This window comes from Sinohyriopsis cumingii, chromosome 11 (assembly GCF_028554795.1).
Source record: "Sinohyriopsis cumingii isolate HCF-2022 chromosome 11, ASM2855479v2, whole genome shotgun sequence".
Lineage (NCBI taxonomy): Eukaryota > Metazoa > Mollusca > Bivalvia > Unionida > Unionidae > Sinohyriopsis > Sinohyriopsis cumingii.
The window spans coordinates 111,064,146-111,208,324 of NC_142971.1; the positions used below are offsets into that span (position 1 = coordinate 111,064,146).

Sequence of the window (144,179 nt, forward strand, 5' to 3'; positions counted from 1 at the left end):
GGCTGTCACGTAAGCCGCAATGATGACATTTCCAAAAGGGTCGTCTTGTACAAAGTCCAGATCTTCTTCGTAATTGACCAAGATCAAATTCTCTCGAACGACGTCCACGTGTTTCATGTATTTGGTTTTGTCGTGAATCATCTGGAAGTAGCGGGAAGGTTCTGTCAAATATTCCGTCTTGGGTAAACACGGTCGTTGTGCCATTTTACCCCACAAGCAATTTAACATCACTTTGGCAAACGATCGCCTGCCTTCGTTTTTCTCGATGTGGTCTAAAGTGATGCCTTCTTGTTCGTAGTATTTCTCTTTGAATTGTATTTGGTCTTCGGGAGTGTGACACCAGGAAGGATAGCCGCTGGCTTCTTGCTTCAGTTTCAAAAAGGCATCCACGTAGTCTGTGAAAATGCCTTTCTGCGTGGGGTCACCCTTGTGGTATTGTTGTGTCTTGGGAAAGTGGCAAATTTCGTACACTTCTAACAGTTGGTATCCCATGTCCAGAGCTTTGAACAATTCCACGCTGACCCAGGTTCCCGTCAAGGCCCGTTCTTCCTGGCTGTGATGGCAAGGTTGGTCTTGGTTGCACGTTTCGGCACAAGTACGGCACAATGGAAACATCAGTTTGCCTTGACAATGGTGAGGTAAGACGGGATGGTATAGGTTCGTGGGAGGCAAAACTTTGCACTTGATCAAGCCTTCGTATTGTCGAATGTTGACCAGGTCGATGTGTTCCGTCAGCAATTGTGGGTGCCCTACAGGAAAGCGACAATATTTGCACACGTAGGGATACAGCGAACACACGTCCAAGTATTTGATTTCTTCTCCTTTCTCTTCGTCGGCTTGGTACAGCAAACAGGTGGCATTGGTCCTTCCTCCGTACAAACTATCCCTCGGGTTCAGCGGATCCATGAACTGGTAACTTTCCACAAGGCGTTTAAACTCGGGATCGGTTTTCATACGGTGATCGTACTCGTGTTCCCACATTTCCACCACTTGGTATCCTTGCTGTTCTAACTTTAGGCGCCGCTGACAAGTGTCCTGGTACAAGTCTTCCATGGTTCGTTGCAAAAACTGATTTTTAGTGCCACGGTCAGGGTAACAGACGGGACATCCGTGAAATAAGCAACCGTTAAACTCGTACACGATCTTGGGGTTTTCTAAGTCCCAGCCATCGACCGAATACGTTCCGATGGTCTTTTCGCCCCCTCCGTTGCGGGCATGCTGAATCCACTTGTCTTCCTTGTCGCACAAGTAATGTAACCAACGTAGGGCTTTGACCGAGTATTGACGTTTGACATAGTGGGTCGTTTGAGGACTGATGACAGCCACGGTGTTTTCAGGCATGAATCGTTGTCGATACACTAAGGAACACGCTTTGGCAATGGTTCAAGCTTCTTTCAAAGGATCGACCCCTCCGTGTTCCAGGAACAGTTCTCGAAATTTTCCACAGCAACGCCGTAAAATGTCCACGTCGGAACGACAATACTTTAGCATTTCTTCCTGAAAGTCGAAAGGGTCCGAGGCGTGAGCCTGGTACCAAGCGTAGAAAGCTTCTCGTTGTTCGGTACGCATGTTGTCGGGGTCGTAATAGTGAGCCTCGGGTAAATGGGGTAGAACGGCATGTTGATTGGCTTCCGTATTGAAAAAGTGTGGAAAATAACCTTTAGCCATTTCTGTCATTCCAAACGTTTTAGGCATTCGACTCAAAGGCATGGCCAAATAGCTCATCGAATCTTTAAACTGCACTTGTCCCACTTGCATGAAAATGATTTTGGCTCCGTTCAAAGTCACTTTAGGACGCTCGGTGCCTTGTTCCGTATAGTACCTCAAAAGAAACTGTCCATCGTATCCGGAGAAATTGTGAGCCATCACCGTGGCATGACGATGACAATCTCCGTAACGTTCGATGTCCTCTTGGCTCCACGTCTTGTCGACGGGGTCTAAGACCCATTGGGCAAAATCGGCTAGCGTGTTCTGTCCCCGAAAGATTTTTTCACGTCCTCCAGGAATCTTGCTGCAGTGAGGGCAATGACTGAAAATAGGTTCTTGAATGCACTTCTCGCACGCTCGATGAGCCACGCAGAAATTAGGAATGTGAATGCCGGTTTCTTGCATGCATTCGAAATCGAAAAAGATGAAATTGCCTTTCTTCTTGTGACCGTCCTCTTTCTCTGGTGGGGGTTGGTATTTTTGCACGTAACATTGGTGTTCCAAGTCCACGATGTGGTGACAAATGTGACATTTTTTCTTTCCTGAACATACGTGTGCCTTGGTATTATTGGTACGTATGACTTGTTCACACGTAGAGCACAATCTCAGCAGTTGACAAGCGCATTTCTTCTGTGAACCTTGCGTTTTCAGATGTTGTTGGTAACAGGTAGGGCTGACAAACGTGCGCAGACAAGTTGAACAAGGCACTGGTTCTTCGCTCAGACAGGGTGAAGAGGCCAAACATCCTGTGCATTTCGATCCACAATGCTTGTGTTGCTCTCGATTATTATAACCATGGTCACATTCTCACAGTAATAACCGTATCCCAGGAATCCGGTGATACTGGTAATGGTATCGAAATGGTCATCGTGATGATAAATATGAATTTATTTTCCGTCCTTAAAATCTTGCCCTCGAAACAACATAGGCCCTCGCACTTCTTGAGGGTGCACTTTCAAGGTGTATCGTGGAGCTAGGGCATCTTGCAATTTTTGCATCTCAGGAATGCCACAGGGTGTGTCTTTGGACAGGCCAGCTTGTTGCAACAGGAGTTCTGCTTCGTTTCGTTGTTTGGCTCGGTCGGATTGTTGAATAGTTTTCCAGGTTCTTTTCCATTCTACCGTGTCGTTCTTGTTGGCATAGGTTCGTCCCACCACGATGGCACGGGCTAAACACATCTGGTCATGAGGATTGTGAATTTGGACAAGGCTACGCTTAATGCTGCGAAGGTCGTTCACCAATAACATCTTTTTGCGTCCGTTCCCTTGAGGAGGAGAGACGTGGGTCATGTCCAATGTGGCTTTTCCATCGGTGATGTCAAACTGGTCATTAGATTGTTGCACGTGTTGAATCTTGTCCATGACTTTGGAAGCGGTCAATTCTGCAGGGGTGCTAAACTCGATCCAAACAGGGGATTTCAAACCGTCGTGTTGTATGGAAAGTCTCAAGCGATCGTCTTCTTTGGCTTGACATTGTTGCTTGAGTGCAGTGAGCAAAGAATCCCACACCCCAGTGATAAACACTTCTGCTTTCTCTAACGGCACTTCAGCCTTGAAATCTTTAAACTTCACTGTGTATTTGTAAGCCGTAGTTCTAAATTTTCTAGAGGAGCGCTTTTCCGTCTCTCGAATGGAATAGTACTTTTCAGGGTTAACTAAGGGTGGTAAAATTGGTTTAGAGGGTTCTGATTCTGGTTCACTCATGTCCTCTTCAAAATCACTGGCATGAATTTGTGCCAAGATTTCAGCCCTGGTATGAGGCGATAGATCACGTTTCTGCCTCTTACTTTCTTCTTCTTCTTTCTTCTCGAATGAATTAGATCGTTTCATCTTGAAAGCAAAAAGTCAAATGACTCAAGTTCAAACACCATGAGCTACTTTATAGTCATAGCAGACCAGCGTATATAAAAGGGTGTGTGTCTTGTCCTTTCACTATTCATTTCACTCTCAAGCCGAGCACAACGATGGAAGAGACTAACCAGATGGAACGTTTCGTCAGAGCTTTGCGAGGGGTCATTAGAAAATTCTCTTCAGACCAGCCTACGGACTACTCTCCTTCCTTTAGAGATAAAAGTCAAGATACTTGCTATATCTGTCAGAAGAAAGGGCATTGGTCTTCAGAGTGTCCAGACCGTCAAAAAAGAACAAAAACAGGGACTAAAAAAGACAAAAGTCAAGATACCTGTTATTATTGTAAAGAAAAAGGACATTGGTCTCCAGATTGCCCAAAAAAGAAACAAGAGGAGTCAGAAGAAAAGAGGGATTCTTTAGAAGAAGAGAGGGATTCTTCGGATGAAGAGAGGGATTCTTCAGAAGAAGAAGAGGAAGAAAAAAGACAATTCTATTTACAAGAGGCAAAGAAACAGGAGAAGAAGAAAAGAAGAAGGGAAGAAAATGAGGAAAAGACGGTGAAGAAATTCAAAAAACAGAGAGACTAAACAAGGAGAAAGAAGAAGTCAATGAACTTTTTATTAAAGTGTTGAGTTGTGAATTGTGAATTGGATTGTAAAAAATGGATAAAAGAATAAATTAATGATATAAGGTAAGAGTCTTTTAGTTTTGATTTTAAAATAAGAACGTACACTCACGCACTCATACACAGACACGTATATAAAGGTAAAATGGGTGGGTTTTTTTTTTTTAGTTATTGGCAAATTGAAATTGTATTTCTTTTCGAGAAATGTGGGTGGCCCTGAAAAGGGCCTTTTTCTCTTTATGGTGTAGGGGTGAGTTTAAGCAATCAACTTTAACTGCCTTATGCCTTTGCCACGGCCAAGGCCTACTTCTGAACTGCGTAATGTTGATGATGATTGGGTTGAAATCACTAAGGGTGGTACGGTAGGCTTAGTCACAGGGTTGACGTGTTTAGCTCGGGAAGGTCGTATTCTCTTCGGTCGTGATAAAGAAGTCTGATACATTTGTTTCAGACTTCTTAACTCCGCTAAAATGTCCAACAGTACCGTGACCGTTTGATTTTCACCCTCTTGTTTCTTTGCTGCTACTTCTTCTTGCTGTTGTTGCTGTTGTTTTTTTTCTTACCTCTTCTTCTTGTTGCTGTTGCTGTAGGAGAAAAGCCTGTTCCGCTTCCTTTTGTCGTTGTATAAATTTCTCCAATTCTTTTTTCTGTCTCTGTCTAAAATTCTCCACTTGCGGTAATAAAGAAGGTAACGAAGGTTCCGGAACAAATTCTTGCGAGGAGAGAAAATCCACAAAATCCCAATTCACCTCTTCTGAAAGTAAGTCCGGGTTCCCTTGGGCGGTCTCCCCTGCTGGTGCACCCCATTTGATCGTTTTCTGAGTTTCCGTCATGTTGAATCACTGTCGCATAGATTGACTGCACACAAGCGCTAGCGAATCTATATAGACTACGTGACGTCACAGACTGCTCTCTTCGGATTGGATGCGGGCTGACTGAATTTTGTAACGCGTGTTCGGATTGGTGAATGAACTCAATCCGTTTCAATCCTACCTGTACCTATAAATAAGCGCAGTTCAGTGCATTGATTCACCTGTTCTCGTCGCTTCAAGATGTGGACCACAGTTGAGTCATCCACCCTTGTGTCTTCCATGATGTTTCGGACAGACTTGCTCATGTATGTCCGATCCAAGTGGACCGTTGTCCACAGGACAAACACCAGCCTGTGGATACGTAGGATCTACGTTGAAAGACAAGGATGCCTGAAAAGAGTGCTGGTTTACGGGCCAACAGTGAGACGCAGCCTAAGGACAAGAAGAAGACCAATACGGTGCCCTTTATGTTAATGAATACATTAACATAAACCCAAAGGCCCTTTTCAGGGCCAGCCATATTTCTCGAAAAGAGATAGCCTTTCCATTGCCTACCCCTTTCTTATTTTTTTTTTAAATTTGTTTTAAAAAAATCCCATGTTCCATTTCCCTTGACGCTATACAGTCCCACCCTGTTTAAATTCCTTTGACGCTATACAGTCCCCTATTCCCATGTTCAAATCCCCTTGACGCTCAACAGTCCCACGATTTTTCTCCATGTTAATTTCCCTTGACGCTATATGTTCCCACGATTTTTCTCCATGTTAAATTTCCCTTGACGCTATATGTTCCCAAGGGGGTCTGTAATGCTAATTCCCATTGACGTTATAATATCCCCCTTCACTACTACCGGGCCTCTCCTAGTTCTTGTTCAAACAAAATTTTTCTTTTATAAAATTAAAAAGAGTTGTTCAGACCGGGCCCCCTTACGGAACGGCCCTGATTGCAAATTGCTATATAGATGCTTGTTATGCTATTGGTGGGGCCGGGTTTGATCCGTAACCCGTTATGAGGTACTCTGCGTTTGACCCCCTTGGTCATTCGCCTCAAGAAATGTTAACATCCAAAGCCTAAGAACCCTCGCTACCTCCGTTTCTATTGGTGTGTACTACTTTTATTTGCATTCAGACTGATTATATGGCCGGCAAACTTAATGGAGTCGCATACTCATGCACACGTACATTTAGCTTCAAAGAATTGTGTATAGTCGTCCCAAAGATACACTAGCAACATATCTAATCCAGGGAGGTGAGACATGTTAGATTATCATTGATCGTTGGAAGAAATGCAGGCATAGTTGCTGTATGAAAAGTTTAACATCAAGGTCATGTACACATTCCCGTGCACAACCACTGTTTAAACGTACAGCACAAATTTCATTGATCCATAACGTGCGCACAAAGTCAACTTCTGAAATGCAAATTTGTAATGCACAAAATACCACCTGCACTGTTTCAAACTTAAAATCCCCTAATTTATAAGAGAATTAAACAAACATCGATCTTCTTCGTACAAAATACGACCGGCCTGAGAGCTTGACTTATGACAGATCCTTAATTTTGTTAATAAATAACATATTGATAAAAGACATAAAATTTGCAAACTGTTTGGAGCAATCTTGGATATATATATATATATATATATATATATATATATATATATATATATATATATATATATATATATATGTGTGTGTGTGTGTGTGTGTGTGTGTGTGTGTGTGCGTGTGTTATAAAATGAGAAAATATGAACTTCCGATGTAATTATTCAACTTGAAAAAGACAATTTCTTCCGTTGAGTGTCGCGATGTATTTCTCAACCATTATATCATGATTCACCACATCATTGTTAGCATCTCTCTTTACCTTCATAGCAAACGACACAAAGAAGATACCAATGTAATTTAGCTTAGCCTTGAAGTCGCTTTTTCCAAACAAATTGTTCGGGTTTAATGTTCTTTGGCTGTATGCATTACAATATGTATAACTTTGATGCACTGGATTGAGTGTATCCAGCTCCTTGTTGTGTCTTCTCTCCTTTAATTTTAGTTGTGTGCCAAAAAATAATAAAAGGCTGCTCTAGTCAAATACCATTTATTATTTTTGAACAACTATACCCTACAAAATCTAATAAGTAGAATACACAGTAACTAACGTCAAATGAATATGAACCTGTATTTTGCCTTATCATTGGAAGGTTGGTAAAAATAATGAGTTTTAGGTTGTTTTGGATTTTAAAGTTTTACATTATTTTCTGGTTGAGTAGAAGCATTATCCAACAAACTTTGTTCTTTTACTTTTGGAAATTCAGTGTCATTACTGTTGCTGCGTCCATCTATTGTGAATTGTTTTTTATTGTCTTCGCCTAGGTGTTACGAAGGAACAACACAATGCTATCTATGCTTGTGCATGCGTCATTTTGTTGTATTTATGTGTAACAAATTTGTATACCACTAGGTGGTCTCCATCTAACACTTTTAGAATAATAGCCAGGATTTTGTAATACAAACTCCAATAATTTTTTGTTTCTTACAGAAAGTGCCACTTTGATTCTTTAACTCCTGAATTGGATTCATGTTGTGGAATCATTATACCAGTATCACCTTGATTGTTTACCTAAAATATAAAAGGTGATGCAGCATTCGTCAAGCTATAACTGTTAACAAATGTCTGGGGTGAGGTTTCAAACACAAAGTAGCCAATAACATTTTTAGTTACATATTTACAATATGAAAACGATTTAGTCGAATTCAGGAAAAGGTGGTGCAGCATTCGTCAAGCTCTAACTGTTAACAAATGTCTGGGGTGAGGTTTCAAACACAAAGTAGCCAATAACATTTTTAGTTGCCTATTTACAACATGACAGCGATTTAGTTCTAAAGTAACACTTTTGCCGCCTATTATTAACATGAAAACGATTAAGTCTTAATGCAACACTTTTGGTTTCCTATTTTAAAACATGAAAACGACCTAGTCCCAACGCAACACTTTTGGTGTTGCACTTTTGGTTTACTATTTAAAACATGAAAGCGAGTTTGTCCTAATGCAAAACTTTTGGTTGCCTATTTATTTTCAACATAAAAACAACGTAGTCTCTTTATTTATTGTTTTCTTACACTGTTATAATGTTATCAAACAACGTAGTCTCTTTATTTATTGTTTTCTTGCACTGTTATAATGTTATCAAACAACGTAGTCTCTTTATTTATTGTTTTCTTACACTGTTATAATGTTATCAAACAACGTAGTCTCTTTATTTATTGTTTTCTTACACTGTTATAATGTTATCAAACAACGTAGTACTCTTTACGCCTATCTTCGTATTCAACTGAATTTTGATCGTCTCTATATTTTTGTTTATTTTAGGTTTTATATCATATCAATGTTACCCATTAATGTGAGAGTTGCTTTAGTTACTTCAGTTTTGAATGCTAGTGGGGTTTTTTGGTAAATTTTTGTTCTAAAGCAGATAGATTTTTTTAAACGTGTCATTTTATTGTCCAGTTCAGTAAAAACACACTGTACCAGCAAGGGCCGGATGTTTGTGGCCCGAAGCCCTGGAGCAATTAAAATGGTGACAACCCCTCCCACCAGGCGTGAATCCTGGAGCAACCACTCCATTTCATCGACCTTTAATCCGGCATTGTGTACTAGACTGTTCATTTAATTGTAAATAGTTTACACCTCTCTAATCCTAAGCTAATCCTACTTATATCAGCTTATGTTTTATTGCATGAATTTTGCTGACGGCAATAGTTTTGCATTTTTCCTTTTTTATATCGGTAAATTAAATGTTATTTTCGAACTTCTAAAATTATTCTGAAGTTTTAAGTATGAATGCCTGTGGTTTTCCAGAACAATTTTGAAAATAGGAAAGGAGTTGCATGCTTTTATCATACAATAAAAATGGTCCGTGATCACATGTTACATGTACTTTACAAAATTAAAACAAAAATCGTGTAATGTAGGTGGAAATGGTTCAAACTCGATGTAACATGTAATGAATCTAGAACTCAAGTCTTTCCAACTACGTTTATGCAACAAACACAAAACGCGACAAATTACATTACATGCACGAAATAATAATAAACGCAGACAATATCACATAAGCAGCACTGTATGTAATTATTATGGGTGATTGAGATAAATATAACCTATAACATGTGTCAGTATGTATTACATCATGCTGATACAAACATCTAAATTTGACTTGATACAAAACTATAAATGACCAGATAGGGTAATATATACTTCATTGGAGTTTTAACTTAAAAAGCTCATTAACTTAACATGTTATGTCATTGATATACCCTGAATCTAGTAAAAACAGAACACATACCACTGCATATGCATGACATGATATAGGAAATATAATAAAAGAGAACACAGGTAACTACACGCAGGCATGTAGAACGGATACAGAATGTGCAATTCTAACAACTATCAGGCTGTGTAACTGAAACAGACACATTTTCCCTTGATACTGTTAGAAAGTGAGTTCCAGTCTAGTGAGTTAAACAATTTAGCACCAGAATATGCTAGAGAATTAACGCCATACCTTCATGTTCTCATCTCTGGATGTTAAACTATATTTCAGTTTCAAAATAATTAAGAATTTTGTTTCAAGTGTATCACAAAAACTGAAGAAAAAAATTTGATATTTTATATTAATAATCTTCATCCTTAAAATCCCATTGAGGTAGTTTGTATTTTGACGAAAGAAAGATATAAAAAAATAAAAATAAACAAAAACATGTCTAGGATTTCGGGCACATAATTATAGGAAAATAGATTGGGCATTTCAGGTACTCGTATAAAAAAAAATGGTACGGCATCCGGCGTTTGTCTCTTATACATTGTTTGTACTCTTAAGTACAAAGGGACTCGTTACAAAAGAATTTAAGAGTCAATAGATAGAGTGCCCGGGGGATCAATATTGACCGATACTCTTAAGTTCTTTTGTAATGAGCCACTGGTACTTATGCGTCTGTTAGACTAGCAACGCCAGTCTGGGTCAGACAGACGCTCTGTGCAAACCGAAACTTATTATGGATAGTAAACATCGTGTATGTTACATCATCTGACTGGAATAATGGCTTTGAGAGGGCCAGTTCTTGACCAGTTTGTACAGATTTTATCTAAAATTGTAAAAGTTAAAAGTAAAGAATGCCGTCGCTGTTTGTCCACTTGTTTAAATTTGAAAAATAAGATTTCGGTGACCTTGACACCTGGATTTAGATCGTACAAATCTCGAGATCAGCTACATCAAGGCTACAGAGTGACAATTAAAAGAGGCTTTTGTGCAAATAGTAACCCAGAATCACTTATAAGTCTAGACGCAGAGAGTTTTGTTAAATTTATGAAGAAGGAGAATATTTCAAGATGCATGGTTTATTTTGATGATGACGCCCAAAAAGTGAATATTTCCCATCCACAGTTAGAGGAAATTGGAGATCGTCTGCGTTCTGGTGAATTAAATTATGACGGACATGAAGCAATCTTTCTGGCACCTGGAGCAAGAACACAATGTCTGCTTGGAGCCTTCATCTGGAATACAAACAGAGGACAAGCTGTAAGAACTGATTTAATTTTCACAAAGGCCGAGATATTCCTAAAATGCGCGCGTGTGTGTGTGTGTGTGATTGGATTTATAACGTAGCTTTAACAATTTTTCAGTTATATCTGTTCGATTTCTGCAGTGGCAATTTATAGGGATGTATAGCACTGGGACAATGTGTTGCAGACATGTAGAATAATATCCCACCCATTTAATTTATCCTGACAGCAGGCCGACCACTCCTAACCATAATCTCTTAATGCAGAGTGTCAAGCGAGGCAGCTGTTAGTACCATTTTTATAAGTCTTTGGTATGACTCGACTAGGGTTCAAACCTGTGACCTTTCACCTCCAATGCAGATGTTCTTTAACCACTAAGGCCACCGGAGCAGTCCCCTCCCGATGTTTGTTTTTGGGGTCAGGGGAGGCATCTTAACATTGTAGGAATAAGGCCAAGGCTACTCACACAGCTGCCATATACCTTAGTTAAACCTTTATGCAATGAAAATGTTAAATAATGTTATATTGGTATGATTCTAGCCAGTTTTAGTTTTACAACCATGATGATAAATGTCACTGCTTTCTGTTACTGTGCCACTGTTTCTTATTTATTCTTATTTCATTTATCTTTGGAAATTATCAGTCTTGTACACGTAGTTCATTGCATATTTCTGTGTCAGTGTTCCAAAAGTAGTGCTCTTAATTACAGAGTACCAGTTAAATCTTCTGGAGAGTTTCCTAACTTGCTAACTGTACATTATTTAGTGAAAGAAATAAAAAAAAGTTTAATATCAATTACATGAATATATTGCTACAGGAACAGAGCCTGATGTACGGAAAAGTTATATTTTTTAAGGGTAAGAAAATAAATTTCCTTGCCATGGAAAATCATTGAAGTTGGAAATTACACGTACATTTACTTTTTTGTTGCTGCTGTAAAATGTTGTAAATGAGTAAATAAATAAATACAAATTTAATATCCACAAATGATATAATTTTTGGAAATATATCTTTATAATACAGTGCTTTAGCAATAATTTGTATACAATATTATTATCCTCTTTCTAAATGAAGAGAATGTTTGATTAATATATAAATTATATCTTTCAACAGTTTAAGTACAATATTTCATGATCAATTTGAGGTTAACTTGAGTGTTTTATTTCTTTGTTTTGGTTTAATTTCATTTAATTTTAGTCTCACTTTTGCTTCATTCCATTTAATTTAATAAGGACCAAGTAATCTGAATCAGCCAGAAACAAATTAATTTTGATCTACATGCTAAAGGCACGAGAGCCACTGTGGGCACTGTAATTTAGTTACATGTAATTTTTTAGGTGGTAATCACTTATAAATCACAGCAGAATTTGCTGCAAATAAATTTAAGTCAAGCTAAATGTTAGAGTTTCAAGTTGAATCCTTCAAACATGTCTAATTTCTTTACCAAATTTTTTTTTTTTTTTTTACAAAAGCACCAGAAAAATATTGAAGAATGTTGTAGAAATGGGAAAAATATCATACATAAGATATCAAACTGAATAATTTTACTTACTTGGAGAAGTACACTTCATGACTCAAAGCAGTCCATTGTTATGCTAAGTTACTAACCCCATTTCTCTTCCTACCACCGAAGGAGAGGGGAAAATCTGGCCTTCAGACTTGTTATTGTGATATTAATCCTCATTCAAATCTAAGTTATTGTACCATATTTCAAATTTCACAGTTCAAATGATTAAGATACATGGCAAAGTCACAGTACCTTGCCATGTTGCTTCTCTTTCAGTATTCTGAGATGAACTAAATGAACTGTTCTTGTGTTGTAACATTGGCATATAAAGTTGGACTGTGTATGTTTTTTAAGAGTAAGCATCTATTTCCCTCAGGTTGCTTTCCAATTTTTGTACTTACAAAATATTTTACACTCTATTTATTTAGATGGATATTGTTTAGAACAAACTTGTATGTTTCTGATAAAGATTTTGCAAATCATTGTAAACAGACACACACTTATATGGCACATGTTGTAGGCCAGACACTTTTGTTTCCAACTTTATTTTGAAATTAGCAGCTAAGCTGTGATTATTGAAGATCTGATCAAAGCTGTTCTTAATTACAAACAGGAAAATGATGTTTGCTGACATGAAGTTATGGGTTATAAAATAACATATTTTTTCACAAATTTATTTGTAAATTTCAGTGTGGAGGAATAAGCATTCAGTATCACAAGAATATTTATGAGCTTCTGCAGATTGGGAATAAATCATCCAAAACCAATGGAATCAAGGCAGCCTTGGCAGGACTTTGGTAGGAAATGTTTTTGACCTTTCCTTTAGTGCTTGGAGGGGGACAGGAGGCATTTTTGATTTAGAGACTGTACTTACCCATCAAAGTTTAACAGGAGTGCTGTGCATATACGGGGCTCAAAATTAATGTCAGGTCCCTAATCTGAGATCAGTAAAGTTGTTGACACTTACTAAAACTGAGTAATTTTTATGTGGCAACAAATTTCCTGTGGTCATTGTCATGAGTTAACAAGTGATGTTGTGTTGGATGTAACTTATAAAACATGGGATGGCATTTCTTTTCATGGTTAATTGATCTGTTTATTTTGTGAACTGAGAAACTGCGATGACTGTGTTCTTGATGAGATACAATTAATGCTCACAGTGGAAATGGCTATGTTTTCAGGTAAATAAGGGTGCTGATTGTCAAAGTCAGAAGTTCACCTCTCTAGTCTGGCACCCAGGTCCACTGCACTGCTTTCTATATGGACAATATTAAATGATGGAGAATATCAGTCACAAATAGCCCATTTTGGCAGGAAGAGAAATCCAAATAAATATGGATTGGCTAGTACCGAAACTTGTTTAATCATAAATGGCTATGTTGGCCAATTTAGTCAAGAATGCAGAACTATGCCTAGTAATATATATTATTTTTACATCATTGCTGACAATTGTTCACTGCATTGTGTGGTGGCAATTGGAAAGATGTGGAAGTTCATGCAGGCTGCACAGTCACTACTAAAACAGCCAAAATTTGATAATGTCAGCAAGAGTTTATTGTGGATACGATCAGGATTGGAGAGAATGAATGTACTAGAAATCTGGAAAAATTTATACATATGGCTGAAATATTATACAAATAAGGTAATGATGTGGTATACATTCGGCACTGAGCACTTGGAGTGCATGGATCAGTGAAAAACTGGATTCCCAGCAGATTTTTCTGTTTGCTTGGTAAATTACTGAAATTGTCTTGTAATCAAAATTAGTTATATCTATATGGTTAGTCCTAAGTGCACACACTACTTGTATCTCACTATCAGTCATGCAGTGTGAAAAGTACCACTTGCTTACACACTTATTTAACATGTTTGAGATCAGCAAATAGAAGATAATTTATAATTTTCCTTTTGTTATTTGATGGTATTTTGTAGTCCAATAAATCTGCCACTAAAACTGTAATGGTATTGCTGGGTAACTGGGGACTGATTTATTTGACTAGGTGTTTTGTGACCTATCAGCTTTCCAGTTGTTGGCCACCAGAGCAGAAACTTGTATGTTTATCTGATTTTATATCACTGTGGTTCACTAATCCCATACTACATATATTAACTGTAGGTAAGGTAAGTGCAAACATTCCTTATGGGATTTGTGCATAGCTGTTACACTATACGCTAATTAGTCTGCAACAACAATTAAAATTGGTTTGATTCTTTATACTTGTCACATTCCTTTAGCTAAAGTTAGCCAACAGAACAAAAATGGCACATGCTGTATAGTTCCCATTTCTTAAACTAACCAATGGGAAGGCGTACTTCAGGTCAAATATGGCAGATACCATTACCATATGTGGGTATGTTGACAAGCATTATCATATCCTGTTTCTTTAAGGGTTCACCCTGAGGGGATCATAGTATGGAATACAATTAGCTAATCCTATAATGAGTGGATTTGTGCAGCTTTTTTACCTTTAGAACTCACCCAGCACTCAGCCATGGAATTAAATGGAGATAAGCCAGGCATCCTGCTATAGGTACCCAGAGTTGCTATTTAGGAATCAAATGTTTTTTCCTAAAAAAAATTATAATAGACTCTTATAATTTCCTGCATTATAATCTGTTGCTTATAAACCAGAAGAGATTATGGAATGGACTGTTTTCTGTCATCTATCATCAGTCCATCTGTTAGTTATAAAAATGTGTAATCACTACTGTTAAACTACTTGGAAGATTCCCATGAAATTTAACACACTCATTCCTCCAAATGGTGTAGATGGTCCTAACTGAAAATGGTGCCAGTCGGATTGCCAATATGACAACACAGTGCTCATCTTGAAAATCTTGCTGTTGCTAATCTATCTGAATGGAAAGCCATATTTACATGGTGTTTTAATCAAAAGACTTATTAATATATCTAGTTGGTCCAAAATAAAATGGGGCTGATCTGATGTCCAGTATGGCAGCCATTGTGGTCATCTTGCAAATCTTGCTATATTGTTAGTCCTGCTAAATGAAAACTAATTTTGCCCTGGAGTTTGCATCAGAAGACTTCATATGATGTATAGCTGCTCCAAAATTAAAAATGTTGTCAATGTGATGTTGAATAAGGTTAAATATGGGGAAATATTATTTATTATTATTATTATTATTAGTATTAGTATTACTCCTTCTGAATGGATGGTTTTCTCAACAGAGGGATTTTAACAAACAAGTACTTATGATGTCTAGTTGGTCCTAATGGTGCCATTTAGACATTCAGTATGTCTGCCATGGTGGCCATCTTGAAAATCACAGCACAACAGCTAATTTGAAAATCTTGTTGTCGCTGAAGAATATCAAAGATCATAGATGGTTTCAAGACTTCACAGTTAAAGGAAAGTAATGGTCTCATCGTGAAATTCCAGGAAATTTCTTTACAAGCGGTAGTCTGTAGAGTATCAGTGCAATTGACTCTATTTTACAAATATTTATTTGGTAACCCAACTGAGCTTTCAGATTTGGAAAAATGGTTGCCTATCATTAATTTCTGGTTGGCCAGGACTTCTGAGAAATGTGTTTTTCTACCCTTGGTCATGCAACCATACCGTACTTTTTGGTATATGAAGGGAGAAAACTGAGTTTTAAAATATTGTATTCTGAACTGATAATCCAGATTTGTTTTTCCCTGAAATGATACTGAAAATATGCAAATTATTAAGTTAGTTTAGATGAGTTTTTGGTTCTTGGGAGAGCATTTAGATCTTTAGGAAGGAACTGAAGTACTTTGACTCATTCAATTGAGCATCAGACTTTTAATACAAAGGTTGCTGGTACAGTATCCTCTCAGGCCATCCCAGATCAAATGCCTCTCTGTGTCCTTGGGAAAGGCGCTTAGGCTTCATTTTCTTGGCATGATATAGCCAGTATGGTTTTTTGAGATGTTTCTTGTTTCCACCATGTAAAGGTATTATAACTAGTGTATGTCAAGAAAAAAAAATCTAACTTCACTGTAGTATACAATAGTCTTCAAAAATGCATTTGAATAATTGCATTGTGAGATGTGTTATGAGTGAAAGGAATAGATATTAAGAATAGAACATACCAGATATTCATAAATATCCAAATTGATTGAATTGACAGTGTTTATTTAATCCAAGAAAAGATAATTGGCCATGACAATAGGCACTAATATATAGGGTTAATATTATTGGGATCAGTATATATTTGGTTTAGATACAAAGTACTACTATGCCAATTTTTTGCAATATATGCATTAGTCCGATAACATGCTTGAGTGGGAGGCAAGACAGACATTTATCTAGGGTGGGAGGATAAAAACTGTGTTGCTAGAGAAATGTCTGTCAATTTCTGTTGAGCCCTCAGCCTATAAAACCTTACACCACATGGGAGAATATTGTGGGGTGTATTGTATGACTAAAGCTTTCATTCTAAATTTTAGCTTTACTGGTCATACACTAGAAGAGTTTATGCGGTGGTTTGTTGCCTGTTCATTCATTAGCATGAGTTTGTTATCACTAGTCCTCCTAAACTATCTGGGAGATTGCCATGAAACTTTGCGCACAAATTTATCCCATGGTCTAGTTTGAGCTAATTGAAAATGCTGCTACTCAGACATCAAGTATTGCTGCCAGTGGCCATCTTGTTATTGCTATCTTATGGTGTTTATCAATTTTTTCTTTCATTTTTTTGATACCTTGGCTGTTTATAGGGGTGTCACTGGTTTGTGACAATCTCTCTTCCACTTTGCCCTGTTCTTGACTGCTCTTTGGTCAACCTCATTTTGTCACATGTTCTGGACCATTCTGAAAGCAATTACCTATCATTACAGATGTTAAAAGAAAATCGATTTCAACACAGTGAAATACATACTGTATATAAGGAGGATTTTGTAAATGTAAATTTGGCTGCTTCGTAATAATTTATTGCTGCATGAGGAAAACTGAGATTATTTCATCTGCTGAAGGAATTTTAAACTGCCTTGTAATTGCAGAATGTTTTAACACACTGACTTAAATTTACCAGGAAATATTACATTACATTATTTTCTGGAACACATTTATTTGGTGCTAGAATGTGTTGAATTTAAGCCAGCAACAAATATATCAAACTGACTCTGAATGTCATGTCTGAATTTCATTTGTGGAGCAGAAGCTAAGAAGGTCAGTAGGGGCTTTTTTTTATAGCTCAGGTGAGCTTTAAGCTTCTATATTGCCCTGCATCTGGCATGTTTTTTTCATCATCTATCAATGCTGCTAGTTTTAACTTAACAGAAACACCATATCGACCTTTAATTTAGCCAATGGAAATGCAGCTCTCAGAAACCTGAAAGCAAATTCAATCATTTGGCACACATTGATGCCCTTCAGCCATACTGCTTAGACTACCAACTACAAAGATATAATACATCAGATTGACTAATAAAATTGGTGATTATGGTAATAGTATAGTTCACCAGTAGATAACCCCTAAGCAGTACCCTATACAGTATACTTGGTCTTTTAGCACAAGGCAAATACAACAAATCAATATATCAGTACCCTTAACTTAGTCTGTTAGCACAAAGCCAATACAGCAGATCATTATATCAGTACCCTATACTTTATCCGATATGGAAACTTGAAATTGTACATGTACTACAAATTATGTGATAGAAACTGTTTTGAATGTCCCTTTTTTGTATCTTTGTTCCTTAATGTACTCTATCTAATCAACAAGTTATGACAGTTAACATTTTTTTTTAATATCCATTAGCCCCATTAAAATTAAATCTGATTTTGTAAGTGATTACATTTACAGATTGTCAGGATATTTGAATTTACTACAATGGTTTAGTATATCCTAGGTGTGTGTGTAAATTTGCATATCTTATTTTCAAAGAGTTGATAATTTTGTTGGTAGCAGTTGCTGCTAATTGTCATTTCCACTATTGAATTACTTCAGTATTATTGATTTTCAAGCCTTCATAACCAGTCAATACAAATGAGAAAAAAAATATCCATCAATTTAAGATTATGGTCATATGAATGTCTAATCAACATTTGTTGTGAGTGAAATTTTTAATTTATATTTTTTATGGGATTCTTTTAAAGGGCCGGTGGAGGTAAGGGAATGATCTCTGTCCCAGCCGGAAACAAGTATATGGATCCAAAGTTCCGGGAAGACGTATTTCTGGATTATGGAGAGTTTTTGACTTCACTGAATGGATGCTTGTGTAAGTATTTAGAAGATAACAATAGAGTTTATCACATTACATTACAAATTGGTGACTTATGTCATAGTGGACAGTTGGTATCCCTTGACAGTGTCTTGGTGTTTTCTCTAGGCTGTGCCTTTCTACCTTTAAGGTATCGCTACACTAATTGAATCAATTAGCCGTAATTCCATCCTATTATAGTCCCCAAGTCAGCACTTAAGGAAATCTGAAATAATTTCCATTTGGATGAAAACAAAACTTGATTGCATAATCTTTTTTCTTTGATGTTTTTTTTTTCTCACCATGGGGGTGCTGCTACACCATTAATAGGACACATGAGGGTGGTTCATTTGTTCAAATTTGATGGGGCCATAGTAGTTTTTCAGTTACAGGCACCATAACTGGAGTAATGCTTATTTTATCTTGGAAAGCATTTTGAACTCTGAGATTTCTTGACCATTATCTGTAGAAAAGAATCTGATTCATCCATTCAAGATGACACAGAGCGATGACAAGGCATACATTGGGACCCCTGGTCTTGCCAGTTCTGAGGAATATACTAAATATTTGACTCAGAAGGCATCACACTCTAAAATTCACCATTCTGAACAGTTTAGATATCTTTTGACAATTGAAATTAACCAAACAAAGGAGTTTAAATCCCTCTTTTTGATTCTGAAATTAAGGCAACGAAATGCATTAAATTTTGAAGTTTTGTATTTCCAGAAGGGACCATTGGATCTCAAACCTTAGGTGCATACAGATGATATATTTTCTCCAGATCAGGTTATTTCGAGTTTAGAAGTACAATTTTAAATAAGTGGCTGGGGCTTAAGATAATTTTTCTGTTTCATTGAATGCTTATAATTAGACTTCTTCAAAATTAAACATAGATTCAGATACAAATATCGTTTTTTCCCCATACATTATCTTCTTCTGAACAACCTGACTAATGACAGTTGACATTGTCAAGAGAACTGCACCATACTTAGACCAATCACAGGTGTCATGTCAAGAGAACTGTACTATACTTACACCAATCACAGGTGTCATTGTCAGAGAACTGTACTTTTCTTAGACCAATCACAGGTGTCACTGTCAAGAGAACTGTACCATACCTGGACGAATCACAGGTGTCAGTGTCAAGAGAACTGTATTAAGACCAATCACATGTGTCATTGTCAGGAGAACTGCACCATACTTAGACTAATCACAGGTGTCGTGTCAAGAGAACTGTACTATACTTACACCAATCACAGGTGTCATTGTCCAGAGAACTGTACTATTCTTAGACCAATCACAGATGTCACTTTCAAGAGAACTGCTCCATACTTAGATCAATCACAGGTGTCAGTGTTAAGAGAACTGTTCTATACTTAGACGAGGCAGATTTTCTGATAAATTCAGATTCTCATTCAGTAGTTCTTATCGGTTAAAACTATCTTGACACCAGGAGCCAACAAAATAATTTCTAGTGTTACACTGGGTACTTGATATGTTTTATTTCAGACTGTTATCAGTTTGTTTGTTCTGCCACTAAAAAGAGTTGATGGCACAGAAAGAGATCTCAGGATAGTTCAAAGATGTTGTCCTCTCCATCTATGATAAGACAACGTTTTCAACATTGAAACCTAGATCTTTTCTAAATTATATTCTGATTTGCTCTTTGTTTACAAGAATTCAGTAGGCCAAATCCTTTTGCATAAAGCTCTCCCTTAAAGTAATGCCCTTCATTATTAACATGATCCAGCTATAACATGGTACTGTTATGAACCTTGTGACCAAAATTAGGCCACTGTACTTAATAGGACTGTCAAATGCAGGACAGTATGCATACATGCCAACCATTATGCTTTTGGTGTAATCATTATTCTTTTTCTCAGCAAATTACTTTTTCCACTTTTTAGTTTTTTTGCTACATTAAAAAATAAAATAAACATAAAGCAATAACAAGTTGTTTTTGTGATTTACTATTTTCACTTTAATTCCACTCATATAAATTTGAGAATATTCTTAAAAAGGAAAATGCTGCGTAAGAATAGCGTAAGAGCACTGTCCTTGTTTGCTGTTTATAGCAACTATATATGACCTCATTTCCAAGAAAACATACAAGTTTCTTCAAAAGTGAACTTTATCTAATAGATTATTGATATTTTACTGATAAGTTTGTTTGTTATTGAACCAGTCTATATTTTTAAAAAAAAATGGCACCAGATGTTAAGTGAAACACTTTATGGTGTGAGTTGTGGATGGTTTATGACGGAAGATGTTAAGCAGATGGATCTTTTCAAATGTCAAAATGTATCAGGTGAGAAAAGTGACAAATCAACACTGCTTTACAAACTTAAAAAAAAAAGAAATAGAGTGTAATGTAATAATGTATTCTGAGACCTGACGATGATCATTGCAGAATTCCAGTTCACGATCATTCAGTGACAGTTACACATGTAGACTAGTTGAAGAGAGTGCTGAATATAAATAATTTTTCATTATATTTTATGTTTGTATTCTGGTTTCAATTCATTTAAATTTTGCCCTTTGTGCCTAGAATTTTTACCAGCTGCAGAACCAGGTTAGTCATATCTTTTCATATGTGCTGTTATTTTGGCATGTAATTTATAGATTACACTTTTTACACCCAAATTATGCTTTTTTGACATTTATAATAGCAATAATTATGCTTATACCTTGTGGGGAGATAGCATGTATGCAGTATGGATTGAAAGGAAATGGAACGGAGCTTTGTATTATATTATCATTTTAAAACATTGTTAAGGGCCCCGAGTGGCCTAGTGGTCTAAAGCGCTATCCATTACAAATCACTGCCATCTCACCTCTGTCTGTGTGGGTTCAAGTCTTGGATTCAGCCAATGTGGGTATGTGAGAAAGCTTGCCAGTAGCTTCTTGTGGGTCGGTGGTTCTTTCCGGGCTTTTCCTGGGTTCTTCTGCACCATTAATACTGGCCGCCATGTATAGCCTATTGTGTGCTGAAAAATGGGATTAAACCCTACAACAACAACAACAAAAACATTGTTTTATCAGAAAATTAAATGCAGATACCTTGAAATGAAAAAATATTATTAAATTTACACGCAGTCAGATAATTATTTACATTTGAGGTTTTTGTTTCATTTTTTATTTCCTTTCTCCACCACCAACCCACTCACTGACCCAGATACATGCAGTAGTGAAATTCTGGAATCAGTCTTGCTCTATGCTTTAGTAAGATATTGTAGTCTGTATTTGTGGACCCTAGCCACAGTTTTATATGTTTTTATGTTTAATTTCCTGCACCAGTCAGTATGCTAATGCTCACTGTTTCAAATTTTACCACAAACGAGGCATCAGCTACAAGCTTTGTCTATTTTCAAAAGAAGGATTTTATTTTGTTGGTTTTAACAGCTCTTTTAACACATTATAGGCTTGCTTATGCCAAGGAAATGGAAGTTAACTGTCTTTCCTGGTATACACCAAAGCAGTCAGTCTGGGCAGGAAACAACTTCTAATGATTTAGATTTGTACACAGGTGGAATTGATGTTGATATGCTATGCTTGATATAGAAAATGTATCAAGTGTAGCAGAGTATCACATGTCCATTCAGGAGACAAGAAACTGCCCAATATTTAGTGAATGAGGTTGATACACAAGAGGTATTTTCTCTTCAAGGTGTGGGCTTTAGCCTTGTATATGTCTCATATATTATTTTTTTATATGGAAATACATTTTGAATTTATCATTTTTTGTTTCAGTGTCAGGAACAACAGTTGGTAGCTCAGTTAGCGATATTACAAATGTGTACAGCCGATCTCGTTATGCTCACAGCGTAGATGAGTCCATTGGGGGTTCTGGATCAGCATCAAAATACACAGCTAAAGGTAACTGTGCAGTGTCAGGTTAATATCTGACACTTGATGACCTATGATACCTTAACAGTACCATACTGTGAGATTGTCAGAATATTCTGTGAGATTTGAGTAAATTCCTTGAGATCTAATTTGTCTTCAAAGACAGCAGGTTGGTACATTGATGTGAAAATGCAAAACAGTGTTTCATTTGTCTTATGTATGTTAATTAGGTGCAGAATGTGATAATTATGATTTAAATAAAAAAATTGGTTACATTGCGTTTACAGATTTACTCTAGTATTGTCCATTTTCTGAAAAGTTATGGTTTTTGGTGCATAAAACTACAAGTACAAAATTTTAGAGCAGGAATTTTGTTTACTTTTTAAGAAATGGAACTTGAGAATTGAGACTGTGAGGTGGTCATTAATGCTGGGAGATTATTACTGACATCATGAAATATTACAAGTATGTAATTAAATGAACCAAATCATGGAAACAAAAATGTATCGGCTTTAAGGTCATATAAGCTTATACGCTGGATATGTGTGACAGTCAAAAAATGTAAGATCATAATTATTCTCAATAAACCCATTTTTTTAAGAACCTAGAAAGGTAAAAATGGCAACAATGAAACAAATTTCAGAATATTTAAGTATTATTAGGTTCCATACAACCAAACAACTACATAATATAAGAGCATAACAAAGTCATCACAGCTGTCTTTGCAGAGTAAAAGCACATATCTTGGGCTTTGATCTATTGCATGTTGTTGGTCACAATATTAATTTAAACATCACTGCTATTATCAGAAAAACATATCATCACATTTCCACTATCCTTAGTGAAAGATATCACTTATATCCATATAAACATTCATAGTTAAATATTTTTTCCCCCTCCAACTCCTGTTTTTTTTATTTCAGACTAGGTCAATAAATGCAGACATTTTTTCATTTGGAAGAAAGATTCATTTTTTCATTTGGAAGAAAGATTTTCTTAACAGTGATTCTTTTGAAACCTTGAACTGTAGATTTTAAAGCTGGAAGATGACTTGATGTTTGTCTGAAAAAATATTTTCAGGCTAGCTCAATAGTGTTCACAGTTCTGAGAAACATTTGGTTTTGTTTTATGCAGTACTGCATGCTGAAGGAAGAGATTGAAAACATGATTGTCAGTCATGACATATTTCAGTAATGAATTTGAAATCAGCTGTTCTGTTTATCATCTTATGTCTCAAAAATTGAAATGCACAAAGTTGGTGGAAGATACTTAGAAACTTTCACTTTGTTGATAAATTTTTAAAATGACATTGTTGACCTGTAAGTAGTTTAATCAGTCATGCCTATTTGTAGCTTCTCATGACTGAGGCCTGTAAGAAGTTTAATCAGTCATGCCTATTTGTAGCTTCTCATCACTCAGGCCTGTAAGTAGTTTAATCAGTCATGCCTATTTGTAGCTTTTCATCACTCAGGCCTGTAAGTAACTAAATCAATCATGCCTATTTGTAGCTTCTCATCACTAAGGCCTGTAAGTAGCTTACTTAATCATGCCTATTTGTAGCTTCTCATCACTAAGGCCTGTAAGTAGCTTACTGAATCATGCCTATTTGTATCTTCTCATCACTCAGGCCTGTAAGTAGCTTACTCAGTCATGCCTATTTGTAGCTTCTCATCACTAAGGCCTGTAAGTAGCTTAATCAATCATGCCTATTTGTATCTTCTCATCACTCAGGCCTGTAAGTAGCTAAATCAATCATGCCTATTTGTATCTTCTCATCACTCAGGCCTGTAAGTAGTTCAATCAGTCATGCCTATTTGTAGCTTTTCATCACTCAGGCCTGTAAGTAACTAAATCAATCATGCCTATTTGTAGCTTCTCATCACTAAGGCCTGTAAGTAGCTTACTTAATCATGCCTATTTGTAGCTTCTCATCACTAAGGCCTGTAAGTAGCTTACTGAATCATGCCTATTTGTATCTTCTCATCACTCAGGCCTGTAAGTAGCTTACTCAATCATGCCTATTTGTAGCTTCTCATCACTAAGGCCTGCAAGTAGCTTAATCAATCATGCCTATTTGTAGCTTCTCATCTCTAATGCCTGTAAGTAGCTTACTCAATCATGCCTATTTGTAGCTTCTCATCACTCAGGCCTGTAAGTAGTTTAATCAATCATGTCTATTTGTAGCTTCTCATCACTCCGGTCTGTAAGTAGCTTACTCAGTCGTGCCTATTTTGTAGCTTCTCATCACTCAGGCCTGTAAGTAGCTTACTCAGTCGTGCCTATTTGTATCTTCTCATCACTAAGGCCCATAAGTAGTTTAATCAGTCATGCCTATTTGTATCTTCTTATCACTAAGGCCTGTAAGTAGTTTAATCAGTCATACCTATTTGTAGCTTCTCATCACTCAGGCCTGTAAGTAGCTTAATCAGTCATACCTATTTGTAGCTTCTCATCACTCAGGCCTGTAAGTAGCTTAATCAGTCATGCCTATTTGTAGCTTCTCATCACTCAGGCCCATAAGTAGCTTAATCAATCATGCCTATTTGTATCTTCTCATCACTAAGGCCCATAAGTAGTTTAATCAATCATGCCTATTTGTATCTTCTCATCACTAAGGCCTATTTGTAGCTTCTCATCACTCAGGCCCATAAGTAGCTTAATCAATCATGCCTATTTGTAGCTTCTCATCACTCAGGCCCATAAGTAGCTTAATCAATCATGCCTATTTGTATCTTCTCATGACTCAGGCCTGTAAGTAGCTTAATCAATCATGCCTATTTGTATCTTCTCATCACTAAGGCCTGTAAGTAGCTTAATCAATCATGCCTATTTGTAGCTTCTCATCACTCAGGCCTGTAAGTAGTTTAATCAGTCATGCCTATTTGTAGCTTCTCATCACTCAGGCCTGTAAGTAGCTTACTCAATCATGCCTATTTGTAGCTTCTCATCACTAAGGCCTGTAAGTAGCTTACTCAATCATGCCTATTTGTAGCTTCTCATCACTAAGGCCTGTAAGTAGCTTACTCAATCATGCCTATTTGTAGCTTCTCATCACTAAGGCCTGTAAGTAGCTTACTCAATCATGCCTATTTGTAGCTTCTCATCACTAAGGTCTGTAAGTAGCTTACTCAATCATGCCTATTTGTAGCTTCTCATCACTAAGGCCTGTAAGTAGCTTACTCAATCATGCCTATTTGTAGCTTCTCATCACTAAGGCCTGTAAGTAGCTTAATCAGTCATGCCTATTTGTAGCTTCTCATCACTCAGGCCTGTAAGTAGTTTAATCAGTCATGCCTATTTGTAGCTTCTCATCTCTAATGCCTGTAAGTAGCTTACTCAGTCATGCCTATTTGTATCTTCTCATCACTCAGGCCTGTAAGTAGTTTAATCAATCATGTCTATTTGTAGCTTCTCATCACTCAGGCCTGTAAGTAGCTTAATCAGTCATGCCTATTTGTAGCTTCTCATCACTCAGGCCCATAAGTAGCTTAATCAATCATGCCTATTTGTATCTTCTCATCACTAAGGCCCATAAGTAGTTTAATCAATCATGCCTATTTGTATCTTCTCATCACTAAGGCCTATTTGTAGCTTCTCATCACTCAGGCCCATAAGTAGCTTAATCAATCATGCCTATTTGTAGCTTCTCATCACTCAGGCCCATAAGTAGCTTAATCAATCATGCCTATTTGTATCTTCTCATGACTCAGGCCTGTAAGTAGCTTAATCAATCATGCCTATTTGTATCTTCTCATCACTAAGGCCTGTAAGTAGCTTAATCAATCATGCCTATTTGTAGCTTCTCATCACTCAGGCCTGTAAGTAGTTTAATCAGTCATGCCTATTTGTAGCTTCTCATCACTCAGGCCTGTAAGTAGCTTACTCAATCATGCCTATTTGTAGCTTCTCATCACTAAGGCCTGTAAGTAGCTTACTCAATCATGCCTATTTGTAGCTTCTCATCACTAAGGCCTGTAAGTAGCTTACTCAATCATGCCTATTTGTAGCTTCTCATCACTAAGGCCTGTAAGTAGCTTACTCAATCATGCCTATTTGTAGCTTCTCATCACTAAGGTCTGTAAGTAGCTTACTCAATCATGCCTATTTGTAGCTTCTCATCACTAAGGCCTGTAAGTAGCTTACTCAATCATGCCTATTTGTAGCTTCTCATCACTAAGGCCTGTAAGTAGCTTAATCAGTCATGCCTATTTGTAGCTTCTCATCACTCAGGCCTGTAAGTAGTTTAATCAGTCATGCCTATTTGTAGCTTCTCATCTCTAATGCCTGTAAGTAGCTTACTCAGTCATGCCTATTTGTATCTTCTCATCACTCAGGCCTGTAAGTAGTTTAATCAATCATGTCTATTTGTAGCTTCTCATCACTAAGGCCTGTAAGTAGTTTAATCAGTCATGTCTATTTGTAGCTTCTCATCACTCAGGCCTGTAAGTAGTTTAATCAGTCAAGCCTATTTGTATCTTCTCATCACTCAGGCCTGTAAGTAGTTTAATCAATCATGCCTATTTGTATCTTCTCATCACTCAGGCCTGTAAGTAGTTTAATCAATCATGCCTATTTGTAGCTTCTCATCACTCAGGCCTGTAAGTAGCTTAATCAGTCATGCCTATTTGTAGCTTCTCATCACTCAGGCCTGTAAGTAGTTTAATCAGTCATGTCTGTTTGTATCTTCTCATCACTCAGGCCTGTAAGTAGTTTAATCAATCATGCCTATTTGTATCTTCTCATCACTCAGGCCTGTAAGTAGTTTAATCAATCATGTCTATTTGTATCTTCTCATCACTCAGGCCTGTAAGTAGTTTAATCAATCATGTCTATTTGTAGCTTCTCATCACTCAGGCCTGTAAGTAGTTTAATCAGTCATGTCTATTTGTATCTTCTCATCACTCAGGCCTGTAAGTAGTTTAATCAATCATGCCTATTTGTAGCTTCTCATCACTCAGGCCTGTAAGTAGTTTAATCAATCATGTCTATTTGTATCTTCTCATCACTCAGGCCTGTAAGTAGCTTAATCAGTCATGCCTATTTGTAGCTTCTCATCACTCAGGCCTGTAAGTAGTTTAATCAATCATGCCTATTTGTAGCTTCTCATCTCTAATGCCTGTAAGTAGCTTACTCAATCATGCCTATTTGTATCTTCTCATCACTCAGGCCTGTAAGTAGTTTAATCAATCATGTCTATTTGTAGCTTCTCATCACTCAGGCCTGTAAGTAGTTCAATCAGTCATGTCTATTTGTATCTTCTCATCACTCAGGCCTGTAAGTAGTTTAATCAATCATGCCTATTTGTATCTTCTCATCACTCAGGCCTGTAAGTAGTTTAATCAATCATGTCTATTTGTATCTTCTCATCACTCAGGCCTGTAAGTAGCTTACTCAATCATGCCTATTTGTAGCTTCTCATCACTCAGGCCTGTAAGTAGTTTAATCAATCATGTCTATTTGTAGCTTCTCATCACTTAGGCCTGTAAGTAGCTTACTCAGTCATGCCTATTTGTAGCTTCTCATCACTAAGGCCTGTAAGTAGTTTAATCAGTCATGCCTATTTGTATCTTCTCATCACTAAGGCCTGTAAGTAGCTTACTCAGTCATGCCTATTTGTAGCTTCTCATCACTAAGGCCTGTAAGTAGCTTACTCAGTCATGCCTATTTGTATCTTCTCATCACTAAGGCCTGTAAGTAGCTTACTCAATCATGCCTGTTTGTAGCTTCTCATCACTCAGGCCTGTAAGTAGCTTAATCAATCATGCCTATTTGTAGCTTCTCATCTCTAATGCCTGTAAGTAGCTTACTCAATCATGCCTATTTGTATCTTCTCATCACTCAGGCCTGTAAGTAGTTTAATCAATCATGCCTATTTGTAGCTTCTCATCACTAAGGCCTGTAAGTAGCTTACCCAGTCATGCCTATTTGTAGCTTCTCATCACTAAGGCCTGTAAGTAGTTTCTCATCTCCCATGTGTCCTGCACATGTTTCATATTTTGCATAAGGTTAGATTTTTAAAGAAAAAGAATTTCCCATGTTTTCACCACTGATCATCCTGTTTTCTTAAAAATGACCTTGTATTATATCTGTTGAAAAAATGAATCAACAAGACCATTTCTCTCTAATGAGTTACAAATATAATGAAACTGGTCTAGGACCGGGGGCAACCAGGCCACCCCACCAGATGGGAGGGAATGCCTCCACATCCTCTAACACAGCACCTTCTTTCAGGCAAAAATTACTGTCCTCTCAATTTTTGTTGCAGTTATTGACCTTTTTGTCTTCAAAGGAATGCAGTGCATTACTGAACTTTGTGAATGCAGCTTGTCCAGCAGTTTTTAATGGATCGCTTTGAAAATTTCTGTTATTATTGTTAGATGCACATGTCAATTAACTACAGTGCTCCTGTAATATAGCTATTAGAGCCAGATTATGACATGTACAAGTATTATCGCAAAAACTTTCCACATCCCTCTGTTAACCAGGTATCACACCTATTTGGTTATGTAATATTATGAATCACCCACATGTAGTGTAAGAATCACCCACATGTAGTGTATGAATCACCCACATGCAGTGTATGAATCACCCACATGCAGTGTATGAATCACCCACATGTAGTGTAAGAATCACCCACATGCAGTGTAAGAATCACCCACATGCAGTGTAAGAATCACCCACATGCAGTGTATGAATCACCCACATGTAGTGTATGAATCACCCACATGTAGTGTATGAATCACCCACATGTAGTGTAAGAATCACCCATATGTAGTGTATGAATCACCCACATGCAGTGTATGAATCACCCACATGCAGTGTATGAATCACCCACATGTAGTGTATGAATCACCCACATGTAGTGTATGAATCACCCACATGTAGTGTATGAATCACCCACATGCAGTGTATGAATCACCCACATGTAGTGTATGAATCACCCACATGCAGTGTATGAATCACCCACATGCAGTGTATGAATCACCCTGTTTTCTTGAAGACATAGGTATAACACAGCATTCTACTACTACTACTACAGTTCTTATTATTATTGTATCAGACATTTAGAAAACAAATTGAATCAGTGTTGTACAGACATTGTGTTCAAGTCTTTCTCATTATGCATCTGAATGCAATGGAAGGCAAAATCTTGTGAACACTGTTGTCTGGGGTTTTTTTGTCGATTGCTTTGAAATTCATTGATCTTAAGTCAGTATTAAAATATGTGTATGTTGATAAATCTTTGTGCTACCATTTGTCATTATTGACTTGACTGTATGGATGGATTCAGTATATGACATAATTTGCCATTATTGAATTGACTGTATGGATGGATTCAGTATATGACATAATTTGCCATTATTGAATTGACTGTATGGATGGATTCAGTATATGACATAATTTGTCATTATTGACTTGACTTTATGGATGGATTCAGTATATGACATAATTTGCCATTATTAAATTGACTGTATGGATGGATTCAGTATATGACATAATTTGCCATTATTGAATTGACTGTATGGATGGATTCAGTATATGACATAATTTGCCATTATTGAATTGACTGTATGGATGGATTCAGTATATGACATAATTTGCCATTATTGAATTGACTGTATGGATGGATTCAGTATATGACATAATTTGCCATTATTGAATTGACTGTATGGATGGATTCAGTATATGACATAATTTGCCATTATTGAATTGACTGTATGGATGGATTCAGTATATGACATAATTTGCCATTATTGAATTGACTGTATGGATGGATTCAGTATATGACATAATTTGCCATTATTGACTTGACTGTATGGATGGATTCAGTATATGACATAATTTGCCATTATTGAATTGACTGTATGGATGGATTCAGTATATGACATAATTTGCCATTATTGAATTGACTGTATGGATGGATTCAGTATATGACATAATTTGCACATGCAGCTACTTGAAATTTTCATTCGATTCCTGTAAACTTAGACCATGTCATGGTCATTAGATTTCCTGGAAACTTAGACTGTATTATGGTTATCATAATTCCAGTAAATTTATCATGGTTGTCAGAAGATGTATATGTTGACACTCATTTTCAGAATTATGCACTTTTTTAACTGTTGACTTTAGTCTGTTATGGGGGTAGGTGGAATGAAGGAGAGGTAGGGGTATATTTGTATGTATGTTTGTATGTGAGTAAATTACTTGCCATTTCTGTTTCCATAAACTGTATATACAGAAATATGTACATGCATTATTATCTATTATTACTTAACTTTTGACCCATGAAAAGTAAAGTCATCAGTTTTTAATCACTGCTATTTTGTCACAGTAGTAAAACTAGCCCTTTATACATGTGCATTTTGTCTTGTCTGACCAACAATCTCCGCTACTTTCATTTTCTTAAACAGACAATATCTCAGGACAAAAATTTAGCAAGGAACATTACAGATATGCTGACTTGCTTTTCTAGGTGGATTCCAATACATTAAGGATTTTAAATAGCTTCTCACAAAAACTGCTCCACAAAATTGGATCAAGCTTTGCAGATAGCAGCCTGTAATTAATGTTTTTAAAGTATCCAGTCTTCGTTAGAATACAATCTTCATTCATTGTAGCTGCCATAGTTAAACGAAAACAGATAACAACAGTTTCTTCCAACAATTTGCTATTAATTTGAATACAGTTTTGGCAATAACAAACATTGCTGGCAGAGAATCCTTGGAAATGTTTTGAAATTATGCCAATATGCCATAAAATAAGATCACAACTTGTCCAATTCATCAGATTCACATTGAAGCTTTTGAGTATTTCTCCAGTTTACACTATTAATTCCCATGAACTATCATGTGTGGCCATCACTACTAAAATCATATAAAGCTTTCAACAACTTTTGAAATTTTGTAGCCAGACCATATTAGACTTTATCTAAATTAATAGAACAGTATTTTCGAAGTGCTATTGTTTCATTTTTTTCTTCTTTCAGCATCATATTTGGCTGGAGGAATCTTGTCATCAAAGCTTTGCTTTATGATCCAATGTGGCCAACATAGTTGTACCATTTAATGATACTTGAAGCAACTTTCTTAAATAATCTGCTTCACCAGTTAGGCAAGAAATATTTTTAAATCATTGTGTCTGTTTTCTTCATTTTGCAGATTGTGTCAACCCTTGATCAAGTATGTATTATGTATTTGTCAGGATTCGCTGTAACCATAGAGTTTGATGCTAAGTAAAGATGTATGCAAGTATTTTTAATTATGCCAATACCTTTCAGGTGTGGTTTGTGCTATGGAGGCAGCTATAGACTTTCTCCAGCTAGGTTCATTGCAAGGGAAAACAGTTGTTCTTCAGGGAACAGGGAATGTGGGTATGCATAACATATTGTTCAAGATATATTGTAACAGTTAGCATGTCCGAAAGCCATAGTGTTGTAAAATTGTTTAGCCTGAATCAACTGATCTACTTCAGCTTTCATCATGATGAAGTGGAAAAGTCAAACAATGGCTTGTTGAAAACATGAAAATGACATGCCTAAAATATTGTTCTACAGACAGTGCTGTGAGTGTTGGCTAATGTAAATTGAATTTAATAATGATGCTAAGCGTACCATTTCACACCTTTAAATTACACAAAAGTAAAATTGGTATCAGTAAGCAGTAAGGAAGAATGTTGTAAGATATGCTAATTAACCTAACATAATTTTGTATGCCAAGCGTTTTAGTACTATCACAATCATAATGAAGTCAACACTTTCTCAAAATGAAAATATATTCAGTTGATATAAACTGACCACAAGGGGGTATAGATTTTTTTTGTTTTTGCCCAGTACTGATATCTGCAGATTCTTTCTGAAGATACAGTCTGGATAGGCCAAGACTAAAATTTTCAAGTTGTCAGGTGACAGTTGACTAGAAACTTGACTTCTTCATACATTGGAAACCACATGTATTGATGCTATTTTAAACCTTAACACTTCATTACTTCAAAAGGTAATGAAAGCAGCACAAGTTACTGGTACTTCATTGTGTTATTTCAAAATACACCTATCCCTTGATAACTAATGCACAACTGCACTATAAGCGAGGGTGCAAGTTACTAAGCGACCTCCCCAAAAATATGCTAGACATTGAGAAAACCGTGGGGGTAGGGGGAACTGGGTGTTTAATGTCTGAATTCTTGGTTTATAATGGCGTTAAGAATAATAGTCAAAAAAGTGCTTTTTCAGATGAAGTTGTTTGTTATTCTGTATAAATGATGTTTATTTTCAAAATGTTTAGCATCTGAAAGAGCGCTAACATTAATCCTACTGGTCTCAACAATCATCACATGTACATGGAAATATTTGTGTATTACATCACCACTTTTTGTTTTTGTTGATTAGACTGGTTCCATGAGTGTTATGTGATGGAGTATTTTGAAGAAGTTAGTCTATGAAAGTACGGATCCAGAATAACTTGATGTGATTTCTTATTAAAAGTTGATAATGTGATAATGTTGATTAAAATTTCAGGGTCCTATCTACCATTTTCGATTATAAAATGAGGGATATATCAAAGTTTCAGTTACCAATTTTGGCAGTGATTTCCTAAGTTCAACAAATAGTGATCAATTTTGGGGTATTTTCTGGTTAAAAAATGGGATCCACACGAGTTATAAGGGTGCGGGTTATCAAGGGAGTGGTGTATTTATGCAGATTTTCATGGCTTAATATTGAATGAAAGTATTTGTTTTGAAAATTAGTCAGTATGCTCAAAAAAGTTTAGAGCAAGTCTTTCACAGTAGGTACTGGAAATGGCTCAAGTTGGATACATATGTCAGTAATTATTTATTCTTGGATATCAGTACTCATTTTGTCTTTGAACAATAACCTAGTCCTTACTAGTTACCAGGAAATTTGAACAATAACCTAGTCCTTACTAGTTACCAGGAAATTTGAACAATAACCTAGTCCTTACTAGTTACCAGGAATAGCTTGGTGTGATTATAATTGAAATTGGAAAAAAAAATTGACTTTAAATTCATGAATGTGTCTTTAATCAGATGGAGGTAGCAGTTGGTATTTTATTGTTTTCACTGTATTTTTTGAGGTGGGGAAATAATTAGATGAATTTAAGAGTTAAAGCAACCCTTAAATCAATGACGATTGATACCCCATGAATAAATGAACTGACAGCACAATAACTTGTAGAACTGTATTAATTTTGCAACTGATGTACAGTTTTGTGTCACCAAGTCCCAGTATTTTTTAATATGTTGTTTCTATTCCAAAGCTTTTTACTTGAGGTTACCAATCAGATTATCATTGCATCCATTAAAAATGTAGAATACCCAGTAGATGTTTATTGCTTTTCAAAATATTTGGCTCAAATTTATTTTGTATGGAATTAATTTTTCGTAATGAATATTTATTTGACTGATTGCAGGGACAATTTTAATTGAAGAGCTTCTGAAACAAGATGTACGCCATATCTATGCCACAGATACCAATCAGATGAGAGTGCAGGATGTCAGAGATATGTTTGAAAAACAGGTACAAAGAGAAATTGTCAAAATAGCTTTTATTGACAGTTTATATTTTCAGATCTGTTTATAGTTCTGACACTTTATTTCAGTATTAAGACCAAACTTGATTTGATGATGCCTAACGGGATAAATGTGTTTTTCACACCTAAACTAGGTTGTTGTGACCTATTTTTGTGACTCACTATTGCTTAAAAATTTAGCCTAGACTTTAATCTTGTTATCTCTTTCCACAGAATTTGCAATGTGTGTTGGGATAAACATGTCGTTCATTAAAACTGTCACAGTGACCTACTTTCCAGTATTTTGCTGTATTTTATGGCGTATAGGTCAAATTTTGTAAATTTTCCATCTTTTGTCATTTTATAAGTTAATGTGGGGTATAAGATGAAGTTGAGTCAACACACTGGCTTTTTTTGCTGCTACCTTCCAATTTTGTGAGTATTAATGGCAACACTGTGTGCCATTCCTGTTTAATTGGGAAATAACAGTCACCAACATCAACATGCTTTTCCCCAGTTTCATTTTGTTGGGTGGGGAAGGTTTCAGAGTAACTGTAATCTGTATTGTTCAGTTACCAGATTACTGTGATCTTACTCATGTGCAAGGGCACTACTATATTTCATTATCCATTGATGCCTCTAAATAAACAGTTCATTCTTGTTTTAATTATGATATCCATTGGCACAAGAACCACATGGCTCTGCAGTGTTATTTACATGCTAATTAAATATACCTTGGGCTTCAGCCAGGTTGTTCCAGTTGACAACCATTTGAGGGCAAGATTTGACAGAAAAGATCAAATTAGCAAGGCTACCAATAGGAAAATGAGGCATGTAAAGAAAATTAATGATAGGGACAGAAAAAACAGAAATACTTTTTCAGAATTCTTTAATATATCTGTGAAATGCTAAATCATATTTAAATATCAGGATTGTTTATGCCATGAATGCCAATTATTTCTTAGATATACCCACAAATATTGGCACAAAAAAAGAACTTTTTTTGCAAAACCAGGCAAAATTGTAGGTACAAAAGTAAATGAATATAATATGGGCATGTATATGATGTTGCATCACAATTGTTTTTTGTAATATGTGTTATGTATAGGATTTTGCAGTATAGATTGTATCTTGTATGTGTAATGCATAGGATTTTGCAGTATAGATTGTATCTTGTAGTATGTGTTATGCATAGGATTTTGCAGTATAGATTGGATGTTGTAGTATGTGCTATGCATAGGATTTGGCATTATAGATTGTATCTTGTAGTATGTGTTATGCATAGGATTTTGCAGTATAGATTGTATCTTGTAGTATGTGTTATGTATAGGATTTTGCAGTATAGATTGTATCTTGTATCTTTATAAATCACTGAAGAAATTCATGCTAATGTTAAATTGTTTCAGGTTTATTAAGAGAAAACTGATTTGACATAATTGACAGTGCTCATGTCTAATAACATTTCATACATATTTTATTTCACATAATCTAAAATATTTTAGCGGAACATTTGTTAGTCAAAAGACTGATTCTTTGAACCACAGCTATTATCTGTAATTTCATATTTAATAAAAATGTAGTGAGCATTTTATGTGTTTGGCATTGATCCTGCAGGATAAAAAATACATTGATTTGAAAGTGGATGTTGTATTTTTACTCTGTATATGGCAGTCACAGATAGGTCTTCTTTATTTTGTAAACTTGTTGAATTAAATTCATTTTTTCATATTGCAGGCACGTGGCAGGCTGACATTGTCAAAAGTACCATTTAGAGACAGAAGTATATACAGGCAGACTTGTGATATTTTTTCACCCTGTGCCATTCCAAAGGTAGTAATTCTTGGTTGTATAGCCTTTTCATGTATCGATATATGTGATGAATGACTAAGTTGAAATTTAGAACACAAGGATAGTGCACTGTGATTACATGCTTGCTTGCATTTATGTGGTTTTGAGTAAAACTGTTAGAATTATGTTTGGCTAGCCTTCACCTGCCCATATTGTATCTACACAAAATTTTTTCTAATAAGACATAAGAAGACGAACTGCAGAATTACTTTCATGAGAAGGCACACTACTCTGAAGTAATTGTGAGAACTTTCCAGTGGTATAAGCAAAACCACATCCATTTATAAACCTTATAGCCACAAATAGCATACTTCCTATATTAGCTATTCTAAGAGGGGATGCCTGCACCCATCACCATCATGGGCTATTATTCCAATCTCAGACATGCTTTTACATTATAGAGGAGAGATAACGGCCAAAGTAAGAACCTCTTGAACCGTTTGGTCTTTATTTCCTCCAGACAAAGCTTTGATACACTGTCTGAATTGAACATGGCTGAACAAAGTGCTACTTGAACCCAAGTCCACAATTTCATTGACTCACTTCTCATTAACAGATTGTTCAGTCTTTTCACTCAGGCTGCATCAGGTAGAATACATGAGCTTCATGCCATATCAGTCAACCTGAACTCAGCAGCTCCATCAAGATGGCTCAATTTCTCCTTCAAATATGTTCCCCGATCACATTAATGTTAGGGATATAAGCCTGCTACCTCTCGAATCCAGCCCTACTAAAAGATGAAAATTTGTCTTTTCTGTCTATCTCATATAGACCAAAAGGCAATAACTCTTGCCCCTTACCTTCCCTTGCCACCGCCAGGTGTCACTAGTTTTTAAGCTTCGCTTGTACTGATAACATGTATATTATACCTCCAAACAATCCAAGCCATCTTAGCATTAAAATTGGACCATCCGAAGTTAAATTTGGATTTATTGTGTTGGACAATCATTCTTCTACAGGTTGTATACATTATTTTAACAATTTTTTCAAAATTGAGTGACTTTGTCACCCGTACGGATTTCATCTACTGAAGACCATGTTACACACGCTATCGCTGAACTCATGTTGTCAATTAAGAGTTAATGCGACACTGACTAATTTCGCTTACTCTGTTAGTAACGGTTGTGGTATTAGCGAATTAATAACATGCTGAATTGCTAATTTGTGCTTTGTTTTCTTTTCTTGTGTCGTTTCAGTAGAAATGTCAACCAAATGCATGAAATGCAAAAAATTCAGCAAAAGAAGACAACCATGACTGTTGTATTGTATGTACCAAGTGTACATCATCTATACCATGCAGCGTGTGTAATACTTGGACAAAGCAAATGTGGGCTGATGTAGTCCAGAAGGAAGGGGGAACGTTGGGGTCCCCCCTCCACCTAAAGTTCATCATTTGCATCCGTCAGCCACAGTAACATCAGCAGCAATGGAGGAAAATAATGTTGACAGGGTACAACAGTCCACAGCCATTGACATCCGGACAGATATTACCCTTATTTCCCTCGCTCGCTTCCACAGCTTTTTCTGACTCTTTGCGGGAATGTTCCCCCAATTTTAGGCTGCCCAGTTTGTGTAAGTCCCCCCGCATGTCCAAGCATGGCCTTTGGGCCTGTAAGTCAGGACGCATGGGGTTTTTACTGGATCCATTGGATCCATTTCATTATATAACCTCTACGTCACCGGCCGTCCAGCTGTCCCAGCATGGGGACCCTATTGCTAAAACGGTCTGACCAAATATGATTTTCGGGGATCTTAGTTATAAATCCGTCGATCAAGGTGTACCACCGGCAACATACCAATACTATGGCAGAGATTTTAGTGAGAAATCTCTCCGTCCAGTCAGGCCATTGGAGCAGTCGGTACCGGTGATAGCAGGACCGTCGCCAACATTCAGGCCGACCACAAGCCAGACAAACCAGCCAGCAGGGCTGTCCGTCCATATGTTCACGGTTTATCCACAAGGCAGAGTTAGTGACAGTGTCAAGGATGACGGAATCGCATCATCTATGCCACCTGGTATGCTCTATCCAGAGATGCAAGCTATTCCAGAACACGACTCGGCACACAGTGAGGGTGATGAAACTCCTGCAAATCAGCCGTACACAGATCCAACCATGGAACGGACTGAGTTTGGCTTCAAGGCGGCAGTGGAAGAAATGTATAGGGTGTTGGCAACTTTAGAATGCCCTCCACCTCCTACCGCCACTCAAGCCTACAAAGTTAAGGCGTCTGTAGATCTTGACGGGGAGGACGAGATGCCGTCCTTCCGGCTCCTTCCCCAGTTGGCAAAAAATTAAGGAGATCAATGATCGTCTATCAGAACGAATAGGTGATCCGGGGAATGCTAAGGCATTCTTTTCAGAAAGCCAAGTACCAGCGATGTTCTCGTGTCGCTGGTACAAAACTCATTCAGACGCCTTCAGTACTGATCTTTCGGCCCTGAACAAAAATATGGCAGCAGTTCACATGTCCGCTCCACTGTTTTACAAAGTGGAAAAAAAATGTGTTCCATGCCACGTCAAAGCTAGTCCGGAATGTAGTCGCTACGTCTTCAATGTTAGACTTGACTTCATTAGCCATTTTCCGACTCGCATAAAATCCAACAGTGACCACGCTTGGGAAGCGACGGCCCTTATTGCTAGAGTTATTAACAGGGCAGCTCACCATTCCATGGCTAATGCGTTGACTGCTTCTGCCAACTTAGACCTGATACGATGTGACACATGTCTGCGGTCCATGATGCTCAAGCCCCATCATATTCTGGCTTTACGGATGACTCAGTTTGGGTCGCCTTTACTCTTTGGAGGAAAAATTGAAGAAGTTCGGAAGCAGGCAGCTCGGGAACTGCCCCTCCAACTCGCCGCCCAACCCTCGCAGGCGTTTAGAAAAAATCAGCCCCTGCCACAGTGGAGGGATGATTGGCGGACCAGGGACAAGGGATCCTTACAATCAAATGTGCAGCATAGATCTCAACCCAATGCCAGGAGACAACAGTCTAATCAAGCTAGGAGGCAACCATACAGAGGCGGTAAGAAACAAAGTTTCTCCGTCTTTAAGCCTCCTAACTCTAAAAGTTGACATACCCTCCCCACCACCCGCGGACAGCCTACCTGTGGGCAGTTACCTCCTGCAATTTCAGGACCACTGGACCACCTTTTTTTCCTCAGAACGATTGGGTGGTCCAGGTCATTTCAGAGGGGCTTCGGATTTCATTTATCCAACCCCCTCCCTGTCCTCCTCTCCCCTCTTCACGGACGTACCGTCCGATCGGGAGAAGGATACCATTCTACAACAGGAGATACAGTCACTCATAGAAAAACATGCAGTGGAGATTGTGGAGAAAAAAAAAAATCGCCGGGGTTTTATTCCAGGCTGTTTCTTATCCAGAAGGCAAACGGCAAGTTGAGGCCGATCATCAACCTGAGTCGCCTCAACCAATACATTTTACCACCGATATTCAAGATGGAAACGGCGAGATCAATCCGTCTTTCCATCCGGCGGGACAAGTATGACGTCAGTCTAGATATGACCAATGCATATTTTCACGTCCCTATCCACCCAGCGTCACGGAAATTTCTCCAAATTGCTTACCGCAATGCGGTTTATCAGTTCCAGGTCCTACCCTTTGGCCTCAACATCAGCCCTTGGGTTTTTACCAAGGTTATGGATTGTGTCATCACCCTGTTCCGCTCGACTTCATCTACAGGGATGGCAGTGTACTTGGACGACATCTTCCAGAAACATATGGTAAGTTCTATTCTGCTCAAAGGCAGAAACGATCTTTTAGCACTTTTAGATCATCTAGGCTTTCTCATGAACTGGAAAAAGTCAGATCTCCGTCCATCCCAGCATTTTGTCCATATGGGTATGGAGTTTCTCACTGATCTGAATCTGATACGGCTTTGTCGTGCTCGCGTAATCCAGATTGTCGAACTCGTCGAGTCCGTTTCCAACAGGACGTGGATTTCAGCGAGAGAATTCTTGCAACTCCTCGGATTATTCAATGCTGCAGTGGACTTGATCCCGCTTGGCCGTCTTACAAATGACGTTACTGGCACAATTGCACCCCTTTTCAAGTCCCCTCAATCAAACAATAATGATCACGCCCGAGATACGATCATTCCTGCATCAGTGGCACAACCCCGGTTGGCTGTCCATGGGGATTCCTCTAGAGATGCCACAAGCAGAGATAATGGTATGTACCGACGCCAGTACCTATGGTTGGGGTGCCCACCTGTTGCCGGACTTCGCTACAGTCAGCGGCACGTGGGAGCCAGGGGAGAGGCCTCTCCACATCAACCTTTTAGAAATGAGGGCTCTCATCAATGCCTTTCATTTCTGGAAGGATCAGTTCTCAGGAAAAACTGTCCTCATTATGTCAGACAACTCTGTGGTGGTGACTTACCTCCTCAAACAAGGGGGCACCAAATCACCAGACCTGTGCATTCTGATCTGGCAGTTTCTACGTTGCTGCGACAACCTCCACATCAACGTACAAATCAGACACATTCCCGGCAGACTGAATGTCTTGGCCGACACTCTATCCAGGAAAGGTCAAGTCATTCACACAGAATGGTCACTCCATCAATCAGTCTTTCTTCGGATTTGCACACTTTGGGGGCGTCCGATGATCGATCTTTTTGTGACAAGGTGGAATCACAAGTTGCCCACCTTCGTCTCTCCGGTTCCAGACCCAGAGGCTTGGGCCATGGACGCTCTGTCAATCAGCTGGGAGGGGTTGTGGGCATTCGCCTACCCTCCCACAGTTTTGGTACCGAAAATAATCCAGAGGTTAAGGGGTCAGAACTGTTGGATGATTCTGATTGCCCCTCTCAGATGGAACAAGTCCTGGGTCACCGATCTACTCGATCTAGCGATAGATCTACCCAGGAAGATTCCAACCAGCCCAAATCTTCTCAAACAACCGCGGTCACGTGTTCCACCCCTGCCCGGACTGTCTTCTTCTTCACGCTTGGCTCTTGTCTGGACAGCCTTGCGAGACAAACAATTTAAACATTCGATTGTGGAGAGAATCTCAAGAGCAAGAAGGCCTTCCACTCTGAAGGCATACGAGGGAAAGTGGCGTGTTTTCAGGGACTGGTGCCATATCAATAACATTGTCCTTTTGAGTGTCTCAATCCCTCAACTGGCCGACTTTTTTCTCTGGCTTTTCGAGGAGAAACAGTTGGCCCCAATTACTATCGAAGGCTACTGCTCCATGATATCAGACACATTCCGCCATCATGGTAGATGTGATATTGGGCATAACAAAGATCTATCAGATCTTTTAGCCAATTTTGATTTCAATCGACCAAAATCTTTCACCCAGTTTCCAAAATGGAATCTGTCCTGGGTTTTAACATGGCTCAATTCAGACAAATTTGAACCTTTAGCCCACACTTCGTTAAAGCTGTTCTCATACAAAACATGTTTCTTGATAGCCTTAGCTTCAGCATGCAGGGTGAGCGAGTTACATGCCCTTTCCAGTGACCCGAAATTTCTTCAGTCCAGATCAGATGGTTCGGTGGTCCTCCTGACGCAACCGGGCTTTATAGCCAAAAATAGGTCACCATCCATTGGCAATCAAAGAATCGTCATTCGCTTGCTCTCTTCCATAGATAAGTCAAGAGCAAAGCCATGCAAGATCCTGTTCGTGCACTCAACACTATTTAAAATGCACAGAGGCGTGTCGGGACACGTAAGCGCCTCTTTCTTCCGGTCAAAGCTGGTAAACGGGATATCACCCCTCAAGCCCTTGCTTCATGGCTGAAGTGGGTTATACGCTCAGCGTACTCTGAGGTCTCACAAGATCAGAGTCGCCTCATGAAGATTACAGCTCATGAGATTAGAGCAATTGCAGCGAGCCTTGCATTCGAACGCTATGTTTCGATCCGAGATATAATAGAAGCTGTTGGCTGGCATGCAGAGTCAACCTTCTCCAGTTTTTATCTCAGAGATTTGGCTTTGCAAAGGCAAACCTTGAATCTGGTAGGTCCGGTGTCGGCAGCCCAGATGACCACCAGACCCATTTAAAACAATCAGCAAGCCTATCAGCTTCGCTGGATTCACCAGTGAAATTTCGTAGGTAAGAAGATTTCAATAACTATCTTCTTAACCGTATATAGGGGTCACATATCACGGGACCCTAGGCTGTGTTGCTGATGAAATTAGGAGAACGGGTTATCGTTCAAATGGGGAATCCAGCCATCATTCCCTAGAAGGTACCCGGGGTGGAGGTAGGATGCTTAGCATTCCCTCCTCCTATTATTCTCCTAACGTTAATGTGATCGGGGAGTGTATTTGAAGGAGAAAGCAAATTTTTAGTAAATTATGTTTCTCCGAGAATACTTACCCGATCACATTACTTATAAACCCTATATGCGAGCATCCTCGTATAATATATATCGCTCAGCTTAAAAAACTAGTGACACCTGGCGGTGGCAAGGGGAGGTAAGGGGTAAGAGTTATTGCCCTTTGGTCTATATGAGATAGACAGAAAGACAAATTTTCGTCTTTTAGTTGGGCTGGATTCGAGAGATAGCAGGCTTATATCCCTAACTTTAATGTGATCGGGTAAGTATTCTCGGAGAAACATAATTTACTAAAAATTTGCTTTCTCTTATGACGATGCCTGCTTTTGTTGGCTAGAACAGGTCGCTGCTTTTGATGAGCCAATTCTATGCTTTAACACCATTGGGACCCTTCTTCGCAATGGCATTTGCAAGACACTGTCAAGGGTCTGAAGTGGTTTCTGAATCAAATAAATTTGCCATTTTTAAATTTGGTTATGACAGTTCCTTACTATAAAAAAAATGTATACAATGTTTTACTGTGGACTTAGCTGTCCTTCCACACTCGCCTTGCAGCATACTTTACCATATTTAAAAAATGTGATTCCAAGAATTTTTAAAAAGCTTTTGCAATGAAGCCAGTTATTGCCACTGTCCCCTATGAAAATTGCTCATAGCAGTGTGTATCTGCAAATATAAGGTGTATTGCAAAGCCTTTTTGTAATACAATTTATGACATTGACTAAATACAATAGTGGTTAATTAATGTCCAGATCTGTTTGTAAAAACATATTCTGGCTAAAAATGCGAGTTGGGATCCAGGTACTGAGATACCCACCTGTTGATAAGATCCAGCATAACAAAATAAGCCATAGGGTACCCATTTACCTATACAAGTTTTTTAACAGTGCTTGTAAAGGCAGCACAGTCTCACTTTGTTTTCAAGTTGACAGTCCTTTTGATTGAGCTGCAAATACATGTACTTGCTCTGTGCCAAGCAGCTTTTTTTCTCACATGACAACTCTGATTGAGCAGCGAATGTGGTACAGTGGCAAGTAACAGAGGAGGGGGTTATTTGATCTTGCCGCACAGCTGATATCTTCATTTACAGTCTAGAATAGATTTCACGGATTGCATGATAAGAATGTTACAAGCTCAGTTTCTAAATAAGCATCCACATGTGACAGTGAGGCCAAAGAAAGGAGTTGGATGACATTTTTGATGACTAGACCTCAATGACTATGATGACTAGACCTCAACGATTTACTAGCCAACGATGGAGGATTTCAGAATTTTATCGGACAGTTGGAATGAATTCTTGGACTTTGTACCAGATGTCATTAGGTAGTGATATTTATAGGATACTGTAAATTAAAAAAATGTGGACTTAACTTCAGGTTTGTACACATTTAATACAATTTCCCTTTGATCAAGTACCTGAGTAACTGTTCATTAGGACCATTAGTACCTGGTAGAAGTTTTCTAAAATTTTGACAGCTTTAGTTCTGGTAAATTATGTAAAGTGGTTTAAATGTTAAGTTTTGAGCTAATGCGTGCTCAAAATTATTTGTATAATTTTTCTCAAGGAGTCCATATTGTTACCTTAATATATCTTGATTTGCATTTTAGCACAGTTCAATATAATGGGGAAGAGTTGTATATATGTGATAGCACAGTGCACTGTATTGGGGAAGAACTGTACATATATGGTACAGGGTTGGCGATGACTTTATAAAAGTGGCCGCCAAAAAAATTACCAACTCCAATATTTTGTTGCCAATTAAAAAAAAATATCGCCATTTTCATGATACATTACTATTCATTTATCTCAACACCCTTGGGACCAAGGTAATATTGTCAATATAAGTGAATTTTAAGATAAGTGATGGTGGGAAGTGGGCTGAAAATAAATTGAATTTTCACATACAAGTGAACTTTTTTAGGTGACCTGTTATCGGTGACTAGGATTTACAAAGAGAGAGAGAGAGAAGAAAAAATAGAATGGAAATTTTCATTAAATGGAGACAACTAGTCTGAAATATACTTGTCTATTGACAACTTACATTTGTGTAGTACACCCCACAATGTGTAAATAATGTACATGTATATAAAAAATCCATGAATTTGAGTCATATATTAGAAAATTCTCGTATCAGTCAAATCCCATTATAAAATACAACACACACACACACAGAGACAGATATATATATATATATATATATATATATATATATATATATATATATATATATATATATATATAAACAATGGTAGTCCTTGTTTGATCTATATCCCATTGTGAACAAACATGTTTCACGCAACAATTCACTCAGATATATACTCATTATCCTAGTAGAACGTCACTGTATAGTTGTTTTTATGCTACATGTACTTCAATTGGCTTAGAGTTTGGTCAGCCAGAAACAACTACCATGATGCTAAGGCTGCCAAGAGGATGAGGCTATTCCTAGGGAAATGAAAATTTGAACAAATTAAAAAGTTTAACAAACATTCTTGCGAGATGTCCCACCTTCATTTAACTTGACAGCCAAATATCTGTTGTTTCAAAATATTGGATTTTTAATTTAGGTTTTACACTACCATTAGTAGCGACCGTAAGCATGAACTTTTTTGTTGCAAAGATGAAACTTTCACGGCACAATAAATATGTTCCAATCACTATGAAAAATTAAACAATGCTTTTATTTAAGTTTATTGCCGACTTTATTTGATCAGAGGTCTTCGGCTTGCTTTGATGAAGTTGCATGTGTTATTGAAGGCCGTCTGAAGGACCAAACAAATGTCCATTTGTTATTGCTGCAGCAACATTAAATAATCATAGAACATTGACTGAGACTGCATTTTGTTAAAAATTTCTTAGTATATATACAGAATGATCTAGTGCTTCAGAGTTTATCAGTTTTCTTTGAGTTTCAGCAAGACTATTTTTTTGCTACAGTTGACAAAAAGAAAAAATGTTGCTGTCTTCTGGTCAATTTGTCCCCATTTCTGCCTTCAGAGGTGGTCAATAATCAGGTAGCACAAATATTTTAGTTAAATTACGGCATACAGTACTAAGGCCAGACATCAGCATAAGTGGATTATGATATAACAGTGCTGTGTTAGGGCGGTTTGTCAATATGAACAAAAGGATTTATTTATGTAACAATAGATTCCAGTAAAATTTTATATCCAAGTTTGTGGCTTCCTGTCATGGTGCCTTTGAATTTCTCCATTCCAAAGCCAAAACTATATACAGTTTTAATAGCCCAAAATGTTGCAATTAAAATCACCAGATGGTATACTTTGTTACCAGTAAGGAAAATAAATCACAGTTTGCGACATTGACGAAGCCCAGTGCAATCCCTGTGAGATCACAGTACACTATAATGGGGGAAGAGCTGTACATATATGATATCACAGTGCACTATAAGGGGGAAGTGCGGTTTATTTATGATAGTGCAGTGCACTATAATGGAGAAGAGTTGTACATTTATGAGAGTACAGTACATTATAATGGGAAGAGCTGTACATTTGTGATAGCACAGTGCACTAAAATAGAAAAGAACTGTAAAACATTCATGCAGTGTAAGCTGAAGGATATGGTGACCAAAATGAGTCCTGATCAAATGGTTTGTGTGTGTGTGATATGGATTTTTAATGTAACTTTCATAATTTTTCAGTCATATTGCTATCATTTCTGCAGTGTGGCAGTTTATAGTGATGTCTAGCACTAGGGCATCATGCTGAAGACATGTAGCATGATGTCCCACCCAGTCACGTTATCCTGACACCAGGCTGACCAATTCCTACACTAATCTCATAATGCTGAGTGCCTAGCAAGGCAGCTGCTAGTACCATTTTTGTAAGTCTTTGGTATGACTCAGCCAGGGTTGGAACCCACAACCTCCTGCATCTGAGGTGGATGCTCTAACCGCTCAGTCCACTGGAGCAGTCCTGATCAAATGGAGCAGCCTGAAAAGACCTTAAAGGTTGATTTAAAATCACTGATAACTAAAATGATTTTCATCTATGTGAATTATCTCACTCCTGCTAATTTGGAGGATAAGTTCAAGTTTTGCAAAATTACTTGAAATGATCTTGACATATAGGTACAGTTCTTAATAAGGTGAGGATTTCTCCAAATATGCAAATGAGCCATATTCCTTAGACTGGTTCATGAATTGAATCACAGAATATAGTTATTTTTAATGGTAATATAGGTCCCAATATAGCTGACTACATTCAGAATGAGGTTATGAAAGGAAAATTTGTTATTAAATAAAAACTAAGATGACAAAAACTAAAAGTCATGTGTCATAGATGTTGACTGCCTTCTTTATGGAACTTTGTTGAGTTGATCATCTATTTTTACACAGCCAATGGACAGCACCTTTAGTTAATTCACACAATAATTAGGTTATCAAATCATTTTCCAGTCTGACAATCATCTGTTCATTGATTAAATTTTTTATGTAAGTCAAACATTCTTTTGTCTACATTGCAACAATGTATATGATGTCAGGAAGTTATATGTACTATTGATGGTCCAGATATTTACAGGAATGATGGTAGCCCTGTTTCTCTGAAACCATTGAATTTACATTCATGAAACTTGATGAGTTTATTCCTTTTTTTGGATAATACACATTACAGACAAAAATAGGTCACAGTGACTTATGTTTCATGCTCCAGTGATGGTCCAGATATTTACAGGAATGATGGTAGCCCTGTTTCTCTGAAACCATTGAATTTATATTCATGAAACTTGATGAATTTATTCCTTTTTTTGGATAATACACATTACAGACAAAAATAGGTCACAGTGACGTATGTTTCATGCTCCAGTGATGAAGCTTTTGCGTGTAAGTCATTTGTCACTGACATTTGTAAGTACAGTCATGAAATTTAATGGAAGTATATTATATTAGTATGTATGTAAATCACCATTAAGGATGTTAGTCACCCCATTGTCCCACTGTTAAGGCCACTGTTATGGTCGCATTGCCCTACTTTTCTTGTCTTATTGACTATGTACAGTTATGTAAGATTATGGGATTATGCAACAGTGGAGCAGGTTAGACATAATATTCTGCAGAATTCTTATTACAGATGTATTCCACCCATAAAAGATAAATAACCTGTAAGGTATAAAAATGTAATAAAGAATGAAATTATTGTTTGTTTTACTGTGTTTCTTTAAAATAAACTTTACATTATACCGTATCTTGTTGTATAGGTGTTGACAGAAGAGACAATTCCTTTGATGGACACCAGAATTATATGTGGCGCAGCTAACCATCAAACAAAAGAAGACTCGGACAACAGTCTGATGCTGGAGAGAAATATCACATTCGTAACTGATGTTGTTCCCAACAGAATGGTAGGGTATTTCATTCTGAATATATACTTACAATAGATGAATGAGCTGCAGGTGTTTAGTATTAATTGTAAATTAAATGAATTGCTCAAATGTATGCATATGGTACTTAGACTTTAGATCATTGTTGATAACAACATTCAAGCTGCTCCAATGACAGTTGAACTAAAACTGTTGTAGTTGAAAAACATAAAAATACATTCAGTCCTCATTGCAGTTTTGGTCTGAACTTTTTAAATTGTGCTATTTTTAAAAATCATAAATATGAAAAGAATTAGACTTAATTTATGTCTTCTAATAAGAGAAGAGACTTGTATGATAAATTGTGAAGCAGTTCTCCCCCTTTTTATTAATTCCTGTCGATAATTGCCCAATCAGTAAAATCTGGACTTTTTAACAGAAATATATGCCAGCCATTGAAAGCTCATTTGTAAGAGTATATTCCATTATACAACCTTGCAGTGTGTTGGTACTTCAAAAGTTTTCTGACTGTTTTGTAAGGGATTGTGTCTGTTTTAGATGATTGATATTATGAAAATAGTAAATTAATCAAGAATCTGTTATGGGTTTTGTAATCTTTTCTATTGATTAAATTACAAGTTAGCAGTTTATACCTAATGCTTTTTTCCATTGCCATTACATTTTGTGTGCATAGATTGTATGCCCCCCCCCCATATCTTATAGAGTGAACATAAAGTGTCACACATGCTCTGTCTATCCCATTTTATCCCATCACATCATATAAAGTCATAATATGCTTTGAAAGTAATAATTGATTAAAACTATATTTGGTATGAGGCTTTAACTTAAGACCTGGGTTGAAGTTCAGTTTACAAAATTTTGGATAAATGTTTGCCTGAATATTCCACCAATTTGGCATATTGCATTTATACCATATTTTTTTAAAAATGGACACATTTCTAGTCCAGTCTTGTTCCTCATATCTCCATTTACCCAGTATGAGTAAATTTATATGGATGCACATATATTCCAGTCCCATTCCTCATACCTCCATTTACCCACTGTGATTGGAATTGATATGTATTCAGATATAGTCTAGTCTCATTCTTCATACCTCTGTTTAACTAAGTGGTATTGATATGGATGTCCAGTCTCATTCTTCATACCTCTATTTAACTAAGTGGTATTGATATGGATGTCCAGTCTCATTCTTCATACCTCTGTTTAACTAAGTGGTATTGATATGGATGTCCAGTCTCATTCTTCATACCTCTGTTTGACTAAGTGGTATTGATATGGATGTCCAGTCTCATTCTTCATACCTCTGTTTGACTAAGTGGTATTGATATGGATGTCCAGTCTCATTCTTCATACCTCTGTTTGACTAAGTGGTATTGATATGGATGTCCAGTCTCATTCTTCATACCTCTGTTTAACTAAGTGGTATTGATATGGATGTCCAGTCTCATTCTTCATACCTCTATTTAACTAAGTGGTATTGATATGGATGTCCAGTCTCATTCTTCATACCTCTGTTTAACTAAGTGGTATTGATATGGATGTCCAGTCTCATTCTTCATACCTCTATTTAACTAAGTGGTATTGATATGGATGTCCAGTCTCATTCTTCATACCTCTGTTTAACTAAGTGGTGTTGATATGGATGTCCAGTCTCATTCTTCATACCTCTATTTAACTAAGTGGTATTGATATGGATGTCCAGTCTCATTCTTCCTACCTCTGTTTAACTAAGTGGTATTGATATGGATGTCCAGTCTCATTCTTCATACCTCTGTTTAACTAAGTGGTATTGATATGGATGCACATATATTCCAGTTTCATTCCTCATACCTCCATTTACCCACTGTGATTGGAATTTATATGTATTCAGATATAGTCCAGTCCCATTCCTCATACCTCCATTTACCCACTGTGATTGGAATTTATATGTATTCAGATATAGTCCAGTCCCATTCCTCATACCTCCATTTACCCACTGTGATTGGAATTGATATGTATTCAGATATAGTCCAGTCTCATTCCTCATACCTCCTTTTACCCAGTATGGGTGGAATTAATATGGATGTACATATAGTCTGCTCGTTCCTTATACCTCCTTTTACTTAGTATGGATGGAGTTAGTATGGATGTACATATAGTCCACTCATTCCTCATACCTCCATTTACCCAGTATGAGAGGAATTGATTTGGATGTACATATAGTCCACTTGTTCCTCATACCTCCTTTTACCTGGTGGAATTAATATGGATGTACATATAGTCCACTTATTTCTCATACCTCCATTTACCCAGTATAAGTGGAATTAATTTGGATGCAGTCTCATTCCTCATGCCTCCATTTACCCAGTATGAGTGGAATTGATTTGGATGTACATATACTCCACTCATTTCTCATACCTCCATTACCCAGTATGAGTTGAATTAATTTGGATGCAGTCTCATTCCTCATACCTTTATTTACCCAGTATAAGTGAAATTGATTTGGATGCAGTCTCATTCCTCATGCCTCCATTTACCCAGTATGAGTGGAATTGATTTGGATGCAGCCTCATTCCTCATTCCTTTATTTATGCAACTTTTGCTTTAGTATGCTAATATGAGTAGAACTGATATTGATGCCAGTTCAGTTTATCTAAGTTGGATCTTTTTATTTTTTAGACGGGTTGATTTTAAAGAGAATGCTTAGATTTAGATAGAAATAAAGATTAAATCAAATGGTTAGCGACTGTTTCCTGCCCACTTGGGTAAATATGATTTGATGATAGATACAGCTCTCTCACTATAGCATGGTACATATAGTTGGGGTTCGTAACTTTGGACCACATTATATAACAAATGTTGCAGAGTGAAAATAATCAGAATTTTGTTGAATATTTGTATTCATGTTGATGAGGATCCCAAAAAAGCCACTAAAAAGTTATAGTAATGATTTTGGTTTTGTAACTTAAATATGGTATTTTTGTATTTTGTAATATAATAAGGATTTTAGAACAGAAATAAGCATGTAATAGTAGTGTTGTGTTGTTTTCTTTGAATCCATATTTTCCGACATTTGATAAACATTTCATATATAATTATTTAACGTAAATTATTCACCCATTGAATTTTGAAAATTCTAAATAGTCCTTTAAACTGTTTTGTTTTCTCTAGCTATAATTTTGGTTCTGGACATAGCAGCATCAGAAAAGCATGTTATAAGAAGGGATAGAGATACATAAGTGGTTTGATCAGTTGGGCTGTTGGTCTTTACAAGTCTGCATGTATCTAATAATTTACTATTTTCAAACATGGGCAGGTCATTGTTTTTGTCAACAGGAACTTACCTGTAGGTTGAAAATAAATTGTAAATGAGAATCACTCCTTTTACATTAAAAAAGATTTCCACAGTACTATATACTAAATAGGCATAGTTACATGCACATGAAAATGATAGCATGTCTTCTAGCAGTTGCATGACTACTTGCCAGCATGTTAATCAACATTGCAAATTTGGTTCTGGTTACATACACAGAAAAGTGGATCTCTCTTTTTCCAATTGATGACATGTGTTATTTGTGTTGGGATGAACTGGATGTGTCATCCACTATGAGTAAACCCATGGACAGACAGACAGATAAACAGATAGGTCAGAGCTGAGAGATCTTATTCTAAAGGCATGTGTATAATAGATTTTTCTATCCGTATTCAGGCAATGGTGAGAAGAGTTATGGAGCCATATGGACGTCTCCCTGGCGATCCAGAGCTGATGAAACATTTATCCAAGGATTGGGAGCATTCTGTAAGTTAATACATTAGTGACATTTGAATCTTTATTTCTGTCAAGTGCTCAGAGAGTTGTGGAACTTCAGTTATGATTTGAACAAATTACTGCAGTGATCCCTTCCCTTTGTTATAAAGCCACCCTTTCTGCAGCAGGAAAATGGCACTATTTTCATCTTGTCTAATTGCTTTCACCTTTTCTTCAAAACTGAGAATATTCAGCTACATTTTGCACCTTTTGCAACAACCTATTCCTTCAGGTACATTTCATAATCTATGGTACATGTCAGAATGGCTGAAATACCATTTTTACTTTCTGGTGACCAGATGGCATACTTCATTGAGATGAACAGTGATGTGCTTCTCAGCAGTTAGATTTTGTCATCTTGATGATTATCAATGATAATAATAGCTAGTAATTATAAAAGTGGCAGAATCTAACATCAAAGAAAAACACACAGCAGCTAGGACCATTGGATTACTTACCACTTTAAATGGATCAAAGTTACTTTATCTGCATGCAGGAACAAATAATGTGCTGAATTTAGAAATCAACATATATTTATATACATATACCTCATTTTGTGTCTGTTTGCAAAGGGTAAATTGGATAGATTTGCACTAATATGCTGGTCACTGGCTGCATTAGATGGGCACAACTGTACAGCTTTATGTCACAGTCTGCATGAAATGGGCACCACTGTACAGCTTTATGTCACAGGCTGCATTAAATGGGCACCACTGTACAGCTTTATGTCATGGGCTGCATTAGACGGGCACCACTGTACAGCTTTATATCACTGGCTGTATTAGATGGGCACCACAGTACAGCTTTATGTCACTGGCTGTATTACGAAACCACTGAACAGCTTTACGTCACTGGCTACATTATATGGGGACCACTGTACAAATTTTTGTCATGGGTTTGGGTTTTTAATCATCATAGTAGTTGATTCCATAATCTCCCTCAAGAAAAAATTGGTTTATTGAAATAAAAAAAATGTTTGTTCCAGCAACTTTAAATGAAGACAGTGAGGCAGGTCCAAATTTTAACATTAGCGAATATGCAGCTATTACACAGTATATTTTATGCTATATGGTTTTATTATCAGACATGGAAATATTCAGGAATTCAGAAACATGAGTGTGGCTCTTCTATTAAAGTAATGTAAGGAAATAACTGTAGGAGTTAACATCTCTTCTCAGTCTTCACTGTATTGCTATGGAGGGATAAATTACAACTAAAAAAAAACATGTTGGCTTATGTCTGTTTAGGACACAGTATTTAGTTTCGGAGTAAACAGTTATGGACTGATGTATTTTATTCCTTATATTATTGGTTTTTAAAAATTTAAATATAGTATTTTATGCATTGCCTTTCTCAGGAAAATGCATTGACTCATCTGTACTGTTTTCTTTTTAAAATGACTTTATCTTTTATTGTATACTTCACCTGGCTTTAAGGGCACATAATTGTATTGCACTGACTTTATCTTTTATTTTATACCTCACCTGGCTATAAGGGCACATAATTCTATCGCACTGACTTTATCTTTTATTTTATACCTCACCTGGCTATAAGGGCACATACTTGTATCGCACTGACTTTATCTTTTATTTTATACTTCACCTGGCTATAAGGGCACATAATTGTATCGCACTGACTTTATCCTTTATTTTATACCTCACCTGGCTATAAGGGCACATAATTCTATCGCACTGACTTTATCTTTACTTTATACCTCACCTGGCTAAAAGGGCACATACGTGTATCGCACTGACTTTATCCTTTATTTTATACTTCACCTGGCTATAAGGGCACATAATTGTATCGCACTGACTTTATCTTTTATTTTATACTTCACCTGGCTATAAGGGCACATAATTGTATCGCACTGACTTTATCCTTTATTTTATACCTCACCTGGCTATAAGGGCACATAATTCTATCGCACTGACTTTATCTTTTATTTTATACTTCACCTGGCTATAAGGGCACATAATTGTATCGCACTGACTTTATCTTTTATTTTATACTTCACCTGGCTATAAGGGCACATAATTGTATCGCACTGACTTTATCTTTTATTTTATACCTCACCTGGCAATTAGGGCACATAATTCTATCACACTGACTTTATCTTTTATTTTATACCTCACCTGGCAATAAGGGTACATAATTGTATCGCACTGACTTTATCTTTTATTTTATACTTCAACTGGCTATAAGGGCACATACTTGTATCGCACTGACTTTATCTTTTATTTTATACCTCCCCTGGCAATAAGGGCACATACTTGTATCGCACTGACTTTATCTTTACTTTATACCTCACCTGGCTAAAAGGGCACATACTTGTATCGCACTGACTTTATCCTTTATTTTATACTTCACCTGGCTATAATGCACATAATTGTATTGCACTGACTTTATCTTTTATTTTATACTTCACCTGGCTATAAGGGCACATAATTGTATTGCACTGACTTTATCCTTTAGTTTATACCTCACCTGGCTATAAGGGCACATAATTCTATCGCACTGACTTTATCTTTTATTTTATACTTCACCTGGCTATAAGGGCACATAATTCTATCGCACTGACTTTATCTTTTATTTTATACTTCACCTGGCTGTAAGGGCACATAATTGTATCGCACTGACTTTATCTTTTATTTTATACCTCACCTGGCAATTAGGGCACATAATTCTATCACACTGACTTTATCTTTTATTTTATACCTCACCGGACAATGAGGGTACATAATTGTATCGCACTGACTTTATCTTTTATTTTATACTTCAACTGGCTATAAGGGCACATACTTGTATCGCACTGACTTTATCTTTTATTTTATACCTCCCCTGGCAATAAGGGCACATAATTGTATCGCACTGACTTTATCTTTTATTTTATACCTCACCTGGAATTATTGGCACATAATTGTATCACACTGACTTTATCTTTTATTTTATACCTCACCTGGCAATAAGGGCACATAATTGTATCACACTGACTTTATCCTTTATTTTATACCTCACCTGGCTATAAGGGCACATACTTGTATCGCACTGACTTTATCTTTTATTTTATACTTCACCTGGCAATAAGGGCACATAATTGTATCGCACTGACTTTATCTTTTATTTTATACCTCACCTGGCAATAAGGGCACATAATTGTATCACACTGACTTTATCCTTTATTTTATACCTCACCTGGCAATAAGGGCACATAATTGTATCGCACTGACTTTATCTTTTATTTTATACCTCACCTGGCTATAAGGACACATAATTGTATCGCACTAACTTTATCTTTTATTTTATACCTCACCTGGCTATAAGGACACATAATTGTATCGCACTGACTTTATCTTTTATTTTATACCTCACCTCGCTATAAGGGCACATAATTGTATCGCACTGACTTTATCTTTTATTTTATACTTCACCTGGCTATAAGGGCACATACTTGTACGCACTGACTTTATCTTTTATTTTATACCTCACCTGGCTATAAGGGCACATAATTGTATCGCACTGACTTTATCTTTTATTTTATACCTCACCTGGCAATAAGGGCACATAATTGTATCGCACTGACTTTATCTTTTATTTTATACCTCACCTGGCAATAAGGGCACATAATTGTATCGCACTGACTTTATCTTTTATTTTATACCTCACCTGGCAATAAGGGCACATAATTGTATTGCACTGGCTTTATCTTTTATTTTATACTTCAACTGGCTATAAGGGCACATAATTGTATCACACTGACTTTATCCTTTATTTTATACCTCACCTGGCTATAAGGGCACATACTTGTATCGCACTGACTTTATCTTTTATTTTATACCTCACCTGGCAATAAGGGCACATAATTGTATCGCACTGACTTTATCTTTTATTTTATACCTCACCTGGCAATAAGGGCACATAATTGTATCGCACTGACTTTATCTTTTATTTTATACCTCACCTGGCAATAAGGGCACATAATTGTATTGCACTGGCTTTATCTTTTATTTTATACCTCACCTGGCAATAAGGGCACATAATTGTATCGCACTGACTTTATCTTTTATTTTATACTTCAACTGGCTATAAGGGCACATAATTGTATCGCACTGACTTTATCTTTTATTTTATACCTCACCTGGCAATAAGGGCACATAATTGTATTGCACTGGCTTTATCTTTTATTTTATACCTCACCTGGCAATAAGGGCACATAATTGTATCGCACTGACTTTATCTTTTATTTTATACTTCAACTGGCTATAAGGGCACATAATTGTATCGCACTGACTTTATCTTTTATTTTATACCTCCCCTGGCAATAAGGGCACATAATTGTATCGCACTGACTTTATCTTTTATTTTATACCTCACCTGGCAATAAGGGCACATAATTGTATTGCACTGGCTTTATCTTTTATTTTATACCTCCCCTGGCAATAAGGGCACATAATTGTATTGCACTGGCTTTATCTTTTATTTTATACCTCACCTGGCAATAAGGGCACATAATTGTATCGCACTGACTTTATCTTTTATTTTATACCTCACCTGGCTATAAGGGCACATACTTGTATCGCACTGACTTTATCTTTTATTTTATACTTCACCTGGCAATAAGGGCACATAATTGTATCGCACTGACTTTATCTTTTATTTTATACCTCACCTGGCTATAAGGTCACATAATTGTATCGCACTGACTTTATCTTTTATTTTATACCTCACCTGGCAATAAGGGCACATAATTGTATCGCACTGACTTTATCTTTTATTTTATACCTCCCCTGGCAATAAGGGCACATAATTGTATTGCACTGACTTTATCCTTTATTTTATACTTCACCTGGCTATAAGGGCACATAATTGTATTGCACTGACTTTATCCTTTATTTTATACCTCACCTGGCTATAAGGGCACATAATTGTATCACATTGACTTTATATTTTATTTCATACCACACCTGGCTATAAGGGAACATAATTGTTTATGATATGGCATTTTGTCTCGTGCCCATCATCTGTCAGTCAAATATTTGTTTGAGGCCATGTTTTTATCAAGTTTTGACCCAATTAGGAATATGTGCTTGTATCATTAACGTCTCAGACAAATCTAATAATGAGTGAGATCCGTGCATATTATTAAGGTGTCTAGACCATCCAAGTTTCTTAATAGTCTGGAGGTCATATTTCAGATCTGATTTTGATCAAACTTGGAATATATGCTGCATCATTAAGGTCTTAGACATGTTCAATGATTTGCAAGAACAATGCTTGTTATGGAGCAGATTGTACATCATTGATCTTGTCACCATTTTGGAAACCATATTTCAGTTCTATCAATAAGATCTCAGACAAGTTCAATAATGAGCAAGAGCCATGCATATTAATCAAGTGTTCTGATTGACTGAGCTGTTTTACACTCTGAAAGCCATATTTCTTATCTGATTTTGATCAAACATGGAATATATACTTATAAGATCAATATATTGGACAGATTCAATAATCAGTTTGGTATTTTCTTTAAACAAGGAAAATAACCCATGATATTGTCTTTGGAGACTCACAGGCTTGTGTTACCTAGTTCTTTCCCTTTAAACACTCATTCAAACCAGATTGAAAAGGAACATTTTTTGAATGTAAGATGTATAAATTTCAATAGAACAATTTATACAGCTTTGCAAAATAATATACTTTAGGGATTACAATGAATAATTTGTAATTGTTACTGAAGATGAAGTGTTAGAGAAAAATGGTGTGATTACAGGCTAGCATAAACTCCTTGTAATCGTGAGTGAAGATGAAGTGTTAGAGAAACATGATGCGATTACAGGCTAGCGTAAACTCCATGTAATCATGAGTGAAGATGAAGTGTTAGAGAAAAATGATGTGATTACAGGCTAGCATAAACTCCATGTAATCGTGAGTGAAGATGAAGTGTTAGAGAAACATGATGCGATTACAGGCTAGCATAAACTCCATGTAATCATGAGTGAAGATGAAGTGTTAGAGAAAAATGGTGTGATTACAGGCTAGCATAAACTCCATGTAATCATGAGTGAAGATGAAGTGTTAGAGAAAAATGATGTGATTACAGGCTAGCATAAACTCCATGTAATCATGAGTGAAGATGAAGTATTAGAGAAAAATGGTGTGATTACAGGCTAGCATAAACTCCATGTAATCATGAGTGAAGATGAAGTGTTAGAGAAAAATGATGTGATTACAGGCTAGCATAAACTCCATGTAATCATGAGTGAAGATGAAGTGTTAGAGAAAAATGGTGTGATTACAGGCTAGCATAAACTCCATGTAATCATGAGAGATGAGAATTTCTTTACATAAATGGTGAGACTACTCCGATGGCCGTATGGTTAAAGCATCTGCCTCAGATGTGGGCGGTCATGGGTTTGAACCCCAGCCGAGTCTTACCAAAGACTTATAAAAATGGTACTAACATCTGCCTCGCTAGGTTAGTGTTAGGACTGGTCGGCCTGGTGTCAGGATAATGTGACTGGGTGGGACATCATACTACATGTCTGTGGCATGATACCCCAGAGCTAGACATCACTGTAGACTGCCACACTGCAGACATTGTAGTGATATGACTGAAAATTATTAAAGCTATGATAACAATCCAAATCACACACACACACATAAATAGTGATATTTGTTTGCATGTAATTGTGCTCGTTTTTAATACTGATTGTGCACCAGTAAAAATGTATTTTTTTTAAAAACAGCAATGTAAGTTTAGAAATTTATTCCAGAGAATTATTTCTAAAATATCTGTCATAGTATTCATTTTTTAATATTTGAAAGCAAGTTTGATACAAGTGTTGAAAAAGAGTGTATTAATGGTAGTACTGACTAGTGCATGAAAAGTCATTTGCCATTTATTATCACATATGTTGTGCATTATTTTATGGTATTTTATATATTTAGTGCCATTATTAAAAATATTTTGAAATATATATTTTGTGCTGTTAACTTATGGTACTGAAAAATTATCCCCAATTTTCTTTCTTTCTGAAATGCTTTAAAAATATAATTACCAAGACTAAAGAAATGTGGGACCTTAACAACAGATTTTTTTAAACCTGTGAATCATAATTTCAAAACTTGTGTGAGAACCATGTGATTTTGTCTGTAAAGTTCTCACCAAAGGTCTTGGATGACGGCAGTTATGAGCAAGAGACTTGGTGCATTAATTATTCCTTTATCTTCGGAAAGAGTTTTTATTAGACTATAGTACAGTAGGTTGAAAGAACATGAAATGAAGTTCTAGAGAGAGTTTAAATAGGTTGTTTTCTTACAATATTAAATTAGCCTGCTTAGAGAAATGGTTAACTGTCAGTTTATGTAAGCCAGGTGAATAATATCAGGCTCACTTGACCCTCTTGTTATATATTTTAGGAAGGTCACTTAAGTAGCTTAGCACTTATTTCAATGTTCTTATGTAAGTAATGTCATAGAGAACCAATTAGTACTGATTTGGTGTTTCTGCAAATTGCAATTGAGGAGACATCAAGTTGCGATGGAGATTAGGTATTTTCCCTAATTAGAGGTATTTTCCCATATCAGAGGTATTACATTGGTATATAATCCACAGCATTCACAAATGGTAAATGGTGGCTTGTAAGCAACCATAAATTCCATGGAAATTGGAACCCACTGAACAAATGTCAATCTGCAGTGTCCACAATTTAGATATTGCTCATTCATGGCTTTTAGTTACTACAAACTCCATGTAAATTGGAACTACTTATACAAACATGAATTCACAGCATCAACAGTTTAAGTACATTGTCCTTATTTTTCAAGACTAAATTTGATACCCATGAAAATGCATTATGCACAACATTTTGCAACAACATACTGAGTTCACTTTTATTTTATGGGTTGCGCATTTTTGTGTCATCTTGTCTGCGTTTAATGATGAAGACCCCACCCCCCTTAGAGGCACATTGACAAGTTTAATGATGAAGACTCCACCCCCCTTAGAGGCACATTGACAAGTTTAATGATGAAGACTCCACACCCCTTAGAGGCACATTGACAAGTTTAATGATGAAGACTCCACCCCCCTTAGAGGCACATTGACAAGTTTAATATGAAGACTAACATTTGGACTAAATAAGAAAAATTAATATGTTTAAAGACCAACAGAGCACATGTCTTGTCATTTAAAGTCTGATAGTATTTTTTATTTAAAGTACTGTTTTACATGTCTGTGTTTATACTTTAGATCTACCAGACCACCTTGAGGATTTTGAGACTTGCTGAAAAGGAGAAAATTCCCCCCGTTTCTGCTGCCTACAGACTTGGGAAGGACAAGACCAAAGATCTCCATCCACTTTTTCCAAACCGATGCAAGAAAATCATCCAGGGCTTGCTGGCCACAGAGTGGCACAATGGTGGGGAATATCTCAAGCACAGCCAAGTCATTTCCGAATGCACAGGACATACATGATAATCTTGTGCATGTTTTATACTTTGTAAATAGCCTACCTTTATTTTGCATGGTTATGTTGGTCTATCTTTGACTGTGAGAGTCTTTTCCAGTAAAAACTGCCATGGGATCCAGGATAGGCACTAAGAAATTTGAGTACCCTTCTACAAGTGCTGTTCTGAATTTGGCATGATTTTTAAGAATGAGTTATCAGAGTTTGTAGGCAGATACTTAAAAAATGTGATCCCGACAAACCATCTGTGTGTAAATTTAAATCACTCTTCCTACATTGTGATCTTATCAAAGAGAATGATTTTGTTATGAACATAATTTTGGTGGCATGACAGGTAATAAAATTAAATTTATTTAGAAATTTTATTATCCATTCTTTCACTTAATATGTGAAAAAATGTCCTGTACAACCATAGCACAAAATCATTTTCGTTATGAATATGAAAAAATGACATGTACATACAAACAGATCACAAAATCATTACAATTATGAATATGATAATATGCTCTACACCCACAGCAAAAAACTTCCCAGATTTTCTTGTAAGTGTAAAACAAGTTGGTTGGATTGATCATTGTTTTGCCCTTATAGTTCAGACTAAAAATTTAAATGTACATTGTCCTCGGGAAAGGAAATTGTAAAATTAAAATCGGGATTATTTTGAGTTTTGATGAAAGTCATTACTCTTTAGTCCCATGGGTGAAAGTTATTTTTCACATGACGGAAATACCATCTTCAGAATGTTTCCACAGGTCGGTCTTCAAAATCATGCAAATTCGTTGAGTTTCTTGGGTGGGTAGGGGGTTAAAGTGGTTGGAAAGCATTTAGTAGGGAAAGAAAATAACTGCTATGGGATACTAAAGTTTACCAATGATGGATAGAGGGCGCTGAAATAGTTGAGTGAGTCACTTCAGCTGATTCTATATCTCCATGTATATCATTATACAATTGTTTTCTCTATTCTATCCCCGTTTGCTTCATAGAAATTTTTTTTCTTTTCTTTTTAAAATGATTTATCCATTTTCTTGGCTTGGTAGTTTTAGGTCAGAATGACTGGAATTTTACCAGTGCCAAATTGGCAGCCAGTAACTGCATTTATTTTCTTTCTTCTCTCCAATTCAGTACAGTTACAAATGTATAAATGGCAAAAAGAACAGCACACTCCTTTTTCCTGAGTTGAATTTTCAAAGTGCAACTGCTGGTCCTGTATGGAGGAAAAAGCATTGTCTATTTCAGCAGCTTTATACAATGTATATATGATGACTGACTTTATACCATGGATATATGATGACTGACTTTATACCATGGATATATGATGACTGACTTTATACCATGCATGTATGATGACTGACTTTCTACAGTGTATATATGATGACCAACTTTATACAAGGTATATATGATGACTGACTTTATACAATGTATATATGATGACTGACTTTATACCATGGATATATGATAACTTTATACCATGGATATATGATGACTGACTTAATCATGAGAACAGTTCTGATGCATAGTCGTTTAGAAAAGAGAGAAAGAAATAACCAGTTTGATCCAACAGATTTGTACTGACTAAGAAATAAAATACCAAGCACTGTAATTTTATCAATATTTAGTTTTCTTAAGTTCAGAATATCTTATAATTTTTTAGTTATCCATTGTTGGTACATGTTGTTTGCTTTATGATGCTTACTGTTAGTGTTAGAGCATTTATGAAATACATGTGCATGTACTAGGTTTTCAGTTTTGATTCTAGTATATGTAATCCATCTTTTTTTAATCACTAACTTGTAAGAAATCAAATCATTTATATTGCAGCTATTTCATTAATATTTACAGTAAAAGAAATTACTCATTACCTGGCAACACATTTTCAATTGCATCAATTAGTGACTACATAAATTTTGATTGTCTTTCCCTGGTCCCATGTTTGATTTACTGGAATAGTTCCTAAGGACATACATTGTTAATTGGATGTATGCAAATTATGTTTATGCAGCTTGGTTTTATTGAACAGAGATTTTTGATTTCCACCTTTGTTTTATAATGTTATACTGAATAAAATAGTATACACAGAATATCCTGAAATGAGCAGTAAATCTCTCTATATATATTTTGATAAAGTGATAGTGTCATTGATTGCAGTGTGTTTGGATTTAGTGACCATTTGCACTTACTCAAGTATGTCATGATTGGGTTTTGAAGTTATATATCTACATGTGTGCATATGTGTGTGTGTGTGTGTGTGTGTATATATATATATATATATATATATATATATATATATATTAAACAGTTGTATTGAACAGATATTTCCTTCAGTGACACTTAATGGTTAGGTGAAATGACTACTTGCAAACTCTGAATAACAACAACAACAACATTCATTAAGTGAACCAGAGCATGATTTGTCAAAATTTTCTTGGCTTACCTAAGTTGTAATGATTCTCTAATTTCCTCCAAATTTTTATTTGTTGTTTGCTTTTTCGTCTTTGAAAATTTTAAAATAGCATTGTTGGTTTTCTTCATTTGTAATAATATCTGTTTGGTGTGTTATTACTCGCAGTGCTAAATCATCAAGTAAAAATAGAAAGTCATATATCAATTACACATGGCCAATCTGTCATTGCATAATACACCTTCTTCTCTGGATTTAAAATGTTAAGCATTTTGAATAGCATTGGACTGGATATGCCGGTGTATGACAAGTACATGCATGGTTTTAGAATTCATGAACAGCATTGGACTGGATATGCCGGTGTATTACAAGTACATGCATGGTTTTAGAATTCATGAACAGCATTGGACTGGATATGCTGGTGTATTACAAGTACATGCATGGTTTAGAATTCATGAACAGCATTGGACTGGATATGCCGGTGTATTACAAGTACATGCATGGTTTAGAATTCATGAACAGCAATGGACTGGATATGCTGGTGTATTACAAGTACATATATAGTTTTAGAATTGATGAACAGTGTTGGACTGGATATGCCAGTGTATTACAAGTACATGTATCGTTTTAGAATTCATGAAGAGCATTGGACTGGTTAAGCAGGTGTATTACAAGTACATGCATGGTTTTAGAATTGATATATTCTCAACCTTTTGTAACATCTTCATCTGCTGTACTCCATGTTCACATAAATGATGGTCTATGCATGTTTATTGCACAGTATTTTTAAGTTTTTTGTTAACATGTAGTGTTGCCCCTTGTCTGTTTTAGGTGCATGCCGCTCCCTTCACTCCCAAGATGATGCCCTGCTTCTCTTGGAGGTGCACCATGCCATCTTTGGGAGTGGGGTGCTGCCCTGTCTTAAATATCAAGAGATTTAGTATGGGGCATATAATAAAACTTGTATATTATTTACCTATATTTCTTTACTTACAATGCAGAATATTCTAAATGTATGAGAAGAGTGTATACAGATTATCTTATCACCCATCATACTGTGTGAAAGCAGATTTAAGTCTCTGTTCTTTCCAGTTGGTCTTATTAAACAAGACTGACACGTGACTCCATGAGAGCTCTGCCACATGAGGGTCTAGTAAAATGATTCATTGATAACTCACAAACAGAAGATGCTTCCCTTTTGTAAAATGACAGAGGCATGTCTATCTCAGAATTTTTGCACACATAATTTCTACAATCATTGAAACTATAAAGGATAGAACTTATCACCACTACTGATGAAGGATGTGTCTAAATCAACCAATGAAATTATCAATATGTTTGAAATATTATGTCAGCATATCATCACATGGACATTAGATACCTTATATCATCAGTCAATGAAATGTATTTTCCAAATGTTGGGAAAGTTTCTATTTGGCATTATCATGAAGACTGCTTTAATAAAGCCCCACATGGTAGTGCTATCAAGAACCACATGTGGTGTCTGTTGAAGGAGACTACTTTGCAGTGGTATGGATACTTTTACTATTAGGAGTAACTAATTATGGTATTTATTTGGCACGGTACTTGTACTATTTACTATTGATGGACAAACAGAAGTACAGTGGTTTTTGTATTTCTTATTTAGTTCTACATAAGACATAAGACCACAATGGTGTACATGTTTGGTTGTGAATGGATGCAATATTGGCTGGCATTAATAAATACCATTAAGTGAATCTGTTGTTGTTTGTTATTGATAATGATAGACAAAAATGTTGGGAATTTATTTGCTGCTAATTATGAATTTAATAAAAATTTCATCTTTTTTATATTATGTATAATTTATTTTTTGTTGTTAAAATAACAATGGTTTAATAATGTATCTACATATAACATTATTTTGGGGTTCTTTTTTGTTTCCAAACTTCAACATTGATGATAAATATAAAATGCATGGTAAAATAAAAACTTTTGACTGTTTACTGTAAATCATGAGGGGTAAATTACTTGTTGGACAAATAGGCAGTTTTCTTGTAATAGTGTGCATTTACCCGCATACTGTGATTCTCAGCCCAAAGTACCATTTCTTCATTTCAAATGTGTATATGAAGATTTTAGCACTTGCTGTGATACTTGCATCTTCTTCATCCAATCAGTCATTTATTATGAAAGTGTAGCAGCATATATATTCACGTATAAGTTGAGTCATCCTGCAAACAACATAGACCCTGATCTGGCATCAAATATACCAGCAGATCTGGGTCTGTGTTGTTTGTTCTACTGAATACTCATAACATGCTCTATTTAACCAGCTCTGCCAGCACACTATGTGACAGCAGATCTGGGTCTGTGTTGTTTTGTTCTACTGATTACTCCTAATAAACTGTATTTAACCAGCTCTGCCAGCTCACTATGAGACAGCAGATCTGGGTCTGTGTTGTTTTGTTCTACTGATTACTACTAATAAACTGTATTTAACCAGCTCTGCCAGCTCACTGTGAGACAGCAGATCTGGGTCTGTGCAGTTTTCAATTGGACTTTTAAGTGAGTATATACAGCATGTGCTTTTCATAATCTTGAGGAGTACAGTAGTGATTGTCCTATTATCCATGGCTGTGTACAGAAGTGATTGTCCTATTATCCATGGCTGTGTACAGTAGTGATTATTCTTTAATCCATGGCTGTGTACAGTAATGATGGTCCTATTATCCATGGCTGTGTACAGTAGTGATTGTCCTATTATCCATGGCTGTGTACAGTAGTGATTGTCCTATTATCCATGGTTGTGTACAGTAGAGATTGTCCTATTATCCATGGCTGTATGCAGTAGTGATGGTCCTATTATCCATGGCCGTGTACAGTAGTGATTGTCCTATTATCCATGGCTGTGTACAGTAGTGATTGTCCTATTATCCATGGCTGTGTACAGTAGTGATTGTCCTATTATCCATGGCTGTGTACAGTCGTGATTATTCTTTTATCCATGGCTGTGTACAGTAATGATGGTCCAATTATCCATGGCTGTGTACAGTAGTGATTGTCCTATTATCCATGGCTGTGTACAGTAGTGATTGTCCTATTATCCATGGCTGTGTACAGTAGTGATTGTCCTATTATCCATGGCTGTGTACAGTAGTGATTGTTCTATTATCCATGGCTGTGTTTGATTTCTGGACTCATGGATTGAGTAGAAATTGGGTTGCATTAGCTGTGTCTGAATTTGATTTCTGGACTTGTGAATTGAGTTGAGATCATGTTCCATTATCCATGATTGCATTTGATTTCTGGACTTATGGATTGGGTAGAGGCTGGATTGCATTATCTGTGGCTGCATTTGATTCTGTACTCATGGACTGAGTAGAGATGGGGTTGCATGAGTTGTGCAGATAAGCCATGAAAAGAAACGTACACACACACACACACAAAACAATTACATCATGAATAAAACATGGGAGTCATAAAAATTGTAACGTTAGTGGTAAGTCATTTTGTTATTTTCTCATATCCAGCCATTCTGATTATGTTTTGGTTTCAGTAGTTTGCAATAAAACTACACACTGTTCTTCACATATTAATGTGACATATCAGTGTGACCCAGATGATGTTCTTCCCATATCAGTGTGACCCAGATGATGTTCTTCACATATCATTGTGACCCAGATGATGTTCTTCACATATCAGTGTGACCCGGATGATGTTCTTCTCATATCAGTGTGACCCAACTTATGTTCTTCACATATCAGTGTGACCCAGATGATATTTTTCACATATCAATGTGACCCAAATAATGTTCTTCACATATTAATGTGACCCAAATGTTGTAGTTATGACACCTTTTTTGGAAAAGTTGATCCTAGGTTTGGGACTTGCATTTAAATCAAAAGGAAATTAATTTGCTAATTGTATTCCCTTTCTTCAGTTTTCATGTTGTATTATTTCATAAGTTATTATGCAAGAATGGATGCTCCTTCATTTACCATTTATACTCACTTAACACATCAATTCCAGTTACAGACTTTACATATCCAGATCTGCCACTGCCTAATGCACTGGCAGGTCGGGGTCTCTGAATTTGTTAAGAGCTATCAGTAGAGCAAACAACATTGGACCTAATCTGCTGATGTATTATTAAATGGCCGATCAGGGTCTATGTTTGCAGTGGAAATTGTAAATGAGTATCTATTGTAATTTTCATGTTGAAGTATAGAGGTCATTCTTTCATATACCATTGTCTTATTGGTTTTTGTCTTATTATGTGTAACATTTTGTCTTATTGGTTTTTGTCTTATTATGTGTATCATATTGTTAATTGGTTTTTGTCTTATTATGTGTATCATATTGTTAATTGGTTTTTGTCTTATTATGTTTATCATATTGTTGATTGGTTTTTGTCTTATTATGTGTATCATATTGTCTTATTGGTTTTTGTCTTATTATGTGTATCATATTGTTAATTGGTTTTTGTCTTATTATGTGTATCATATTGTTAATTGGTTTTTGTCTTATTATGTGTATCATATTGTTGATTGGTTTTTGTCTTATTATGTTTATCATATTGTTGATTGGTTTTTGTCTTATTATGTGTATCATATTGTCTTATTGGTTTTTGTCTTATTATGTGTATCATATTGTTAATTGGTTTTTGTCTTATTATGTGTATCATATTGTTAATTGGTTTTTGTCTTATGTTTATCATATTGTTGATTGGTTTTTGTCTTATTATGTGTATCATATTGTTAATTGGTTTTTGTCTTATTATGTGTATCTTATTGTTGATTGGTTTTTGTCTTATTATGTGTATCATATTATTGATTGGTTTTTGTCTTATTATGTGTACCATATTGTTGATTGGTTTTTGTCTTAATATGTGTACCATATTGTTGATTGGTTTTTGTCTTATTATGTGTACCATATTGTTGATTGGTTTTTGTCTTATTATGTTTATCATATTGTCTTATTGGTTTTTGTCTTATTATGTGTATCATATTGTTGATTGGTTTTTGTCTTATTATGTTTATCATATTGTTGATTGGTTTTTGTCTTATTATGTGTATCATATTGTTGATTGGTTTTTGTCTTATTATGTTTATCATATTGTTGATTGGTTTTTGTCTTATTATGTGTATCATATTGTTAATTGGTTTTTGTCTTATTATGTGTATCATATGTTAATTGGTTTTTGTCTTATTATGTTTATCATATTGTTGATTGGTTTTTGGCTTATTATATTTATCATATTGTTGATTGGTTTTTGTCTTATTATGTATATCATATTGTCTTATTGGTTTTTGTCTTATTATGTTTATCATATTGTTAATTGGTTTTTGTCTTATTATGTGTATCATATTGTTGATTGGTTTTTGTCTTATTATGTTTATCATATAGTTGATTGGTTTTTGTCTTATTATGTGTATCATATTGTCTTATTGGTTTTTGTCTTATTATGTTTATCATATTGTTAATTGGTTTTTGTCTTATTATGTGTAGCATATTGTTAATTGGTTTTTGTCTTATTATGTTTATCATATTGTTAATTGGTTTTTGTCTTATTATGTGTACCATATTGTTGATTGTTTTTTGTCTTATTATGTGTAGCATATTGTTAATTGGTTTTTGTCTTATTATATGTACCATGTTGTTGATTGGTTTTTGTCTTATTATGTATACCATATTGTTGATTGGTTTTTGTCTTATTATGTGTATCATATTGTTGATTGGTTTTTGTCTTATTATGTGTACCATATTGTTGATTGGTTTTTGTCTTATTTATGTGCACCATATTGTTGATTGGTTTTTGTCTTATTATGTGTACCATATTGTTGATTGGTTTTTGTCTTATTATGTTTATCATATTGTTGATTGGTTTTTGTCTTATTATGTGTACCATATTGTTGATTGGTTGTTGTCTTATTATGTGTATCATATTGTTGTCTTATTATGTGTATCATATTGTTGATTTATATATTGATCATATACTGTATTTATGTTCTTGTGTTCCATTTTGTTATTATTTATAAATCTGCTTGTGTTCATAGATTTTGATTTACATCCTTGTGTATTTCAAAAGTTGTATTTAATATCAACAAATTTGATGGAATTTTCAAAAGGTTAATATAAATAGATTTTATAGATGTAGGCCTATGTAGATTTTACATTGTTTTCGATTCAGATTTGCATGTTATTTTGCTTACTTAAACAACCAATTGAGATAGCTTGTGATTCAGGTATTAATGCATAATTGCTAGGTTAACATGTTACATTCAGCGTGTAATAATATGAGTTAATTTCAGTACTGTAAGTTGATGACACAAATGACATATAATGAAATATTAGAACACTGAAACTTTATTCCATTGAACATGGCCCATAGTAAACATGGTGAATTATATCATTTTATGATACACACAAAACGGTCTGCAGGGAATATAGCTTACAAATAACATGACAGTTTTGGTGAAGATTATATGATTGTTTAATCATTTCAGGGACAATTTAAAGAATTGTCCAAATTAGCTAATTATTTTAAAGTAAATGACTGCCATATGGTTGAAAAATTATCACCCTTTTGAAAATATTCCAAGATATGTCTGGGTAAACCATGTATATAAAAGTTTACCTACGTTCCATTTGTGCTCTTAAATCTTGCTGTGGTTTTACTTACAGAATGGTGACATATGAATTTTCTCAGTGTTATTTTCAATGCAAATATAATAGTCTCTTAAAATCTGGAAGTCAGTTATTGATAAAATATTGTAAAAACATGTGATGTGCGACAATATTATATTGAATATTATATAAATCATATCAGAAGTGTTTCATATAGAGTGATTCCAAATAGTGACAAAATTATTATTTGTTTCAAATGGCATCATAAATGATATCAGTTGCTTCATTTAAAAATGTATTACTTTATTTTAATGGGCTTTAATTATTCCAAACCATTGTTTCCTCCATTAACACAAACAGTTGGCATTTAACTCATTCTCCGATGTTCAGGATATTTGTAAGATTAGAACAGCTGCCATGTTGTTCCATGGTTTCTCATTGCATGAGTGTAAGGGCTTGAACCTTCTATATACTTTTGGTTATTGATTCCCTCTTAAGTTTTTTTAAACATTTTGTTTTGTTTTATGAAAGGTTCCACTTTTTCCTGAAGAGACTTTATGATAAAAATTATGACAGTAAATAACAGTTAGACAACAGTTGCTTGTGACTCTTCAAGGACAATCACCCCGTCAAGGTCATACTTAACAAAACATATGATTTCTTATTGAAAGTTGCGAATTTCATGATGTTGATTCAGATTTCCATACACTATCTGCTATTTCTGATGATAAGGTGAACCATATATCCAAATTTAATTTACTAGTTTTGATTTTGATTTTATTTATGTTCAACAAATACATGTCAATTCTTTTCGTAATTTCTATTGTAAAAAATATGAGATTTATGCCTGCTACTGCATTATAATAGGGTTGTGAGTTACCCAGGCACAAGTTATCAAGGGAGTGGTGTATTTTGTACATGTCTGCCATATTGAAGAGTTTTGGCACCAGAAAAGAGTAGCCAGAAAGTGTATGAAAGATACTTGTATTTTGCTGAACATGAAGAAAATTGTGATAAAAACAGGTAAATGAAACCTTGATATATCACTCGGTTTATCATAAAAAATGGTGGATAGTGCCCATAAGTCAGATTCATTATCATGAAATTTGCACATTTTAATAAGATGTCATATATTTTTATTAAGGTTTCTATAAAAAAAAGTTCTCAATACACACAAAACAATATTTGACAATATTTCAATCCTTGAAAATGTCACTAATGTCTGCTGGACAAATAAATGCAAATTAAATAAGTCTTGACCGATAAAAAAATTTCTGTCTCTTAATTCGATTTCATTGTAATGACTGTAAATGCTCTATGCCCTCATGTATTGAGATGTGAAATCTAGCAATATGCCATTACATCTATGGCTTCAGCTATTTCTCAGAACTAAGTGCCTTGTTTTGATCTCCGATTTCCAGAAGTATCTGTCGTATTATTACAAGCAATTAAAAGATGACCTGCTTTGTATTGTCATGTTATTATGTATTTTTTATCAACGCAAATAATGTGAATGGAACAGTTAAAACAAAAAAGGAAGTTAAAAAGCATGCAAATATTACCTGTTTAAGATCTAGTCATCATGACAGTGTCAGGTCAACTCATTGCAATTAATCAGTTGAACAATGTTATAAATATTAATTAGACAACATAATTTACATATCTAAGATTAATCAAGGGTTTATCCTACTAATTTGCCTTTGTAATCAGGATAGCAAGAGAAGCAAGTGAAAGGTGTACTCACTGCAAGAAAATCTTTGTTTCACAGATGTTGTTCATTATGCAGAAGCCAGTTCCAGAGTTTGCATTGAACTTAAAATTCCCAGATTGGCATTTAGAGGTTTCTGAAGGATGAGCAGAAATTTCACTGTTTTGATCATGACAGCAATATTTTGCTAATACAACAATATTTTGTAAAAAGTTGAGCTTCAGTGGTGAAGGATATTGTTTCAAAGTTAGTTTTTGAATAAATGAAATCCAGTTTTCTTGTGAATCAACAACAACAATAGAATATATCCACATTCATGTGCAGAGGTTGGTTATCTTGAAAATAAAGATAATTTATATAGAAAAGGAAACAAGTTCATTAGAAAAAGCATTTTATTAACAGTTATTCCCAATATGAATATATAACAAGTATTAAATCATTTAACAGCTTGCCCCCTATCTTTGCACTGTCAGTAACCAGCTGGGGCATCATCCCCTTAAATTTTCAGACATCCCTGGGTAACTCGTGCTCTTGCTTATACTGTGGTCCGGACTCCAAGGGAGATAAGTATCATGAACGTTCACTTTGTTATCATACATCTTGTGCATCAGTTGAAGGACATAAAATCTCTTCGCACACCAAGACGCAGATTTAGGCTCATCCACTTAACCTTTGCCATCAATTTGCTGTCAGATAGGTTTTATTGTACTCATTTACTATCGTAAGCATGCTACTTAAATAAAAAAATATGTAATTTTATTATGCTTGAAACAGAGGCAGCTTGATTTGGTCATGCATATTTGTCCATAGGTCAATCCATCTGACCTGACAAGCTTGTTAGGAAGATCGTGCAAAAAACAAGCGAAATTTTGCTGGCATATTTTTATTTATACATGTAGATGATCTGATTAAATTTCAGACCATTACATCTGTTTTTCAGTTTTTGTTATACATTTTGAAACTTTTTAGACATGGGCTTTTTTGACAAAAGCTTTGTTAGCATGATTAAGCAAAAGCCAGTTACTTTAGACAAATTAAATTTTGTCGGCACATTTGCATTCATTTGTAGATTAGATTTTCTTGCCATGATAGCAATTGTTCAATTTGTTTACACATTTCCTACCTTTTTGTACTTAGACTCTTTTGCATGAAACCTTGTAAGTATGATTAACCAGAATTCACCTGATGAAGACAAGTGAAATTTAGTATGTATGTTATAAGCATGTTTTGATTAGCTCAGATTTTCATGTTCTTAGTTTTTCAGCTTTTCTTAATATATTTTTATGTAATCTTGGCCTAGACTTTTTTCTTACACAGTTGCTTGCGAGTTTTACAGATTTTTCAAAATGTGATTATTATGGTCTCCCTCTTATATTTGCCACCCACCCATCAGCAGACACCAGATTTGTATAGCCATAATCCCATGGCATGATCTGTCTAGGATATCCATCCCTCTAACTCAGCCAGGATATTAGTGCAAAATGTTTCAAAATGGCATGATAGGCATTATGGCTTCTGTATCATACATTATGAAAGAAAGAGTACCAGACTAAACAAATTGATCAAGTGACAGACTCACTTTCTTTATAAACAATGAGCATTTCATGTAATAACTACAAATTTCCAGTAAAGGAATACGATGTGCAAAATGTCAGACATTCTCAGTTTAGAACAAAAAGTGAAAGTAATTCAAATTAAATCATAGACTCCATTCCTGCACAATGGGTAGCCTTGCAAGAGGATGGTCACCGTCACAAAATGTTACAAGGAAATGTAAAGATGAGAAGTATTTATCTGAAATCAAATGTGATTGATCTGTTCATGTTAAAGTCTTCAAATGCACAAATTGAAAAACTATATGCATATCAGGTTCTTGAATGGCTAATTATAAAGATAATTATTACATAATACAAGTTACTTCTACGATTATAATTTATATTGTGTCATGAAAATTGAAAGTCTTAATTTGAAACTAGCTTTGATCTACATGACAATGTTATATTCCTGCAGAATATATCCAATCTTTGCTTAATTGTAATACAGACTGTAAATGGCAATCAGCTCTAATGAGATATGGTTCTGTTATCACAGCTGACAGTAATTGTGTTAAAATAGCTGTAGAATTTTAAACAGAGGTTAATGATAAGGTCCCTTAATGATAAGGTCCCTAATGATATGGTCCCTTAATGATATGGTCCCTTAATGATTAGGTCCCTTAATGATAAGGTCCCTAATGATATGGTTGCTTAATGATAAGGTCCCTAATGATATGGTCCCTTAATGATAAGGTCCCTAATGATATGGTCCCTTAATGATAAGGTCCCTGATGATAAGGTCCCTAATGATAAGGTCCCTAATGAGCATGGTCCCTTAATGATAAGGTCCCTAATGATAAGGTCCCATAATGATAAGGTCCCTAATGATAAGGTCCCTAATGATATGGTCCCTTAATGATATGGTCCCTTAATGATAAGGTCCCTAATGAGCATGGTCATATTATATTTTTGTATTTTGCTGTACAAAAATTTAAACTTCTGGTCATTGGATGTCTTTGCAGTTTAATTTCATGCTACTTTTCTCTGATTTTAGTTTCTGTTAATTTTTCATTGTTTTTTCATGGAACTCTAAATATCACAGGCAAAAAAATCATGGTATTCAGTATAGGTGACAGTTGGATTTTCATGCAAAGGAATTGGTTTTGTATATTTTCTTAAAGTTTTGTTCACTTTTTGGAAGATACTTTATTCAGTGAAAACATTGCTAGCTATTTAGATTCCTTGTGAAAAAGACATTGCAAAATTGTTGTGAGTTTTCTGTAAATGAAAGTGTATTTATACATATATGGATCACCTGATTCAATTTTTTTACCATTCCCAATTAGTTTTTTGCACTTTTGGACAATTTAATTGAAATCTTTAATACCACTGTTATACAGTTTAATTTATTCAACTTTAAAAAAAATCAACATATCTGTTTGTATGCCTATGTTCATCAATATATTAGATATTTTGTGCCACATGAATGTAGTTTGAGAGTTGTAGGGGGTGGAGCATTTTGGATTTGGCCTTTATTTTGACTGCATTGGAGCATACAGTGTGTATTGGACTGAACTACACAGTGTAATGAATTAAAATTCACGGAGTAATTGACCAAAATACATGGTGTAATGGATTTAAATACATGTGGTAATGAGTTAAAATACTTGGTGTAGTAAATTAAAATACATGGTGTAATGGATTAATATACATAATGTAATAAATTAAGATACATGGTGTAATATACATGGTGCATTGAATTAAAATACATGGTGTAACAAATTTAAATACATGGTCTAATATATTGAAATACATAGTGTAATATACATGGTGCATTGAATTTAAATTCATGTAATGAATTAAAATACATGGTGTAATTGATTAAAATACATCGTGTAATGAATTAAAATACATGGTGTAATGGATTTAAATACACGGTGTAACAAATTTAAATACATGGTCTAATGAATTAAAATACATAGTGTAATATACATGGTGCATTGAATTTAAATTCATGTGGTAATGAATTAAAATACATGGTGTAATAAATTTAAATACATGGTCTAATGAATTGAAATACATAGTGTAATATACATGGTGCATTGAATTTAAATTCATATGGTAATGAATTAAAATACATGGTGTAATAAATTTAAATACATGGTCTAATGAATTAAAATACATAGTGTAATATACATGGTGCATTGAATTTAAATACATGTGGTAATGAATTAAAATACATGGTGTAATGGATTTAAATACATGTGGTAATGAATTAAAATACATGGTGTAATTGATTAAAATAGATCGTGTAATGAATTAAAATACATGATGTAATTGATTAAAATACATCGTGTAATGAATTAAAATACATGGTGTAATGGATTTAAATACATGGTGTAACAAATTTAAATACATTGTCAAATGAATTAAAATACATATGGTAATGAATTAAAATACATGGTGTAATAAATTTAAATACATGGTCTAATGAATTGAAATACATTGGGTAATTGACCACAATACATGGTATAATTGATGTAAATACATTAAGTCATTGAAGTAAATACATGGGATAATAGGTTAAAATACATCATGTAATGAATTAAAATGCATGTTGTAATTCCTCAAAAAATACACAGTGTAATAAATGAAATCCAGGGTATAATGAATGAAAATACATGAGTAATGGAATAAAACACATAGTGTAATTAACAGAATGTTAGGATGAAACTTAATTACTATATATTGTGTGATATATTCATCTGAACAGCTTAATTATGTATTGTACTTGAGAATGAGTAGTTGAACTGCATACATTTCATGTGGAATGTCAGTTGTAGTGGCTAATTAGGGTAATTACTCATGCACGAACCATGCTTGTAATAATGGTGACACTGGCTGTCACTGCATTCATTTCATTTGAAATCTTCATTCTAGTGCCTAATCAGAGTAATTACTCATGCATGAACCATGCTTGTAATAATGGTGACACTGGCTGTCACTGCATTTTTTCCCATGTGAAATCTCCATTGTAGTAGCTAATCAGAGTAATTGCTTGTGCATGAACCATGCTTGTAATAATGGTGACACTGGCTGTCACTGCATTCATCACATGTGAAATTTCAGTTGTAGTAGCTAATCAGGGTACTTACTCATGCATGAATAATGCTTTTAATAAAGGTCACTTTTTGTCGCTATGCATTTCATGTGAAATCTCACTGTAGTGGCTGATCAGGGTAATTGCTCATTCATGCATGAACAATACTTGTAATAAAGGTCTCACTGGATGTCACTCCAAGGTTACTCAAAGTCTGTGACTTACACTTAGTACAACATGACTTCTTGGGGTGGACAATGGTACTCTAATAGGTTCTAAAACATTTTATAAACAATGATTTCAAAAGGAGAATAAATTGGTCTTGCATCAAATCAGTATAGTACCTTTACTTTTATATAATGAAAAAGAATTAATTTTTTGTATTTTATGCCCTGTCACAGGGACCAACATTTAGTAGGTCAAGATTGCTTTAGTCTTAATTTATTTATATTGTGATTAATATTTGCAATGGCAACTTGATATTACTAAAAACCAAAGAGAGTGTGCCATGTAATTGTTGATTATTTCATGTGTCTAGAGGTTATATTGTTATTTAGCTCATTTACCTCATAGTATCTGTTACGATGGAGGCTGTCAATGTATATGTGCCAATACCACCGAATGATGTGCGATATAGGTAAAACATCAGTTACATCAATGATTCTTTGTGAATAGGCCTGCCTGTAACATTTAGAGCAATGTAGTATGTATTAAGTTTTCACATGAATTTTAACCATTGCCATTTTTATGCATATCTGTTATCTGTAGACAAGATTAGGATTAAAATCTGATCTTTATAGCTGTATACTTATTTTTCACCAGTTTTTTGTGCTTTAAAATCTTGAGAGAATTCATTCACTGTCAAGACAATGAAGTGGCTTGACCAAACATAGATGACCCATCACAGCCTTTAAATACATTGCCTCTGTCGTATTACTAAATGGTCCAGATTTGATGAAATATCAAAATTACTGTCACCTACATCAATACTGGAGTACAAATTTGACTTGTTGAAGTCTTCATAGTCATAATTCTAAGCATTTAAGCTAAGGAAAGTGTTGAACAAAACCTGTGGCCTCCATTTTGGTTAAGAGAGAATATGACCCAGTTGTTTTCCATAGCAGATTACAGTATATTAAATAGCAGCCAAGTGATGTAATTGAATAGTCATATACATGAATGCCTATGGTCACAAATAAGATATTTTCACCAAAGACGGTAATATGAAAACCACTTAAAATGGGTGATTCATACTGTGGGCATCAAAATACGCATCCTTTGCAGATAGTACACAGTTGTCCAAATGTGCTTGTTTATAAGTTGGACCTAGACTTTTTTACCAATGTATATCTCTTACTCAACTTAAGCCAATGAAGATCTACAGTGCCATCAATTATTATGCCATTAAGTCTCTGTCAACATTACTGATTTATAATGTAGAACAAACAGTGGACACCCTGATCTGCTGGTGTATCTGTGGCAAATCTGGATTTAGTTGTAGCAGCAACTTGTACCTTGGAAAATATAATTTAAGTCTGAAGAGCATGCAAGCATAATATTGCATCAAAACAGTATACATTGCAAAATGTTAAAATATCCAGATTATTAAATAATTTAAGACGAGCACTGCTTTTGTGTGATACTTGTGAATGTTTGAATTCCCACTGGTTTGAAGGTCAGACCTTGTTATTCTTTGATTTTTTTTTACACAGTAAACGTGTTTTTTCGTATCCTTTTGCCAACAGAGTTGGGAGGAGATATAGCATTTTGCTATTTGAGTGTTCATTTGTACGAGTTGTGTGTTAATTTGTTTCTTATTTTTGTTATGCCTTTAATATCTTGGACATTACTTCACCTACACTAATTAAAATTAGTATGTGAATACATATCAGAAAGTGTAACTTAACCATAACACCAGATTACAGTGACCTGTTTTTCACACTTCATTGACTTACATTTTCAGTCACTTGTTCATTGTGCCTTAAATATCTTAGACCCTATTGACATGCACTCATGATAATTAGTGTGTGAATGCATATCAGGAAGAATAATGCCGTACCTGATCCATACCAAAACCCAGGCCACTATGATCATGCTTGAGTTGTTTATTTTTATTTTCCGATAATTATTAATTACTTAGCAAATATCTTGGACTCCAATGTAGCATTGATAATGGAAAATGCTATATGGATACATCTCAGCAAGGATAAATTAAACATACCTAAAGTAGATTGCTCAAGTTCATTTTCTTTGGTGTCTTTTACATTTTCAGTTGGCCGAGTGGTCTAAAGTGCTCACCGTTACGGATCACTGCCATCTCACCTCTGTCTGCGTGGGTTCGAGTCTAGGATTCGGCCAATGTGGGTATGTGAGAAAGCTTGCCAGTAGCTTCTCGTGGGTCGGTGGTTCTTTCCGGAGGTTTTCCGGGTTCTTCCTCCACCATTTATACTGGCCACCATGTATAGCCTATCGTGTGCTGAAAAATGGCATTAAACCCTACAACAACAACAACAACAATACATTTTCAGTTATCCGTTCATTACACCCTCATTATCTTAGACCGTATTCCATGTACACATGAACATTGGTATGTGAATGCATCTTAACAAGATTAATAAGCTCTGCCATATAAAATGTAGGTCACTGTGCCCCACTTTAGTGCATTAATGAATTTTTGTATTTAGATCTGTTGATTCATTATATCTTTACTATAATGAACCGTGCTTCACATGCATTGAAAAATTGGAATATGTGCTCAGTGTTTGTGATTCAACCATACAGAAACTAGACCAATGTTACCCCCAATTTCACACTTAAGTGACTCGTGTATTTTAAGCCATGTGTTATTTATAACCTTAGTATTTTCAACCTTGTTTCGCATATACTTATGAAAATTAGCATGTGAATGCATCTTAAAGTATTTAAACCAAATATACTAAATGAAGTCACTGTGATTTTCACTTTAGTATTTTTAACTGTTTGTTTCTTGTGCTCTTAATATCATAGACTCTGTTCCATCTACACTCGTGAATAATTGGTATGTGGATGCATTTCAAGGTGTTTCACCAGATCATACTAAAACCAGGTCACTGTGACATAAGATTCATACTTTAGTGACTACTCATGTCCTTAATATCCTTAACCTTATCTGACCTGCATTTATGAAAATTGGTCTGGTGTTGTATCTGAAGGAGAGTAACATCCATTTTGAAAGTAGATTAATGTGATCTAATTTTGATGCTTAAATGACGTGTACATTTTTAGATTTCACGTAGACATAAAAGTCTGGTATATGTAGACCTCTGATGGAGAGTTACACCTACAATAATTTGGACCCCATTTAACTTTGAACCATATAGATTGGCATGTGGATATATCACAGGAAGAATAACTCGGCCATACCAAAAGTAAGTCACTGTCTTAACTTCACTTGAGTGACTTGTTTTATTTCAGTTATGCATTTGTTACACCTACAGTATATTTGCCCATACCTTACTGACACTGATGAAAATTTATGTTTGTATGCATCTCCACAAGAGGAACTGGTCATACCAATCCTATGTCATTGTGACCTATTTTTCCCCACTTGAGTCACATCTTTATTTCAGTTTATTACATCTTCAATTGTTAACCCTATTCCATCTATTGATAAAAAGCTCTAATCTGCTAACACAAGGTAATACCGTATTTGATGAAAATATACAGAGTCGGATTTAAACGATTTGATGACGTTTGGCCATATGCTCATGGCCTGAGTGATTTCCCTTCTCTTCCATATTTATTTTACCTGCATTGCAGATATGAAATGTTGTACCCCATTAGGACGGCGGTGGCAGCCTTGGGCGTGTCCTTGAGAAATGTACTTAGCTCCCATTTCCTCTGCTTGAGGCCCCGAGTGGTCTAAAGCGCTCACCGTTACGGATCACTGCCATCTCACCTGTCTGCATGGGTTCGAGTCTCGTGTTCAGCCAATGTGGGTATGTGAGAAAGTTTGCCAGTAGCTTCTCGTGGGTCGTTGGTTCTTTCCGGGGTTTTCCTGGGTTCTTCCTCCACCATTTATGCTGGCCGCCATGTATAGCCTATTTTATGCTGAAAAATGGCGTTAAACCTTACAACAACAAATCATCTGCGTGATATAACCATCGTAAAGTGCTGAGAGTACCATAAACAACCAACCAACCATGTAAGCATCTGTCAATCACGTCCCCCCCAAAAAAAAAATAATAAAAAAAAAATAAGGCGCGTCATACAGATATGTGTGCATTCGCAGCACTGAAACACCAGATCTCTCCAGTAGTGGGTGTGATTGTAGGAAGCTTTGAGGTTGAACTGTCACAGATGCTCATGTAATGACATCTGTGTATACATGAAACTCGGTGATAGTTACTGACGCCAGCATACTTATGATTCCAGGATAGCTTACGTGATTATCTGCTGTCCGTCGTCTGTCTTCTGTATGTACATTAGCTTTATGTATGTATTACCTACTTGGGGGTTTGCCATGAAACTTTACCCACACATTCATCCCAAGGTCTAGTTGGTTCTAAATGAAAATGGTGGTTCTTAGACACCAAATACGGCCACCACATTAACTGTCATGAAAATCGTGTCATCTTCACGCCTCATGAATGGTATTTTCACTAAAGGACTTCTTGCCGATCTGACTTTCAGTACAGCAGGCAGCTGTCTTGAAAATGTTATCACTACCCCTCAGTTGAAACTCATTTTGACGTGGGAGATTTCACCAGAAGACTTACGATGTTGAAATGAAAATGTTGCCGAGCTGACGTCCAATATGGCCGCCACGGCTGCCATCTTGAAACTTTTGCTTTCGCTTCTCTTCCTAAACGGAAATATAGACAAGAGATTTTCACCTGAAGACTTCTTATGAAGTCCAGTTGGTCTTAAATATAAATGGTGCCACTGGGACATCCAATACTGTCACCACAGCGGCTAATTTGTACATCTTGTTTTTACTTCACCTGTATGGATGGTCATATCAGTCGACATCCAATATGTCTATCACATAGCTCTTTTGGAAATCTTGTTATTGCTACATCGCCTGGACAGAAAATTATATCAGCATGGTATTTTCACCAAAAGACTTCTTATGATGTCTAGTTGATCCTAATAAAAACAACAACATAAAAACATGCTGATCTGATATGCCGCCACAATGGTCATCATAAGAATCTTCTCGTAAATCCTTGTGGGTTTCCATCAGAAGACTTATTATGTCTAGTTGCAACTAAATGAAAATGGTGCCTATTTGACATCCATCATGACTACCATGGTAACCATCTTGAAGATCTTGTTATTGATACTACTAAAGGGAAAGTCAAATCGACATATGGTTTCACCAGAAGACTAATCATGGTATCTAGTTGGTCCAAAGTAAAAATGCCGATCTAACCTCACACATGGCTGCCACAGCGAACATATTGAAAATATTGGCACAAATTATCCTGAATGGATTGTCATATCAGCATGGGTGTTTCAACAAGTCTTCTAATGGTGTTTAGTTTGTGATTAATGAAAATAGTGCCGATCTTAAACTGGCTCAAGAATATCATAGATGGTTTCAACACTTGACAGTTAAAACAAGAAATGGTTTTATCGTCTTCTTCTTCCTATTATTATTATTATTATTATTATTATTATTATTATTATTATTATTATTTAATAATAATAATAATAATAATAATAATAATAATAATAATAATAATAAAATGGCATTGTTACTTTTTGACCCAAAGGACATGAAAGACTACTGCTGGTTTGACGTGTTCCGTTTCGTGACATTAATTGTGCTTAGTTATCGGGATTGCACGCACACTACAGCTTGCTTGATGTTGCAAATATCCCTTGTGTGGATTTTACGTAAATTACGTGTTTAATTACTGGCCATGGGAAACCACGATACAATTCAGTCTGTTGTGTCCACACGTTTGGCAGTTCACTCGGGAATGACTTTCAACAAACCTTCTTGCATGAACTAAAAAAAAAAACCACAACAAATCTACAACAGAAATAATTATAAAAGTTGTATTATTGTGAGCAGTGTGATGCGAAGTCATTGCGTGGAAACTGGTTCCTGATGGCTTTGGATACAAAGTTTTCTTTGATGGAAATGGAATACCATGAAAAACTGAATCTAAAACATTAGATCACGTCCCTGATGTAACGATAAAATTATGATTTTGTTTCTGTTTTGTATTTCCATTAATATTTAGAGATCGTATTTCATGTGTAATACCTGAAAATTCATCAACTTGCAAAGCAGGGTTCTGATTCTAAACAAATATTAAGCACCAATGGCAACACCTGCATGCTATCTGAGAAGACTTGAATGATGTTGAATGATGTGTTTTAGAGAATCAACATTAATTCATGGCATGGAGGCTAATTTACAAGGTCATTTATGAATATTACAGATTTATGTGCAGAAAGGTTATTAACATCAGAACCAGAAATGGGTTGATGGAACACATATGTCAGCACAGTGATATAACTGTATTCACCAAGCAGTGCCGGAGATACTGACCAAAAGGCAAAACTTAACCGAAGTGTGTCCAATGGAATGACAAGCAGATGAATGTAACACTACATTTCATTTTCGCGGTCTTGGCGAGGCATAAAAATAGAATACTCATTATAGTAATACATGGTAGTGCTAATGATCATAAACTGTCAAATAAACTACCTGTACACAGTACGCGAACCGTGGTCAAGTCAATATGAAAATTCGTTCTTTTTGCATACCGCAGTTAATTAAAGAGGCTAGTGTTCAAGCGTATGCACCATTTTGTAGTTTTCTCGATCCTTAAACTCAACATCACATTTGACTGATCATGACGCGTTCGGCCAATTCGAACCGCAACTCCGTCGAATACGGCAAAAAGCGTACGGCCGATATTTCAAATGCGATACATCGTGTGCCGTTTGATTTGAATACCCCAAATCCTAATTAAACACAAAAAGACCCAAACAAAACGTTTGGCGCATTTATCGGGACAATTTTCAAGTCTAGGCGCGCTCGAAACAGATAGAACTTAAGATTCAGTTGAGAACGTCAAAGAAACTTTCACATGCTGCACCAAGACAAAAAAGTCAACCCGAAGTTTGTATCGCAGCAGAGGGCTCTGTTTCATATGAAAAATACAGACGCAGTAGAATCCATCCTTTTGACCACCCTCTTAAAATAAGACCACGCTAGTTACAACAGGTTTGGGTCACAAATTTCTCCTCTGATATCAGACTTTTGTCACGTCATGCGACGCTTGATTGTATTTACCAACATAAGTTATACCTGCTGAAACAAAAACGAGCACTTGTGAGATAGAACAAATAAATAGAAATGGTATTATATTTCACATGTGAATATATAGATATATTCTTCACGTGTGAAAATATAGAATGATATTAATATGACAATTATTTCGCCATAAGTTTCTGTATTTAACACTTAAGTATGTAATAGATATAAATATATTTCTTGCGTCTCGATGTTGTACTCAGACATTGTTCAAACTATTGTAACTTTAATTTTCAATTCTGAAATATTTTTTGTTTAATTTTCAAAAGAAGAAGAAGAAAAAAGAAATACAGATACAGTATACTGTAATTGTACGTGAGCCTCTTTTTGTGTGAAAACATATTAGAGAATTACAGTGGGTATATGAACAATGTCGAAAGTTTCACCGACTGACACGTAAAATGTGTTCGATTGTCAACATTTTGGCGACGATTAGGATTTGTATCTGCGTATAAATGTGTTGCTTCTCGCAAATGTCTTAAAACGTTTCGTGAAATAGACACGTGCATAGACAAGCTCGATCCCGCGCATTACTTCTTTTCGCCGGAATGGCTTGAGACGCATTGCTGTCAAAAACCAAAGTCAAGTTGGAACTGTTCACTGATTCACAAACAATCAAATTGTAAATGGATACGACCTGCAGCCCCAAACACCCACACAGTATACCTTAATGCCAATAACCGGTATGAATTAGCAATGATGCAGCCAATGGCATTAGGGAGGTTTATATGGATCGATCCGGCGGATGTAGACATACATAAACACATAGATGAGTACAACAGCAATAGAGAAAATGGACAATTCCTTGAAATTGACTTGCAGTATCCAGACGAGCTGTACAACACCCACAAATGATTATCCACTGGTCCAAGAAGCGTCATTGGTGCCCTGCGAGTGGCTGTCACCATATCGGTGATTCTAGATGCAAGTTTACAGGATGCATCAAGTTTGTACCAAATTTGCGCAAGAAAAAATTATACTGTCCATGTGCATAATTTTCAGTTGTATCTTCAGCTGGAGAATGCGTGTATTGAGAGTCTATCGGGTGCTATGGTTTCGCTAGCTTGCCTGGATGAAGCTGAATACACAAATGAATACGGATCCGAGCATGGTCGCTACTAACTTCAAGTGTATGAATAATGTTGTGATCGGGAAAACAATGGAGAATTTTCGGAAGCAAATCCTCGTGTACCTTGTCAGGGATAGCAAAAAAAAACCAAAAAAAAAAAACCTCAGCAGGCTGATTGCGGACCCGGCGCTCGAGTCCTCGAAGATCTTCCACGTGGGACTCTAAAGAAAATCGAAACTAAAGCTAATAAAACTAAATCGTGTTCGCACATCCTTGCTGGATTTATCCAAGTTACTAATGAACAAGATCAAGCCTTGGTACTGCGGCAACATCAAGATGCTGTAATGGACACGGACTTGTTAATCATAATTAGTATCACTGATGTCTACGCGGACATTGGCGACACATCGCTGCCAAACGAATTTGACACCAGCGAGAATGTTGTTGTTGTTGTTGTTGTTGTTGCTGTTGTAGGGTTTAACGCCATTTTCAGTACACGATAGGCTATACATGGCGGCCAGTATTAATGGTGGAGGAAGAACCCAGGAAAACCCCGGAAAGAATCACCGACCCACGAGAAGCTACTGGCAAGCTTTCTCACATATCCACGTTAGCCGAATCCGAGACTCGAACCCACGCAGACAGAGGTGAGATGGCAGTGATCCGTAACGGAGAGCGCTTTAGACCACTCGGCCACTCGGGGACCCTCCCAGCGAGAATGTGAAAGATCATTCACTGTTTCAACAATGCAGCAGTGATATCATCGAGCGTTTTTGGACCTTGCGCGCAAGACGAGTTTACTTTCACCGATAAAACCAACTTCATTGCCCCACATCTGACCAAGTTTCAGAGATTTCGGCTCTACCATTATACATTACAACCCGAGTTGGATTTGCAGTACGTTTTTTTTTTTATGTGGCATGCACACAATATGAAGGCATGACTGAATTATACAACAACTGACACTGAAGATGGGCTAACGAAAGAGAAAAGATTTCACCATCATTGACTTCTCTGTGTCTGTGAAATCTTGACACCCTAAAAAACTAGATGGAAGTAGAAGTTCCGTGTTTCCAAATTCAGTTCGTACTCTAATCATTTGCTCGGCCGGATCTGAGAAAACTCAACTGTTGTTGAATTTCGATTGTTGCGATGGTTGACGTGAGATCGGTTATTCATAATTGTCAGAACATGTCAGTTATACCATAGCAGACTATGCTGAATAACGCCGCAAAGCTGCCCGTGAACATATGGATCTGATCTGCGATGTTATAGTCGGCGGCAAAGGTGTCAAAGATACGCTTCAGTTGCGACTTGACGTACGGGAAGTACTCGCACAGGCATTGATTAAGCGTTTGAATCGCTGATCAAGCGAAACCGCACAGCAAGTGGCAGCGATTATGGGAACAAAAGAGAAACTGATTCCTGTTGTCAGGACTGCCAAAGCAATAGACGCAACCCCGGAGACTATCAGACGCTTGACAGAGAATATGAAGAAAGTCCAAGAAGACATAGGAGAACTTGTAGACAGCGTTGTTGTGATTACTAAAGGCACCCATGTACATGACGAACACGCCAGAACGGCACTTAAAAATACTTAACAGCCACAACCACTCGTGCACAAGTGAATGATTGAAACACCACATCAATCATTTAATCAACAATGTTGCCAGAGAATTTCTGGAAATTTTGTACGTGCCGCTCTTACCAATCTGTTGTGACCTAGTGATAAAATGATCAGCGAGATCATTTGCTGTAGCCATGGACAAAATATAGCCCAAGTGTATATTCAGGTAGATTACTAGGTATCAACAATGCTCTCACAAGCCTTTGGGATATTATAATGAAATACTTGATACGTTTCAAACTGGAGACTTTGACCAAGGCAACGCAATGTTCGATGATTGTATTCAAAGGGTACAGGAGGGACGACTCACAAAACTAAGCACGTTGTATCGGTGGTAAGCACGTTCACCTCAACCCAGTCCATCGTTCAAACCCCGACCGGCCCCAGCATACGAACCCTAACTCGGACAATGGTACGTACTCGAACCCGAACCAGAATATGTTAGCTAGCAAAGAGCACACAAACCTCCGCATTTCCAAACTCTTGTAAAGGTCTTCAAACACAGAGCAAACTGCCAAACACGTCATCCAGAAAACCTTTTCCCCGTACAAGTCCACCTGAAATCCCACACGAATAACCTCGAGAGAAGCCAACACAAATCAAACCCACGTTGAAAGAAGAAATTGTCACGCGTCGAAAAGATCTTTAAAATATTTGCATTGCGCAAGTAGAATTTTGAGAGGTCTCAATACAAAGCGAACCCGACCGTACACCTGAGCACGAAATCACTTGACATGAAGAGAATGCCAGGTGTCGAGAATACGAAGAAACTGACATACAGCTAGAGAACAAAAGAACCAAAGAAAAGATAATGCCTTGGTGCACCGTGTGACCCACACGAACTTGTAGATCGACTGTAAACACTCGTGGGGTCAGTTCGTGTCGGTAAGGACGCGCCAGAAGACACCAGTGAGGACGCATTGATTTGTCAGCGGTTACTCACCGACGGCAATGGATGAACTCATTAAAGACATCCATGATGTATATCTAGCCGATGATGAGTTCTGAGGCGCTTCCTATACTACGTGAAATCAATACTGCAGTGCAACGGCGTTGTAAATACAACCCCGAGCGTTACATCGAATATCATGATTTCGTCTTCGACACCAATCACCGCTGCCGACTCCTGCACATTTGAGATCGCACTAGCATCGTTGGGCGTTTATTATAGTTGGCCTATATCCGATAGCGGCAGCTACCGTCCGATTTAGGTGCGTCAAACGTTGATTCTCAGAGTTACATATTGTTTAGGTTCACTCCGACTGGGACCCTGGATGAGCTGCTGTCAATTACTCCGATGGCGCCAATATATCTTCCATGCCACAATACCAGCTTGACGCATCTTAGTTTCACCCTTGACTATCGGGAAGGACAAGTGTTGGATCACCGCTGGGAGACGATGATAATACAACTTTACATTAGAGATCACCCTGATTGAATATAATGAGTCTTACTTGGACATCTGATTATCTGTGCGTGTTGTGCATGTTGTCAACTCTAGAAAAAAATTGCGCAACATATTACGAGAATGTTCTAAGTGATGTACACACACACTCTAAAGATTGTACGAGCTCTGACCTCACGCACTACACCAATCGCCAAACAAGTTACAATGCGAGTCGTTGATTGCATTGAAAATCTCGGACCTCATGCGATTCAGTCTGATAATGCAATCTGGCATGTTGATGGTGTTGCTGATACCAACGTTGAGTTGTCGACATTAACATTATGGATAACCGTACTAATTCAATCATAAACCACAAGATCACGCTTGTTTTCATTTATTACACGTCAACAGTCATTGCTCGGACTCATAACAGACTCGCATCCAAGAGGTGCTCAGGGACAGTTTTCATGGCTAATAAGTACCAACAATTGTCTTAGCGCACATAAAAATACGCATTCCTATCATTTCAAACTACTGACTGGATAAACGGCTGACAGACAACAGTATGGTGATATTTGACCAGTTAGGATTGTCTGAAGTTTCCCTGCGGTTAAACGACTATCAGGAACCCTCTGAAGAAATTTTGCTTGACTTCACATACAATCATGCCCCACGTCCATTTCACAAGCTATGGTCATATATGGGTCGAAACCAAATCATTATGCATGTCTGAAGATTTTTCAAAAGACTTTATTGTGTTGGTGCCGATTTATTACGTTTCATTTGAACACCTGGGGTTGTTCAAACCGTCCCTAGTGAAATGTAGGAATATTTCCCGAAAACGGTTATTGATGCATCGCTGTGATTCTCTCCGACAAGACTCTGTTATAGGAAGGCACATGTGGCCAAATTAGGATCACTGACACGCCTGTGGAAAACTTGTAAAGTTTTCTCAAACCTGTTGCATTTTCACATGATAATGTCATATCACGAAGTTAAGGTTGATATTAGACAAAACCACTTTACAAAAATAAAGAGCGCAATACGAAACGAATGTGGAGTCACACTAAAATATTCCCCCAAACAAGTTATCTGGAATTATCCTTGTGTGGATAACATGAGCGTAACTTGATCAGTTCAAGGCGGCCATACAAAAGAACACATCAGTGACATTAATAATATCAAATCGGAGGAAACTTCCATTCTCGCTGCGATTTCAGTGCTGTTCGTGGCCATAGCTCCCACGGTTGGTTGCCAAAAGCATCCGAATTAGAGGCCGTCGGAACTGCATCTAGAATGGCTCTGAAAACGCTGTCGGTTGATGCATAGTGTCTCGTAGACGAATAAAAACCGGAAAAGGTCTTTGACTACCTTGGACGAATCTTAAGATATCCCTAGGCAAAGGTCTTCGATTAACCAAAACGACTGAAAAAGGTCTTCGGTTGTGGGCTCACCGTTTGCTAATTTTGATTTAATCGTGACGACAAATCAGGTAAGCATTTCCGAGGTGTCTTTATGTGACATGAACTTGTGACGATGATTCACCGCGCGTGGGATCCGGGATCGTTAATATGGATTCAAGAACATGACCTGGGGTTCATTGGGTCGCGTACGTGGTTACTCACAGAATCTGTTTTATTTTGACTCACGCGGGTTTGCAACGCCACGTGAAGACTTTTCAACCCGGGGAGCCAGCGTCCGTCGACTAGTACCACAGTTTTATTCAACGCAGCCGTTGAAAATTCGGATGGATGGCACAATACATGAATATCTTTTTCTTTGAAACATTGGGTACATTCGCGGGAACCAGACCAGTCTTTTTTTTCATTGCCACCTAGAAACTAAGCTTGATAGTATTGGAAATGCCAGTCGACATTTTCGGGCGCGATGCTCATGTCGCCACGGGCTAGCTTGTGATTTTCTAAGGTCAAGAAAATCTGGTCATAGAAGGTCAAAAAATTGTGGTGTTGGTTGAAATGGAAGTAGTTAAGTGGGATACATTAGGGACAATGGGACTTAGCATTAAAAAGACCCCTGGGACACTTTAGGGACAATGGAAATTTAACATGGAGAAAAATCGTGGGTCACTTTAGGGACAATGGGAATTTAACATAGAGTTTGGGTCTGTCTAGGGACAAGGGGAAATTAACATGGGAATAGAGTTTGGGTCTGTCTAGGGACAAGGGGAATTGAACATATGGAAATTGAACATGGTGGGTCTGTATAGCGTCAAGGGGAATTGAACATGGTGGGATTGTCTAGGGACAATGATGGTAGAGGGTCAAACACAACAGAGACAGAAACATACATACACTAGTACAAGCGTGAGATTTATATAAAGCATTACCAAGACCTGAAATCTTGCTGGGGTGTTCAAAAATTTGCATAATTGTAATGATGCTATAAATAGCTATAATCAAGGAAATGCTCAACGACAAAATGGATGTGACTAAAAGTAACGCTAAAATGACGAAATTGTCCCAGAATTTAAAGGAAAATAAACATATCCCCGAAAATTAAGTTACAATGGTTTAGACTAAAATGGATAAAATTAGTAACTACTTACAATATCAACTTCTGTGACGATCGTGAATAAATACCTATGTATCTATAATCAGCTGAAATTCCTATGAAATCCCACTATCTATTTATAGCTCCAACTTGTGGGTTTTTCCTTTGGAAAATCCCACTATCTTTTTATAGCCTCAGCTTGAGTGACGTTCCTGTTTATGAATTCTAGTATATATGTATAGCTACAAAATGTGGAAATCCCCAAGTCGATATTTATAGTCTCAAAATTTCCAGCGTCAGTGACGTCACTGTACTGAACACTAGGGGATAAATGTCAACAGTGTTGCAAGTGGCTGACCTGAATACACGCTACTGCAGGTAGGTAGGTAGAGTGTATCTGATAGGGATAAAGTGAGTTTTTATAGGGACAAACAGAGACCAATACACACACACACACACACACAACGTACGCGCGCAGACATACGCACACACACACACACACACACACACACACAGAGGGAAGAGGAAAAAACAAACCCCAAATATACTATCAATACAGAAGGGAGATAACACAAACCCCAAATAAACTATCAACACAAACGTACGCGAACGCATACAAACCCCAAATATACTATTCACACAACGTCGCTAACGCATACAAACCCCAAATATGCTATCCACACTCGGGAGGAAGAAGAAAAAACAACCAAATATACGATCTACACAACGTACGCGAACACACACACACACACACACACACACACACACACACACACACAGAGGGAAGAGGCAAAAACAAACCCCAAATATACTATCAACACAGAAGGGAGATAATACAAACCCCAAATAAACTATCCACACAAACGTACGCGAACGCATACAAACCACAAATATACTATGAACACAGAAGGGAGATAATACAAACCCCAAATAAACTATCCACACAAACGTACGCGAACGCATACAAACCACAAATATACTATCAACACAGAAGGGAGATAATACAAACCCCAAATAAACTATCCACACAAACGTACGCGAACGCATACAAACCCCAAATATACTATCAACACAGAAGGGAGATAATACAAACCCCAAATAAACTATCCACACAAACGTACGCGAACGCATACAAACCCCAAATATGCTATCCACACTCGGGAGGAAGAAGAAAAAAACAACCAAATATACGATCTACACAACGTACGCGAACAAACACACATACACACACACACAGAGGGAAGAGTCAAAAACAAACCCCAAATATACTATCAACACAGAAGGGAGATAATACAAACCCCAAATAAACTATCCACACAAACGTACGCGAACGCATACAAACCCCAAATATACTATTCACACAACGTCGCTAACGCATACAAACCCCAAATATGCTATCCACACTCGGGAGGAAGAAGAAAAAAAACAACCAAATATACGATCTGCACAACGTACGCGAACAAACACACACACACACATACACACACACAGAGGGAAGAGGCAAAAACAAACCCCAAATATACTATCAACACAGAAGGGAGATAATACAAACCCCAAATAAACTATCCACACAAACGTTCGCGAACGCATACAAACCCCAAATATACTATCAACACAGAGTGAAGAAGAAAAAGTTTTTTGAAAGCACCTAAGCCCTCACCTGCAATGACCAACTCTGCCAAACACCTACACCCCACCCCCACTCCCAACACTACAAAACCCATTTAACCCGTTATTTTATGGCATCAGTGTGTGCTTTAGGAAACATCAAGACACAAAATGATGGATGAATAGACTGACTATTGTTTACCGACTTGCATGCCTAAAGAGCGTGCGGGAAGGAAAACATCCTTCCATATCAATTCTAACTAAAACATGATCCAGAGGGATAGAGAGAGGTGAAAGAGCACAATTTCATAAAGTGTGAGTAAAAACAAAACACGCCATCCTTATTATACAATGTCAAGACCAAGAGACACTTACGTTTTCTTTCTGGTCTATTCTCTTTTAGAAGGTAGTATGAAATTTCACATCAGGGCCAACGCATCGGCTCACATTGTCAATTTTTTCCATTTCCATGTCTTTACTGGCACAAGTTCTTCATCATCTTCAATTTCTTCTTCTTCTGAATCCCTCTTCTCTGTTTCGTCTTGTTTTTGTTTCTTCTCTTTTCTCGTAGGGCACTCTGAATTCCAGTGTCCTTTCTCCTGACAACGATATTAGGTATCTTGACTTTTGTCTCTCTTTCTTAGACGAAGCAGGTATTCTGGAGACAAATACCCATTTACCTTTGCAGATATAGCAAACTTCATTAGCACTTACACACTTTCGTATGACTCTCATCAAATCAACGATCAAAAGAGTAAGTTTTGTTGCCACTTTCGCATGTGAATTATGCTTTCGTATGATTTTTAGCAAATATTTGACCAGCAGGTCGATCTGTGCTGACTCTTCCATCTTCTTGATCGTTTGAGAGCGGAATGAATACTCTGACGCTAAGACACTCTCCTTATATACAGGGACCTGCTGCGTATGAAACCTAGTCAAATGTAATTTTGCAATAAGATGAAACGATTTCATTAAGGAAGTAAAAAGCAATGATGTACCGTATCGCCTCACACAAAACCTGAAGTGTTAGTTCAAATCCGTGTCAGCGATTTCGAAGACGACATAACTGAGCTTTAATCAATGCTCTCCAATTATGCCACAAAACCACGAGTCCTGATTCACGCCAAAAGAAATTTCGTTAGGTCCATAAAAAATAGTATCATATCTGAGAAACGCAAAAAGGAACTTCCAGAAAACTGAGAAAGACGGCTTACACCTACAACGTAAATGTATGAGTTCAAGTAGTGCGTAAAACTTAGTCAAATTAAATTTTTTTAGTCAAGACGAAACGATCTCTTTTCGAACAAGAAAGCAGACACCAAGCGACAATGGCGATCCGTGTCACACAACACTTTTCAAAATGTATATTATCAGAGGTTTGTTCTAGCGATCTGCACGGTTAAATTAAATGTTGATGTATTTTGCAATAAGACGGACACAATTTCCATGGGATCGCCCATGGTACGAATGTTCGTGCATTAGTTTAATTTTTAAAAATATTTTTTTTATATAAATCGCCTATAGGATAGACCCAGTAAAGCATGGCCATTCTCGTCACTGTCTGAATAGCTACTCAAGTCAATTCGAAGCGAACGCGGTAAGAAAATAAGTATAGCCAATGAAATGGCTTACAACGGGTGATGCATTGTTTTGTTCTAGGACTGTGTGGCATAATAATCCCTATGTTCTTGCGTTGTTACCATTACAGTGCAGACAGACTGAAATGTGAACTTACAAGCCCTCTTTGTGTGTGTTGTACCATTTCCTCTTACCACATCAAAATACTGAGCGTCACAGTATTGGTTCGCGTTTTCAAACTGACAATTTTTTTATATCTCACTTAAACATTTCGACATAAACACTCACACTCACATCGGTAGAGTCAGAACAGACGTGTTACAGTATTGAGGGGCATGTTATCTTTTCGTTTTCAAACTAATACATTTGGGGCTTGTATGAAGTAAAGAACCGAAAGTACAGTGAAACTCAAGGATGATGACCCAATCTGTCTGTCTATTGATGCGTGTATTTACTTAAGAAGAAATATGACCTCTAAAACACAAAGAGATACGGCAAGCATGATTAGATCAAACACAACGATGTTTTCCTTCACGCCCGAGTAATTTAGAGTTTCAATCGTCTTTGAAGACAAACTTGGTCTCCTTTTGTAGGGCTTGAAATAATAAAAGAAACTGAAAAATCTTAAGCACTTTGCTATAGATAATTTCATCAACAGACTAAACAACATAAATACCGTTACAACAATAGAAAGCCTTAAATCTTCTATCAAAAAGAAATGCATGAAAAAAATTAAAGATTAACGATAACTAACCAATGAAACCGAATTTAACAAAGGCAATGACATGTTAAGAAATGCCTCTCACTTTGGAAAGGTAGGCGAATGTACTCTGTCATGCACCATCAACTTGAAAAAAATTATAAACAGAGAGAAACCTGAATTCAAAATTCAGTTGTTTCTTTTTCTTCAAAATTGTTTCGTTTCTTTTTTCTTTTTTTTTTGGAACAAATCTAAGCACTAATATAGAGTGGAAAAGGGAAAATGCACATACAAGCTTTGATATTTCTGAAAAAATGAGGGGATATTCCTAACGTTCATAACCACCTATATATGCTTGGACTTGTCTGTGACTTATCCACAAAACAAGATGTACATATTTCTGGTCAAGCTGCAAGTGTGTGCGTGTTTTTGAAAATGGTAAAAATGGGATATACAATTTTCTCGTGACACTTATAAAGTGAAGAGTCTGTGCAAGTGTCAAAAGCCAAAGTCATATAAGTTTTGCATTTTGTACGGCTTGTAAAGATTTCCACTTTAGAAAATGTGAAGTATCACAAGTTATTATCACAAACAGAAGTGGAACATAGGGGCTTGCAAGAAAGAAAATAACCCAGACAGCTATGGCAATCGCTTCAAGTTCCCCCCAAAAATTTCAAAATTTTAAAAATAGTAATGTTCTGTAAAAAGTGAGGGAGTGTTTCTTTTAGGTCTGTGCGTTTTTTTTTTTGTTTTTTTTTGTTGGTGGTAATATGGATAATGTAAGTTCGGGTACAACGAAATTTAAAGAATTAGGCCCAGAACTCGGTGAGCAGCAGAGGGGGCGAATCGGACATTTTGTCCAATCGTTATTTTGCTTAATTATTACTTTCTGCACTCAACGATCTAGTGTCGTCAGCGCCTGGTAAAAAAAAAAACGACGACGACGCTGGGGGATCGTCGCGTCGTCATTTGGTTTAATTAACACCTTCTGCGCGCCGATCCCCAGCGTCGTCAGCGTCCGGTAAGCACATCGACGACCGCGTCGATGTCATCGCCCCCTCTGCTGCTATGATCTTACAAACAGAGTGATCACTAACTCCTCCTCTTGCAGATCAATTAGGTTATTTGACTGATCGGTAAGTCTGAAATTAATTCTCGTTAAAAACCGATCATGGCATCGCATATAGACCGGATTAATCGGACTCTCAATGATCAAAAATCCCGGAGGGGCTGTTGGTGAAAACGAATAAAGGATATACCCCTGTTGAGCTTGATTTGATTGCTTGGTATCCACCTGATAACTCCCTTCGATAACATCACACACTAGATTGATCGCTATCACTGATGCGATATTTACGTTGTATGGAGCAATATGCCTACCACCATCTCCGTTATCGTGTCTGAGGATAGTTGATGGGGGGGTGTCCGCGGGTGGATTCTCAGGCCATCCTAGTATGGTTCTTATTGAACTGTTATAAATATCAACCATATACCCCGGTGTGCTTATTTCAATCGTCGACGATAACGTCGGTTCATGAACCGTAATAGCGATTTTTGATTCCTTTCCTGTGATCGATTTTATCCTGCGTTGAAATTCTTTATTGATTTGCTCTATTTGGTATGACCCAGTTGGTATTGTAACCTCCTCCCAGTTTGGGGTCCCATCGGGTTTATTTGTCCGTGCAAAAACCAGCGAGTTATTAGGTTGTTGTCCGTTAAATGCGTCCGCTCGGATATTAGGCCAACTGTGATATACTCGCAATTTTGCCAGCGCTATTTCCTTTACTGGAACCGGTGATGGGAAGTTCACACTGAATTCGGGTTTCGTTGATGTTATCGATATCATACTTGTTTGTACCGGAGTGGTGTTCTCCGCGATCCGCTGAAGTAATTGAGACCCTTCGGGGTTCAGCGACATTATTATTATTCGTTGTTTTTAGTGTCTAATTTTAACAACCAGGTGGTTTCGGCTTCCAGTTGAAAATCCTCGATTTTTGACATCGCGGAGCTATATAACTGGACCATCGTGGAGAATTCAACATCGGATACGAACAAATTATCAATCGATAACGAGATCAACCCGGATAATTTCGAGTATGCGTCGGATACTATTTGATGTTTTACTGTATACTCGTTGAGTTTTTTCTGAAAACACGATGATATCTTCCTAGTGATTGCGTTGGCGACTCCAGCAACTGTTGTCATCGCGGAGACAGCGATTGGAACAGCGATCGGGGCTATCGTGGTCACCATGGATAAAATAACACCGGTACCGGCCACTATACCCGACACCGAGTACACGACCGCGTCGATGGCGGTTATTTTTCGGCGGTATTTTTTTATTTTTGCACGGTATTGTTCGGAAAGCGTTTTCAAGTTCGCGGAAAATTCTTTTGCGGTATCGAATCGATATTGATGTGACGTCGGTGATACCTCTGATTCAATTTCCTTGGTGGTCATTTTTATTTTAAAAGAGCTAGTGTTTTTAATTACTTAGATTCGCTACAAATTCCACATACCATGTAATGTTTGCCCGGGCTAAATTTCCATCAACGGCATAAATTGTAAACAGTTCAGTTGCGTTCTTGTCTATAATTGTTGATATTGTATTGTTAAACCCGGATGAACTCGACGATAATATATTAAACTGCATCATTGAAACCAGTGTCAATCGATAAATGCCCTTAACAGTTGCGGTGATATTTACTGTATTCTGTGTAGGAGTCCAATCGAATGATCCATGCCGAATTGTGTATACTGTGTTGATGATGTTCTCATGAGGGATTTTTATTTTTTCGAATTGCTCTGCTACTCTCGGTAGTCCGTCTTTAATCGCTTCAACATCAGTTTTAATCGTTCCTATTTCCTGTATATGCGTGTCCACATCTTTTTTGTTCGCTGCAACATTAGTTTTGATTGTTTCTATTTCCCGTGTATTCTCGGTTATACTTTTTTTGTTCGCTGCAACATCAAGTTTGATTGTTTCTATTTCATATGTATGCACGTCTATGCCTTTTTTGTTCGCTGCAACATCAGTTTTAATTAATCCTATTCCCCGCCAATATGCGTCTACATTTTTTTTGTTCGCTTCAATATCAGTTTTGATTGTTCCTATTTCCTGTGTATGCGTGTCCATATTATTTATGATCGTTGTAACATCAGTTTTGATTGTTTCTATTTTCCGTCCATGCGAGTCTACATTATTTATGATCGTTGCAACATTAGCGCCGATTATTTCTATTTCCCGTTCATGCGAGTCTACATTATTTATGATCGTTGCAACATTAGCGCCGATTATTTCTATTTCCCGTTCATGCGCGTCTACACTCCTTTTGTTCGTTGCAACATTAGCGCCGATTATTTCTATTTCCCGTTCATGCGCGTCTACACTCCTTTTGTTCGTTGCAACATCAGTTTTGATTGTTTCTATTTCCTGTCCATACGCAGTGATATCATTTATAGTTATTGTGATTTCATCCGGTTTGGCATTTTTTTTACCAAGGAATTTATCAAAGTTGTCATCGATCCTGTTAACATTTTTTCGTAACGAGGTAAATTGGCCCGACAGCGTCGTAAACTCCAAAATAGTATTTTTTATTGTTGCAAGATTCGGTTCGGTTACCGTCGGGGTTCCAAAAAAACTAGCGGTAGTGAGTTGTATATCGGTGACAGATTTTTTCACCTCGGTGGCAGATTTTTTCACATGCGCGTCAAGTTCGATCACGGATTCATTCAACCTTATAGTACCGTCTCGGATTAATTCTATTATTCTCTCTATCTCCACTATATGTTTACCTGGTCTGAGTCGTCCGTCGCTGGTATACAGCGCGATAGCGTTCTCGGCGGCATCACGCTGTCGTATTAAAACGTCATTCAGTGACACATTACCGGATTTCAATTTACCCTGGCGGTCTTGAAATACAACTATTTCGCCCGGGTCAACACTTGTTAGATTCAACATATCAGCGATTTCATCCTCAATTAGTTTTTTTATGTCGGCGGCGGTCGTTTCCGCGGATTGTTTCAGCGCCGAAACCGGTCGCCCCCAGATATCAATCATTATTATTGTAAATGTTATTCTCTAAAATCCGTTGAGCTTCTACAACCCCACTAGTGTATTCGTTTACAACCACATGAGGTGGTTTCCGCGATGATGAAATCGCCGCGAGTACGTTCAATACCTCACGGCCACATATCGGTGGGTCACTTAATCGCTGTGTTGGCAGCGTGGAATAAAAAACCCGGGCTGAACACGCCCGGGCTGAACACGCCCGGGCTGAACACGCCCGGGCATACCGCATGAACTCTTTCGGCGGGGCTAACCCGTATGAATCAAAATAGACGATTGCACGCGGATCAATCGCGTACGCAACCCAATGAGTTCCCGCTCCGGAGGACCCATCGAGGTTAATTATGCCTGTTTCAGTATTCCTTGGGGCCGCCGGTAATTGATCCCTCATAAAAACACCTCTGAAGTTTTTTATCGCTAGCGCGTTTGCGGCGCCTATTAAATCAAAATTAGACATGGGAGTCATTGACTCCCGAGTCAATAAACGGTTCCTGGTAGTCTTAGACCCTTTCCCGAGTACCATGAATACGGGGTTCCCGGTAGTCTTAGACCCTTTCCGGCCACGGGTCGTTTTTTTTTGTAGCCTTTCCCGGTTGCCTTCTTCAATGCCATCCCCGCCGCGGTACCAACGGCTCCTAACGCCGCCGCCTTAGCCACTGCTGGTGCGGCCGCGGCAATCAACGCTGGAATCGCAGCTAACAGTGGAAATATCCCACCGGTCCTTTCCATGTTTTTAATTGCTGCGGCTGAAAAATCTATTTGAACACCCTTTTTATTCTTCATCGCATCATTGAAATGTTTTATTTGACGCGCCGTCAACGATATCTTATGATTACCACCTGCCATCTGTGACGGCTTCAGCGTTATTGTGGTTCCGCATTGTTTAGCCGACTTTGATCGTAATTTCTTGACTTGACCATCAGTCAACTCTACACTGACGACACTATACGACATTTATTGTAAACGCGTTTTGTGCTTTCAATTACATGTTTTCCACTGGCGCATCAACGATTCTCATTCGTCCACCAACGCCTTCTAGCAGCATTGATTTATCGCTGAGAATGACAGCAACCGCTCTATAATTAACACCACCCGGGGCTATACGAGCTCGGAAGTGTATATCAACGACGGATTGTCTCGTTAAATCAAGATGTTCCAGCGAAAAATAATAAATCGGATACAGGTTTTTAAAATCAAGTTGTGATATTTGCAAACCAGTGTCGACGTTTTGATCACGACCCATATACGACAGCAATCGATGATACACACGTGCGATATGGTTGTCGCCGTAATTAAGCTGTATATCCTCGGATGGTTCCTGTTGTCCGTTTATTCTCAGCGAAACATCCCTGACTCCTAATTGATCAAATATCATATGGCTGCGTTCTTGACTACCCAATCGTTCCCTATTCTGCAGCGCTATGAATATATGACGCGGGGCTGAAACACCCTGTTTTGACGCCAGGTGCCATGTAAACGTATCGGCGACGTTATCCTCTTTAGCATCAGTTGTTACCGCTAGCCAACTCAACAACGATTTCCCTCCCTGTTCCATAAATGCTAACAATCGTGCTTCCGTGGTAACTGATGGAGTCAGCACCGGCATCCACAATGCCATTTTAGTTAAAACGACTTTACCGGCAGCGACGCCAGCAGCACGCCATATTGCATTGTTATCATCGCCCCTTCGCGTCAGCGCGATTGTATGCTTAGCCCCATAGACAACTTTTCTGACATTTCTGCAGAATCCAAATATGTGATGGAGTGGAATCGCGCATGAAAACTGTCGGCGTGGTCCTTGCAACATTCCTACTCGTGCTGCGAATCCTAGATTGTAATCATTGTTGGTGCTTTTTTTAATATTGAAATTAGCGCCTGGTCTTGCTCTGCGGTCTGGATTGGCTGCTTCAGCCTGTGGGTCAGCTGCGGTATCTCTTTCCGCCAGCACGTTAACGTACTGAAGATGGTCAGCGTTATTGGTGGTGTCCTTCGAAAACATCATAGATGGGCCCGCCGATCTTGTATAATCATCCGAGTATCTCGCCAACCCAATTATCGTTGTTGCAACATCAACCTCGCGTTCTATTGATTCAATTTCTCGCCCGTCAATAAGATATCTGGCGCTCTCAAATAACGCCATGATACCGTTGTTGACGAAGCCAACTCGAACACGATGGTCATCTGCGTATGGTGCATTATCGGCGGCATTTGTCACGAGTTCTCCCTCGATTTCGATAAACGCTTCACACGGCAAAAAATATTTACTGGTATCTTGGACTTGAAGTTCAATTCGCGATCGTAGGTCGGGTTGCGCTGCATAATAAGAATAAAATTGATAATCACGGACAGAATCATCCCTGCGCACTGGGGCGTCCATATCAAACGCGGGATCAGCGGTTCGCGCAAACATTCTATTATTTATCATGTTGATGTTTTCAATTGAAATCCATCAACGTCGTTTTCGTCGTAAATTCTTTGAATTTAAACCACTTCCCGCTATCGCGTTCATGAGCGCGTTGGTTGCCGCATCGGCGGATGGCGAAGTCGCCAACGACTCTAGTTTTTCTTCCACGGCGTTATTTATTACTTTACTGACATTTGCAGGCATCACTGTCGTTGATGGCATTACCGGTGGTTTCTGTTTTTTTCTCCTGGATTTTACCAATGACATTAGTTTGTTCCGCGCGGCTGAAAGCGCCTTTCCGGCAACATCTCCAATAGCGCTGATTCCCTTATCACGAATAACATCAATAGCCTTCATTCCTAATTGTTTGGCTAACGGCGCTACTTTTGGAGCCATTCTTGTAAATAACCCCGCAATGGTGCTACCGAGACCATCTCCATAGTACGCGCGGTAAACAGGCAATCGCGAGTTTACCACGTAGACGAGTACTGGTTTATCGTGGTTGTAGTGTATGATCATCCTTATTAAAAACACCAGTTTTCCAATTAATCATCCACGAGCTCGTCTATGAGCGTTCGATATGCATTAATGTCCATAATACCGCCTGTAAATAACCGCTTGCAAATATCAGCGGCCTCATTGATTATTTCCGTAGAGTTATTTCCGGCTCGTTTTCCTCCGATTAGTACTTCCAGCCGTGATATATCACTGAGAACACTATTAGGACAGGTAACGCCGTAGGATTCTTTACCAACAGAGTATCCTTTTCCTTTTTTTGGTGTTATACTCTTAACTTCCTTGTGGAATGCGTCGTAATCGGATTTACTACGATGTGGTAATGCATCTTTATGTTTACTTGCTAAATACACTATTCTTGCCCAGTCCTTTAACGACTTTATATTTTTCTCGTAACCGCTATTGATATGCTTCTTATCTCGTATGCTCTTAGCAAAATTGTTGGCAGTAAAATTAATTAATTCTTCCCTGTTGCTGAAGCCTCTAATTTGATCTATTGTGCTCTTCTTGAGTACAATACGGGGTATATTCCCCTCTTTTTCTTCCGGTATTTCTTCTTCTGGTATTTCTTCTTCCGGTATTTCTTCTTCTGGTTCTCTTGCGGTGGCGCCTAGTTCTTCTTCATCGGCCATTGTAACATAGGGTTCTTGTGGTTCGGTTATAGCGAGTGGTGGTGGCCTCCGTGTTGTAGCAGCCGCTATTTTCGCAGGGAGTGTTTCTAAAGACCTTTTTGTTTGTTTTGTCTCTGCCGCTATCTTTTCAAGCGCATCGAGGACGGGTACTGTTGCCGCCGTAACATCTTTGGTCGCTTTAGTTACCGGGGCAAATAACTGTTCACTTCCAACAGCAAAATCAGTTTGCATTTGTTGTCGCGTTTGAAGTTTCTCTCTCACTCTGTCTCGTAACGGTATAAACTTTATAAGCGCTGCTAGCCGCTCTCTGGCTAGCCGAGTAGTAAGTGATTCACCTACCATTATTGTAAATTGATCCGCAATTTTCTAATTTTCCGCCGAGTGTACCATCGGGGGCTCCACGGAGTTTTCGTCTATAATCCTTCTAATGTTTTTGATCTTACTAGAAATCTCCCGGCGTCGTTCATAAACACGTCCGAGTTTTTTTCGTATTATTTCAACGGCAGTGAATAGTCCAATGAATGCATTTGCGTCATTGTGGTACAAGTTTTCATTAATCGTATGTTGTAATCGTTTTATAAAAAAATACTCGCGGGCCAGGGTAAAACGCCCCCGTTTCGACTGTTCGTTAATAATCTCATAATCGGATAATATTTTTTCACTGTCGAGACCATCAGATAATTCAATTCCTTGATTTTTTAATTTTGAAATCTCGGCTAATATATTATTGATGTCTTCGATATTCATTATTCTTATAAAACATCTTGTTTTTAAATAAAAAGAAAAATGAAACCCCGTGTATCAATTCCGAAGGTGTTTAATAATTCGTTAGACGTGACCTCGTCAGCGCCATAGGCGCCGGTGACTTCATCACTCGCTGATTTCTGTTATATATGAAAATCGAATTCTATGCCCGGTCTTTTTTGAGATCGCTGAATTCTGTATTCCTTCTGCAACAAATCGTATTGAGGCGATATAAATGTCAAAATATTTTCCTGCCTCATTCATCGACTGAAATATTTTTTCCTCGTAAGTTGTTGTATCAAATGACTTTACGGGTTTTGCTTTCTTTGGGTATTTACCGGTTTGGCCTTTTTTGGTATTCTGACTTTGCGAGATAGCTTGCAAGTTTGTAAGAGAATTATCAGTCTTATTATTATTAATATGATCAATCACAAGCCCATTTTCGATTAATCCGTTGAATGCTTCAAATACAATCCTGTGAACATAATACTTCTTTTTTCCGGCACCAAACATCAAATACCCCTGATTACTTACGGTGCCAACCGGCTTCTTCAGTTTGCGGTTTCTAACAATGCCGTCGCGAGATGCCTCGTAATTGACGAGCACAGGATGCGGCTGAAATTCTTGGTCCATTTGTATAATAATACTACTTGTCTAATTTATTATTTGGTTTAATTATGAATCTTTCAACGTAGTCTTGGGGGGTTTTAATGACGAAATCGGCGGTGGGGTCAATGACGGCGTTTTTAATTCGCTTGTCATAATAGCGTTTTAGTTCCCTGTATCGCTTTCCGCCACAATTAATACACAACTGCGATTTTCCTCTTACACCGACGTGACAAACCAAGCACGGGAGGGGGCCAAGAGAACCATTACGAACGCTTTGTAAATGATACCCGCAGAATTCACCTCTACATGATTTATTGCACGGGGTTATCGACCCAATCATCAACCATTTGCAGTGATTCATTATACTATATTCTTTCATTTAAATACTTGTTTTAATTATATGGATGAGTTTGAGAGATTAGCAGTAATTAAGCCCTGGAAAAATATTAAGTTCAATCTCGATAGAGTCCTCAAGGACACACCAAAAGCGTTAATAAACGATAAAACCCTGTTGAATAAAATACGCGATTGTATCAATGAATTCAAACGTGATGGTGCATCTCATAGTTGGTCAACATTTCGAATTGATGGTGTTGTTGATGCTACCATGAACGACAACCGCGCAGCAATGATAATATCACAACTTGACAGTAAAAGGTATTTCTTCAGAGTAAAATTCATTGTCCGGGTGGAATCAGGCGATTGGATCATACGTGATAAATTTGAACCAGTTTTCAGCGACAAGAAAACAGTCACTGTCAGCCGCGACTCCAAGCCGGGGTTGTTAACCGGAATTGACAGACCATACTATGAACGAGCGTATCCTGAAACAGCAGTTGTTTATGGAATATACCCGTTAAATAAGAAACCTGATATCGGAAAACTGAAACCGATGAAACAGTCAACGGGGATAAATTGTGTAGCAGAACGAATAATAGAGCATTTTACAAATGCATGTCGAGGAAACAAATTGACTGATTTACGACGTAGCAAAATCAACCAGGGGGAACTAACCGTAAAAGAGCGTGGAGCGACCATCAGCGACATAGCGAGATTAGAAACATCGCTGAGATTTCCAATAACCGTTACAACGATAACCGGTGAAGTATTACACGAATCAAAGTACAAATCAAAGGGAGCCCCAATCAAAATTATCGATCATAACGAACACGCATGGACGCCCGTGATCACAATATTTCCACGGAATAGAACAGTAAAGTATATACCCGAAGAATTCCTGGGAGAACAATTCTCCAAGGACGGTTTTCTCGCGGAGAGGAAACTATTTGATGCTATTGCCTACTTGTGTAAAAACGACCCTGTATCAGTGTGGTTACTTCGCAGCGCTGAAAACGATGCGGATACCTTTGATCAGTTTGTAAGGCCAAACGGTGAATTATATCGCACTGAAGCATTTCACAACAGGATGAAAAAAACCGCCATAGAATTTGAGGAGCATGATGAACAACTGCTAACAAATTGTTTTACGATTCCATCGGTTGCGGCTCATGTTGCAGCAAGGAAAAATGCGTGGAGACCAACGCGCAAGGAATTTCTACCGGATGTACAATCCAGTTGTTTGGAGTATTATCACGGTGGATTATGGAACACTGGATACAACCGCGACGCTATGATCTCGGTTGATATGGTTGCCTGTTATCCAGCGAGTTTTCTCGGGTATGGATCCGCCGCTGAGTATTTCAAACGATTTGGACACCCCAGACATGAAATGACTCGTGTTGCTATTAATGGACCACTGCCTGATTTTGATTTAACCGGATTCGCTCGCATAGTATCATTTGAATTCGCGGCAGGACTCCATCGCTGTTGCTATATTTGGATCGGTAGACACATGGCTGAAAAGAAGTGGCTGCCAATAGCGCTGCTACGGTATATGATTGATTGTAGCATGCTAGTTTCGTTGATTGTCAGTGACGCGATTATATCATACCGGGCACAGACTGAAGTCTGGTTACCAGAACCGGAGCGTCTAGATAGCATAATTGACGAGTCCAGAAAACACATTGATGCCGACGAGGAATATATCATCGAATGGTCCAGGAGGATATTTAACCAACGAAACCGCGAGGCAAAAGATCTCGGTAGAAGAATAATTGGTAAGTTCACACAAGGTGGAAGAAACTGCGACTACAAACGATATTGCTCACGGCTGATTATAGATGACGCAGAATATGATTTCGTAATCAAGGACGCAGTGGCAAAAAATAGATACGTGAACTGCAAAACAGCTTTCTTGTCCAATGGAACGAGGTTGGGTACAGTTGTTACCTACAGCGATGGAGACAGCCCGGCATACCCGCATTTGAGGGCGTCTATGCTGGGTTATGCCGCTATCAATTTATTCTCGATGATAAATAGATTTCCTAACACCGCCGTTAGAGTAGCAGTTGATTCGTTTTATATAGACGTAGCGTATAAGGAAAACGAAGCCGAGTTTACTAGTCCGGACGAGAGTTGGGGTACATGGAGAATTAAAAATGAAATACGACGCGATTATTCCCCGTCAGCAGATGTCACCGTTGAAAATAATTACTTACGCGGTGATAATTTATCAGAATGGTCTAATGCACCACCGTGTTCTGATCCAATTTGTAGACACAAAACAGTTTATTTAAGCGGCTGTGGCGGGTCAGGAAAGACGACTCGGGCAATTGAATTATTTCGAACGCGGGCAAGTATAATCGTGCTTACACCGACCCATAGACTAGCGCGAGAAATAAAACAACGAAATGTTGACGCCGTTACTTATCACAGCTTTTTTCGATACAGCGGCGGTGAGTGGACTCCTGATCGAATGGGTGAAAAATTTATTCCTGGGGTTATCATTTGGGATGAGATATGTACTGTTTCGTTAGATACTTTACGAATGTTTCTTGATTGGTTGCTGCTCGCGAATACAGCGGTAATCATGTGTGGGGATCATGGCCAACCACCACCATTTGTCGGCGAGGGTCCACATGATTGGTTAAGGGGTTTTGTGGACTATTATGAAGAAACCGATACTGATTACCGAGCACTTGATGAACAACTGCGCGAGGTTAAAAAATTAATCAGATTACAGCCGGATAGAATTCAGTGTGAAATAATCCGCGAGGTGATTCCGGAAACGCCGTTAAATGAATTCTGGGAAACATGGAAACCAAACGATTTGATTGTAGCGAGTAGAAAGATAGTCAGGGACACACTTCAGCGGAAGTTGTTTACGTTGCATAAGGAAAAGTTTCCAACGCGTCCAGTGCCGTTATGTTATAGACCCGCGGACACACGGCGGCAGAACATTGAAGTTGAAATTCCAGCCCCGACAGCGTCGGGGACAAAAAAACAAATTCTCGTGCTGAATGATATTGTGCTCGTTGATATCAGCGTCGTCGAGGACGCGTTACGTGCTGATAAATCCCCGTGGACGCTAGGATACGCAACAACAATACATTCCTCGCAGGGATTAACCATCACGGATACAATTGTTTGGATGGTTGATAATCGCATCGAATGGTCAAATCTAGTCTATCTTGCAGTGTCCAGAGTACGGAGAATGAATCAGCTTCGAAGAATTGTTATTGACGGAGCCGGTGACGGAGTCACTGACGAAGCCGGCGACAAAGTCACCATCGATGCAAGCGTCATTGATAGAAAACTCTCGGGTTACCGCCAACAGGATAAAAAAAACCAGCGGCGTTTTGATATTGATGCCGAATTAATAATCTCGCTACGACAACAACAGAATAATCACTGCGCGAGTTGCAATTGTATAATGAGTTGGCGTTATTCGGATAAAGACACTCGCCAATTTACCGTGGATAGGATCGATAACAGTCTCGGTCATGTCAAAAACAATGTGAGGTTGACCTGTCTTGAGTGCAATAGACGCAACGGCGCTAGTTAAGACCACGCGGGGGTAATTGAGTATCGTTAGGTATCACTTGTAGTTGCTCGCGTGTAAACCCGCGCTGAGGAGCAGTTGAATCCAGTCTATAGATCGGTGGTCTACCAGTTGATCGTGTTATCGTTGATATGTTATGTGTGGTAACACTCCAAATAGGATCAGTAGCTCTTTTTTTACCGCCTTCAAGCTCTCCTGGTTCATATATATATCTAACAGTGACATCGCCAAGAATCGGCTTGGAAACACTATCTATTTTTGATCCTATGGGTATATACTCGTATTTAATCGCGTCGCTGGGCTTCATGTTGATTGCTCGGGTAATCTCGTTATTTAACGCTGCGATTACACCTGGCAACCTTTTAACCCATTCACGAGATCGTTTTTCTTGGATGAATTCCTTCGCGTATTGATATCCAAATAACCGTTCAGCGAGAGTCCGATTGAATCGTTCAACAATTGCCTGATCACGATGTAGCGCAGTATGACCTCGTCGTATCGCGACGCTATGATGTTTCAGCGTTGATAAAACAGCGCCGCGAAATTCACTACCGGGATCAACTTGTAATAGATTTGGCCAGCGCAGAGGGCCTCTTCGATAAATTCTTTCAAACGCAGCGGCTACTTCAGTTGCCGACTTTGTTTTTAACGGTTCCGCTTGTTTGTATCGACTCGCAACATCAACTACGGTTAGCGCGTATTTGTAACCGTTGTCATGCGGCAGAAATAGTATATCAGCCTGATGAACTTCATTAGGTACGCTGACATCAAAGCGCGAGAAGTTGATTTGTTTAGGCGGTGGTAGATAAATTTGCCATATAGCCTGTTTGGATAACCAATTAGCCGCAGTGGTCTTTGTTACCTTTGCAGCGCTTGCAAGCTTACCAATTGCGGCCTTCCCCTTCCAGTATCCTCTCGGAGAATAATAGATGGAATCCATCGTTTTTCTTGGATGATTGTTATTAATTACCAGCGCCAATCATTAATTTACCTTTCATAGCCGATTTTACCAACCATGAGGCCAATTTTTCTTTCACGGATTTATCAGGAATAGCATTTAGCGCGTGAATTAATTTTACATCCGCGATATGACGCTGTTGCAGATCGCTACTTTTGTAAGCAACATCATGAGCATGACACGCCTTATCGATAGCGTTTATTGGATACTCACCGGGTCGCGGCTGATTTTGATCATCGAGTCTAATATCTAATCGTGTTCCGGGGCCACAGTAGCTATATCCTGGGAGGTGTTTTTCTCCTGGATACTTTGCCCACGGTGTTCCGGGGAGTTTTGCCAATTTGGCTGCGATGTCACCTCCTCGCTTTTTTTTAAAACATCTCCGGGTCTAATAGAAATAAATCTAAATTTCTTTGTACCGCATTGTACACACTTGCCAGTAAGGGCCGATCTGTTATTTCTTGTTGTAGCGGTTGTCATATCATTTGTGCCAGTACGTACTCTACACTTCACACAATATAGATCCATAATTTATGTATAGAGATATGAATATAATTGATTTTTCGGCGACTAAAACAAGAGAACCAGTTAAGCATGTTGCAGCGTTACCAAACTCGATCCGGATGATTATCATCGGACCATCTGGATCCGGCAAGACGCAATTGTTACTCAATTTAATAATGAGATGGATGAAGTGGGATAAGTTGTATTTGGTTGCTCCTAGCGTAGATGATCAACGATGCTACGAGGTGTTGAAAGATTTCAACGAGAATGCATCAGCGATCGCTAAAAAAAATGTTATTGAGTTTATTACGGATATCAATGATGCACCGGGTATTGATGATATTGATGGCAACGTTAACAATCTAGTCGTGTACGATGATGTTATGTTAGACAATCAAAAAAACCCAGCTAGGATATTTTCCAGAGGCAGGCATAAAAACACTGACGTGATATATGTCACTCAACGATACACTCAGATTCCAAAAGTAATTAGAGACAACTGTAATATTCTTGCTGTGTTCAACGGCGTTGATACACACACGCTACGAAATATTTGGCAGACATGGTGCGGCGGTGACATGGACTTTAATGTTTTTCGAAACTTTTTTAGTCATGCTCAGTCGACCCCACATGGATTCGTAACGATAAATTTACATGATCCTCGGACACGATATCGTATCGGACTTGACCAAATATTCGGTTAGTTGTAAATAATTTTCATTGTAAGCAGCAGAGGGGGCGATGACATCGACGCGGTCGTCGATGTGCTTACCGGACGCTGACGACGCTGGGGATCGGCGCGCAGAAGGTGTTAATTAAACCAAATGACGACGCGACGATCCCCCAGCGTCGTCGTCGTTTTTTTTTTTACCAGGCGCTGACGACACTAGATCGTTGAGTGCAGAAAGTAATAATTAAGGAAAATAACGATTGGACAAAATGTCCGATTCGCCCCCTCTGCTGCTCGGTGTGGAGGGAAGAAATATACGCAACAGCAGCGGGAGCAAGAAATGCAGACCTAGCCAGTTAGCACTGAGGCATTCTACGTTTGACAATGCCTTTGATGTCGTACACGTCGTCTTTTTTGGTGACACGACTTGATTTGAAATAAGTACGGGCTAGCGTTTTGGTGAGTACTTAACATCCATGGCTGTCTTGCTGAGCACCTTTTTCCTCCTTTACCACGCTCGGACAGAAAAATGAGTGTGTGGTGAGACAATTCCCACTCATGTTTAAAGCCTTTCAGTCAGGTTGTTAAGGACTAGTTAGTCCTACACCTGATTGGCTAAATTTAAAAGTAGTCTGTGAGTACATAAAAGCCTGGGGGGATGAGGCTCTCTTTCCTTCCCAGGAGTAATTAAAAATCACGCGGTGCGTTATTAAACCAGTGATACATGCTCCATTAGAGCGAAAATCACTTTAATTCAAGTAAGCAAGCAAGCAAGTTCGGGTACCGTCTCTAGCACTCTTGATGACACCAACTGTCTGGGTTATTTTCTTTCTTGCAAGCCCCTATGTTCCACTTCTGTTTGTGATAATAACTTGTGATACTTCACATTTTCTAAAGTGGAAATCTTTACAAGCCGTACAAAATGCAAAACTTATATGACTTTGGCTTTTGACACTTGCACAGACTCTTCACTTTATAAGTGTCACGAGAAAATTGTATATCCCATTTTTACCATTTTCAAAAACACGCACACACTTGCAGCTTGACCAGAAATATGTACATCTTGTTTTGTGGATAAGTCACAGACAAGTCCAAGCATATATAGGTGGTTATGAACGTTAGGAATATCCCCTCATTTTTCAGAAATATCAAAGCTTGTATGTGCATTTTCCCTTTTCCACTCTATATTAGTGCTTAGATTTGTTCCAAAAAAAAAAGAAAAAAGAAACGAAACAATTTTGAAGAAAAAGAAACAACTGAATTTTGAATTCAGGTTTCTCTCTGTTTATAATTTTTTTCAAGTTGATGGTGCATGACAGAGTACATTCGCCTACCTTTCCAAAGTGAGAGGCATTTCTTCACATGTCATTGCCTTTGTTAAATTCGGTTTCATTGGTTAGTTATCGTTAATCTTTAATTTTTTTCATGCATTTCTTTTTGATAGAAGATTTAAGGCTTTCTATTGTTGTAACGGTATTTATGTTGTTTAGTCTGTTGATGAAATTATCTATAGCAAAGTGCTTAAGATTTTTCAGTTTCTTTTATTATTTCAAGCTCTACAAAAGGAGACCAAGTTTGTCTTCAAAGACGATTGAAACTCTAAATTACACGGGCGTGAAGGAAAACATCGTTGTGTTTGATCTAATCATGCTTGCCGTATCTCTTTGTGTTTTAGAGGTCATATTTCTTCTTAAGTAAATACACGCATCAATAGACAGACAGATTGGGTCATCATCCTTGAGTTTCACTGTACTTTCGGTTCTTTACTTCATACAAGCCCCAAATGTATTAGTTTGAAAACGAAAAGATAACATGCCCCTCAATACTGTAACACGTCTGTTCTGACTCTACCGATGTGAGTGTGAGTGTTTATGTCGAAATGTTTAAGTGAGATATAAAAAAATTGTCAGTTTGAAAACGCGAACCAATACTGTGACGCTCAGTATTTTGATGTGGTAAGAGGAAATGGTACAACACACACAAAGAGGGCTTGTAAGTTCACATTTCAGTCTGTCTGCACTGTAATGGTAACAACGCAAGAACATAGGGATTATTATGCCACACAGTCCTAGAACAAAACAATGCATCACCCGTTGTAAGCCATTTCATTGGCTATACTTATTTTCTTACCGCGTTCGCTTCGAATTGACTTGAGTAGCTATTCAGACAGTGACGAGAATGGCCATGCTTTACTGGGTCTATCCTATAGGCGATTTATATAAAAAAAATATTTTTAAAAATTAAACTAATGCACGAACATTCGTACCATGGGCGATCCCATGGAAATTGTGTCCGTCTTATTGCAAAATACATCAACATTTAATTTAACCGTGCAGATCGCTAGAACAAACCTCTGATAATATACATTTTGAAAAGTGTTGTGTGACACGGATCGCCATTGTCGCTTGGTGTCTGCTTTCTTGTTCGAAAAGAGATCATTTCGTCTTGACTATAAAAATTTAATTTGACTAAGTTTTACGCACTACTTGAACTCATACATTTACGTTGTAGGTGTAAGCCGTCTTTCTCAGTTTTCTGGAAGTTCCTTTTTGCGTTTCTCAGATATGATACTATTTTTTATGGACCTAACGAAATTTCTTTTGGCGTGAATCAGGACTCGTGGTTTTGTGGCATAATTGGAGAGCATTGATTAAAGCTCAGTTATGTCGTCTTCGAAATCGCTGACACGGATTTGAACTAACACTTCAGGTTTTGTGTGAGGCGATACGGTACATCATTGCTTTTTACTTCCTCAATGAAATCGTTTCATCTTATTGCAAAATTACATTTGACTAGGTTTCATACGCAGCAGGTCCCTGTATATAAGGAGAGTGTCTTAGCGTCAGAGTATTCATTCCGCTCTCAAACGATCAAGAAGATGGAAGAGTCAGCACAGATCGACCTGCTGGTCAAATATTTGCTAAAAATCATACGAAAGCATAATTCACATGCGAAAGTGGCAACAAAACTTACTCTTTTGATCGTTGATTTGATGAGAGTCATACGAAAGTGTGTAAGTGCTAATGAAGTTTGCTATATCTGCAAAGGTAAATGGGTATTTGTCTCCAGAATACCTGCTTCGTCTAAGAAAGAGAGACAAAAGTCAAGATACCTAATATCGTTGTCAGGAGAAAGGACACTGGAATTCAGAGTGCCCTACGAGAAAAGAGAAGAAACAAAAACAAGACGAAACAGAGAAGAGGGATTCAGAAGAAGAAGAAATTGAAGATGATGAAGAACTTGTGCCAGTAAAGACATGGAAATGGAAAAAATTGACAATGTGAGCCGATGCGTTGGCCCTGATGTGAAATTTCATACTACCTTCTAAAAGAGAATAGACCAGAAAGAAAACGTAAGTGTCTCTTGGTCTTGACATTGTATAATAAGGATGGCGTGTTTTGTTTTTACTCACACTTTATGAAATTGTGCTCTTTCACCTCTCTCTATCCCTCTGGATCATGTTTTAGTTAGAATTGAAATGGAAGGATGTTTTCCTTCACGCACGCTCTTTAGGCATGCAAGTCGGTAAACAATAGTCAGTCTATTCATCCATCATTTTGTGTCTTGATGTTTCCTAAAGCACACACTGATGCCATAAAATAACGGGTTAAATGGGTTTTGTAGTGTTGGGAGTGGGGGTGGGGTGTAGGTGTTTGACAGAGTTGGTCATTGCAGGTGAGGGCTTAGGTGCTTTCAAAAAACTTTTTCTTCTTCACTCTGTGTTGATAGTATATTTGGGGTTTGTATGCGTTCGCGAACGTTTGTGTGGATAGTTTATTTGGGGTTTGTATTATCTCCCTTCTGTGTTGATAGTATATTTGGGGTTTGTTTTTGCCTCTTCCCTCTGTGTGTGTGTATGTGTGTGTGTGTGTTTGTTCGCGTACGTTGTGCAGATCGTATATTTGGTTGTTTTTTTTCTTCTTCCTCCCGAGTGTGGATAGCATATTTGGGGTTTGTATGCGTTAGCGACGTTGTGTGAATAGTATATTTGGGGTTTGTATGCGTTCGCGTACGTTTGTGTGGATAGTTTATTTGGGGTTTGTATTATCTCCCTTCTGTGTTGATAGTATATTTGGGGTTTGTTTTTGACTCTTCCCTCTGTGTGTGTGTGTATGTGTGTTTGTTCGCGTACGTTGTGTAGATCGTATATTTGGTTGTTTTTTTCTTCTTCCTCCCGAGTGTGGATAGCATATTTGGGGTTTGTATGCGTTAGCGACGTTGTGTGAATAGTATATTTGGGGTTTGTATGCGTTCGCGTACGTTTGTGTTGATAGTTTATTTGGGGTTTGTGTTATCTCCCTTCTGTATTGATAGTATATTTGGGGTTTGTTTTTTCCTCTTCCCTCTGTGTGTGTGTGTGTGTGTGTGTGTGTGCGTATGTCTGCGCGCGTACGTTGTGTGTGTGTGTGTGTGTGTGTGTATTGGTCTCTGTTTGTCCCTATAAAAACTCACTTTATCCCTATCAGATACACTCTACCTACCTACCTGCAGTAGCGTGTATTCAGGTCAGCCACTTGCAACACTGTTGACATTTATCCCCTAGTGTTCAGTACAGTGACGTCACTGACGCTGGAAATTTTGAGACTATAAATATCGACTTGGGGATTTCCACATTTTGTAGCTATACATATATACTAGAATTCATAAACAGGAACGTCACTCAAGCTGAGGCTATAAAAAGATAGTGGGATTTTCCAAAGGAAAAACCCACAAGTTGGAGCTATAAATAGATAGTGGGATTTCATAGGAATTTCAGCTGATTATAGATACATAGGTATTTATTCACGATCGTCACAGAAGTTGATATTGTAAGTAGTTACTAATTTTATCCATTTTAGTCTAAACCATTGTAACTTAATTTTCGGGGATATGTTTATTTTCCTTTAAATTCTGGGACAATTTCGTCATTTTAGCGTTACTTTTAGTCACATCCATTTTGTCGTTGAGCATTTCCTTGATTATAGCTATTTATAGCATCATTACAATTATGCAAATTTTTGAACACCCCAGCAAGATTTCAGGTCTTGGTAATGCTTTATATAAATCTCACGCTTGTACTAGTGTATGTATGTTTCTGTCTCTGTTGTGTTTGACCCTCTACCATCATTGTCCCTAGACAATCCCACCATGTTCAATTCCCCTTGACGCTATACAGACCCACCATGTTCAATTTCCATATGTTCAATTCCCCTTGTCCCTAGACAGACCCAAACTCTATTCCCATGTTAATTTCCCCTTGTCCCTAGACAGACCCAAACTCTATGTTAAATTCCCATTGTCCCTAAAGTGACCCACGATTTTTCTCCATGTTAAATTTCCATTGTCCCTAAAGTGTCCCAGGGGTCTTGTTAATGCTAAGTCCCATTGTCCCTAATGTATCCCACTTAACTACTAATGGAAAACCACCGACTACATCGTGCACATATATAGAAACTGGGGGCGCTCGGGACCCCAAACAGGTAACCATTTGCAGGCAGTAAACGTCAAGTAAATCGATCTTTCTGCGAGATGACAGAAGCTGTATTGATCTGACTGGGTATCCATTTCGAACTTTGCTTGGGGGCTCACACGGGTTACAATCGCTGATGCACGCGTTTGTAAACATCCTCAATAGGAAAAGGTCATGGGGACTCTAGATGGGCTTTAGGGACTGGAAACCGGAATTGTCCAACCAGTCTCATATGACTATAATGCTTGTTTATATGGTAGATAATTTACTATAGTATACAGTTGAATGAACACTTTATGAGTTCAAACTGCTTGTAAGGAAGTAGTTTTCAATGGATTCATATACAATGGTATATTTATTTAAAATGGAACCATTTATTATTTTTTCTTTTACATCTGTTATTAGCTAAAATGAAAAAAAAGAGTTTATATGTTTTTACTTCATTCATCTAGAAAGAGTCCTATGATTCTATACCAATTCATGAAAAGTCTTCCTAGGAGAAAATGAACGTTGTGTATCCTTGGCAATTAATCCACAGAGACAACCAATAATCAACAGAAGCATGTGTTCTGATTGCTGCTGTCTTGTCATTGGACATCCCATTACTCAAAATAGGTATTTATAAACCCCGTTATGTCCTATTTTGAGACCCCATCTCTGCAACCTGCATTCTTATCTGATGCAGTAAAATAGTTTTTAAACAAGTACGGACTTTCAGAATAGTAGTCATTATAAAAACGTTTTCTAGATAAAACTGTAAGGAAGAAAATTGTTAAGACAATATTTTGTACACAGGTGCAAATTATTGTTTTGATTCCGAAATATTCATAATACATTTAGTCCTTGCATATGATCAGCTGTAAGAAGAACGTATCACAACTCTGGCGACCTAAGCGCTTAGAGCGTCCACCTCGGTTGCAAAGATCGCAGGTTCGAATCTCGGCCGATTCATATCAAATACTTATAAAACTGATCCCAGCAGCTGCCTCGCATGGCGCTCAGCATTTAGAGGTTAAAGTTATGACTGGTCGAAATGGTGTCAGGATTTTGTGATTTGGTCGAACATCATGCTACATGTCTGCGGCATGATACCTCAGTGCTAGACATTACTATAAACTGCCACACTACAGACATCGTAGCGATATGACTGAAAATTTTAAAAAGCTTTGTTAAAAATCCAGATCACACACAGACACACACACACACACATACACACGCACGCACGCACGCACGAACGCAGAACGTATCCCTGTTCTGTAAGTAGAACGTATCCCTGATCTGTAAGCAGAAATTGTCACTGTTCTGTAAGTAGAAAGTATCCCTGTTCTGTAAGCAAAATGTTATTTCATGTTCTGTTCACCATTTACATTGAAGTTTATCTCTTGACAGATTTTGGTATAGATGAAGATAATTATGCAAATCAAATAAGAATTTTTTCTTCTGTCTTGATTAATAATGTAATAACTGATTGCCCAGGACTGTTAGGCGTCAGATAAATATTCTGGTTACATATAATCGAACATATATGGTTTTCTCATTTATGTTTATATCGACCAATTGTCATCGAGAAAACAAATCCAAATCATGTTGGTAGGTATATTTAATGACATAATACTTTTTATTCGATAAAGAAAACTTAGTTTCATTAATAAATGTGCCAGATACACCCATACATATGGACTGCATTCGACCAGTGCTATCATTAGTCCAAATCTAGATTGTATTCGACCAGTGCTATCATTAGTCCAAATCTGGATTACAGTCGACCATTCTATTATTAATTCAAATCTGGATTGCGTTCGACCAGTGCTATTACGAGTCCGAATCTGGATTACATTCGACCAGTGCTGTTATTAGTCCACACTTTCTTGATTCCTGTACTGCGTCTACTATCCTAATAAAGATAATACAGTTTGCATTAGTTTTTGGATACGTGACTGTATATATGTTTTACTCTCCTAAAAAGGAAATAAATTCAATCACTCTCTAGAAGTGCAAACAATATTATCAAGCACCTCAAGTTACTCTGCGATGTGACAAGAAACAATTAGATTGGAAAATTGCGGTATTAGGTGGTCGGCGTGGACTATTTGTTATAATATATCTGCATTTTGTTTAAACAAAGAACCATTTTTTATATGGCTTCTTGACCATGGCTTTTAAATATACTGTTCTTCATTAAATTATCGTGGTCGGTCCATTTATCTTTCTTTCAGTAATTAATATGGAAGAATCAGACGAGAAAATTACAAATTATACATATATTAATCAAAAGTCCTGAAATCCTTTTATATCCCCATAAAAGAGAGATATTGATCTGAGAGAAAAATACGAGTAAATTACATCGAGTTTCATATATACGTATATCTCGAATTTCATATTATACGTATATCTCGAATTTCATATTATACATATATCTCGAAGTAACTATCTTCGTGAACGTGTTCGTATTCACTCTAAGATTGTTTTATTGCAAATTTGAATCTAATGCAATACCATGTTTAAAATAGGTATATTGGTCTAAGAACTCGATTACATTTATTGTTCTTAATTGTGTGCTATTCGTGTTTTTTTAACTGTGCTATTCATGTTTCACATTCTTCATCCTCACAGTCGGTAACTTTCTGACAGGGTTGACAATAATTTACATTGTTTTATTAGAAACATGCCAGTAGTGACGTTTAGTCGAATTCGGTATTTTTCATTTATAGAAAGAATATTAACTTCAACGTTAAAAGATAATGCGGCTACACATGGCGTCGTGTTGAAGAATCTATATGTCTTTCGCGTACATTTCCGTCTATCCGTCTTTTGTTTGCACATTTGTGATTGCCAATCTGCCTGCCCATATTTGCATTTGTAACCGCGTGTCTGTCAGCCCGTGGGTGTGCATGCAGACCGTTCTGCATGTAGTACGTGTAAGCGTGGATATGTGAGTGTGTTTATCTTTGATCTATTTAGCTAACATTTAATTACTTTAAGACCCGTCTATCGGTCCGAGCTGTCGGCGATAGTGCATTAATTTATTGTAGATTGCAGGAAACATCCCAAGTTAGCCTAATATTTAAAGTGAAAGGACACTGCGCCATTGTAGTTTCTTTGGAAAAGCGAATATATCACATATTTTACTATTAACACTGCCTTGAAACAGGTCCAACCCACTAAGATGTTTCTTCTAGCTGTATTGTTCCTAAGTCACTGGTACAGTAATCTTTTTTATGCATGTTGGGCACTTTAGTTTGTGGCAGCACGATTGCTTTTATTGCCTTCGTGGTCCCGAGAGGGATAAAGAAAGACGTCTATATTCGCCCCTGACCATTAATTTGTACTGATTTCTTTTCATTACTTTGTCTTTAAGATGAAAGTACGGTGGGTTCCAATTCATAACTCATGACGATTTTTTCCCCCATGCCAAATCCGTAATTTCTACAATGACTGGTTTATTTATCTTAGAAGTTGTTCATTACTTTGAATGGCGTCCTTCGACCAAGATCAAGTGAAATGAATGCGGTAACCATGACAACGCGCTACAGCGACTAACTAAACCGTCCTGTGTTCAATGTTCCCTTTTGGATCATATGATTCTGATCTTGAGACTTAGATTATGTTTCGACTCTCAACCAATCAAAAACTGCCTTTCAAAAGTCAAGTCCTTTGCGGCTGGTTTTGAACAAAATCTCACGCTGAACTCGCGAGAGGTAAAACAAAATGACAAAATATGTCACTGTATTTACTTGCTTATAATAGCCATTCCAGAAATTAACAAGTTCTTGGCAAAAAATATGTCACGCTCAATTTTAAGATGCAAAATGATATAATGTGAACGTCAGTTATTAGCCCGATGCATTGTATTCCAGGACAACACCAAAAAATATCTAAAAAACAAAAATAAAGAAGAAACATTGGGTAGCATCTACTTTCTAAGTCGACCGCTCGTGTGGCCTAGTGGTAAGAGCGTCCGCCTCGGATGCAGGAGGTCGTGAGTACGATCCCCGGTCGAGTCATACCAAAGACTTACAAAAATGTTACTAACAGCTGGCTCGCTTGACGCTCAGCATTAAGAGGTTAGTGTTAGGACTGGTCAGCCTGGCGTCAGGATAATGTGACTGGGTGGGACATCATACTACATGTCTGCGTCATGATGCCCCATTGCTAGACATCGCTATAAACTGTAACACTGCAGACATCGTAGCGATATGACTGAATTTTTTTAAAGCTACGTTAAAAATCCAAATCACACACACACACACACACACACACACACACACACACACACACACTTTCCAAGTCAAGAATCATTGAGCTATTGTCATTGTTTCTTTACGCAGCATTGTTACAGATTAGATCTTCCTCTGCCTCTCCTGTTTGTGGTTGGCTGTTTTCTGTTACCTACACTTTGTAGTTGGCCGTTTTCTGTTTTCTGCACTTTCTTTCCGCTGATAATTTCAGTCAGGTATGAAAACAGGGATTTTGTTTTGATGCGTGGATTTTCTGTTTTCTTCTTGGTCTGTTGTATCTGATATCAATTTCTATTTTCTTCTGTTCTTCATGACAATGCATTACATTTAATTTTTGTGCATAATGATGTTGGGAATTGATCTTATACCCATGTTATAAAAACCTGAATTTTGGATATCAAGGTATTTCCCATTCTACTAATCTTAGCTCCATAATATAATAAAATCAATTAAATTATGCATTGTCTGAAGTGTTGAGTTCTTTTGTTTCTTTAGAAAGTTTAGCGTGGCAAAGTTTAAATCGATATATTGTCATATTTAAAAATTATTGAAGGATTTAATTTATTTTTTGTGGGTAATGAATGCCAATGAAATGAAATAGGCCATAAGGCAGATTTTAAGATTTGGTACAGACGGACAAACGGCATGATTGCACGAAAATGTATTTTTTCGAAATAGTCCGTTTACTTCCAAAATGGAAAATTATTCCCCACAAATATTTCTAATTTTACAATATATTTCTTGACTTCAGTTACTTTATATTACCTATGAATTTCACTCTTATCTGGAATTATGTATAACAAAGGCACGGCATGGAGGCCATTTCTTATGCAATTGCAAAAAAGTAGAAAGAATCAGTGATACAAATCTAAACACAAATGAGTTTCATATTGATTCAGCCGGATAAAACAAAGTAAAAGGTTGTTTTCTCGTTTCAAATGTGATAATAAAAGACCGTCATAAATTATTCATTTGTCTTTTTGCTACTATGTATTTTTCACACGTACTGGGGGTGGATGGGGCATGCATATAGCGTATTAGAGATTGGAGGCGTGGGTAGACTTAAGTCAGAGTTTGAACTATAGGAAGGTCAAAGCACATTAATTCGCATCACGTTCTTTGTGGTCCGTTTTTTTTTTTCTTTTCTTCTTTCTCCAGTGACTATTATCATGAGCTCAATTAATGAAACATTCTATTCGCATTAATTGTATTCCTTCAATTAGTAGTTTTCTAATTAGTTCAAGCATTGTTTAACACAAGAACAAAGTGTACAGATTCCGGCAGCTTACGAACATTGCCCTAATATAGCGTTGATTCAGTACGTCAATACCGAAAATAGATTTACCCGGGCAACATTTGACAACTATGACCTTTTATTTATTTGTCCTTCTCTAATGATATCCGCGCTTAGGAGGACATATAGTGTTAAGTCATGTCTGTCCGTTCCTATATCGAATCGTATGTCCATCCCTATCCATCCATCTCATTGACGATTTTGCTTCTAACCTGAACTATGTCCACAGAGAGAGAGAGAGAGAGAGAGAGAGAGAGAGAGAGAGAGAGAGAGAGAGAGTAAGTCGGGTAGGATGGATACTGAAAAGAGGGGTCTGGGAGGTGGAAATTAATTTTTGTCCATTGTGACCAACTGTGAATATGTTTGGATGTTTTATGATGACTTTTATCACTAGTTTGGAGATTAAACTTGAAGATAGATTTATATTTTGCTACATCTAAATGGTTGTACATACTGCATATTTGTTGCACGCATTATTAATTTCATAGAGTCTTTCATAGAGTAAATATTGAATAGGCAGTTAAAGCAAACATTATTCAAAGCTGGAGCATACACGTTGGGAAAAATCATGAAATACCAACCTAATTTTGTACCACCTTTATGCAAAATCTTTTTTTTTTCTCTCGGTAAATCGTGTCACAAAGGTTGTTTTGTCCATCCATACAAATTTTTCAGTTATATTCAGGTGTCAAAATTATGTAAAAATGTATAAACATTAATCTCCGATTCCATAAAAAAATAACAGCTGCATATTATCATGCATAACTTCGAGAATTTATTCGAAAAAGACCCAAAAGACGAAAAACCGCATCGTGACTCTTGCAGTCTTACCCAGTACGACAAGCATACACTAGTGATGACAATGTAGACAATGGATACTATGAGAAAAGTATTTTTTTTTACCAAATATATTTTATTAAATACGTTTGTAAAAGATAATTCATAAAATACAAAAATTATTACAAATAAAAAAAATGGTAAGGGTTTTTGAATTTTATTACGTTTAGATACAAAAATGTCCCTATCTTTCAGGCAATATCATGCAATCTGAAATGGCGATTTTCTAGAAGCTCCCTCTTACTACCGTGTGTGTGTGTGTGTGTGTGTGTGTGTGGTGAAAGTCGAAATTGAATTAATGATAAATAACTTTTTTCACGGTGACTAAGTAAGTATAAATATTTGATGTCTCAGAAATCTTTGACAATAGTCAAAAGGAAAAAGTAGAACAATAACAAAAAATAAAAAAATAACAATAATAACAATAAGGCTAGGTCTTATACTTCAGATAACAGTAATAACAATATGACTCTGATTCTTCTTCAAATAACAATAATAACAATAAGACTCCGTCTTTACCTTCAAATAACAATAATAACAATAAGGCTAGGTCTTTTACTTCAGATAACAGTAATAACAATATGACTGTCTTCTTCTTCAAATAACAATAATGACAATAAGACTCCGTCTTTACCTTCAAATAACAATAATAACAATAAGAATGTCTTTTCTTCAAATAAAAAAATATTAACAATAAGACTATGTCTTTCCTTCAAATAACAATAATAACAATAAGGCTAGGTATTTTACTTCAGATAACGGTAATAATAATATGACTGTCTTCTCCTTCAAATAACAATAATGACAATAAGACTGTCTTTTCTTCAAATAAAAATATTAACAATAAGACTAGGTCTTTCCTTCAAATAACAATAATAACAATAAGACTCCGTCTTTACCTTCAAATAACAATAATAACAATAAGACTAGGTCTTTACCTTCAAATAACAATAATAACAATAAGACTCCGTCTTTACCTTCAAATAAAAATATTAACAATAAGACTAGGTCTTTACCTTCAAAAAACGGTATGAAGAGCATGCGATATTTAATTTTAAAAATATTTAATATCAGGCTAATTAGATGAGATACACAGGTATATCATTACTAGATAGGTACAATACTTGCGTTCAAAGGAACAAGCTTAATTTTAAGATTCATAGTTGTTAAGATATTGCAAATAAATTGATTACAGCAGTTTTTCTTTCGTAATTCATGTGTGTGTGTGTGTGTGTGTGTGTGTGTGTGTGCGCATGCTCAGTAAATTTTACCCCCTTTTCCAGCTTAGTAGAAATTGGTATCCATTTGACAAAACGTTTTTGACAGTCCTGTGAGACCTGTTCTTGTACTGATTGGAGGCATTTTACACTGCTATGAAATTAACTTTTTCTCGGATACGTCATTTCCGCAAATTTGTCTGAAGATTTTGAGATTTTGAATTAGATCACAGCTTGCGTGCGTGTGAGCGCGCGCGCGAGAGAGAGCATTCATTGGTAATACTGAAATCTGCAGTGGCACTTGTGACTGTGTAAAGATGTTATTGTTTAAAACCTACAGTACAAACTTGTACCGCTCAATGCTTTGGTGGTTTGTTTGGTGTTGGTTTTTTGGGGAGGTTTTTTAATTTTTTTTATAATTGATAGATAAGTGTATTTATGGCTTTCCAGCTCGTCTGCTTTCTTCTTGTAATGATTTAATTTCGTAGATGATGTTAGGAACATACAAAGAAGTATGACTGGTATGTTTATTTGTACAAAATACAGTCGATTGTACGCCTGAATTATACTCTAATATTATTTCTACGCTTTTATGATACTAAATTTTATTTATAACTTTTTATATATTAATATACTGAGCTTTAGTCTGAGATAAAAATAAATAAATTTGCTTTTACTTAATGTTGCTCATTGAACTTTATGTTCTTGACTTCCTTTGTAGGGCTTACAACTGATTCCAAATTGTTTATTAACAGTACTCATGCACTGATAGTAATCAAAATGATTACCATGGTCATGTTATATTTCCCAAAGGTTTAAAGAAAACTTTAAAATATCTCACTGAATTAGGCTGATCACGTGTAACATTTCTGCATCGTGCTGAATTTTTTGTCTTAATAATAGATAGACAGACGGTTACAGCAACAAACATATTTTTTCATGATTAAAGTTTACATTAATAAACTGGTAATTTCTGTTTAATTCCTGCATCTAGTACATGGTTTTCTATTCAAAATCTTTCAGGTATGTCAAACTATTGCAAGCTGGAAAGATGAGTGTTCCCAAAATTATGATGAAAATTATAGATAATTCTTTTGAGTGATTTTTCTTCAAATTTCCTTTGCGATTTCCTTTATATGCGAACTGTATCTGTAATAACGGTCAAAGTAAGGATTGGTATGGCAAAATCCACGTGACTTCCTTGCTAAATGGATGATTTCATGTTCAAAGTTTGTAGACTTCGGTCATTTTGCATCAGCCGTTAAAGGCCATTGTTCCATTAACTGATAATAGCCGTCAGACTAGCCGTTGTTGAGAAACCACAGTAAATTTTGGGCAAGCTTATATGTGCACAATTTTTCTTCGTAGGCCACCGTGAAACATCAGCTAAGTCTTTGCTTAAGTTATCAAATGACAGTATGGACCAGGGGCAGAACACAGAGAGACTCCTGCTAGCCAACAAATTTCAAAACTCTGTCGGGAAAGAATTTAACAACAAATATAGACAGTGATATTGTAGGTGTTACAAAGTTAATTATGCGGATTATCGCCCTGTGATAAAAACAGAGATATATCAACTAAACTAAATTAAACAAGAGTATGATAAACCAAATAGGATTCAGCTATATACAGTTCCTGGATGAAATGCTTCACCAGAGTTACAAAGAATACGCATATGCTAGGCTAGCAAGACGAGGCACAATATATATGACAACAAAGCAAGCTGAAATGAATGAAAAGTAAAACTCGCATGCGAGCATAGTACAGAAGGGAAACAGAAAACTAAACAAGCAAATCATTAGTCGTGTAAAGTCTCTTGATTTGCGTCAACTTTAAATTGGTTAGCATCAAGCTTTCTACCCTATTTATACACTGTAAGAGTGTTGGGAATTATTTGCCATAGACAACTTTACTTAAAAAATTAAAAATTTTGTTGGCAAGGTTAGAGAGTGATTGTAGCCTTATGTCAGTGGTTCAACAAAATAGTTAAATATAATGTAGACTTGCTTTACGAAACATGTCTTTAATATATTTAAAAAAAAAAAACACAGTCTTTACAAAACATGCAGTTTTACACGAACATTTCCAATATAAATTCATTTAATGTATGGTCTATGAAGCATCGTCGATGTCAAGCCCACATAAAATTTCGGAAAACATAAAGTTTTTAATGCAGATGACGCCAACCCGACATCAAATGTGGTCGTGTTTACTATGTCATGCACTACGAGTAGTCCATTTTTCAACATCTCAAAATTTGCAAGATTTGTAGAATATTTGCCCATAAAAAAATGGTCTTCGCTAGCAAAATAAGAAAACTTTATAAATAATGCGGATCCGCCATGGAAATATGGCCGTCAATACTAAAACTATAAGAACCTTCAAAAACTTCTTCTCAATGGCCTCTCGACATAATTAGGTCCAATAATAATAATAATAATAATAATAAACAACTTTCTTTTACAAGCGTTCTCGTTTGCGATCATTCTGGCAAGGTAATCACAAACAATTATAACTAGCGATGGAAGCAATCAGAAATTCAGAAATACCAGAATTTTTAAATTTTTTTTTACTACCGCCATCAACCCTCTTACCGCTCCGATTAATTCAAGATGCAAAATTTTAAATGTCATCTATTTAACCTCCAGGAATATCATGCTAAATATAATCACCCTCCTTCAATCAGAACAGATGTCATTCAGGTTCTAAGGACTAGTCAATATTACCATATTATCGATATGATACCATATTATCGATATGATACCAAATATTATCGATATCATCGCTTTCCCTCAGCCGTTGTAGATGGAGTTTGTGTTAAACAAATGACACAGTGATGGATGCACGCATTACACACGGACGAATATTTATTACACCCAGTGTATTTTGTGTAATCGTGCTAAGACTTCCCTGACAAACGGACGATCAGTTAGGACAAAATGAAAATGCCCCCACCCACCAACCCCTGCCTCAAGCGATGGGCAATATAAGTTTTAATTAGGAAATATTATTGCAGAAATTTGTGAAGAAACATTAAATAAATAACTGAATTTCAAATTTCAAAACCTTTGGCAGAATATTGTCATGTAACCATTAAACCTATAGCAGAATATAACATTTCCACAACACACGAAGAAATTAATACTGGGTCACCATGCAAGAAGAATCATCTATTAAACCTGAACGCCATAAGAACAGAAGTGCCCTCGTTGTAAATATTTAATACCAAATCAGTTCAGTATGTTTTCTTGGCATAAGTGGATTTAAAAGCAAAGGGCCAGAATGAAGACTTGCAATAGAACACACCAAGGAATCGCATTTTGGTAATAATTATAAGGGTGTCAAACCAGAGATGATTACGTAGATGACCAATGTAAAAAGTATTGCCTTAAATTTATCCGTTATGCTGATGACGATACACGTTACATTTTATTGCATGTATTTCATGAAAAGAATTTTCGTTTATTAGTGACTGAAATTTGAAATCTTGCCAATAGGGGTTCAACGTTTGTCCTTAATCTGATACAAAAATGCCATGGGAGGACTGGACAGAAATATCAGTATAAAAATACAGATAATAGCGATCAATAATCAAAACCCGTAATTATCAAATAACAGTGACTGATAATTACTACCCATAATTATCAGACAACAGTGATTGATAAATCCTATGCATAATTATTAGATACTAGTAACTGATAATTTCTACAGGTAACTAGAAATTAAGACAACATAGACATATAACTACTACCTATGTATAAGATGAATGTGATAGATAATTTCTACCCATAATTGTAAAAGATAATCGTAATCGACAGATACTACCCATAACTGTAGTATAAGACAATAGCGATAAATAATTTATAAAATATGACAATAGTGATCAATAGTATCTAGACATAACTATAAACAAGACAAAAGCGATCGATACATTTTTCCATTTGAAACTGGATCCTTGGCAAAGTCTGTGTAACCTTTTTGATGAAATCGTGTATAAACAACAACAAAAACAACTATACTACTACTACTACTACTACTACTACTACTACTAATAATAATAATAATAATAACAATAATTTTGTAAACGATTATAGAAACGTCATTTGCTAGTAACATAACATATTTTCAAAATTTTGACTAGTCACAAACTTTTGACTTGTCCTAATTATGGACAATATGATAATTGTGTCTGTTTCTTGCGTTGGTATAAACACGTATACAACTGATACTATCAAAAAAAGAAAACATGAATGTGATTTATCTATTCCAATTATATAAGTGAACGCCTCTGGGGAGTGGTTATGTTGATAAGGTTCACTACGCAGTCCTACATGTCATCAAAGGCGAATAAAGGAAACGTGTTATGCGTTCCGTCATGATGTTCACAATGAAAAGGTCTTGTACATTTTAAAAGAGTTTGGTTTTTTAAAATTTAACAAAAGACTGTGTCTGTTGAGCAGTTTATCCCTTTTTGCTTTTATCTTTGCCTTGTATGTCTTTCTGGAGAACCGTTCCTGTGACGTAGTGGTTAGAGCGTCCGCCTTGGATGCAAGAGGTAGTGGGTTCGATCCCCGGCCGAGTCATACCAAAGACTTACAAAATTGGGACTAACAGCTGCCTCGTTTGGCGCTCAGTATTAAGAGGTTAGTGTTAGGACTGGTCGGCCTGGTGTCAGGATAATGTGACTGGTTGGGACATCATGCTACATGTCTGCGGCATGATGCCCTAGCGCTAGACATCACTATAAACTGTCACACTGCAGACATCATAGCGATATCACTGAAAAATTGTTAATGCTACGTTAAAAATCCAAATCACACACACACACACACACACACACACTTTTGGGAGATTTCTAGACTTTGTGGACATTATATAGCCATATAGCCATGATTGTGGTGATGTGCCGTTCAGCCTCATGCATACTTGAGATGGTTATTAGTAGAGCATATTATTTTGACATATATATTCCTATTTGCCATTCTTGATTTAGTGTATGTATGTATGTATGTATGTATGTATGTTTGCATGTATGTATGTAAAACAAAGAAGCAGAATCTTCATTGAAATCACAATATATCGATTCGCCCATTAAGACTATTGTCGTAAACCAGATTTTCAATACTGAATGAACTTGGCAAAACATTAAACATCATCCTAACAGTTTTAGGATAATTTTGTTTACAAGGTACATGCAGGAGAATCGGCATCTTTGACTCGATGGATTACTACTGTCATTCTATTATAATTGACTCAATGGATTACTACTGTCATTCCGTTATAATTGACTCGATGGATTACTACTGTCATTCCATTATAATGGATTCGATGAATTACTACTGTCATTCCATTATAATTGACTCGATGGATTGCTACTGTCATTCCATTATAATTGACTCGATGGATTATTACTGTCATTCCATTATAATTGACTCGATGGATTACTGCTGTCATTCCATTATAATTGACTCGATGGATTATTACTGTCATTCCATTATAATTGACTCGATGAATTACTACTGTCATTCCATTATAATTGAAATCTCCTGTAGTCTCTAGATGGTCAAAAGAAAGAAAAAATGCGAAACATTTGACATGCACATCTAACAACGATTTTGACGTGCAGCATGCAGCTAACTACCTTGTGGGAATTTGCAGTGGAGAACCATCATAGCTGTTTTAGGTGTCATATTGGATGCTAATTAACTCATCGACGTGTCTTAATCAAACCCCAATACGCGCAAATATGTTTGACCACCGACCAATACTGTCACAGGCAAAAATGTATGGCATCCCGTGATTCACATGTGCACCAGAAGCTTGTCGAACATTCAAGTCTAATGTCCGTCACTCAGTTGGCTGACACTGTATATTTAAGATGGTTATAACTTTAACCTTTCGAAAACCATTTTTCGTGAATTTACTGAAGTACATACTAAAACGTACCACTGATTAAAACGAGGTAGTGTCAATATAGACTCGTTTGATTTTATTTTGTGTGCTATATAATTGAGTATGGCCTGGTTATCTCTGCTCTGGCGATAGGTCATTTAGTTTATTGGAGGGTGTATAGGGTCCTAATAAAAAGGTTCATTGCGGTATTTAGATGAAAAAAATGTACTATTTAAGTATATTGAATACCTATGATAAGACACGCGCACGCCAATACATGTTAAAGGCATCAAGCTTTAAGGATGTAATCATACCTTTATTAAGTAATATTTACACAAACAGACAGACAGACAGGCAGAGAAATTGCACCTCAAATAATAATACAAATAAGTTTTCCACCAATTACGGACACAAAGTAATGCTATAATGGCATAGGAGCAGACTTTCCTTCCTCTAAATTGAATTTATTCTGATTAAAAAAATATTAGATTCATTACAAAGTCCATTTTTCTTCTTATTAAAGGAGAAGACTTATTTATACTTAATCGGAAGAGACAGGTGGCGTTATTTTGACATAAATTCATTTCACGAATTCGATTTGTTTAAATCACATGGATTTTATAAGACAATCCATATTTCCTTAAGGCATATCTTCTTCCCCATTCAGTCTATAAACTATTTAGAGATTGCCAATACGTCTTCTTAAATATCCCGTTTATTAAATATTTAGCGATTACAAATCCGTATATATCTCTCTGTCTGTCTATCTATTTTCATACCTATCATTCTATTTACAATCTTACTCTATCGCTATATTATTTTCCGGGCAGAAGAATATAAGGAATTACTAAGGAATTTGTTACAACTGCTACAACTACTATAAGTACATGTCTTATCTTATGATAAAGGAAAAATAAATGCGAGTAAAAAACTTTACACTAAGTAATCAATAGTAATCCATAATTAATAAATGCAGGTAAGAAAACTTTACACTAAGTAATAAATAGTAATCCATAATTAATAAATGCAGGTAAGAAAACTTTACACTAAGTAATAAACAGTAATCCATAATTAATAAATGCAGGTAAGAAACATTTACACTAAGGAATAAATAGTAATCCATAATTAATAAATGCAGGTAAGAAACATTTACACTAAGTAATAAATAGTAATCCATAATTAAAAATGCAGGTAAGAAACATTTACACTAAGGAATAAATAGTAAATCGTAATTTTTATTGCAAGCCTATAAACCCGTCATCTGTCGTTTAGAAATATATATACCAAATGTACACAAGGAATAAGCAAATCCGCAAGATGAATTTTTGAGAGGATTGAAAATTTAACGTTGCATATGCATAATTGCCAACCAATTTGAGCAAACGCATATATAGAAATACCTGGATGGCTTAAGAAAAAACTGCTTTTGCAGCGTTAAAATAAAGACAGTTGTTTGTTTTTATATGCTATATAATAATTTTCAAATATCACACACACCAAAATAATAATTCCGCAAAGATCATCCAACCACAGTTTGGATAAATACAGCAAATGGTCCCATAGATGTCCTGTTAAAATAGAAAACACACAGAAATTTTAAATGAATTTAATATATCTCTAAATGTGGACGAAATAATGGAATGAGGCAGACAGATATATTACCAGAAACCACATTGATCCTGTTAGAGTAATTGAGGCATAGAATGTCCGACACATTGACCTGTTGATTATGTTCATTCCCAATTATCCTACGCAATTTTAATAGACTGGTCCTAATAAATAAATAGATGGAAGACACAATCACTTTTAAATTGAAGATTTGTTTCAGACAGATGAAAAAGGGATACAAATGATGGATAACCTGACAGGACTGACGATTCATCTGTAAGAGAAGAAAAAAAAAATCCAGCATGTGGCGGTGGCATGTGACTCAATTCTTTTGTTCACACGCTTTCGTGACAGATGCCAATACCTTCATTCCCATGCTTTGAGTCCTTATCTAATGTGAAAGTGATGTGTGTATAATAGAAGAGGAAAGATAAAGTTTGAGAATAAAATAATGACAAGGAGAAATAAGAAAGAAAAACTGATTTTATTGCTGAGTGTAAGATGTGCATTTTATAACTCGTAGTTTTAGTAGATTGTATATGTACCCCCGTTTTTGTGTTTTCGTAATGTTCAATAATTTGACCTTACCTTTGGGGAGATCAGATACGACCCGTGCTTCCTCGTGTGAGCCACGTAGCTTAGGCATTGTACCATCATATGCTCCTTAATCAGTAAGGCCAATCCCTGTCTCACTGTTTCCTTAATCAGTAAGGCCAATCCCTGTCCCACTGTTTCCTTAATCAGTAAGGCCAATCCCTGTCCCACTGTTTCCTTAATCAGTAAGGCCGATCCCTGTCCCACTGTTTCCTTAATCAGTAAGGCCGATCCCTGTCCCACTGTTTCCTTAATCAGTAAGGCCAATCCCTGTCCCACTGTTTTTGTTCTTATTCTATATATCGATGTTGTTCGATGCAATAAGTTTCTACGAGGTATTCAGTGTTTTTATTAGTATGTTATTTTATTAGTATTCAGTATATGTGTTGATAGAAAATATCAAAATTACAGCTGCATAAACGATGCAGAGAAGTTTGTTTAGGATAAACCTATCGCATCGTGTCTGTTTTTGTTTGTATATCGTATACAATGAATTTATTGTTTTCTTTTATTTGGAATAAGTATATATAAAAGTATATAATAGCTAATGCCTGTTTCTGTCTATATATCGTATTTTTAGAAGAAAGAAAAAATTATTTTTAAGGTCTACGTGTCATTTCTAAAGGTTTTCATTATTTCGTTAATACATTTTGTTAGTTCAGAGTATATTTTCTTACCTATGATGTCATTTGTATATAGTAATTGTTGATTCCCCTCCCCCGTATTGATCTCTAATCTTATTCGTGATTCTATACCTGTCTGAAAAAGTTTGGATACATCTTAAAATAATATGATTTTTTGAATCTGTATGGTTGTTACACAGTCTGCAGGGTGGTATAGTTCTTATTAGGTGCCTGTTGAAGGCAAATCCTTAAGTTGACTGCTTAATGACAAGTCGTTCCGTAATGTGAAGATTTAGTCTTACAGTGAGGCATTTCTACACAGACGACGCAGCCATAGTCTGAGCAGACGATGCAGCCATACATCGTCTGTGCACTGGAAGTATTCGTTTTTTCCCATCGAAAGCACTTCGCACGTGCGGCATAGGATGAACCGAACTCACTGTTTTGAAATATTGTACAATATACATAAATAACCCTCGGGTATCGTTTTACACAACAACAAAAAAAATGAAACCAGAGTACATGTATTAAATAAATAAAGGGACTTATACTATTCCGTGACATATGGTCTTAAACTAAGTAACAGAAAAGAACAAAACCAATATATTTTTTAAAATTCAATAAATAATTCATTTCCCTAGAATACAAATTTCAAATTTTAAAAGATCTTACATTATTGTGAATTTGATCTCAAATAGTTCTAAACGTTTTATCAATATATATAAATGAATTGCATTGTTGTTCTGCATTACTTCCAATAGTGAATGTGTTGATGTGCCAATAGCCTGGAATATTGTTGATTTGCTAACCGAAATATAATCCAAAATGTTTCTAAAGAATTTACAATAATCCCAAGAGTCCTAATGTCAGAAAGCACTTTGTAATTCCAATGAATAATTTAAATAAATAAATCCTCTCAAATTAAAACTGAATGCAACTAAAAATACCAATTCCGCTTCTGATGTTTAGATAAGCATGAGTAATTCTAAAATAGACAACCATGATATGAAAACCTAAGACATTATAAGTGGACCAGGATGAGGTTCAAAAGTTCATTTCTATATAATTCTAAGTTGTCAACAAGATTAGGTCCATTACTGAACGTTTAGTAAAGAACATGACAAGCATAAGGTACACCAGGAATTTCCAAATGTAAAACCAATGTCCTGAACTTAAATCCAAGTAAACAAAATAATAATAATTTTAAAATACAATCTACAATCATGCACGCAAATTATCTGTGTATAATGTTGCTAACAAAAAAAGACCCAAAGACATTAGTCAGATCTGCCCAAACTTCTGCCCTCAATTGTGGACAAAGGTCAATCACACAATACGAATTACATTATGGTAAAATACTTTTGACAGTGATCTGCTTTCTGGAAATTCTTGTCGGTTAGCTATTGCTCCTTTAAACCGTAATGCTATAGTGGCCATACCTGTCATGAGTAACAAATTTTGATAATGCAGTCAGCTATTATATTACATCCTGACCGACGAGCTTTGGAAAGAAATCTAAATTATAAAATTTTGGAAAGAAATCTAAATTCTGAAATATTGTTTGCTTCTATGTATTATGTTCATGCTCCTTTTACATTGTAATATTTGAGTTCATATTCTCTGTTAGCTTTTGAATGCATAAGCAAACTCTTGCTTTTAAAAAGTCACTATGAATTTCTGTTTTAAAACAATTACAAGTTCAAAATCTAAGTTTATAATAATGATATATAAAGACGAATATTTGATAAGGACAACGTTTTTGTAGTTCATGTCTAACAAACATAGGATGAAGTATAGCTGATTCCATAAATGGTATTTAATTTCTGGATTTTAGTTACAGACAAAAAACAATATATAGCAACCCATTCATTAATATGCTTATAACTGATAACTTCATTCTTGAAATAAGGAAAGAAAATACTGCCAATTTGTTGTTAAAGCGTATCAAGTCTTTCCTCTTAACAAATGTGTATCTTCTTGAATCTTTAAACTTGTATCCCTTTAAGACCTGCTTCTTTTTAATATTACTAAAAGTGTTTGATTAAAAGGCGTTTCTGCCTTATAGAAGAAAAATAACATTGATATGCAATTTTTCATACCATCATTATATAGGGCATTTATATCGTTGGCGAACAAATCACCTTATAATAGGTTCAATGAAAGTTCAAAGGTTGTCCGAGTTCAAGGCCAGGTTCCCCGATATCCTGAGAATACGTTTAGAGAAATTAAACGCATTAGAAGCAGATAGTTTATTAACAAAAATAGAACCTCAAAGATTTCCTGAAAAGTATGGCAGCTCCTCATGTTTTCTTCTTTTGGTTGCACTTGTCAAACATTTTAGGTACGCGTAAGTCAATTAACGTTTTCATTTTTACACGAGAAACAAAGCCGCTATGTTTAGTTTTCTCTGACCCTTATCTTTCTGAGACGTTTTCAGTGTTTTGTCAAATATTTTTCCCTGGCCATAATTCAATAAACTGAGTATTATGCACGGGGATTGGTTGGGCAGGTGTTTGCTTAGAACATCTTTTTCGTAATTCCAGCTAGTATTGTTATAATATAACCGCTTGCGTTGTTTTATAAATGGTTTGAAATAAGATTATTTTGTTTAAGTTTTAAGATGGCCTAATAGTTTTGGACAATGAAGTGAGAACCTGCAATTTTTTCCCTAAAAACGCAAACAATATAATTTGATATGTTCTTTCACTGGTTGTCAAGTCTTTTATTTGTTTAGGTTACACTTAACCTATGGGTTTTAACGTCATTCAGTGACTGTATCTCCAATTAGGAAAGTTATACCCGTCGTAATAGCAAACAAATTTAGGTTTCTGAAATCATAAAAATAACCTTGTTCCGTGCAAACCTATCATACAATTTGTATTTCATGGGGTTATGTATTAGAGCGCGGGTTTCATTGTTATCTGGTATTAGATAAATTGGTTCAGTAAACACATCAGCAAAAGAAGGCTTTAAGTGAAAAACGAATAGCGTTTGACTGTAGACATATTTATTATGATTTTTAAAAAAAGCGATAGGGTGAGACAGACCACAATTAAAAATGGTGATTTTCTAATTGATCTACAATTTCAACCATGCCCTGGACTTAGGATGTTAATTGCTGATACTTAACGGTTAAAACTGGCAACAATGTGTCAGGAAACGTCATGCAGGCACTACACTACCACTTTACTCTAGTCATTTCTTAATAATTAAGATCTGTAGTATATACTACGTCAATCTTGAGAGACGAGACTTACACTTGAAATTCAGGAAAACGTGTCAAATACAAAAATTAGTGACGGACGTTTGTTTAAGATGGCCATTGCATTTATAAAAGTTATCACGTATATTTTGGATAATTGTTATCACAAACTGCATTTGTATATTGATTTGGGAATTCGCTCGTCTTCTGCATTGAAGATAAAGTAGTGCAACTGTCCTACCTGACTTATTTTGAGCACAAAAATTATTAACTCTTCATACGGGGTTTTAAGATACGATGACTATTTCACAAGTATAATCATTCATTTCAAACTGTGTGATTGTTTAAAAATTTATAAATGACCAATTCATAATATGTTCTAAGCAGAGCAATACAATTGGAAGATTCACATAATACGCTGATCGGGAAACCCGTATCATCTCGAAAATGGTATCAATTGGTTCTATGAAACTCGTAGCGTCGAGTTTCGTCCGATGAGGCATATACAAATCAAACAGCTTGGCCTGTCAACATATTATACTCGTTATGCTTTTATTATATATATACCGTTACATAACAAATAGATATTGAAAGTAAATACTGGAATTCATTTTTTTCTTGTAAGAGTATAAAATGTAGGCAATTCGTGAACTTATAATGTGCTTTGGTATAGTGCCCCTCATATAACCATTGATTGCTCCGTCAAGAATGTTGGGCTAGTGAAGAGGCACTCATGTGACGTCAATCGGACAGACGTTGTAGGGAATCCAAAAACTCAAACAGGTAATAAAGATTTCCATATCAGTGTGTCGATAAATGATTTGCTGGGGCTACGCATTTTTTTAATTAATTTGTAGAAATTAGCTTGTAAACGGCACTATATAGCCACTGTTGTGTTGACATGCAGTATAGTCATTTTGTGTATGTGTGTGTGTGTGTGTGTATGTGTGTGTGTATGTATGTGTGTGTGTGTTAAGTTTTCACTTAGATTGGGTAGCACGTTGATATCAATAAAATACACAATACCTACGGTCGATATGAGTTGTGAAGGAAAGACCGCACTTTCTTGCACTTGTTGGAGAAAGTATTGTGGTACAAACGTTTAGCGAACAAGATTCACAACGAAGATGTTTATTCATTTAGAACCATACAAGGTGCACGGGGATTTTTTAAAGATTTTTTTTTTAAATTAAAGTTTAACTAGTTTGTATAGTAACATCAGTGACATGAATCGTTAGCTACATTGTTATGAATGACTTCTACAAGACTTCGCTCTCATGAACACGCACATTTACGCAAAGGTTATACAGGAAAAAGTCATTCCACCAGTACCTTTGTCTTCAGAGAAAAAGGACAAGGTCACCTCTGCAAAGCCATATTAGCAACTGAAACATGATGAAACCGGAATGGGATTGGATCTAGCGAAGACGCTCAGCACATTTTCGTGTATAAGATGTTTATTTGTAATGTAATTGAAGGATACTTAAATCTGACAACCAGTATGTGTGCATAAAGCCCAACAATTGATACAACAGAATGATACGCACAGAGTTCAACAGCGGATATTAGAAAATGATATCGTTCCAAAGTGGACCTAATTGCAACATATAGCTTCAACGAGTAATGAACGAGAATCAACGCGTGGAATTTATAAAGAAACATGATTGATACATGAATGTCTCACAAGGAATGATCAATGTATACAATTTATAAACAAATATTATTTATATATGGATCTATCACCATGGATGATCACTTTGTAGAATGTTCTAAACAAATATGAACAATGGCTCTATCACCAAAGGTGATCAATGTAAGTATATAGGCCTATACAAATATGAACAATGCAAGGCTCCTTGACAAGCAAGATGTGTGTATAGTTGAACTTCAATCGTATAGCGATATTTAATTATATTACACCTATATAGTGATACTGAATAATATAGACTCAAGACGGAATATATGTATCTCGTGACGTCTAGTCAACGATTACACTGCATTTCCAGATGCACAGCTCTGGTGGCACGGTCAAGGAGCCACCACGCATGACCCGCTCCTCCCAGTCTGCGGAAGGATCCCTCAAGAGACTCCTTTTTTCCTGCAGACCCCTTGGTCCCGAAGTTTTGGTCTCTGGCTGCGAGCAAACACTACGATCCTCAAGGTCAATGTCACCATTGACCAATACACGAAACCTCAAAGAGTTCTACGACTCCCCGTGAAGCAGCTAAGTAGATAATAATTGAGCCGTGTAGTACATGAGACACGGTTAAGTACCAATACAACGATATTCATTATGCATACGCGCACGTGAAATGGTTTCATTACCCAATGAATTTCATCAGAACCATTGTATCATAGTTTTATTATAATAACCACGTTCCATCATAATCCGTGCATGGAACTCGAACACCACTCATCCCTTAATGCGTGCAACGTATGATTGAATTGATTTGGTGTGTTAGTCATAAAACTAACTAACTTGAAACAGACTACATTTCTAGCTGTTAACATGGAGTTTTGTGACATAAGTCTGTCTTATGAAACATCTAATATATAAAAGGAATATATAAATTAAACGAATCGCAAGATAGAATGCAATTTGATCTGCTCACATACCTTTACACTGCTCACATACCTTTACAGCTGAAGATTTCTCCATAAAAGTTATTGGTGCATGCTTTTTTCAACACACACTCCATATTTGGTTTCGTTGTGCTAGCCCGCTGTAAGTTTTATTTTTTATTTTTTGCCTTAAATATAATATAATATAATATAATATAATATAATATAATATAAGTCTCAGGAAATTATTTATGAAAGCCTTATGCGTCATGTTTACCTGCCTGACAACCGATTATGCCTATTTTCTTTTCATTCCTTTAAACCTTAGCTTTGTAAAAAAAACTTAAATAAAAGTAAATAAAATCACAGCCATCACATTTAATATAATTATCATCTTATCCACGACGTAGAAACGGTGTTTTTGTATTTTTAGAGTTTCTTCAAACATCATCGATGTACATTTTCGAAAATGTAATGCATACAGAAACTTAATTGCGTGGGGGAGGGGCTTTCTTTAACATTTAAGTACTTAGTAATCAACATCAAAATGGTTCCGAGTCTTTTTAGAAACGTCGACCGTGTCGGAACAAAATCAACAACTTTATGAAATGTACGTTTTTCAATGTGTCCAATCTTGTTTGAAGCGGTATTAAAACCACTTAAGCAAGATTTTACCATATATAGATTTGTACTTGTCTAGATGAATACTGTAAAACAAAGTCGGACAGGATTCAAATTATGTCAGCTTTCGTTACAATGTCAGTACATTCCAGTGTCTCGACAGAATACATTACATTGTGACTGGTTTCGTTATTCAGAATACAGAATGTTGTGCAGTTTAGTACAAATATAACAATTCAGCAATTGTATCCCTGTCTCAAAGTGCAAAATAATGGGAGATACGTCTGAAACTAACCTTTCTTTTGCATGAATTTTATCGCCCACAAACCTTTATATAGAGAGAGTGTGAGAAAAGAGCGATCCAGTCCACAAACACATAATACAATCTCAGCGTGCCAAATAATTTGATGTTGATACGGCAGTCGAATGATGCGACCTACCGTTATATTTGCCGCCCGATATAATATGCCTCGCATTGATTTTTTTATTATTAAAGATATATTGTAAGCACAGAATTAGCGTAAGAGGCTGACAGACAGACAGATAAAGAGACAGATAATATATACACAAAGTCGAGAACAAGGAAACTCTGTGTGTGTGTGTGTGTGTGTGTGTGTGCAAAATAAATTACTATATCAACGAATGGAATAATATCGATCCGATAGGCAAATTTGCAATGTAAATCAAGAATTAAAAAGACTTCATACACTGAATAATTAATAAGTATTACAAGTTCTGAAAACGAATGCATTCTATTTTTGTAGTATTACTGAACCTCTCCCAAAGTTCGTGAACTGTAGTGTTTCAACCGAAGTCTGCCCGCAAGCATTCAAACTAGTTTAAGCTAACCCCACATAAAGTGGAAAGATAACTGGCCCCTTCAATTGTAAACATCTATGAATCGGATCTACTGATTCCAAACTATATGAAAAACATGTTCCCTGCCATTTTCTTCACTACGTTAATAAATATAACTTAAGGCACGTAACTCAGTCAGGTTCATAGCCCATCACTCGTGCTAAATTGCTTTGGTTTCACAACCCATTATTCACGTTAAACTGCTTTGGTTTCCCAAGAGATCGCTCATATTAAATTCTTTTGGTTTTAAAGCGAGTCACTCATCTCAGACTGATTTGGTTTCCCACTCCATCACTGATGTTAAACTATTTTAGTTTCCCAGTCCATCACCCGTATTGGTTTCCCAGCCCATCACCCATAGTAAACTACTTTGGTTTCACAGCCCATCATCCACATTAAACAACTTTGGTTTCCCAACCCATCACCAGTATTAAACTACTTTGGTTTCCCAGCCCATCACCCATAGTAAACTACTTTGGTTTCCCAGCCCATCACCCATAGTAAACTACTTTGGTTTCCCAGCCCATCATCCACATTAAACAACTTTGGTTTCCCAGCCCATCATCCATATTAAACTACTTTGGTTTCCCAGCAGATCGCTCATATTAAATTGCTTTGGTTTCCAAGCCCATAACTCACGTTAAACTTCTTTGGTTTCATAACCCATCACTGATGTTAAACTGCATTGGTTTTCCATCCGATCACTCATACTGAACTGCTTTGGTTTCCCAGCCCATCACTCATGTCAAATTGCTTTGGTTTCCTAGCCCATCACTCGTATTAAGCTCCTTGGGCTTCCAAGCCCATCACTGATGACAAACTGCTTTGGTTTCCATGCTCATCACTGATATTAACCTGCTTTGGTTGCAAGAGTAGATTCATGGATAAACTCCTTTGATAATGCCGATGCTATGTGGAAAATTATACATTAATTTTTTGTTTTTAGAAAAGCTTTTGATCTTGTGGACCACACTATTGTATCTAAAAGCTTTTCTTTGTACAAATGCTCCCACTCGGACTTCTAGGTTTAGACGATATCTCGATAATCGTAAACAAACAGTGTTTCACTTAATAATTGTCAATCTGACTTCAAGAGAAAATCATATAGCTGTTCCGTATGTTTAATTTAAATTCTATTATATTTCTAATTATTATACATTGCAGAAAGTCACACTGATTTATATGCTGTTGCTATTCGTACCTGTGGGAAATCAACCGACGATGCGGAAATCAAAGTGCAGAAGTGCCGGGTCTCTGTTTATGAATGGCGTAAATCTAATCGTATAATAATCAACCCACCAAAAACCACTTGCTTGAACATTTGTACACCAGAACAGGACTTGAAATTATCTATAAACTGTATTCTCTTGATAAACGTTTCTTCTTAAAACCATATATAAGTATCCATATATGAAAATCTACATTGGACTCTCATATTAATCAGTTTTGTTCTATAATTCAAACTGTTATTCAACTACTTTTCTTCTCTACACACAACTCAATCCGGTTTCAGACCCCATCACTCGCAAAATCACACTGACTGTGGGTGCATCAAATACCACAGGTCTGGCTTCGCATATAAAGCCGGAATTAACTTTGTCAGAAATATTTATCTAACCTAATTGTCCCAATTCTAACATACATTAGCAGTCTTTATCTTTAACTCTATGCCTAAAACTCGCATAACTCTATTGTTCTGTTTCTTATTCGGGGATAACTGTGTAAAATATAATTCTTTCCTCCGTTATTCAGCTAAATGCAGCTCATTTAAGCATTCAGAATTGTTATTGAGAGAAGGTAATTTGTACTGTCCGCACACAAATATGCATAATGCCAATCAACATTTTTACGCGAAATATTCTGTTAAAATACTCGCGTTTGTCATGAGTTCATGTTTGCAAATTTTTTGAGCTTTTTGGCCATGTTTGTGCCGTATTATTATTATACATTGCTTTCCTGGGAGCCGCGGTGGTTCAGTGGTATACAACAGCATTTTCTAAACACATTACTGTATTTTTAAGTATGGGTTCTGTCAGCATTCATGGTTGTTGTATGTTGACACCTCTTAGCCTCATCCCAACACATAGTTGGTTAAGACTTTTAGCAGTGACACACTGTTTTCCAAAAAGTGTTATGTGCTATGGGTTTCCCTGTCCACACACTATTGTGTTATAAATGTTACGTGTCTCCTAAACTAATAAATAAAGATAAAATTTAGTCAGGGTTGATCTGTGTTTTGTTCATCGTATCATAGCGTTTTAATTATCCCATAGAAGTTGGATGGATAAACTGCCTCCCCTGTGCCTGGGCTGGCAGTGGGGCTGGTTTCTATCCTTCCTCACTTAGAACTTTGGGTAGTACTACCTTCCCTTGGGACTCTTAAGTCCTAGACTGGCGTTCCTTCCCTTTTCCCTTGTTGTTTAAGTATTAGGTAGTGGACGTGATGGAAAACATTGTTTTGTACTTTAAGTTTTACTTGGAAGTACCTTAGCACTTAATAAGGTATTGAATCCCCTTGGCGTTGTAGGCGGATTGAAATTTTTCATCACGCGAACGTGTTGGAAAACATGATGGATCAATTACGCGCCAGCTTGTCATTCTTTGTCACTAGTTGTATATTGGAAATTATATTATATATCATAGAATGTATACGGAAACTGTAAGATAGATTCTGTAGATTGGTTTAGTGGGTAAATAAATTTAGATTGCCAGTCACAAAGCTCTCTCGCATAGCCTCTCTTTGGAGTGCACATCTGTTTCTGTTTCGATATGGAAGTGTTGTTTCCAAATTGCAATGTGAAGAGAAGGAGTTTTGAACGGATATAAAGTTTCTTTTGCTTCTGTTAGATAGTTCATAGTTGTGTCATGTTACCTAACTGCGCTGAGGCCTACTTGGTAGACCGGCTTATTGCCACTTGTATAGCCTCTAAAAAATAGTATAAATACAAATTTAAATAAATGCAATTGCCACAATTTTTTAAATATAAATGTAACATGGTGGGGCACCGAATGGCCGAGTGGTCTAAAGCGCTGCTGTCCGTTACGGATCACTGACATCTCACCTCTGTCTGCGTGTGTTCGAGTCTCGGATTCAGCGAATGTGGGCATGTGAGAAAGTTTGCCAGTAGCTTCTCGTGGGTCGATGGTTCTTTCAGGGGTTTTCCCGGGTTCTTCCTCCACCATTAATACTGGCCGCCATGTATAGCCTATCGTGTGCTGAAAAATGGCGTTAAACCCTACAGCAACAACAACATGTAACATGGTGACTACGTACTGTGTAGAAGAAATCTAGTGATCCTAAGCACTTTCAGAATTATGTGGTTTCTTTTCCCCAGGAAAAACTTAATCAGTTTGTAGTAAAATTTAAGCAGTTGCGTCATAATGCATTATTAACGTTTCAAATGTAATCTTTAGGCTGTAAATCTACATTTTATTGTCTAGCAATTTACTCTTTTGCATATATGGTAAAGAAAGGTCGATAAACTATCGAAAAGCTAATACATGTCATCAATGAACGAGTGTCGCCAATCCATTTCTTTCCCTGGTCATTAAACATCAATCGATTTTATATAAGGACCTTTTTCTACATATTCTGTAACACAAGTATAACAATGTTAGCGATAACTAGACATCGTTTCCTCGGTCTTAATACAACGTCTTCAATTTCAGTTGGGTATCATTTATGTGTATTTATGTGTATATTTCCTTCATATAACCTAATCAGAGTTTAGCAAGTGGCTAACCTAACATTGCTTAGCTAGTGGTCTGGTCTATCTGATATTGCTTAGCTAGTGGTCTGTGGCGCTACATAGCCATAAAGCGCTGGTGAGCCGTAAAATTCACAATCTAATCAACCAGTTGGTGGCCTGCCTAACATTGCATAGCTAGTGGCCTGGCCTACCAGACATTACTTAGGTAGTGACCTGCCTGACATTACTTAGCTAGTAGCCTAGCATGCCTGACATTGCTTAGCTAGTGGCCTGCCTGACATATATTAGCTAATAGCCTAGCCTACCAGACATTGCTTAGCTAGTGACCTGCCTGATATTACTTAGCTAGTAGCCTGCCTGACATTACTTAGCTAGTAGCCTGCCTGATATCACATAGCTAGTAGCCTGCCTGACATTACTTAGCTAGTAGCCTAGCCTGCCGGACATTGTTTAGCTAGTGGCCTGCCTGGCATTCCTTAACTTGTGGCCTGCCTGACATTACCTAGCTAGTAGCATAACTTGCCTGACATTACTTAGCTAGTAGCCTAGCCTGCCTGACATTGTTTAGCTAGTGACCTGCCTGACATTACTTAGGTAGTAGCCTAGCCTGTCTGACATTGTTTAGCTAGTGGCCTGCCTGGCATTCCTTAACTTGTGGCCTGCCTGACATTACCTAGCAAGTAGCATAGCTTGCCTGACATTACTTAGCTAGTAGCATAACTTGCCTGACATTACTTAGCTAGTAGCCTAGCCTGCCTGACTTTGTTTAGCTAGTGACCTGCCTGACATTACTTAGCTAGTAGCCTCGCCTGACATTACTTAGCTAGTAGCCTAGCCTGCCGGACATTGTTTAGCTAGTGGCCTGCCTCGCATTCCTTAACTTGTGGCCTGCCTGACATTACCTAGCTAGTAGCATAACTTGCCTGACATTACTAGTAGCCTAGTCTGCCTGACATTGTTTAGCTAGTAGCCTGCCTGACATTACTTAGGTAGTAGGCTAGCCTGCCTGACATTGTTTAGCTAGTGGCTTGCCTGACATTACTTAGCTAGTAGCCTGCCTGACATTACTTAGCTAGTAGCCTAGCCTGCCTGACATTGTTTAGCTAGTGGCCTGTCTGACATTACTTAGCTAGTGGCCTGCCTGACATTACTTAGCTAGTAGCCTCACCTGACATTTCTTAGCTAGTAGCCTAGCCTGCCTGACATTGTTTAGCTAGTGACCTGCCTGACTTTACTTAGTTAGTAGCATAGCTTGCCTAACATTACTTAGCTAGTAGCCTAGCCTGCCTGACATTGTTTAGCTAGTGGCCTGCCTGACATTACTTAGCTAGTAGCCTGCCTGACGTTGTTTAGCTAGTAGCCTCGCCTGACATTACTTAGCTAGTAGCCTAGCCTGCCTGACATTGTTTAGCTAGTGGCCTGCCTCACATTCCTTAATTTGTGGCCTGCCCAACATTACCTAGCAAGTAGCATAACCTGCCTGACATCACTTAGCTAGTAGCCTGCCTGACGTTGTTTAGCTAGTAGCCTCGTCTGACATTACTTAGCTAGTAGCCTAGCCTGCCTGACATTGTTTAGCTAGTGTCCTGCCTCACATTCCTTAACTTGTGGCCTGCCTGACATTACCTAGCAAGTAGCATAACCTGCCTGACATTACTTAGCTAGTGACCTGTCAGTTGATTGCCCTATCTAACAATGCTTAGCTAGCGGCTTACCTGCCATTGCTTAGCTAGTCGCCGTTCAGAAATTGTTTTATTAGTGCTTAGCTAGTGGTGTACCTGACATTGCTTACCTAATATCCTAGCTTGCAGGGTACTGTTAAGTTAGTGCCTGTCCATCGTTCTTATATAGTCGCGTGCCAGATATTTACTCAATAATTCCGTTCTACCTTACTGCCAAGACACATGTTCCAGGATTGATTCCAACGCCATCTATCGATTAGCCTAGCCTGCCTGACATTGTTTAGCTAGTGGCCTGCCTGGTATTCCTTAACTTGTGGCCTGCCTGACATTACCTAACTAGTAGCATAACTTGACTGACATTACTTAGCTAGTAGCCTAGTCTGCCTGACATTGTTTAGCTAGTGACCTGCCTGACATTACTTAGCTAGTAGCCTAGCCTGCCGGACATTGTTTAGCTAGTGGCCTGCCTGGCATTCCTTAACTTGTGGCCTGCCTAACATTACCTAGCAAGTAACATAGCTTGCCGGACATTACTTAGCTAGTAGCATAACTTGCCTGACATTACTTAGCTAGTAGCCTAGCCTGCCTGACTTTGTTTAGCTAGTGACCTGCCTGACATTACTTAGCTAGTAGCCTCGCCTGACATTACTTAGCTAGTAGCCTGCCTGACATTGTTTAGCTAGTGGCCTGCCTAACATTCCTTAACTTGTGGCCTGCCTGACATTACCTAGCTAGTAGCATAACTTGCCTGACATTACTTAGCTAGTAGCCTAGTCTGCCTGACATTGTTTAGATACTAGCCTGCTTGACATTACTTAGGTAGTAGCCTAGCCTGCCTGACATTATTTAGCTAGTGGCCTGCCTGACATTACTTAGCTAGTAGCCTGCCTGACATCACATAGCTAGTAGCCTCGCCTGACATTACTTAGCTAGTAGCCTAGCCTGCCTGACATTGTTTAGCTAGTGGCCTGCCTGACATTACTTAGCTAGTAGCCTGCCTGACATTACTTAGCTAGTAACCTCGCCTGACATTACTTAGCTAGTAGCCTAGCCTGCCTGACATTGTTTAGCTAGTGACCTGCCTGGCATTACTTAGCTAGTAGCATAGCTTGCCTGACATTACTTAGCTAGTAGCCTAGCCTGCCTGACGTTGTTTAGCTAGTGGCCTGCCTGACATTACTTAGACAGTAGCCTGCCTGACATTACTTAGCTAGTAGCCTGCCTGACATCACTTAGCTAGTAGCCTGCCTGACGTTGTTTAGCTAGTAGCCTCGTCTGACATTACTTAGCTAGTAGCCTAGCCTGCCTGACATTGTTTAGCTAGTGTCCTGCCTCACATTCCTTAACTTGTGGCCTGCCTGACATTACCTAGCAAGTAGCATAACCTGCCTGACATTACTTAGCTAGTGACCTGTCAGTTGATTGCCCTATCTAACAATGCTTAGCTAGCGGCTTACCTGCCATTGCTTAGCTAGTCGCCGTTCAGAATTTTTTTTATTAGTGCTTAGCTTGTGGTGTACCTGACATTGCTTACCTAATATCGTAGCTTGCAGGGTACTGTCAAGTTAGTGCCTGTCCATCGTTCTTATATAGTCGCGTGCCAGATATTTACTCAATAATTCCGTTTTACCTTACTGCCAAGACACATGTTCCAGGATTGATTCCAACGCCATCTATCGATTAATCCTGACTCCTTGGCCTAGCAGACTGTTAAATAACTTTTACATCTTAAAATGGTTGACACTAAAATGTGTAGAAGACTAGATCTTAATAAGTCAATATTTTATTCTTACATAAAGATTTTTCAGATACTTAGCACATAAGTCTTGAATTAACCAGTTTTGGAAAACGAAAAATAAAGTTATGGTAAACCGTGCATGAAATCAACCTTCTTCAATACTTTATTTGCAAAATGTGAACGATCTGCCAAGGAACAGGCATAATTATTTTTATAATAGTCTACAGTGATATATAAGCACAAAAATTAGAAAATGAAACAACTTGAACGACCTCAAAGGGGGCAGGTCGCTTGTGATTAGAAACTGTTTAGAAAGAAGGGCAAGAAAATCCAACTAAATGGCAAAACCTAGGGGAGTACTAACCTGAAGATAGGGGAGTACTAACCTGAAGATAGGGGAGTACTAGCCTGAATATAGGGAAGTACTAACCTGAAGATAGGGGAGTACTAGCCTGAATATAGGGGAGTACTAACCTGAAGATAGGGGAGTACTAACCTAAATATAGGGGAGTACTAACCTGAAGATAGGGGAG

General features: G+C 37.0%; 1 protein-coding gene and 1 long non-coding RNA gene across 2 annotated transcripts; both read left to right on the forward strand.

The window, feature by feature from the left end:
• The first annotated feature begins 10,029 nt into the window (after positions 1 to 10,029).
• Positions 10,030 to 66,350, forward strand: LOC149789295 (uncharacterized). The gene is made up of 10 exons (XM_089975501.1): positions 10,030 to 10,565; positions 12,747 to 12,853; positions 18,143 to 18,264; positions 21,997 to 22,122; positions 31,373 to 31,465; positions 33,522 to 33,628; positions 35,355 to 35,450; positions 46,998 to 47,141; positions 50,809 to 50,898; positions 59,153 to 66,350. The coding sequence occupies exons 1-10, from the start codon at positions 10,062 to 10,064 to the stop codon at positions 59,375 to 59,377; spliced, it is 1,614 nt and encodes a 537-aa protein (XP_089831627.1). The 5' UTR covers positions 10,030 to 10,061; the 3' UTR covers positions 59,378 to 66,350.
• A 1,035-nt stretch (positions 66,351 to 67,385) lies between these two features.
• LOC149789296 (uncharacterized) lies at positions 67,386 to 76,950 on the forward strand. The gene is made up of 2 exons (XR_016424344.1): positions 67,386 to 72,372; positions 72,512 to 76,950. It is a non-coding gene; the product is annotated as an uncharacterized LOC149789296 (long non-coding RNA).
• Positions 76,951 to 144,179: the final 67,229 nt, after the last annotated feature.

Coding starts and splice junctions, on each gene's coding strand:
- LOC149789295 (XM_089975501.1), top strand. CDS start 10,062: ATGTTACATCATCTGACTGGAATAATGGCTTTGAGAGGGCCAGTTCTT. Junction 18,265..21,996: donor TTCACTGAATGGATGCTTGT/GTAAGTATTTAG, acceptor TTTTTGTTTCAG/TGTCAGGAACAACAGTTGGT. Junction 50,899..59,152: donor CCAAGGATTGGGAGCATTCT/GTAAGTTAATAC, acceptor TTTATACTTTAG/ATCTACCAGACCACCTTGAG.